General features: G+C 28.5%; 9 protein-coding genes and 3 pseudogenes across 9 annotated transcripts; 7 read left to right on the top strand and 5 right to left on the bottom strand.

Annotated features, from left to right (window-relative positions):
- Window positions 1–7,505: 7,505 nt before the first annotated feature.
- LOC149062762 (E3 SUMO-protein ligase ZBED1-like) lies at window positions 7,506–11,557 on the top strand. Its single transcript, XM_089215405.1, has 6 exons — window positions 7,506–7,755; window positions 8,639–8,726; window positions 9,811–10,124; window positions 10,191–10,531; window positions 11,260–11,358; window positions 11,423–11,557. The coding sequence occupies exons 1-6, from the start codon at window positions 7,506–7,508 to the stop codon at window positions 11,555–11,557; spliced, it is 1,227 nt and encodes a 408-aa protein (XP_089071531.1).
- A 16,770-nt stretch (window positions 11,558–28,327) lies between these two features.
- On the top strand, window positions 28,328–33,422 carry LOC149062761 (zinc finger MYM-type protein 1-like). Its single transcript, XM_089215404.1, has 4 exons — window positions 28,328–28,354; window positions 28,404–28,511; window positions 31,455–32,428; window positions 32,717–33,422. Exons 1-4 carry the CDS (start codon window positions 28,328–28,330, stop codon window positions 33,420–33,422), a joined length of 1,815 nt encoding a protein of 604 aa, XP_089071530.1.
- A 25,619-nt stretch (window positions 33,423–59,041) lies between these two features.
- Window positions 59,042–61,241, top strand: LOC149062760 (E3 SUMO-protein ligase KIAA1586-like). The gene is made up of 3 exons (XM_089215403.1): window positions 59,042–59,111; window positions 59,285–60,647; window positions 60,716–61,241. Exons 1-3 carry the CDS (start codon window positions 59,042–59,044, stop codon window positions 61,239–61,241), a joined length of 1,959 nt encoding a protein of 652 aa, XP_089071529.1.
- A 495-nt stretch (window positions 61,242–61,736) lies between these two features.
- Window positions 61,737–63,511, top strand: LOC149062759 (uncharacterized; annotated as a pseudogene).
- A 2,615-nt stretch (window positions 63,512–66,126) lies between these two features.
- On the top strand, window positions 66,127–66,588 carry LOC149062758 (protein CFDP2-like). Its single transcript, XM_089215402.1, has 2 exons — window positions 66,127–66,385; window positions 66,449–66,588. The coding sequence occupies exons 1-2, from the start codon at window positions 66,127–66,129 to the stop codon at window positions 66,586–66,588; spliced, it is 399 nt and encodes a 132-aa protein (XP_089071528.1).
- Window positions 66,589–74,551: 7,963 nt separating this feature from the next.
- LOC149062757 (zinc finger MYM-type protein 1-like) lies at window positions 74,552–76,960 on the bottom strand. Its single transcript, XM_089216059.1, has 2 exons — window positions 74,975–76,960; window positions 74,552–74,875 (listed from the first exon to the last, which is right to left on the bottom strand). Exons 1-2 carry the CDS (start codon window positions 76,797–76,799, stop codon window positions 74,589–74,591), a joined length of 2,112 nt encoding a protein of 703 aa, XP_089072185.1. The 5' UTR covers window positions 76,800–76,960; the 3' UTR covers window positions 74,552–74,588.
- LOC149062756 (KRAB domain-containing protein 2-like) lies at window positions 76,886–78,013 on the bottom strand. The gene is made up of 4 exons (XM_089215401.1): window positions 77,800–78,013; window positions 77,331–77,699; window positions 77,128–77,141; window positions 76,886–77,083 (listed from the first exon to the last, which is right to left on the bottom strand). Exons 1-4 carry the CDS (start codon window positions 78,011–78,013, stop codon window positions 76,886–76,888), a joined length of 795 nt encoding a protein of 264 aa, XP_089071527.1.
- Window positions 78,014–84,209: 6,196 nt separating this feature from the next.
- LOC149062751 (uncharacterized) lies at window positions 84,210–96,959 on the bottom strand (annotated as a pseudogene).
- Window positions 86,360–89,178, top strand: LOC149062755 (uncharacterized). The gene is made up of 2 exons (XM_089216646.1): window positions 86,360–86,959; window positions 88,006–89,178. Exons 1-2 carry the CDS (start codon window positions 86,606–86,608, stop codon window positions 88,537–88,539), a joined length of 888 nt encoding a protein of 295 aa, XP_089072772.1. The 5' UTR covers window positions 86,360–86,605; the 3' UTR covers window positions 88,540–89,178.
- LOC149062754 (uncharacterized) lies at window positions 89,809–90,282 on the top strand. The gene is made up of 2 exons (XM_089222224.1): window positions 89,809–90,045; window positions 90,145–90,282. Exons 1-2 carry the CDS (start codon window positions 89,809–89,811, stop codon window positions 90,280–90,282), a joined length of 375 nt encoding a protein of 124 aa, XP_089078350.1.
- LOC149062753 (uncharacterized) lies at window positions 90,633–91,546 on the bottom strand (annotated as a pseudogene).
- LOC149062752 (uncharacterized) lies at window positions 93,931–96,256 on the bottom strand. Its single transcript, XM_089217024.1, has 4 exons — window positions 95,594–96,256; window positions 95,333–95,425; window positions 95,102–95,243; window positions 93,931–94,276 (listed from the first exon to the last, which is right to left on the bottom strand). The coding sequence occupies exons 1-4, from the start codon at window positions 95,873–95,875 to the stop codon at window positions 93,978–93,980; spliced, it is 816 nt and encodes a 271-aa protein (XP_089073150.1). The 5' UTR covers window positions 95,876–96,256; the 3' UTR covers window positions 93,931–93,977.
- Window positions 96,960–138,588: the final 41,629 nt, after the last annotated feature.

Here is a 138,588-nt window from a genome sequence, read left to right as displayed (position 1 = left end):
GGTCTTTCATATTCAACATCAGGTTCTTCAGGTTCTTCTTCTAAATCATCCAAATTTGCTTGTTTACACATGTTATGAAGAACACAACATGCGATTGTTATTAATAAGACAAATTGTGGACGATAATGTAACATGCGATGCTTAATTAAACAACGGAAACGTCCCTTCAGCTGCCCATTAACTCTTTCTATAATTACCCTAGTCTTTTTATGGATTCTATTATAATTTTCTTCTTTGGAATATGGTTGAATTTCATTTTCTTGGAAAGGTACCATAAGAAATGGCTCTAATGGATAACCTTTATCTCCCAACAGCCAAGACTTAAAAGTTCCTTCCTCATATTTGTCTTTTAAATAATTCCTTATTTCACTATTTTTCCAAATAAATGAATCATGTGTCGATCCTGGGAATTAAGAATTTACATTTATTATTCGACATGAGGCATCACAAATCAATTGAACATTAATAGAATGTTCATTTTTCCGGTTGACATACATATACTCTCTATGAATAGGATCATCAGGTACTGATGCAATATAAATGTGGGTGCAATCAATGCACCCTACAACACCGTGTATATGATATTTTTCATAAAATTGAGCTCTTATTAAAGGAATTTCATCATCAGATGGAAACTGAATCCATTGGTGTGCCAGATTTGTAACAATTGCTTCAGTAACTATGTGTACACAGTTACTAACACTTTTTTGGCATACTGCTAATGTTAAATCTTGTCCTACTGACATCTGATAGCTACCTTGCGCATAAAATCTCAAAGCTACAAGAACTCTAACTTCAGGACTCAATGCTGACTTTCTATTTTTTATTGGTAAAAAAGGCATTAAATAATTTACTAAATTTCTTACCAATGTTTTATTTAATCTGAATAATATCACAAATTGATTTTCTGGAAGATCAAATGGATCAATCCTTTGTTTTATTGGTTTTTGTATTCTAAAAATGTATACATACCTTAGATTAATTAAAAATTTGTAATACTTTTATTAAACCTATATTATGCTCTATGGGTGAATCTGATATCTACTATATGAAAACACACCAATAATAAATCATTCTTTAAAGTATATAAAATAATTTCTTCAAAAAACTAAGAACGATTAGGTACTGAATTATGTAGATTATGATAACTACCTAATAAAAAGAGCTTAAGACTTCAGTAAAATACATATTTTTCGAGGGCTAAGACCATCAACTCTCTTCCCCCTCCACCAATTGTGCCTATGCTTAGAGCCATAGTTAGTTTGCTATTTATTACTTATTAGATTATCTTATTAATAATATCTAATTTAGATAGGTATCATTGGATAGAACTAATCAATAGAATTGTATACAATGAAAAACAATTCTGACAGGAGATATTCTAGTTTTTTTTAACCAGTTGTACATTAACTATATTAACCAATATACTACCAAATTACATAGTTTAATAGTAATATCAAATATGTAGTATTGTAGTAGGTACTTAGGTAAATAATTAAGTTTATAGATTAATATGATTTATAAACAAATCTGTCTTATAAAGTTGTTGAGTAAATGTATATAAATACTTTTATAGTACTTATTTAGAAAACTTTTTAAATTAAGTATCTATTTGACAGTCTTGTAAAAAATACTTTTTAAATTGTATTTAAATACAGATACAAAGACATCCATTCAGAAAATATTTATGATACATTTATTTAAGAACAAATATAAATACTTGGCATGTATGTAAAGACTTTTTTCATTTACTATTTAAATTAATGCTAAGTAAGTATATTTCTTAAATACCTACGGTTTTTTAATAGATGTAGTTATAGGTATCTGTATTTAAATACCTACAATTTCAAAAGTATTTTTTACAAGACTGAAACAAATATGAAAATATAAGAGATTTTATATTACCTAATTGGAAAAATAATTATGGTTAAGTACCTACTTATTATATATAATATATTTATTATAAATTATTACTATATTCAATTGTAATAGTTAATAAATAATAATTAGGTATCTAAAAAACATAACTATACCTAGGTCTCCGATTTATTTGTTGAATATGGATACCAAGTAGGATTACATCCCTTGTAATAAAATAAAATAATATTAATATAATATATTATGTTAATTTAATTTGTCATGTTATAAATGATAGAACAATGAATGCGACGGATGCGTCTTAAATTAATTATTATTAATCACACTCTCATAAAATCATAACACACTCATAATTATTGATACCACGTAGATTTTATATGTGGTAAAATTATGATTAACATATCACATTCATTTGGTGCTATAATTCAGTAACACGGGTCAGTACTTCAAAATTAACAATATCGTGTTATTTAGCAGTATTACACTGTGATAATAACCCTGTGTTATATTAACACATCTCAATACTAGGCCCCCAGGATGGTTATAATTGTATAAAATATCATGTTTTTCCACCTCTTCAACGATTTGAATGTTCACAAACTGATCACTCATAATGAATGAATTATCACAAATTCACAATATAATATAATATAGGTATTATAATTACCATGCAACCACGCAACTGAAACTGATATTCGACCTGCAAGCAAAGTTGCACGCGACAAGTTGGAAACTGATTACAAACCGATTTGATTTTAGGCCTCGGTCACACGAGCGTTGAGAGTACGGACGTTGCGACGGACGTTAAGTTATAACGGACGTCACTACCCTAGTCACACGAATGTAGAATATAACGTCAGTCGTTGATTTCGCATCTTATAAGATGGACGATTTGGATACTGCAATTTTTGTGTACTCCGCTATACGAGTATTACGAAAAAAAAAACGCGTGAATCGAAAATGGTGGGTTCACCCAATAAATAGTGAACGATTATTAAATGGTGCATTTTACAAACTTTATAACTTGCTGAGAGCTGACAATGCGAAATTTTTTAATTATTTTCGCATGTCACAAAGCACATTTGACGAACTATTCAATAAAATTAAAACGAAAATAATGCGTCAAGATACAGTTATGAGATCTGCGATACCAGCAGAAGAGATGTTGGCAGTTACTTTGAGGTAATAATAAAATATACAAAATAAATAATTATATTATTTTATCATTTATAATTACATTAAATAACTAGTCATAATATTTGCATTTATTAAAATTATATTTAATGAAAAATTAAAAAAAAAACAATAAACCTTTTAGTATGCTATTTGTGCTCCTTAGCATTTGATTAACAAAAAAATTAAAATTAAACATTAGCTTGTGTATTATTTGAAAGTTACATACTATTCGATGACGTATTTGATACTAAGTTTTGTTCGTCTGGAGAAAACTGGCTACAATATCCAGTAACGGAATTGTTTGAAGACAACGGTGAAATTGTTCGAGCTGAACTTGTTTGTGCCAATTCGTCATGGCTGTACACCGGTATTGTAGACGGGTACACGGGCATAGATATCGGTACACCAGAATTGTGGTTGAAAATTGGAACGGGTGGTTGGAAATATGGAGGTGTGTTATTGGTTAGCTTTATACCTTGTAGAAGCTGCATAAGTTGAATTCGGAATTGCATTTTTTGTTCCATGTTCAATGTCTTAACTAATGGCAATGTTGACTTATAGAAGTTTAGGTCCTCATCATCAGTATCTCGGTTTGGTTCATAACTACTTTGTTGTCTCGAGTCCAAAAACAAAGCTAGTTTTTCTTCCAAGTTAATTTTCTTTTTTTTAGTGGGTGTAGGTGTTAAAACAGTTTTTTCTGCAGTATTTGAATGATCATCAGTTAAACTTTCATCTGCTATAGCCATATCATCTGACAATTGTGTTGCATCAGCATCTCCTTCGTTTAAATTTGATTGAATACTACTAGCAGTGGGACGATGTTCTCTATTTTTTTTTAAAAATGAGAGCTGTTCTTCAAAAATGTAACGTTGTATTTTTTTTCGACCACTGCCAGACTTATTGCATTCTTCTTGTTTTTTTAAACTACGGACATAATTATCGCGTACACTTCTCCATTTTGATATAAGATCTTGTACTGTGTAAAACATATAGAAAAAAAGGTGGGTCAGTGGATGTCACTCTGTTGTACCTACAGTAGGTTAAAAGTGGGCCACTGTTTAATAGATGGTATTAAATTTGTATTCAATGATATAATATTATCGTTGTATACGAAAAATGATTCTGAGCTGGGACGGTTTGTTATGTGGATATTTTATATTTAATAACTAAAATCGTTTTTCTTGGTTATTTTATATGTAATTTCGTCCAAATATGAACATAAAAAAACAAAAAAAAAACTGTGTGTTTATATTTTTGAGATTTTTTGGTTACAGAATAACCTACTTACGTGGTACATTATTTGTAATTTTCAATCCTTAACGATGAAAGTTGAAAATTTTATCAATTTTTAACTACAAAATAATGTTTAAATTTTAAATTTGATTAAATTTGTCAAAATTCGAACTTTGAATGCTTATAAAAAAAAATTGTGCCTATGTATTTTTAATATTTTTCAACTACTATTGTAACAATATATAAGAAGCGTCGTTTTAAATTTTCAAGCTTTTCTACCCAACAAATAAAGTTTTATTGACATTCAAATAAAAAAAACCTAAAAAAGTTGGAACTAAGTATATCCGTAAACAGCTCGAACTGTTGAAGAAAATCTAAGCATTTTTACGGTCCTAAAACGTGATGATAGACACAAAAAAAAATTTAAAAAAAAATATAAAAAAAACACACATCATTAATATCAATACATTCATCGCTCAGCTCAGAATGCAGGGTTTAATTTTATGCTGCATAGTATATTGTATATTATACCAGTGGCATTTGTTTATTAAATAAAATTATTTTAATATTAATAAAATACAAACACACATTGAAGTAAAAATTCGAGAAAATGCCATACACCATTAAAATGAATTCTACATGTTACATACTTATACTATATTAATATATATATATTATATATATTAATTAATAAAATTATAAACCTACTTAATAAGTAATATGTTATTTATTTTAAAATTTCTTATTTTTGCCCAATATCATGGTTAGTATCATGGTATCAGTTTGTACATCATAATAAAAAAATATATAATTTGTATAGGTAGGACTGGATATAAAATATTATTTTGATGTATTAATTTTATTACATTTAAATATTTTTGTAGAATATTTTGGGATTAAAAAGTTAACGTTTATGAAATATTTAAATTAGAATAAAGTAAAAATTTTTAATTGTTACATTTTTGGTTAATTTTGTGGTTTTTTTATTTGTATGCATATATTTATTTTTGTTATTTTATATTTTTATCCACATATCCTATTTGCAGATACCTGGGTAGTACAAACAGTCTTCAAGATTTTATGTGGTATTATACGGACAGAGTGTTTGCAAATATGGGAAGTTATGCACGATGAATGTATACCAACACCAAATGAAGAAAAATGGCTGAACATCGCCGAAGGTTATCAACAACGAGCACAATTTCCTCATTGCATAGGTGCTATTGATGGAAAACACATCAGAGTCATCAAACCACGTGGAAGTGCGTCTCAATATTTTAACTACAAACACTTTTTTTCTGTGGTTTTATTAGCGGTGGTTGACTCTAATTATTGTTTCACGTTTATTGATGTCGGTTCGTTTGGAAAGGACTCAGACTCTACAATTTTTAAAAACTCAACTTTACATAAGCATCTACAAAATAATTCTCTAAATGTTCCAAAACCTAATCTAATACATGGTATTCAGATACCTATGCCATATGCATTTGTGGGCGACGAAGCCTTTGGGTTGTCAACAAATATGTTAAGACCATATGCAGGAAAATGCTTACCAGTCAATAAAAGGATTTTTAATTATCGACTTTCACGTGCACGGCGCCATGTAGAGTGTGCGTTTGGAATTTTATCCAATAAATGGAGGATATTTCACCGCCCAATAGATGTTGATGTAGAATTAGCAATTGATATTGTAAAATGTTGTTGCGTTTTGCACAATTTCGTTCGCGCACGTGATGGATATGATTTTGAAGATTCTCTAACAGTGACTGGTATGGAAGACATCGAACTAGATACTAACTTCAACGTAAATAGATCTATTAACAGGTATCGGGATGCACTAGCAAATTATTTCAGTAGTGAATTAGGACAAGTGGCATGGCAGAATGAAAAAATTTAAAATATTATATAAGTACCTACCTATGTTTATTTTTATAGTTAATAGTAATATACTTAATTAATATACTTAATATTAATAATATCATATTAAAATAAATAAATAAGAAATCAGTTGATACTTACTAATTATTTTTTGTTCTGTTTGAGTTTTTTCACTAAAATGTTCAAATATAATAGTTGCAACTTCCATCCATCCATCATTTTTCTTATTCCTATCTTTATACAAGTCGTCACTTACATCCCATAAAACTGGCCGTTTTTCTATTTCTGTTATTAATAATTCTACATCCATTTTTAAACTTTATTTTTTAACTATATAACAGACGAAATTCAGCAATAATTGCAATAATTATTGAACGATTTTCACGATTTCTACGATTAACGCGCGTCAAAACAGCGTTCATGTGACCGAGTCGATAATATCTAATAATAAACTACGACGTCCGATAAGCGCTATTTACGTCCGTTGCAGCATGTATCGGACGTCGATCGGACGGTAAATCCGACGAACGTCAAGTGTGTGACCGTGTTGCTAAGTAATCACATAATTCAACAACGGACGTTATGACGTCCGTCGTAACGTACGTCAGTAAAACGTTCGTGTGACCGAGGCCTTAGTCGACAAGTGTGCGGTTTCCTATTACGTTACATATTATAGAGATGGGCACAACCGATTAACGACTAACGACTTAGTCGGTAGTAAATAATAAGTAAATAAGTCGGTTATTAAAGTAACTAATTATTAAAACCAACTAACGAATAATAAACCAACTAACGAATAATTAAACCAACTAACGAATAATAATCCAACTAACGAATAATTAAACCAACTAACGAATGACGAACAAAATCTAACTAACAAATAATACGCCGATATCGAATGATAATACAAAATACTTATAATAAAATATAAATATGTTCATAGTTTTATAATGTATAGTTGTTATCTATTTATAGTTTATAGTGTTTATCTTTATACCCATTACGGCCATTAGTCATAAACTTATAAATCATTACCTTCCTAGTTCCTGGTACCTTCCAAAATACCAAGCAAAAATATATAATAAATAGAATATTAATAAACCTATAAATTAAGAACGTCATGATCAGACTATTTATAGAACAAATAAAATAAGGTTAATAATAATAATTTATTAATATCCGTTCGTGTTTATTAATTATTTCATTCGGATTTCGGTTTATTACGGCGATTGCTCAGTATATCGTAGCCCGTGATCGGTGACGGTTATATTTAAATAAATTGTGAAAAAAAAATATAACGCTGCGTTCTATTATATATTATATTATATTATATCCTAATCATGTCGAGAAAAAATAAGTCAGACGTCTGGAAATATTTTAAAAAATTACCAAACAAGCCCAATGAAGCGGTTTGTTTAATATGTACAACTCATTACAAACATGGCCATGGGACATCCAATTTACATGAACATTTGCGACGTGTTCATCAAACAAAATTAGATGCAGATATACGCAAAATAGAGTTGGAGAAAGATTTAGATCGAGAAAAAAATAATGACCGACCAAGTAGTTCAACAACTGGAAATTATGGTAAGTTCTAAACTTCTAAGAATGCTTAAAAGTTAAATTATAATTTGCTGCATCCTGCATGTAATCATTTCGGTTTTCAATTGAGGGGGTGGGCAAAAGTTTTGAACAGCCCAAAAACCATATAGGTAGCCTAAAAAACCGTTGAATTCGCTTGCAAACACAAATGTCTACTTACATTTTTATCTTATTACAAATGCCATCTTACATACTTTTTTTATAATTTATATATATTTTTTTTTACTTTAACCTTGAAAAAGAAAGCTTATTTTATTAGTAAAAACAAAATACGTATTTAAAATTTAATTTACATCACACTAAGAATATTATGGATATAATATGTAAATTTACACAACACAGTCAACACAGTACACACACACCTCTGCAACGGCCTAATTTTTGAAGACCAAATCCGTCGAGACTCGAGAATATAATTTTAAAAGTTAGATAAGCTTAGTTCAGTGAAATACACAAAGCTTGATCCGGTCTGCTAAGCAGACTCTGCTTTAGTAATTGAAAGAAATCAAAACTAGAATATAGTTGAAATACCTATATATAAAAATATTAATAAATAAAACATTAATTAAGACAATAATTTCCCAATACTTAATATAATATCTTCTCAAAAAAAAAAAAATAAAAAAAATAGACGTGTTTTTTTCTACAATAATATTTAAACCGCAACTACCAGGTAGGTATCTCCTGTGGGGCTGATTATAAAATCAGAAATGGGAAAATGCCCACATTGTCATCTCAGTACCCTACAAATAACGCCACTGTATAAAATTTAAATTCTAATAAGTACTAAGTACTAAGTAGTATTGTATTAACTAACTACCTAGTAAAATAATTAATAACCTATATATTATTTTAAATATTTTAATAGTCATCTTTGAAACGGATCAAGAACTGGACCAAGAGCAGCCACCTACCAAAACTGCTAAGAAAACCAAACAGTTATTGTTATCAAAACGGTAAGAAATAAATTTTTGGATTTAATGGACTTATTGTTTAATTATATTGGATATTAGACCTGAACAGATGAAATACATTTTTTCAATCTATTCAATATATTTTTTTTTTCATATAATTTATTGATGCTTGCGTTACATACAATATAAAAATTAAATTTTGTAGTTTTTAATACTGAAGTTATTTCATCTGCTGATCTTCTTGTTAGACTCTAGAACTTTATTTATATTAATTTGTAGTCAAGTTTTTATATCATTAGAAGTGGAGTAATTATTGAGTTTTTTTTAAAAATATTTGAGTGCATAAAACAATACATGTTATACCAGGTATATTTACACCAGACTTGGGTAGTATTCAATGCAGTATTTTGAATACTTTTTACAAATATTCTTAATACAGTATTTCCAGTAGTTTCCAATTTGAAACGTTGAATTTGTAATTATTATTATTATTTAAGCCACAGCAACTTGGCTAATATTCCTTTATTAGGTTTTATTAAAAAAGTTACCCACTTTATTACTTAAATGAAGTACATGATTGTGATGTTGATTACAATATAACATAATTAATTAATGTGTAATAAGATGAGATTGGGTAGGATGCATTTTTGACAAAATATATAGTTAGATACTATTAAAAAAAATATATTATAACTGGCATTATAATTTATAACTAAACTATATGTGTGACCCTAGTGTTAATTATAAATGAATGAATAAACTTGTTTTAATTTAATCTTTAAACTTTTAAAATTAAATATTACGTTTGTTAACTATTAACTTATTGCTTATTGCTAAACATTGATTTAACTTGACTAACTAAAGTTAATTCTTTTCATTAACTTAACCCCCCTTAAAAATTATTATGTATAAGTTATAACATTTATAACTATTAAATGAATAAATATTTTTAATTCTTTTACACTATTATAATATACGAGTAGCATAGTTTATTTTTATTATTACAATTTTAGTTATTTGTTCTTGTATTTATTATTTACTTATAATGTTTAAAACATTTTATTGTTAAACAAATGTATTTAATTCTCACTAAAATAATAATTACTATTTGTGTTTAATGTAACAGATTTAACGAACCATCAACTAAACAAAATTTCGAATTTTCTTCTATTCTGATGGAAATGATAGTAGGTGATTTACAACTTATATCTTTTGTTGAAAATGAAGGGTTTAAGAAGATGGTACATTTCTTAGATTCCCGATATTTAGAGCTCATACCTAGTCGTCGTACACTTACAAGAAAAATAATGCCAGAACTTTATACATCAATAAAACATAAAATCCAAATAGTTTTAAATGAAACTGGTTACGTGGCAATAACATCAGATATCTGGACATCTATGAATACCGAATCATTTTTAACTGTTACGGTTCATGTATGTATGAATTATGTTATATTATGATTTTATAAATTGTTATATTATACTGCCCAATATATTTATGAAGTATTATTGAAAGTATTTGAAGAGTGGAAAATTTATAAGAAGATAGTTGCTATTGTAACTGATTCTGGAGCCAACATAAAGGCTGCAATAAAAAATTTCAATGAAATAGCCCATATACCATGTACAGCACAAATGTTAAATTTAGTTGTCACTCAAGCGTTCAAAATTCAGTGCGGTGACATTGATGACATTGAAAATAATGATGGATTACATAACATTAATGTGTTGTTAAAAAAATGTCGTTCAATTGTAACGTTTTTCAAAAGAAGTGAAATTGTCCATCGTCATTTGGAACAAAAATTGAAGCAACTAAATTTACCACAGTTAAAACTCAAGCAAGATGTATCAACGCGCTGGAATAGCGCCTTATTAATGCTTGAAAGGCTATAGCTTATATATTTATATATTAATAGCTATTGCGTTAAAAGAACCTGTAACATATCTGTGGTATGATGGCAGAAGCTGATATGTCGTTTTTTGTTGATTTTTGGATTATCATGTAAATAGTTGATAAATAATGTGTTTCAAATGGTGGCAAAGTATGATATGTCTTTTATGTGTGTAGCGCCATCTATGAGCAAAGACCAAAACTGATAAGTCATTATTTGAAAATATAGATGATGGCAAATCTTGATATGTCAAAAACAAAAACTGATAAGTCATTATTTAAAAATAAACATAATGGCAAACCTTGATATGTCTCATGACATAATAATAGTTTATGTGAGCTACACATCCCTATATCATGATATGTTTTATCTTTATATTCTTTAAGACATTATTCTTATATTTTTAAATTTGTATAGTTTGATGTTTACTACTACTACTAATATAATTATTTGTTAGCTGGTTTTAGCTGTGTTAGTTTATTCTGTGGTGTTACTTTTCTTACAATGTTTAACTCTAGATCATCTTTTTTTAAATCTTTAAAAAGTGTACAAACAAAAAAAACTAATGTAAACCCTGAAGTAAGTACAGCATAAATGAATCTATTTTAGTATTTTATAGTATAAATGAATGTTAACAGTTAACATTATTAATAATGTAATAATATTACAATATTATTGTAGAGATATTCCACTAGAAAAAAAGTAAAGCCAGTATATTATAAAAATGATCATCACAAAGTGCATGAATGGCTCAATTCCACACAAAACGAATTTCATCAGGTAAAATACAATTAATGCTGTTTTTTCATTTATTTGTAATAAGTTGTATTAACATTTTTTTTAGAATAATTCATTACTAATTAATAGTAGTTCTGATGAGGATAATGATGATGATGTTTTGGACAAAACATATAACATCAATACAGAGCTGATTTGCTCAGATTCAGAATCTGAACCTGGTACTGTTTATTTTATATAATAATATAAATAAATATTAATTATGCTGTATAAAATATTTTATTTTACCTCTAATTTTATTTAATTTTAGTATGTCATAATACAAATGAATTTGAAGTACACGATGACACAGTATCTCCTGAAGAAGTAGCCCTTTCTAATTCAGGTAAATATGATAAAATAGTATTAAAATATTTTTTCAAAAGTATATTATACTTTATAAAATATTTTTTCTTTATATTATTATAATTATTTATTTTTTACCATAAGATATTAATAACAGTCCCAAATCTGTAACTTTCAATAAAATTGATGATGACAATATTATTATAATATCTCCTGAAGATATACCAGCAGTTTTTAATTTAGGTAAATACATAATAATAAACTTTTTGAAAATAGATATTATATTAATTGTTTTCTTATGTTTTTAATTTTATTTTTACTAAAAGAGAGCAATAATGGTCCTAACACTGAGAATACCTATGAAATAGATATCCATGATGAAAATATTATAACATTGTATGAAGAGTAAGTGTAAGCACTTCACTGACTAAAAAAACAGTAGATACTGATGGGAATAAAGTAAATTGGTTTCATATAAGGTGGATTCGATATGAAAAAGTTTATGGTGAGTTGCAGTTTAAGTATAGCCTCGATCCAGAAGAACCATTTAGAGTGTTAGATCTTACACAACGTGGTAAAAGAGGAAGGCCAAAAAATATAACATCATTATATTCAATAGCGTTAACCAATTGTTATAAAAGTCCTTTACCTATCAACCCCAAAAAAAAAAAAAGATTTGTTAAGTTTATTGCCGCTGATACATGAAGACTGCCATAGCTTCTACCAAAACTTAAAAACGTCCAAAGAAGCTGCTGAACTGCCTTCAATCAATAGTGATTTTTCATCAGATGAAGGCTAAAATTATAATAATATATTATGTACTAATTAAAACCATAAGTTGTTTTATTTTTTACTTTTATTGTATTTTATTTAAAATTTTTAACTAATTGTTATTTTGTTAAGTTTTATAAAAGGCTAATTTCATTTTTTTTATTTATTGACCAAGAGTTAAAAGATCAATTTTATGTTTTTACATTTATTTAATGAACTTTGTTGTTTTATTCTAAAATTGTTTTGAATGCTATAATGCTGTGTTTTAAAAAAAGTTACTTTTATAATTTTTATTTTGTTGATATGTTGAAAATTTAAAAAAATAAATGTTGGCAAAAAATGATATGTCTTTATTTTCTACTTAAAAACTTTTTGAAAAATAATTTATTTATTATAGTGTAATAATTTAATTCATGAAAGGTTATTGATTACAATGATACATGAATAAAGGCATTTCACATCAAATTGTATTTTTTATTCCATTCTAAACCTTTAAACTCGTTTTTCCGAAAGTTTAAAAAATGTACATATCAGCTTCTGCCGTCATACCACAGATATGTAATGATGTCTTTAAAGAATGGACCAACAATGATACTACCAAATGAATGGGATGTAATCGAAGAAATTATACCACTCTTAGCTCCATTTAATATTATGACAGTTGAACTATCAGGTGAAAAATATCCAACCATTTCAATGATTATTCCTTTAGTGAGAGGTAACATTTTTTTTTATACATTTCAATCTTTGAAAATTAATTATAATGATAATATAATTGTATTTTGATTCTAGGTGTTAATATAACAATAAGATCAAAACAAGTGCACACTGAACTGGGGAAAGCATTTAAAGAAAAATTATTGGGGAACTTAAGTAGTCGATTTGGTATAGTGGAAGATATTGAAAATTCACCTTGTTTTGGGATTGTAACGTTACTTGATCCTAGGTTTAAAAAAGTTGCATTTACAAATATTGAACTTTTCAATAAAGCAACATCTTATGTAGAGGATGAATTAGCTTCGTTAATAATTAAGCGTACTGCTGCAGATGGTAATTAATTAATAATTGTTTAATTAACCATATTCAATTTCAATACAATAAAACTGTTCAACTGAATATTTTTTTAATTATATTACTTTTCAGCAGATCAAAATGAACAACCAACAGATATAACAGAGAAATCCATATTAAATCTTGAATCTCAAGATGTTAACTATCGCAATGATTTGTGGGGATTTTTGACTGAAGAAGTTGAACAAGAAAGAACAAATGTTACATACCTTTCACACCTTTCAAATTTCACGGCACACTAGTGTGCCGTGGCACACCCTTTGGGAAACACTGCATTAGATGTACCTTTTTGGTTAATATTGTAACTAAAAGATATAGTGATATAGGTATTGCACTTTTTAAAGTTTAATTTATACTGTATTCTTTATGCTACATGGCTATTTATTGTAAGTGTATTTGTGACTTGATATTTTATAATGTACTTCTAAAGTAATAAGTTATACCTGCAGATTTTAGAGTGAACAATAATAACTGAGGAAAGTATAGATTAAAGCACTCCTATACATATAATAATACCGAAATCAATTGTTTTATTACCTATATTACTTATAGATATAGATACTTTTTATAAATTTATTACAACTTCCTCGATAAAAGTAATATCAAAACAATTATGTATTTGGACTAGTACCTATTTGCAGAATGACTAATAAAATATAAATACATAAATATTAATAATAATTTATTAAATTAAAAAAAAAAAACACTTTAAAAACAACTGCAGTGATATAGAATAGTGCAATATATTAAAATAATATTTTTTTTTATTCTTTTATTATATATATTTTATTTTTTATATGTTCTAGAGTTCAACATCCATCTTACGCAAAGACTTGCCACTTGCGAAAAAGTATTTTGCCTTATATTTCCAGATTATGTAAGATTGTTATTATTTTTTTATAAAATAAATTAATATGTCAAAACGAAATATAAACTTTAGTAAGAGTACCCGCTACAGGAATAGGAAAAGAGCTTCTATGATGTTATTAGAAGCTCTATCTAGTGAAGATGATTATGAAGGCCAATCTCTTAGTAATTCTAACAGTTCATCAATAAACACAAATACTGTTGAGCATCCTCTTCCTAATTATTCAACTTCTACTGATGTTGATCAAACAAATTTGAATTGTTCTAACGTACACATTTCTCAAGTCAATCAATCATATTATAAATAGGTACCACCTTTCTGGTTTATAGGCTGCATATAACATTTATGATCATTTATTTTTACATATTCATTACAATTTCTACATTCACTATACCCACATTTATGTTGTATAATATTTACTATACGTTTTCTTGTTACTACTATATTGTTTCTTAGTACTATTCTTTTACAATCAGTACATTTAAATATCTTAATACATACCTTAGAATGATTATCTAAGCACTCTTGATTATAACAATACCTGTTACATTTTTCACAATAATAATTTTTTTTGTATCACTTAAATGTTCAGGTTGCATACACAAATTACATACATTTTTATCTTTAACACATTTATGTTTATCTTTATGATAATATGCTGTATCACACTTTTCACAATAATAAGAAGACCCATAAAAGCCTTGCATTGAAGTAATAACATCAAAATGATTACTATTATTATATAAAAAAATTTTGATTTCTTTATCTTCACCTTTATAAATTACAGTATTTCAATTTTCAGCACAAACAATATTTATTTGTATATCTAGTATGCTTTCAACATTTTTAATATCAACCAATGTAAAACCTTCTTTGTTATATTCTGTTAACATTTTATATAATTCTAAAGCTAAATCTTTTTGAATTTTTCTACCCATCTTTAATTGCTTAATTTTATTTTCATATAATTCATGTCCTAAAATATTATTTGTTTGAGTTGATAATGCAACAATAATACGCGTGTGAAGTTGGCCCCCCCACATTGTCCAATTTACTCCAAACCTCCGCCATTATTTTGAAAATAATTTGAAAATATTTGAAAACCATGTTTCAGAATTTGAAAACTATTATTTTCACCGCAAAAAGCTTCTTTGAGTTGGGGGGGGCCAAGTTCACGCAGCCCCCCCCCCCATGTCGTTCGATCGACTCCAAACCTTCACCAATATTTTGAAAATAATTTGAAAACATTTGAAAACTTTGTTTCAGAATTTGAAAACCTTTATTTTATCTATAAACATTTTTTTTACTTGGGGGGGCCAAATTCACGCAGCCCCCCCATGTCGTTCGATCGACTCCAAACCTTCACCAATATTTTGAAAATATTTTGAAAACGAGGTTTCAGAATTTGAAAACCTTTATTTTAGCTATAAACATTTTTTTTACTTGGGGGGGCCAAATTCACGCAGCCCCTCCCCAAAGTTGTCCGATCAACTCTACACCTTTATCAATATTTTAAAAACAATATGAAAACTAGGTTTTAGAATAAGAAAACTTATTTTAACCTATAAACATTGTTTTTAATTTCGGTGGGGGTCAACATCACACAGCACCCCCTAGCGACTATGTAGTTGCTTCCACCCCCAGCCATATGTATAGTCCGTATGGTAGACTTCAAAAAAATATATCGCAAACTTCCTTCACTCCCATGGCATATTTAATTGCTTCTATTAGTTTTTTTTTGTTTTTTTATTATTTTTTTATAACTATAGTGTGTAAGACATTTTTATTATTATTGAAATGAGACATTTATATTAATTGTATTTATTAATTATCTTCATCAATTTATTTAACACGAAGCTTTTTTATATAAAATAAATAGTTTAAAATCTGAAAAAAGATACTGCGGAATGTGAAAATAAAAAATAAAAAAATACTTCATTAAGTAATACTTCTTTATAAAAATTAAAATATTTAAAAAAAAAAAAAATTGAAAAAATACTGGTTAATTAAATTCTAAAACAAAACATATTGACACATTATTATTGTTTTGTGTATAAAACTAAATGAGGTTTGATTTTTGTTGATTCGGGAGCTCTCTTAATTCTTTTCTCCATATCATTATGAACTTCCCATCCATTTAAACGTAGCACATATGTGACGTAATGGTCGTATGCATAGCCTATTGCACCACATAATATGAAACTAAAACAGATAGAAATAACCAAAATTAAATTTTATATTTATTTTTTTTTTATATGAAATTGTTATTAATATAATTCAAACCTTTCATTATTTATATTGATGTGCACTGGAATATCCATCAACTTGTAATCCTTTGTTTCGGTAAATGCATCGGTTTCTATGAATATATGGTCTTTTAAGGTTCTAGATATGTCTAATGTGCCCTTACACTTGGTGTCCATACAACCTGTCGATTTTCCAGTGACATACAACTTTAAACTATCCTCTAAACGTGATAAATCATGTTGTTTCATGTGCAATATTATTGTTGGGCTCGATATATTTTTTGAATTGGTACATTTTTTGTTTGTGCATTGGCGACATTCTTCTGCTGATGGGGATTCTTTCAAAAAACTATTGGCAATAAAATTAACATTGCATCTAGCATCAATCAGTGAAATGTCTGTTATTCCAGTATCTTCTTGGAAAATCTTCCGTAGAAGTGATAAACGGCTTTTATAAGTATTCTTTGAAACAGGTTCCGTCGCAAGTTTTATACAGAACTTTAATAAATCGTTAGTACTGTTATTCAAGTAATTTTGATACTTCTCATTATCATTGTATGCGATCGCGATTAACACAGTTAACGAATCAAATGGGCACGTATTTTGAAGCAGGAATCGTTTTTTGGAAATAATTAGTGGTGTTTGTATGTTGCCATTTTTTAAAAAGTTATTCTTGGAAGAACGTGTTGTACGATTTAACAAAATTCGATTTATTTCAGGAACTGGATCCATGTATTTTGTTAATCTAGGTTTTTTATTTTTTTTTTTATGTGGAATTATCAAATCATCATTTCCTTTACCTTTCCAGTTTTCATAATTATTGAAAGAATTGTCAGTTTCATCATTTTCTTCCGATTCATCGTTGCTTCTTAATAAATCGACAGTATTGGATGAACTGTAATCAGGCTGGTCACTTAATTCAGGGTTATCGACTTCATCGGATTCGTTGACGTTTTGCTGTGAAAATATATTTCTTTGTTGTGCACTATGAAATAGCTTAGCATTACTTTCGATGTTTTTAAGATGACTAATTACAAACTTATCTACTGCCATAGGTTTTATATCGAATCGTAAAATTTGGTTTTTTAATTCATTAAAACTACATTCGACAACTGCTGATGAAGCAATTTTGTGTGGCGATTTGAAAATTGGTTGCATAACACTTGTCCATAACGGAAAATCTTTACATATGCGGAAAACATCATGTACTAGATCTGGTACATAATAAGCTGACTTTCGATTACCTGTAAGAAAATTAATTAAAATATTATAGATAATAATATTATATAAAAGAAATATTTCTTAACAAAAAACTGATGTTTATCAACATTAAAACCTTTTAATAGAAACAATTTAAAACTTATAATGTTTATATTAATATAGGTGTGTCTTACCTATAACAGATGAATTTTGTTGACTTTTTAGTTTAATATTATTTAAAAACGCTTCTATTGGTCCAATACTTGAATTTGATGAGGTATAATCATCACCGTCTTTCGATTCAAACATTTCATCAGCGTTGTCATTTAATGAATTATCAATACACGTCTTCATTGTATCTTCAACAGTAACAACAAAATCTCTTTTTTGAGCCCTCATGAGCTCTAATAACCTATCTTTACTTAATTCTGAAGGGGTCCCCAATGTGTTGTTATTGTCTATCCATCCATCAGTTTCACATATGATAACATTAAACAAATCTTGGAGTATTTCTTCAAATTGAGTCAATGTTTCCGATGTCAACAGAAGACGCATTCCTCGAACATAGAACTCCTTCAGAGTTTTATCTTTTTTTACGAGCAAACATTTAAATCGACAGAAAATTTTGATCATATGTGCCACATCTAATCGGATGTAACATTTTGGAACTTCTCTTGTTTTATCATTTAATAAGATAAAACATTTATCAGTGTATTTTCGAAGACTCCACCCATCACAAAATGCTCTTGTCAATGCTCCAAGTAGTGCCTTTGAATAATCAGAAACTATTTCATTTGGACCATTAACTATACAAATTTTCCATTGGGCAAGCCAATTAAGAATTGTTAAAGTGTCCTGTTTTTCAGATAGCATATTTGCCACTGATATATGCCCAAAGTCGGTAGACACAACAACTTCATATAAAAATATATAAGCTGAAGTTAAATTTAATGATGTACGTTTTATTTTTTTAACGAGACCACCAGTTGCATCGATTGATAATTTGCAGTATTGTTTGCTTACATCTTTATAGATTGTAATTTGATGACCGCTCCAGTAATGAACTACAAATGGATCCATACCTATTGTATGAATTGAGCCTGAATATGAAGAATTATGCTTGAACTCGACTAGTGACTCAATAGCATTTTTTGTTGTAATTCCTAATTCTCGATCACGGTATTCTTGTTTTGTCTTACGAAGCACTTCATTACGATATAAGTTTGGCGGAGAAAGTCGTCCAAATTCTAAATTTTCTACGTGTTTTCGTCTCCAATTGCATGCCAAATCCATCGAAAGCTCCTTACCAATTGCCTTACGCTTTTCTCCTTTTAATGGCCTTTTCCCTAAGTGTTTATTCTCTTGTCCTATTGTATTTTTTGTCAGAATTGATATTTTTAATGATTCGCCCTCATTTGGCTTATCTCTGCACCAACCAGTTAGTAAGGCATTGCAACTATCTTCCTTACATTTCCCTTCGAATCTAATATAATATTCACATTGACTTGGATGAATACAAACTTTCGCACGCTTATATATAAAGTTGCATGGTAGTTTAAATTTTGATATAAATGCATCATTGAAAACATCAGTCCAAGCATTAGGTTTAAGTATATTATACTGCCTTGAACTACATTTTCGTTTATAATCAACAACTGAAGGTAAAATGCTTCTATAAGCGTCATAGGAAAGATCAAATTCAAAAAGTTCTCGCTCAGACTTTTGGAATGAAAATGAAGACGTTGACGATGACGATGAACAATAATTTTCGTTTAGCTTACCATCGTATTCTTCAGGGCACTGTTCAATGACAAATACCAACAAGCTCTTTTAATTTAGTTTGCCAGCTGTACCTATTATTGTATAGCATTAAATATATGCTATTTGGATTTATGTTGTAGTTGAGCTTTTTAGCTAAATCAGACCACAAAGGATTAGATACAGAAACCAATTTTTCATCTTCAAATACATCGTTCTTTCTTTCAACTAATAGTTCAAATAATAATTCTGCATCAATTTTTGGTTTCCTTCCTCTATTATTTACCTAAATATGCAAATTACCAAATAAATTATTTTTCTGCATATGTTATCAAGTACACCCTGATATAAATTAGATTTTACTTAACTTTTTATCAATTTAGCTAATATTTAAGATTCTGGCCAAAGCGAGGAAGTTAGTGGTTTTACAATGATGTTTATTTCTTTTTTTTTTTTATCCTGTAAACAAAATGTCTACCATAAGGTGTGTTTCTTGCAGCATATAATCATAGGTGGAGCTAGGTGAGGCTTGGGAGGGCTAAGCCCCCCCAAGTTTTAGATTAGCCCCCCAAATGTATACCAAAGTTACCTACAGTTTAATAGTTTTATATCACTATTCATAGGTTAATATATATACCTAAAATAATCTGGGGCTTGAGCCCCCCCAACTAAATTTATCAAGCTCCGCCTATATGCATATAATATTTTTTCTTTTAGAAAATTGGCTCTAGATAGTACTTAAGAGAGGTCATTTTTCGGTATTTAACGCTACGTCAAAAACAAAATGTGAAATATAAATGCTAATATAAAAAAAATGTATTCCTATTTATTTTTCAACTGATATAGTAAAAATGTGGCTCTTTTTAAGGCTTTTTACCCAACAAATAAAACTGTATTAATTTTTATAGAAAAAAAACTAAAAAAATGAAAATTTGAAATTGTCCATAAATAGCTCAAAAAAAATAAAAAATTTATGAAGCATAGAAAATGAAAATATAAACATTCAGTCAAATTTTCATGCATCTACAGTTGTTCGTTTTTGATTTACAACAAAATAAGAAAAACGCTACATGAGAAATCGGGTAAATATCCAATGTTGTAAAAATTTGAACTTAACATGCTCATAAAAATTTATTTCGACTTTCCGGTAGAGATTTTTTTTTTGATAAAACTAGGCATACTTATGAAAAATCTTATATTAATTTTTGAAATCTTAGATTTAAAAATAAAAATTTTTATGAATTTCTAACTCAAAATAATATGCTAATTTTCGTGTTTTTTCCGTATTTTGTCAATATTTGAACTTTAAATGCTTATAAAAAAAAACTGTGAATTAAGATTTTTAATATTTTTCAACTACTATTGTAACAATGTAATAGGAGATTTGTATTACATTTTCAATCTTTTTTACCCAACAAATAAAGTTTTATTGACATTCAAAGAAAAGAAACCTAAAAAAGTTGGAAACTAAGTATATCCGTAAACAGCTCAAAACAAGTCAAAATATTTTGAAAATTGTATCGTATATAGAAAATGCTAATATAAACAACCAGTAAAAATTTCATGTATCTACGGACATTATTTTTTGAGTTTCACCAAAAACCAAAATTGATTTTGACGGAAATCGGGTTTGCGTAAAAATTCCCGTTTTTTCCTTAATTTTTCATTTGTTTTTCACGGCGCTTTGAAAACTACTGGGAAATTTTTACTTTTGACCCCCTAAAGTACAATATAGATTCACTTTCCTATCAGAAAAGTTACTGTTGAAGAAAATCTAATTATTTTTACTGTCCTAAAACGTGATGACAGACACAAAAATAAATAAAAAAATAAAAAAACACACATCATTGTAAAATCAATACATTCATCGCTCCGCTCAGAATCTAAAATAATATAAAAAAAAAAAACACAATCATTGTAAAATCAATACGTTCATCGCTCCGCTCAGAATCTAAAAATCTTATTTGAATAGTGTAATATGAATAAAAAATCTTAAATGAATAAAATATCCAATTCGAATTGAAAAGTCTAGCTGAATAAAACATCTGTATTTTATAAAAAAAATTAATTTGATTGAAAAAATATTGTTAGATTTTTCATTCTATTAGGCTTTTTTTTATTAGAATTCAATTTTTTATTCATATATAAGATTTTTGTTGTTTTCAGGTATTCAATTTTAAAACTATATACTTTATTTAAATATTTTATCCAAGTTTAATGATGACATATTTGAAAGAAAGGCAGTATTGAAGTTAGCGACACTTTTTCTAAAATTCGTATAAAATAAATTGAGTTCCAATTCAAATTGGGTAAATCTGGATAGTTTATGATGTGTTTGATTTAGTGTTGGCCGTTGATGTGAACTTAGCTTAGGTTTTGGAAAATTGCTCATAACTTTTTAATGCCAGTTCAATAAATTGTAAAATCTTTTCAAAAATGTCCAACAAACGTTCAAAAATTGTTTGATAGGTTTAATTAAATTAATTTTAATTGCATTCTGTTACACGAGTGCCACTAATTTTACGAAAATGATAATTAATTTAATTTATCTATTATATTTTGGTACTTACGTGTAGAGACACCGAGGTGTCAGAGAGTTAAACCTGGCACGACTACACTTACGTAAATGTGATTCTGACTTATCGTTAGAAGGGAACATGAGTTTTTGGTTTTTAAAAAATATGAACACATAATAAATTCAAGTCTGACGCGTATGCGTCTATGAATATTAAATAATGTATTAAAAACAATAAAACAGTGAATAATTTAATGGTGAACAAAGGCGCTTGGATATCGTTCCCTGTTGGACGAATCGCAAACTCCTAAACGTCGGTATAAAAGATGAGTTGCGTTCGAGCTCGGTGTGAAAAGCAGGGTTTGAAACTGATTGAAAAAAATAGCGTGGCGAGATTACTCGAATATAGGCAATATAGCAAACTAATAAGTAGTGATGAAAGTCGTATTACCACACTATTTCGTCGTCTCAGAATAAAAAGGTTCTAATTTTTTTAAACCATATGCCTTCAATGTCAATTAGCTTAAGTTAATTCTGAAGGTATAATTGTTCTTAATATCTAAATAATAAACACAACCGGCATAGTATGTCTTGGTAACTATAACTATAACTTCTTTACGTTATTCAAAAATCAAATCAACATATTATATAAAATTAGTGTGGGCTACCTTCATGGCTGTATCTTTTAATAAATTAATTTTAATAATAACAGGCACATACTATTTATAATTTAAATTATTTCTTAACTTACCATTATAAAATAATACGATGTATTTCAATACAATAAAAAAACAAAAACACACAAGGTATTATAAAGTAATAAAGGTACAAACAATTAAGTTTGTGGATAAAATTCACGAGCAGGCAACTGGACGTCTGGACTGCAAATGAGAACAGAATGATTTTAATTTTAATTGAATTACAATAACTATTGTTATTATTCGGTTAAATTTAGCACATAATATTGTAAATAGACTATTATTATCTAGAAACTATTATTATAGAAACCGTCAATGGCATAAGAAGACGATGCCACTATATTATACAAAATAAGAAAACCTATATCGAAGAGTCTCGCTAGAGACTCCTTTCTGTGCATTATATATATATATATATATAGTATATATCTAATGCATGCGATTAACGTCAACACCAATCGATAAGAAATAACAATAGGTACAGTTTAACCACTATAATAATTTTGTTTAGGGATCGGGACACACAATGCGTTACTGCCACATGCGGTCACATGAATATATTTTTACAATAATATTGGTAATTGAAACATCATCCTTGCTTGTAAAAGGGCAAGTTTAAAACCTTAAAAAGTTGCTCTGCAGTATAGACGTATAGTAGGTATCGAATGTATCTCGTTATTGAGTATGTCACCTTAATGAATGTGATAAATTCTTAAATTTGATTTCAAAGATATAAAAATATTTTATAGTGTACTTATAAGAAAAACGATTATGAATGAAGATGGTCGAGACTCTATATTACTATAATGCAAGGCTACCCAATTTATTTTGGAAGCGGGCTAAAATTTAAGTTACATTTAGCTGGACGGCCATCTTATTAACATGAATTGCAGCATACACATATTATTATGGTCGCTATTTTAAAAATACTTCGAATAAGAATTTTCTACCAGATCTCGCCGAGCCGATATAAAACGACCGTCAACCATCGACAGACAGTTGACAAACAGTCTTGACAATCAATAATTATAAAAATTAAAAATAATGCCGATAAGCTCGCGACAAATAAACACATACCCAACCGTAGGAAAATTCAAATGCGTTGACGGGTTTTTCAAAAATATTGCATTTATAAATTTTAATGTGTGACCTCTCAAAAGTACCAACTAGATCCAATTTGCTAAAAGAAAGGAGTGCTGCGTGATGTTGACCCCCACCGAAATTAAAAACAATGTTTATAGGTTAAAATAATTTTTCTCCCGAATCAACAAAAATCAAACCTCATTTAGTTTTATACACAAAACAGTAATAATGTGTCAATATGTTTTGTTTTAGAATTTAATTAACCAGTATTTTTTCAGTTTTTTTTTTCACATTCCGCAGTATCTTTTTTCAGATTTTAAACTATTTATTTTATATAAAAAAGCTTCGTGTTAAATAAATTGATGAAGATAATTAATAAATACAATTAATATAAATGTCTCATTTCAATAATAATAAAAATGTCTTACACACTATAGTTATAAAAAAATAATAAAAAAACAAAAAAAAACTAATAGAAGCAATTAAATATGCCATGGGAGTGAAGGAAGTTTGCGATATATTTTTTTGAAGTCTACCATACGGACTATACATATGGCTGGGGGTGGAAGCAACTACATAGTCGCTAGGGGGTGCTGTGTGATGTTGACCCCCACCGAAATTAAAAACAATGTTTATAGGTTAAAATAAGTTTTCTTATTCTAAAACCTAGTTTTCATATTGTTTTTAAAATATTGATAAAGGTGTAGAGTTGATCGGACAACTTTGGGGAGGGGCTGCGTGAATTTGGCCCCCCCAAGTAAAAAAAATGTTTATAGCTAAAATAAAGGTTTTCAAATTCTGAAACCTCGTTTTCAAATGTTTTCAAAATATTTTCAAAATATTGGTGAAGGTTTGGAGTCGATCGAACGACATGGGGGGGCTGCGTGAATTTGGCCCCCCAAGTAAAAAAAATGTTTATAGATAAAATAAAGGTTTTCAAATTCTGAAACAAAGTTTTCAAATGTTTTCAAATTATTTTCAAAATATTGGTGAAGGTTTGGAGTCGATCGAACGACATGGGGGGGCTGCGTGAACTTGGCCCCCCCAACTCAAAGAAGCTTTTTGCGGTGAAAATAATAGTTTTCAAATTCTGAAACATGGTTTTCAAATATTTTCAAATTATTTTCAAAATAATGGCGGAGGTTTGGAGTAAATTGGACAATGTGGGGGGGGGGGCCAACTTCACACGCGTAACAATAATAGCTCTTGGGCAACATAAATTATCATCATTTTTAATCTGAATAACACTTCTTTTAGTATTGGTATCTGTTGATAAGTTTATTATTTTATCTCCTCTTGATCCTCTTGGTATATTTACTACTTCACCTTGAAAATTGGTTTCTGTAATATAAATTTCTTCATTTGATGTTAATAAATCATTAATTATAGTTTGTAAGTTTGTTAAAATATTCTCAGATCTCAATCCAGTATATAGAGGAGTTTTTATCTTTGGATTAAATAACACAATACTTATTTTATCATCTTTTTCATGTGCAGAATTGTTTTTAGCAACCTTTAAAATTTCATTTAAAGCTTTATCTATATAATTAATTTTGTATTTTGTATTACTTTGTTTTAAATTGTTTATTAATGCTTCTTTAAAACTAATTTTATAGTTAGCTTTATACCCAAATCTTGTATTCGATTGTGTATTAGATTGAATTACATCTATCAACTCATAATTTTCTGGTGTTCTTTCTAGTGAACTGTTAAAATAATTTTCTTCAGTAAATAATGATTTATCTAATTTACAGAAGAGATTTTTATCTATATTTTTTAACGAGTTGTTTTCTTGTTTGAATAAACTTTTATCTAACTTACAGAAGGGATTTTTATCTAACATTTTTAATGCAACTTGTTTTTTTATATTTTCTATTAAACAATCTTTTTTCATTTTACAAACATTTTTTATATCGTATCTTTTTGCTAATAACTTAAGCTCAGATACTTTCATTTTTTTAAATATAATATGATTCTGTGACTGCATTTTTTATTTTTATATTATTTAATGAATTTATTTTTTAATAACAAAATTTATTTTTGTGAAATGTTCTCTTTGGATATATTATCTATAATCTCTTTATGTGATATTTGGATAGCAAATGATTGCTATAACATCTTAAATAATTTTTTTTTACACATTCGCATATTTTAAAATCATTATTAACTGTGGTTTTGTTACAAACCTTACACTATCTTTAGTTTTTAGTAAATTCATCAGGCCTCTTAAAATCTTGACATTTTGGACATAAAAATACTTCCCCTGTTTTTAATGATTGCAATAATCCTTATTATTTTTTATCTTTTCACATAGACCAATAATTTTATTGTTCTTGTTTTGATCCATTGTTTATATTTTATATTTATAGAGAAAAATTTTTAATCATAATAATACATCTACTAGTTTTGTATAAATTTAGATTAATTTAAAAATAGTTTATATTTTTTGTAATTTTAACAGATGTCTAGATATTTGTAATTTTTAACATAAAAATATAAGGTCGGTTTTTTTTAATGTTTATGTTTTTTATGGTTTTTTTTTCATGATTTTTAATGTTGATAAAAAAATAAAAGTGTGCTCAACGTGCGCACTTACTACCACGGTTTAAGATATAATATATATATATATCTTAAACCGTGCTTACTTCTATAAATGATAGATAACTCGTAATATGATACTTATGATTATTGTTAGTATAAACAGTATAGGTGTAATATCATATAATATAAATGCTGAATATGCAACATCTTTTTCTTTAAAAAAAAAATATATATATATAAGTAGTATTTTGTGTATTGCTTAATCGCTATGTTAGTGTGTTAGTAAGTTTAATTACATTAATTATAATCACTTGGAGAATATCGCTGAGGTAGTTTTCTTTGATCTAATTGGTCTGGGTGTTTTACAGGCACGTAGCCAGGAATTTTTCTATGAGGGGGCCAATATTTGTTGGCCCCTTTATGTTTTTTTACCCCCTACCACTCCTTTCCTTATCACATAATATCTATAAAAATATATACTACATTTTAACAGTATAATGTCTGTATTGGTTGTTAAAGTTTTATATTATATTTATATTAGGTAGGTACATTTTATTATATACATTTTATTATATACATTTTATTATTTATACTAGAATAAGTCTTCGGTTTTTATGGTTCACAGCAAATCTTCTGGTAAATTCATCTAAATCTAATGATTTAGATAAATGTTTTTCTATAGACAATAGTGCCAAATTATTCAACCTACAACAAAAAATAATAAACAAAACTATTATCTCATAGGTATCTAATTTTAATTAAGTAATTGAGATGCTTATAATTTACAAAAACAAAAAATTTCCAGTTTGATTGTTTTTCAATGGGATATTTTTTGAATTTATGAATGAAATATTTTATTTTTATTTTGTTAGATAATTGTATTATACATAATAGCATTTTTAAAGATATGTAATAATACATATTTTGTAGAAGTGTATAATTGTTTGAGTTTACTAGTCATATTATTTTACATATTTAAATACTGCACTAACCTTTCATTTGTCATAAGAGATCTCATATAGTTTTTGAGCCTTCTTAAACAAGAAAATGTTCTCTCACATGCAGCACTTGAAACTGGAATAGTTATGATAATTTGTACAATTTTATGAGTTTCAATAAAAGCCAACTTGTATTTTTCTAACAGCTCCAATAATTTCATCATAGTTTTAATTTCTGTATTATTTTGTAATGCATATCTTTTTATAGTGTTTGGTAATATCTTTAATTCTGACTTTAGTACATCAGTATTGGCCCCATAATGTTCGGCTAAAGGCTGAATGTGCGAAAAACTTAAAAATTTTTCATTACCAGGATGTAAGTATGAGACAGCACTTAAAATATCTTTATTATTGGAAAATCGATTTTTAATTTCCAACAAAATGTAGTCAATTACTGTATAATAAAGATTGACTTTTAAATCTATTTTGGATGTATACAATTCTACTTCTAATGAGTTTTGTTGTGTAAATATAAATTGTTCAAAGTGTTTTGGTATTTTTTTTATTCTTTTTACATTTGTATCTTGTGAAGGTATGGGTATGTTATTTTTACCACATATAGAAATGGTTTCAGCATATATGTTACTAAAAGTTGTATCTGTATCTTTTAACCGCATATCTTGAAGGGTTGATTCTAAAGATGATATTAAAATCAATGCATTAGCTAGTTCAGCACTTACATTTTGTAAATAATCGCTTATTCCTTTAAACATATGTAGGATATAACAGAACATTACTAAATTTAAAATCAATTTAAAATCAATTTGATAAAATGTACCTGAATTGTGTATAATATTATCGTACATACCTTTCTCAGTTTTTAAGTTTTTTGGATTATTAAAATAACTTATTATACTTCTCTTCATTGTAATACTACTACAACTACTTGTGACTTGGCCTCTGCCTGATTATGAATAATGAATCAATACAAATCGATACACTGTGTATATTATATTGATGAGGTATGTTTATTTGTTATTGACGTTATTGTAGACTGTAGTAAATGGTGATCACTATCACAATGTTACTGGAATAGTGGAATATAAACTATTGTACCTAGTCGTGTTGTCTGTGGTCGACGGTCGTGTTTATCAAATGCACGTTCGAGACCCGTATTTGGAATTTCTAGTTTTCAATCTATTCTTAGACGTGTAATTCACTCTAATCTTATGATTATCACTCTTATCTCAAATTGTCGAGTGACGAATTTTACGGACTAACGCATATACGCCATGTCGCCATATACTAAGAATTAAGATACTTTAGTCCGTGGCGAGTATAATAACGACTAATAAAATAAAATCTTGGAATTTAATTTATGTACCTACCTAATACGATTGTTTGATTCGGCCATTCGGAATAATCAAATGCCATTATATTTGAAAATAAAATTGAGGGGGCCAGTTCGGGGCCACTGACTTTTCTTAGGGGGCCAGGCCCCCTAAGGCCCCCCCCTTGGTGACGTGCCTGGTGTTTTATTTATTATTATAGTATCAGGATTTTGTTTTGCACCTATGGTTTCGATATTTTCAGTATTTTCATTTATTTGTCTAGTGGGTGTAAGTGAAATTGAATTATTCGCTGGTGTCAGCGATTTATCAATGAGTAATTGATCATTGTGTCTCTTCCAAATAGTTCCGTCATCGAGCTCTACATCGTGTGTATTACAACTAATGGATTTGATAATTTTACCCTTTTGCCATTTATTGTCATTATTCCTATAATCTCTAGCTAAAACATTATCACCTGTATTAAATGATACTATTCTATTATCACCATTGTTTATTTGTGATATTTGTAGTTCAATAACCACTTCACTTGTATTCGGCATTAACGCGTCAAATTGTAAACGTGTTGATCGACCTAACATTAGTTTAGCTTCTCGTGTTGTTGAATGAGGTGTATTACGATACATCAAAAGAAATTTATATAATTCAGATTGTGCAGTCGAGCATTTAAAAAAAATTTTTTTATTGTTTTGACTGCTGATTCCGCACAGCCGTTTGATTCTGGGTGAAATGGAGCGCCTGTCATATATACCTAGATTTTTGCAATATGCTTGAAATTCAAAACCAGTGAAACATTTTGCACCATCTGATGTAGGTAATTGTTTTTAGAATTCCAAATCATGCTATCGTTTCTGAAAATTTTTGAATAACAATTTCTGCTGTCATAGAATTTATTTGAAATACTTCTAACCATTTTGTGGTTGCATCAACAATGACAAAAAAATATTTATTTTGAAATGGTCCAAGAAAATCGCAATGCACTCTAGTCCACGGTTTTTCTGGCCATTTCCAAGGTGATGTTACAGATTTTGGCGGATTTTGCCTGACATTAATACAATTGTCGCAACTTTGTGTGATATTTTCGATTTCTTTGTCCATTCCTGGCCACCAAAAGTATGATCTCGCTAAACTTTCCATACTAGAAGAACCCATATGACATGAATGAAGTTCCTTGAGTATATTATTTCGAAATTTAGCTGGTATAATAACACGGTAACCCCATAATAGACATCCCTGTTCCACTGCAATTTGAGTTTTTCGTAAATTATATGAATTAAGTTCTAAATTTTTAGAAAAATCACTATTCCATTCTCCTGTTTTGACTGCGTTTAATACTTTGGCGAGAATTGTGTCTCTATTTGTTTCAATTTTTATTTTAGACCAGTCTAATGTGAAAGGTGATTGTTCGTGAATAAAATTAAGACTAATACTTTTTGGTAATGATATCAGATCTTATAATGAGTTGATATATCAGTTACCACTATTACGCTCACGAGATCTACAGTTAGATGGTTTACAATAATTATGACGCCTTTCACATACACAATATAGGGTTATATAATTTCTCAATAGTATAATTTTGCAATACAATAAATAAAATATAAATAATATGTGGTATAAAAACCAACGGTATGCATATAGATAATATAATAGATTACATGTGGTGTAAAAACCAACAATATACAAACAAGATAATAAATAGTGCGTGGTACAAAGACCACCGATACACGTACAATATATTAATACAAAGACAGGTGGTATAAACCAATAGTATACGAATAGTATAATATAATACTAGGTGGTATAAAACCAATAATACACAAATAATATAATATATTAATATAAGAACTCGTCAGTCCGTTATCTTTTCACCTACACTCCACACAAATTGGTTCTACCCACGCGACCGAGCCGAGACCTGGTAATACAGTAATACAATTAATTCTAATACGTTAACAAAAAAGGAATCGGGTGGCCCGCGCTCGTGCGATTGTGTGAAGTGTAGATGAGGCGCATAATCCACGACGAGGGTATACATTCGACCACAGCATCCACGATGACTAATAATGCACTGTTCGCACGAAACGCGTAATACGTAAAAAGAAAAATGACGATGCGCGGTTCGGCCGTATGTGTCACACACACAGGGGCGTATTTAGACCGGGGCCGCCGGGGCCTAGGCCCCGGGGCCCCCTAGGTGTGCCGAAGTCGGGGGCCACAGGACCTTTATTATTACATAAAAAAAAAATACTGAATATTTTTTTTAAAAATTATATTTACGTAGAAAAAAATTTGATCTAAAATATGTAACGAAAAAATATGTACAGCGCGGCGGTAACGTTCATTATCTTGACATCTTGTATATTATTATCGAAATCCAATAATAAACGTCACTGGTTTTTCAAACGGACGGTTAGTTATATAGATAAGCTATTCTAAGAATATTGTTTCTAAACCAGCCACCATCATGTAGGCTTCGCAGTCCGCAGTTCTATTATCTGTTTGTTTAATCTATTATGATTTGTACGACACGTTCGTTGTCGCCTGTCGGGTTGTCTACTACATACATATTATATTAAGTTATTATTTATATTTGCATTTTATATTTACTTGATACTAATTATTTAAATATATATTTTCAATTATTTTTTTCTATTTCGTTTATTAATAATGTCTAAACGTGTATATTTGAGTGGAAGTTTTAAAAGAACGTTTCATCGTAAATGGATTTGTTACTCAAAATCACTTGATTTAGTTTATTGTCAACCATGTTGGTTATTTTGTACATCGAGTTCATTGGAAACATATTTCGGAGAAAATTAAATTGCACGAAAAGAGTTTATCCCATATAAACGCTTGTCTTACTGTAGACCGATGGGAAAAAAATTATACTTTATCTGAAGAATTAAAATCTCAAATTAGCGTAGAAGTTGGATTTTGGAGGCAAGTCATAAAACGTATTATAAATGTTACTATGACGCTAGGATTTCAAAATCTATCATTTAGAGGCCACAATGAAAAAATTGACTGTGAAAACCGTGGTAACTTCTTAGCAATTATCGATCTTCTTGCGATGTATGACCCTATATTATCGGAACTTTTACAACGAGGACCTAAGAAAATCAATTATTTAAGTGCCACCATACAAAATGAAATCATTGATATGATTGCTAAATGTGTAAAAAAATCTATAATTTCTGATGTACAAAAAGTTCCGTTTTTTTCGTACATAACTGATACCACGCAAGACATTAGAAAACAGGATCAAATGAGTCAAATAATTCGTTATGTCGTCATTGAAAAAAACGAAGATAATAAACCGATCAAACTTAGGATAGAAGAATCATTTCTCGGATTCTGTTTATTAAATGATCATTCAGCATCCGGATTTGCCGATCAGATTGTAGAAAATATAAAAAATGATGGATTAGATATTAGTAAATTACGCGGACAAAGCTATGACGGAGCAGCTGTTATGGCGGGAATTTATAACGGTGTCCAAACAAAAATAAAAGCTCATTGTTCTCTTGCAGAGTATATTCACTGTAACGCCCATAATTTGAACTTGGTTTTAAATGATACTATGACTGCCTCAATTGAAATTCAACATTTTTTTTCTGTTATACAAAAACTATATGTTTATTTTGCGTTAAGTGGAAAACGCTGGAAAATTTTAACTGACATTTTACCAGTTGGTGGAGTAACACTTAAAAAAGTTTGCTCTACCAGGTGGTCATCACGCCATCAAGCTATTTCTCCAATTCGATTTAATTTTTTAAATATTTTAAAAGCTTTAACAAAAATAATATTATTGTCTAAAAATAAAAACGAAATTTCAGAAGCTAAACAAATTGTAAAAAGTCTTGAAAATTTCAGCTTTGTATTAACGTTGGTATTTGTAAGTGCTATACTAAGAAAAGTAGATGGTGTCTCACAATTGTTACAACAGAGAGATATTGATCTTCACAAAGCTACAGGACTACTACAAACATTAACAAATAATTTGAAAATTATAAGAGGAAATTTTTCAGAATTTTTCACAGAAGCTACCAATCTTTCGAAAACATGGGGCATAACACCAACATTTAAAAACCAAAGGTATAGCAAAAAAAAAATTTTTTTTGATGAGCTTTGTGAAGACCAAAGATTAAAATCACCTGGAAAAAAATTTGAAGTTGAAATATTTCATATAACGCTTGATCGTAGTATCAACGAAATGGAACGTAGATTTCAAAGTTTTAATTACGTTTCTCACTTTTTTAAATGCTTGCAACCTATTTCATTATTAGAATTAAACGACGAGGAATTATACAAGGAAGCAGAAATACTACAAAAAAAGTATGACCACGATATTTCTCCAGACTTTGTTCATCAGATTCTATCTTTTCGATCATGTTTTAAGGATATAATATTGAACAAGTCAAAAACAACAAAAGAAATTGCAGAAATGTTATTAATTGAGCATTCTCCTCTTACAACAACATACCCTGATGTATGTACTGCTTTTATTTTGTATTTGACGTTACCCATTACAGTTGCAGCAGCAGAGCGATCGTTCTCAAAACTTAAAATAATAAAAAATTATTTACGGAGTACGATGGCAGAGGAACGACTGAGTGGTTTGGCAAATATTTCCATTGAGAATAGGCGGGCACGACAATTGAATTTAGAAGAAGTAATTGACAAGTTTGCTCAAATGAAGGCTCGAAAAGTTAATTTTTAAGTATAATACTAAAACATATTATACGTTTTTATTAATAAAATATGTAATAAATAATAAAATAAAAATATATTTTATAATTATTATTAGCTCATGAATCATTATTGAATAATTTATACTTGTATTATAGTTAAATTTCTGTGTTAAAGGGGGCCTCTGTCTCTTATGGCCCTAGGGCCACCAAGTTCCTCACTACGCCACTGCACACACAGACACACCGACGCAACTGACTTTATATAATAATTAAGAAATCGTTAATCGTTTGATTGCGATATACGGCGGCGGAGTCGGATTTAAATAACCACCGCAAGGTCGTTAACCGCTGTTATCGGGATACTTTGTCGCGAATCGGCGTAGCTTAATCCAAACAAATACATTCTTCATTATGATTTTCAATTTTTAATTTTGAACCTTTTATTCGTGATAAAAATTCGGCTGTATTATCTTCGGATTTCACATATTTTATGTCGAAATCGAATGATGATAAAACATAGGCCCATCGTTGTAACCTATTAGCCGCGTAAATTGGGATACCTTTCTTATCACCGAAAATATATATTAACGGTTTATGGTCGGTTTCTAATAGAAAATGCCTACCATATAAATAGTCATAAAATTTCGTAACCCCGTAAATAATTGTTAAAGCTTCTTTTTCAATTTGTGGAAATTTACATTCTGACTCAGATAGAACTCTTGATGCATATGCTATAGGTTTTTCAGTACGATCTAGGTACACATGGGAAAGAACTGCGCCTAGTGCATAAGATGAAAGTGCATAGATAAGTCTACAACGAGTTTAATCGGAATATTATGATCATAATGTGCCAATACGGGTTTCGAAATTAAAATTTGTTTGACTTTATTGAATACTTGGTCACATTCTAGTGTCCAATTCCATTCACTGCCGTTACGTAAAAGAGTGTACAATGGTTTTAAAATATTTGCAGCGTTTGAAATAAATTTTATATAATACGTAACTAAACCTAAAAATGATTTTAGCAATGTTTTATTTTCTGGGACAATGGCATCGTTTATAACATCTGTGTGTTTTGTTAGTGTGTGTAAACCATTTTCATCTAACCTGTGACCCAAATATTCAATTGACTTTTGCGTAAATTTGCATTTATTCAACTTTACTCTTAAACCTGCATTTGACAATACATTTAGTAATTTGTCTAAACGAGCATTGTGCTCTGTGATAGTGGAACCTGCAACAATAATTTCGTCTTGGAATATACCTATTCCCTCAAGACCTGCTGTGGAAGTTTCCATAGCTTTTTGAAACTCCCCTGATGACGACTTTATTCCAAAAGGGTTACGTGTATAGCTAAATAAACCTTTATGTGTGTTAATAGTGGTATATTTGCGATCAGATTCTTTAATAACCATTTGTTGGTATGCGTCTTTTAAATCTATTTTCGAAAAATATTTTGAACCACTAATATTTGCATATAAATGTTCTATTTTTGGAAGAGGGTATTCAGTCCCTTCTAATACCGGATTTATTGTTATTTTAAAATCACCGCAAATTCTAACCGTGCCGTCTGGTTTTAATATTGGTACTATTGGAGTTGCCCATTCGCTGTGGTCAACGGAAACTAAAATGTTGCTTTTGATTAAACGCTCAATTTCGGTTTCAACTTTTCCCTTTAATGCTAAAGGAATAGACCTATGTTTGTAAAATTTTGGTACTGCCCCCGCTTTGATATTTAATGAAATTTCGTATTTGTTAAAAGTGCCTATTTCATCTTTAAAAACATTGTTATATTTTTTTATAATACTATCGACACTTACGTCATTTTCAATACTAAACAAGGTAAAACATTTTATGTTTTTTATATCATTTCGACCTATTAATGGAGGACCTCCATTGTCGATAACATAAAGCCACATTGTAAATTTTGGATTCTGAACAAAGTGATTAATGTATTGAATGAATGTAATTTTTTATTTTGGTAAATATTTTTCCTATCGGTTTAATGTCGTTGCCGAATCAGATAGCGAAATGTCATTTTTTAAAAATTTGATATGACTAAACAGTTTGTGAGAATTCGGGCATTTTATCCACGACAAAAGGGGAACACTTCTGTCGTGACCTAGGAGCCGCACCGCGTGATGACCCGAAGGCCAAGTCGGTGGAGCTCATAGGCTTTGATACACGCAACGGCAAATAAATGCCGAGGATTTATATTGGGGGAAAAAAAATGTAAAATAAATAATATTAATAAAAAAATGTGACAAAATATAAGATAATCATATAGTTATATTTTACACGGTTTTAAGAAAAGGGTGTGTTTTAAACAATATGAATAAAATAATATAAAATTAGGTACATGGCAAGTGCAATTCAAAAATATATAATATTTGGCACATGGCAAAGTGCATAAAATACAGGGAAAAAATATATAATATTTGGCACATGGCAAAGTGCATAAAATACAGGGAAAAAATATAATATAATATTTGGCACATGGCAAAGTGCACAAAATACAGGGAAAAAAATATAATATTTGGCACATGGCAAAGTGCACAAAATACAGGGAAAAAATATATAATATTTGGCACATGGCAAAGTGCATAAAATACAGGGAAAAAATATATAATATTTGGCACATGGCAAAGTGCACAAAATACAGGGAAAAAAATATAATATTTGGCACATGGCAAAGTGCACAAAATACAGGGAAAAAATATATAATATTTGGCACATGGCAAAGTGCACAAAATACAGGGAAAAAATATATAATATTTGGCACATGGCAAAGTGCATAAAATACAGGGAAAAAATATATAATATTTGGCACATGGCAAAGTGCACAAAATACAGGGGAAAAAAACATAATATTTGGCACATGGCAAAGTGCACAAAATACAGGGAAAAAATATATAATATTTGGCACATGGCAAAGTGCACAAAATACAGGGAAAAAATATATAAGATAATGCTACGGCTCCGACAAGCGGTTACTGGCACGGAATGTTAATCATACGTCGGTATGACGCATTATACACTTAGATGTATTAAAGGAAACGACCCACGGCTCCACAGGACGGTTACCGGGGCACCTCTGAGGAAAATCTGAGTATATAAAAAAAATTAGGGTGATACATAATCAAAATGAAAAAAGGGGAATGTTGGGGGGAAAATAATACTCGACGACGACTGCTTGTACTGAGTTGATGATGTTTGAGATGGCTTCGCCCGCCTCGGGCCTATGACGTCACTTCAGGCCATCATGGTGGTATTCCACCGATGGTGAAAACAAATAACAAAAATTTTGAGTCCGGGAGACGTGTTGCGAGAGTCAATGGCGTTGAGCAGAAACAAAAATCGAACACCGGAGATCGGTCATCGATGGTGGCGAAAAACAGACAGCTCGGCAGTATACGTCAGTGGCTGGTCGTAAGCCGTTCCGGCGTCTCGATGTTCTTGGGTAGGGGGTTGGTCAGCAGGGTTGCTAGATATACCAATAATAATGTAGCCAAATCATTTTTTTATAGTAGCCAAATATCGCCAACCATAAATTCTAATTATTACCAAAATTGTTATCCCTACTTATGTTATCATTTTTTTTCTTCAAAATCTTCACGCGACATAGGTAACGTCTGACAACCTAATTCATCATTCACAGCTCCATAATCGGCGTCCGGTTCATAAATAATTTTTTTCCGTATTTTAGGACTACAATTTTTTTTAAATACATCATGATTTTACTATATTGTTACCTATACTTTATACTCTATCAACCTATAGGTACTTAATTACTATATTATTAATGTTATTACTTAGTATTAGTGGACGATTTATTGCTAAGTCGACGTCTTTTGTCGAGTCTTTGTTTTATTTCCTTAGAAATATATTGCTTTGTATATTTTCCCGGGCTGAAGTTAGTTACTTTTTTATGAAATTTTCTGAGATGATAAGGGCCATAATTATATGCAGATACTGCGGTATGACAACGGACATTATATGAGCCTACATTTGTAAAATATATAGTAAATAATAATAAAATTATATACAATAGGATATTGAAGCACTACAAAATATATAGAAAAAATTGCTTTGGCTCAAAAAACTCATTCATAAACAGAAAAATTCCAAAAAATTAGTTACCTCTAAGAGAATAGTTGATACGTTTTACGCCTACATACTTAGCAACTATACTATTGTAGCCTTCAACACAATTGTTATTGACATGGCGAATTAAACTATTAGCGTGATAAGCTACCAAGTTTATAGCTGCCATTAAATCATTCCATACACCACATTTTTGTAATTCAGGGACAAAATTATTTTCATTTGCTTTTATATCCACACAGAAATATCTGAACAAAATTACAATTTTAGACTGTTTTATCGGGTACACAAATTAATTCAGTATAATGCTTACCTCATTTTATGTTTTTTTAATTTGGACAATCTAAATCAAATGTAAGGGGGGGGGATAAGAGCCAAAATTTAAAAAAATGCGATGATCGATCACAAATAAACTTCATAACGAGTAAAAATATGTTTTCAGATTTCTTATCGCTAGAGACCGGATTTATATGCACTTAAAACCATAGAAATAAGATGTTTCTATGCTCTATAATTTCATCAAAATATTCTTTAATATGCAAAAATATTCTTTTTCGTAAAAATGTATTGATTACTGATAAAATAAATAACAGTAATAGTTTACAAAATGTATAAGATAGATAAATTAATCCTAATTGTTAAAAAATATTCAAACAGTCATAATTTAACCTATAATATGATGATATACTAGTGTAACTATATGTTTAATTGTATTTTAGATGTGTGAGTTTACAACCAATAATAATTACAAGTTTTAAATAATAAAAACATAAATGTATTGTGTATTGTTGAATAACAGAATAATATTATGTATTAAAACAAATCAAAAAAAAAAAAAAATTCAGGCTTATGAATTCAAAAAATAAAAATTTATTTCATAATATAGTTAAATAACAAAATAATATTATGTATCAAAACAATTTAAAAGGAACTTAAATAATTCAGTCTTTTGAATTAAAAAAAATAAAATAATATTGCATAAAATAGTTCAATAACAGAATAATATTATGTATCAAAACAATTTAAAAGGAACTTAAATAATTCAGTCTTTTGAATTTAAAAAATAAAATAATATTGCATAAAATAGTTTAATAACAGAATAATATTATGTACCTACTAAATCAATTTTAACTTAAATAATTCAGCCTTTTGAACGTACGTGAAGTTGGCCCACCCACTTTGGAGTAGCGACTTAAAATCTTCACCAATATTTTGCGAGTTATTTGCGAGAATTTGCGAGTTCACTTTTAGAATTTGCGAGTTAGCCGTTTATGAGTAGCAAGCAAAATAAAAATGGGTGGGCCAAGTTCACGTAGCCCACCCATGTCGTCCTAAAACTTTGAAATTGGTATCAAATGATAGCCTCTAATTTGCGAGAATTTGCGAGTCCACTTTCAGAATTTGCGAGTCGACCATTTACCCACAAAACCCACTTTTTGACCGTGAACTTGGCCCACCCATGTTGTCCTAAAACTTTGAAATTGATATCAAACGAAAGCCTCTAATTTGCGAGAATTTGCGAGTCCACTTTCAGAATTTGCGAGTAAGCCGTTTGTGAAATATTGATGGGTGGGCCAAGTTCACGTAGCCCACCCATGTTGTCCTAAAACTTTGAAATTGGTATCAAATGATAGCCTCTAATTTGCGAGAATTTGCGAGTCCACTTTCAGAATTTGCGAGTCGACCATTTACCCACAAAACCCACTTTTTGACCGTGAACTTGGCCCACCCATGTTGTCCTAAAACTTTGAAATTAGTATCAAACGAAAGCCTCTAATTTGCGAAAATTTGCGAGTCCACTTTCAGAATTTGCGAGTAAGCCGTTTGTGAAATATTGATGGGTGGGCCAAGTTCACGTAGCCCACCCATGTTGTCCTAAAACTTTGAAATTGGTATCAAATGATAGCCTCTAATTTGCGAGAATTTGCGAGTCCACTTAAATTAAAAAATATTGGTTGATATAAAAAATGTAATTTAATTTAAAAAATATTAGTTGATATGAAAATATAATTTGTTTAAAAAATATTAATTGAATTAAAAAAACTGAGGATAACAAAATATAATCTAACGAAAGAAAATAATAAAGTATAAAAAAAATTCAGTAATATAAAAATATAATGTGGTTTAAAAAATTAGTTGAATAAAAAAAATATCGGTTGATATATAAATACAATTTAATTAAAAATTAATAATGAAATTAAAAAACATTGATTGATACAAAAAATATAATTTAAATAAAAAATAATAATTGAATTAAAAAACCGTGTATAAAAAATATAATCAACTAAAAACATGATGTATTAAATAAATATATCTATCTCAGTTGATAAAAAAATATTAATTGAATAAAAATAATATTGGTTGATATATTAAAGGGAATTTAATTAGGTAATATTAATTGTATTAAAAAATTAAGTTAGTTTATTTGATTAATTTAGTTGTTTTTTATGTTATTTTATATTCAAAATGGCTTTTTTTATTTTGCTTATTTTGCGTAAAGTATTTTTTGACTTCTATGTTTCATCTTTTTTTTTTAGATTCTGAACGAAGTGATGAATGTATTGATTTTACAATTATGTGTTTTTTTTTGTGTCTGTGTACAGCATAACTAGTCGAAATAATGCTTCAATTTCAAACTTTAAGGGGTGGTATCCGATGTAAAAGTGAATATCCTTGGTGCATTATAGAGGTCAAAAGTAAACATTTTTTCAACAGTTTTCAAAAAAATCGAGAAAAACAACAAAAAAAATAACAGGAAAACGGGAATTTTTACGCAAAATCAGTTTTCAACCAAATCGTTTTTTTTATATAGTTGTAATTCAAAAACTAATCACTGTAAATACTTGAAATTTTTACCAAATGTTTATGTTAGTGTTATCTATATACAGTTTAATTTTCAAAAAATTTTGACTTTTTTGAGTTATTTATAGACCACTGAAATTTTCACTTTTTTTGAGAATTTTTTTTTGAAATGTCGGTAAAAAAATGTTGGACGACCAAAAAAACTTGAAAATTTAATACAATGTTCCTAATAAGTTGTTCTTATTGTAGCTAAAAAAATTAAAAATCGTAAGTCACTATTTTTTTAATAAGCGTTTATAGTTCAAAATTTTACGAAATCTGTCGAAAACGCGAAAATTTGCAAGTAATTTTGAAGTTGAAAAATCATAAAATTTTTTGCGTTTATAACTAACGATTAAAAATACAACACTAAGTTCTCCATAAGTTTTCCTTCAAGTAGCTATAGAGAAAACTCGAAGCATCATTATAGGAAAAAATTTAAGTGCGTTTGAATTTTAAATTTTTACGAAATAGCGTAACGATAACGATTTATACTGAAACGATTTTAAATATTTGTTATTATTCATAAAGTATAAGTCCTAGATACTTGAATTTTACCAGTTATTAGGATTGGCCTTTTCTTTACATGATTTAATTTTCAAAATATTTTGACTTTTTTGAGATATTTATAGACGACTGAAATTTTTAATTTGTCTGAAAATTTTTTTTTGAAGTGTCGATAAAAATTTTTGGCCCTATCAAAATACTTGAAAATTTAATACAAAGTTCCTCATAAGTTATTCTTATAGTGATTAAAAAATTATAAGAATACATAGGCACAATTTTTTTTTATTAGGATTTGAAGTTCAAATATTGACTAAATACGTAAAAATTACGGCAATGTTCAAATTATCTTAGATAGAAATTCATAAAAATTTTTCTTTTTAGTTCTAAGATTTGAAAATTTAACACAAGGCTCCTAACATATTTTTACAATAGCAGTTGAAAAATAAAATAAATATATATGAATAATTTTTTTTTTAAAGCATTCAAAGTCTGAATTTTGACAAAATACATAAAAATCACGAAAATTCGCAAATAATTCTAAACTAGAAATTCATAAAAGTTTTTATTTTTAATTCTAAGATTTGAGAATTTAATACAAGGCTCATAATATATTTTTACAATAGCATTTGAAAAATAAAATAAATATATAGGCACAATTTTTTTTTACATGCATTCAAATTTTAATTTTGACAACATACGTAAAAATCACGAAAATTCGTAAATTATTTTATCCTAGAAATTCATAAAAAATATTCCTTTTATATCTAAGATTTGAAAATTTAATACAAGGTTCCTAAAATATTTTTACAATAGCAGTCGAAAAATAAAAGAAATGCATAGTCACATTTTTTTTTTACAAGCATTTAAATTTAAATTTTGACAACATACATAAAAATCACGGTAATTCGCAAATTATTTTAAGCTAGAAATTTATACAAAATTTTCTTTTTAAATCAAAGATTTGAAAATTTTTATTAATCTATAATATATCTTAGACTGACAAATCATCTCCGTTCAGAATCGTTTTTCGTATACAATGATACCTATCATTGCATTCAAATCTAACCTACCCTAGTCAGAGGTCCACCCCACCACCTAATGTACAGCAGAGCGACATCCACTTACCCGCATTTTTTACGTTTAAAATGTTATTTATGTGTTGAGCTAATACCTTAGTATAGATAATTATTTAAATGATTTTTCACGTATCTACTTACAGCTCCACATATTTTTGATTAGCTTAGCACATATTTTTCATTAGTTTTTTCGATTTACAGGGGAATTGTTATTTATAAATGTTGGACTGACCCAACGGACGACCGAAGATTTCTCGATGACCAGGCCTGATAGTTATATTATTGGTTGACTGGCTATAAAAAAATAAACATTTTTTTTCTTTAGATCTTCATAAACAGAAGAAATATTTTCTCAGTTCTCCCTGGTTAGAGATTCAGTTTTTTTTTAACTTAACAAACTTAACCACGTTCTATGTTTATTTCTACCAAAACTTGCGTTTTATTTACATTTTACGTACCAATATTTGTGAGGCTATTTTCAACTTTCCAATATAGCCAATCATGGAGTTATAATTCATTTTTGAAGTGGGACTACCTACCTGTATGAAAACTAACAGATATTTTATTCAAGGATATAAAAATTTCAACCAATAGGTGTTGTATTCTTTTTCAATAAGTTTTTATTCTAAATAATTTTTTGATATACATTGTAGTTAAATATAATTTATTTTTATATACATAAGTAAGTGAGGTTTTAATTCAACATTATTGTTTTTCAAAACTCTTATTTTTTTATCAAGGTCGTTATGAAGCTCCCATGTATGGTTTCTTGTTCTGTTCACATACGTTATATAGTGACCTCCAGATACAAAATCAACAATGCTTGCTAGAAAGAAGCTGAAATTATAAAAACACAATATATAAAAAAATATATTTATTCATAATAGGTAGAATGGTGTATTTTAGTTACTTTTTATTTAATGTTTTTGGAATATGTTGGAATTGTATTGGTGAAATAAAAAAATCTGTCTCGATAAATACATGTTCACCTAATATTCTTGATGAGATTTTATTACCTCCACATTTTAAACATTTAGTATTCCTGTTTTCTGTATATCCATTTAATAAAGTTTGCAGTTGTGAAATATCGCTGTTTAATGGTAAAATTATAGTTGGAGATGGTCTTGTGATATCTCCACATTTGTTACAAGAAACATATTCTATGGCACTGGGTTCATCATTTAAATAGCTTTGAATAATTTTTGTCACATTACATTCTGAATTTATAGTTATAACGTTTGGGTAGATTTCTGATTTATCAAAGTGCATTAGTAACAAGTCTACTCTCCTTCTATAAATAATTTTGTTTGGTCCATGCATTGCCAAGTCTTTAGAAAATTTCAATAATAAGTTTTCACTCTCGTCGATATAATACTTATATGAGTTATTATCGTTATATGCTACTGCTATTGCGACTGCAATGGTGTCAAATGCACATGTATTTGTAACCATATAAATATCTTTTTTAATTTTGCATTGGCTTGAGATGTTTCCATTGAGCAACAATGTTTTTTTATGGGACCTCATTCTTGAACTATTCAAAATTCGGTCGATATCTTGGCATGGTTTAATATACTTAGTTGGTCTCATAACTTTTTTTTTTTTTGGTGAAAATGGTCCGTTTGGTTTGTTTTTTAAACCCATCCAGCTTTCTTGTTCTTTTAATGTGTCAACACTTTCAAAGGAACATGTCGATGATCTACTGTTGTGGCTCATTGTATCACATACTAAATTCAGATCTTGAGTATTGTCATCGGATTTATATTGTTCTGACGTTACGATTTGATCATCACAAAAATCCATCCAACTATCAGGTTGTATTGTGTTATTAGTGCTGCCTGATGAACAAGACGAAGATCTACTTCTTTGACTGATTTTTATACCTTTTGAGTACTCACAGTTATCTTCGAGTTCTTTTTCTGAGGTTTTAGAAAATAATTGTTCACTTCTTGCTATTGTCATTGAACTTTTTAAGCTATTTAAATGTGTAATTACAAAACGATCCACTGTCATTGGTTTAAAATCATGCCTTAGAATTTTGTTTTTAAGTTCAGAAAAATCACCTTCCACCGATGTGGAAGTTGCTGTAGAGTAAGGAGTATTAAAATATTCTGACATCACATTTGACCATAAAGGAAACTGTTTTGAAATACGTAATACATTTCTACAAAATTCAGGATTATAATATGCATTTAAATCATCACTTCGTACTGATGATCTCTCGGAGCTTTTCAAAGCAATATCTGTTAATAAATCATTTATATACGAACTTGAATCCTGGTCAATATCTTCTTCTTGGTCAATAAAATCTCCAGTTTCAGAAATATCTTGATCTGAAGTATTCAATCTTGGAATTTCAAAAACCCCTGATTAAAATGAATAAATAAACACGGGTTAGGTCAGGTTAGGTAAAACTATAACTTTAATTAATATTCAATTTCATAAAAGTTTAAATTTCAAATGTCAATGAAATAGTTATACTTAGGTATATATTATAATATAAAAGTTAGATTGTGGGTCTTAGTAATAATTACTCATGTAGAAAATGTATTCATATTTTAATTGTATACATTTTATACTATAAAATACATTGAACAAATGTCTATATCTTTAATGAATTTTGTAAAAATTTGAACTTCCGACTATATCTAATTTAATACAAGAGAAGCTTCGAAGTCTTCTTACTATAAAACGTATAGAGGTATATAAACAAAAATCTTAAAAAAAACATACATCGTAAAACCCATACGTCTATTACTGTGTTCAGAATCTAAAATACACATTTCACACATCATAGTAAAATACGATACATTAATATTCTAAGTTTAAAATTTATAATTAGGAATAAAGAATATTTTATAGTTTCAAAAACATTATACCTTTTATTTTACTTAGTAATTCCTTTTTTGCAATTTCCGATGGACAATCAGTTTCAATTGATTCTATTAGTTTTCCACAATATCGACGCATAGCCAATGTTAAAGTATCCATTAAAATTGTTTTAAAACTATCTAAAGTTTTAGTATTTACCAATAAAATTATACACCTGTAATTATTAATGATTAAAAACGATGTTGACAAAATACTATTTAACATTCAGTTACCTGACATAAAATTCCTTTAAATGAGTACTTCCAATTCCCTTCCAACATTTCCATCTAGTTACTAATTTTACAAGATGAGCAATATCGATTCGAATGTAGCATAATGTGAGCTTGGTCTGAATTTTTCCCTCCAATATTTGTAAACATAAATCGATATATTGACGTAACGTAAGGCCACCACAAAAAGCTCTTGATATGGCACCCAACAATGCCATAGAATAATCGGTTACTGTCTCTTGTGGTGCGGTAACTCCATCATTTAGCCACATCATTAACCAAGAATAAATGGTAAATGTGTCTTGTCTTTCACTTATCATTTGAGTTAATGATACTTGATAATCTCCATTAGATATTACTGCTTCGTATAAAAAAATATGGCTCGATAATATTCCTTCTTTTGTCCGTTTTAGTTTTTTAACAATACTGCCTGTGGCGTCAATTGCTAACCTAATATATGATTTTTTCAACTGTTTATATACGACTAGTTGACAGGGAGTCCAATAATGAATGATCAAAGGATCGGCACAAATATTGTGAATTGAACCTGCATAGCTAGTATATTTGAACTCTATAAGTGACATTATAGGACATTTAAGGACAACACCAATTTTTTTATCTTTTGCTTGTTGTTTGCATTTGCGTAACACATTTTTTTTATAAATGTTAGCAGGAATTTTTTCTCCAAACTTTAGGTGAGCAACTTCGTCTCTAACCCAATTACTGGCACAGTCGTGTAATAACTTCTGGCCTACTTCGGTTCTTTTTTGTGCATTTAATGGTCGTTTTGACACATGGTTACATTTCAGATCAACTCCTGTCAAACAAATATTTGTAACCAATGGCATGGCTTCATCTGGTTTTTTATCAACCCATCCTGTAGCAATCGCACCACAATCTTTGCATTTTCCAGAAAATGTAATATAATTTTTAGACCTCGAAGTATCATTTGCTATTCGGCAACGCTTATATATAATATTACAAGGAGCTTTACAACATTTTATAAACCAATCGTTGATAACATTAGTCCATACACCTTGTTTTAAGGTAAAGTACGATTTTTGATTTTTCTTTCTTCCGTATTTTACTTGTATCGGGCTCATTTTGATATAATCTCTGTATGGTATATCGAATTTGTAAACATGAGTACCCTCTGATGCATCAGTATCATCATCTGAAATACTGCTTGAGTTTTGATCGATTTCCGATTCTACTGGAGTACAATTGTCAATAGAAGGCTTAGATATAAGTAATCTTAAATTGTTTTTCCAGGAATAACGGTTTTGAGATACATTGTTATATAAAGTATGAGGAGAAACTTTCCTATCAAGACTTTCACTCAATTGAACCCACAATTTATTAGAATAAGGAATTAAATTTCCAACCGAATCAAACAAGTGCTCTGCTACAGATTTTAATTCATTATATACTTTATCCTGGGGAACGGTTGGTTTTCTCCCACGTGTTACCTTAAAAACATCGGAAAACAAATTATTTTTTTATTTGTTGCAACCAACACTACTACGTAAAATAAGTCCATATAAAATGATTTTTTTTTTAATAAATAAAAATAAGTATAGTAAGTGGATTCTCACTTAAATATTATATATTTGTGAATTAAAAAATAAATTTGAAACTATATTAGTGGTAAGTGGCCACATCTAGTACACATTACATAAAAAGTTCATACAAATAATTAAACACAAAAAAAATCAAAAAGCACTACTTTATCATAATTTAACACAAAATATCAGTAAATTGTTTTTAACATAATAAGATCACAAAATGACTCAAATTCATAGACTTGAGTTGCTACAATAATGTAACGAGACAAAAAAGGTGCTCAGAAATGAATATTAAAAATTTAATTTAATATTTCAAAAAATTATTTTAAAATGTATAATAACGATGAATTTTAAATCAAATAAAAACCTAATTAAAAAATTAACTGAAAGGTTATAAAAATAATACTAGCGATTAGCGTAACGATTCAACTTGCTAAGTATAATAAAATACATAAAATAGTAAATATTTTTTATTTAGATCAACAACAAATATATAGATTAATTGAAAAACACTAAAGAAAAAAATTCTGGATTTAAGTTAAAAATTCGAAATTATCAGCTTAAAAAGCGGGTAAGTAAGTGGATGTCTCTCTGACCTAACCTGACCTGTAGTAGGTTAGGTACAACAAGTAGGTTACTGTAATGAATGGTATTAAATTTGAATTCAATGATATCATATCATTGTATACAAAAAAAGATTTTGAGTGGAGACTTTGCTATTTTATATTTTAACAATATGTTAAGAGCCTTGTATTAAATTTTCAAGCTTTTCTGCCTAACAAATAAATTTTTATCGATATTAATTTAAAAAAAACTAATAATGATTGAAAATTTCAAATGCCTATGAATAAATCAACTTAAGTCGAAAATTTTTGAAAATTGCACGGTGGATAGAATATATTTATATAAACATTCGGTGAAAATTTCATGTATATATGGTCATTTGTTTTAAAGTTACATAAAAAACCAAAATCGATTTTGTCGAAAAATGAGCGTGCATAAAATTTCCCGTTTTTCCCTTGATTTTTAGTTTGTTTTTCTCGAATATTTAGAAAAGTATAAAGAATTTTTCACTTTTGACCACCCTAAAGTAACAACTACATTCACTTTCTGATCGAACGAGGTACTGAAGTCAAAAATCGAACCACTTTTACTGCCCCAAAACGTGATGATAGACACAAAAAAATAAAATAAAATAAAAACACTCATCATGGTAAAATCAATACATTCATCGCTCCGCTCAGAATCTAAAACATGTAGATATAAAATAAATTCCAAATTAATCAAATTAGATTCATTATGTACCCGACTCACTAAGTCATTCATAGTAGGTACATACAATTTTAATTACCCACGAATAATATTTTTAAATTAAAATAATATAGCTAAAATTGTTATTTTTGGTTTTTTAATTGGTAATTTCATCAAATTTAAACTGAAAAAAAACTATTAAAAAAAAATGTGTTTGAATAGCTTATATTTTTATTTTTTTCTGCAGCAGAATTCACTAATTACGTGGAACCTTGTTTTAAATTTTCAATCCTTAGTTATAACATTTAAATGTTTTATACATTTCAGCAACTCAATAATTTGTAAATTTTCAATAATTTTAATTTTGTCAAAATTTGAGATTAAAATGCTTATAAAAAAAACGTGCCAATGTATTTTTTTACAGCCAGAATATTTTCTAACTGTTATAATATAAACTTATGGGAAACCTTATATTACATTTTCAAGTTTTTTGTCTCAACGGATACAATTTTATTGACATTAATTTTATAGAATAAAAAACGAAAAAAAAACTTTTTAAATGTCTATAAATAACTTAAAAATTGTTGAAATATTTTTAAAATGTTATCAATTATAGGAATTAATTAATTAAATATATGGTGTAAATTTCAGGTTTCTACCGTTTAATGTTTTTGAAAAACATTAAAATAAAAATATTAGTATACGAGGAATTGAGTGAATATCCAAGGTTGTATTTCAAATGCTCATAAAAAATTAATTTGACATTCCGGTAACAATTTTTTATTTGATAAAAGTAGAAAAACTCACGAAGAATCTTGTATGGAATTATCAAATCTTAGATTTAAAAAGATAAATTTTTATGAATTTATAGGTAACTCAAAATAAATTGAAAATTTTCGTTATTTTCACGTATTTTGTCAAAATTCGAACTTTAAATGTTTATTTAAACAAAATTTTGATTATGTATTTTTAATATTTTTAACTGTCTTTTTATCTATATATTAGGAGCCTTGTATTAAATTTCGAATCTTTTTTACTAAACAAAAAAAAATGTTACTGTCATTTATGAAAAAAAATCTAAAAAGATTGAAAATTTCAAACGTCTGTTAATAACTTAAAAAGATTTGAAACATTTTTGAAAATTTTATCAAATATAGAAAACGCCAGTGTTAACATTCAGTGAAAATTTCAAGCGTTTACGGTAATTTGTTTTAAAGTTACACCAATATCTAAAATCGATTTCCTCAAAAATTGATTTTGCGTAAAAATTCCCGTTTTTCCTTAATTTTTTTTTGGTTTTTTGGTGCTTTTGAAAACTATTGGGAATGCTTACTACTATTAAATCCAATTTCATTTTAATTTTAATTTAAAATCCAAAAATAAATTTAATTTAACCCATTATTAAATTATTTATAAACCACATCTTGATTTAACGTAAATTATAATAATAAAAAAATAATAAATAATTTTTTTAATATATTCATGACAGCGATATATGAATTAATTAAAACAAGTAAAATTAATCTTGGATTATCAGTTAAAAAATAGGGTCCTCTAATAAGACTAAAATATCGCCAAATTTTTTAAATTTAAAGAACATAACTATAATATTTTTAGTAAATTAATTTAAATTTTTATAATAGGGTATCTAATCATAGTTTTAAATAAAATTTAATAGAATAAAATAATTTTGATTGTAAATCTTAATTAATTTTACTTTATAAAAAAAATTATATTATAAATTATATTTAAATACTAATAAATAGTTTGGTAATATTTTATTTGTATATTATGTTTAACCGCAACTGCTGGCACATATTTAGTTTATACTATAATAAATAATTAAATCTAAATTCCTTTAATATTTAATATGTAATACTAAGAATTATTAAAATTCTTTGATAATTTATTAACAATCAAAAAATTTCATGAAATATTTTTATTTATTTCATTTTTTTTGAAATTCTGTACATAATTATTTAGCCCCATCAATTGAATTAGGATTGAACTGACCTCCAAAAAATATTAATTTTTTTAATCCTTCATTAATTCCATTATTAAACACAATTAGTTTATTAACATCAAGTCTTAAAATTACATGACCACGCTTATATTTATTAAATATTTTTTTTTTTTTTTAAAACAATAATTTGTATAAACTTTACAATTATTTTAATTATTTATTTTTTAATACTTCAAATATTAGAATATAATCAAGCACCATTAACATTTTCAGTTTCAATTTTTGGATCAAAATTCTATAATATAGCAACATTTTTTCATAGTTTACATGTTGTTATTGGAACAATCTTCTTAATTATCAATGTATTACGAATAATAAAATTTAACTGTATAGATAACACTAATATTCCGTTTTCCGTCACTTTTTTTCTTTTTCTCGATTTTTTTGAAAACTGTTGGAAATTAACTTTTGACCTCTATAATGCACCAAGGATATTCAATTTTCCATCGGAAACTACCCCTAAAGTTTGAAATTTAAGTACCTATTGTTTCTAAAAGTTATGCTGTACATAGACACGAAAAAAACACATCATTGTAAAGTCAATACATTCATCACTTCGTTCAGAATCTAAAGTATAATTAGTAATAATTTAGGGCTCGGAAGTTGATTCATTTTGCATTTTTTTTTGGAACTTTTTAGACGATGCTCTACTGGCTACAAATCTGTTTCATAAGCATGTGAATCTGAATAACTAATTTTTATTTTGCATTTTTTGGTGTTTATTACTTTTTAAGTCATTTTTTGACAGTTTTAAGTCATTTTCCTAAATTTTTAGTCATTTTTACTGATTTCACTCTAGTTCATTTCTTATCATTTCTTGTCGACCATTATGCCGATATCTTAAAACTTGGAAATTACCACAGGCTAAGATTAGTACCTATTCAATTTCATCATGACGATTACATTTGTCGTTGTCAACAATTTCAAAAATTTGAAATGGTGAAGAAGCTTCAAGTGAGTGTTTTCCGGATGATTTCAGTGCTGATGATTTGGTACATTTCAGTTTGACCCCAATCACTTAAGTGGACGTAGAGAGAAGTTTTTTTTCAATCATAAATATTTATTAACAGATAATCGTCGTTCATTTACTTTCGATAACATAAAATACGCTCTAATTGTACAATGCAATGATTTTAATTTTTAAATAATTTGTAAGCATTGTTAAATTTATAAAACAAATATTTTTATTTTTTTATCTTCCTATTTTAAGGAAATTTTCGTAATTTTTATGTCATATTTTGAATTTTATAGTAAAATAGAGTAAAATATTTAAAAAAAATGTATTTTTATTAATTATAAAACTAATATTTGTAATTTTTTAGGACATTTTTTATTGTTTTTAAGGTCATCACAACTTCCGAGCCCTAGGCCATTAATTACCAATAAATAAATAAAACAATCTATATTTAATCAAGAAACATATGTTACATTTTCTGTTTATAAATATTGTATAAAAATTCTAATCTTATTTAATAAAATCTAAATAACATTCCAATTCATAGACATATTTTCAGTATTGATAATGGAAATAATTTTTTTAACTGCCCCTAACAGCTAGAAATTTGGAAAATTTCTAATCATATTATTTTTACAACGGATAATTATTATTATTATTTTCTAGACGATAATTTTGTGGTTGAAGATTTAGGAAATTTTAAAATGCATAGACTTACTAAGGATGCTTAAATTTTAATTATTTGTTATTATTCAAAAAGTATAGATACTGTAGATACTTGAAAATTTCATCAGTTATTTAGATTGGCATTTTCTTTACATAATTACATATTCAAAATATTTCGCTTAATTTAATGTCATTTTAAATATTCGTTTTTGTTTATTATTTTTATAAATATCGATAAAATGTTTTTAACAGAGTAAAAATACTTCAAAATTTAATACAAAGTTCCTCATAAGTTTATCTTATAGTGATTCAAAAATTATAAACAGTGGGAAAGTGAATATCGCTCTGCTGTACAGACGTACAGTAGGTAACAAGTGGGTTACTTTTATACGTAATCCATTACGGATGGAATTAAATTTGAATCCATTGCTATTATATCATTTTATACGAAAAACGATTCTGAGCGGAGTTGGTTTATCTGTCTATGATATATATATATATTTTTTTTTTTTTTTGATCTATTTGTTACAACCCGGCACCTATGATATATTATAGATTACTATAACTTATTAAAATATTTGACTTTCCGGTGGAAATTTTTTTTTTGATAAGGTATACAAACTTATAAGGAACTCCAAGTTAAATTTTCAAATCTTAGATTTAAAAATAAACATTTTTATGAATTTCTAGCTTAAAATAATTTGCGAATTTTCGTGATTTTTACGTATTTTGTCAAAATTCAAACTTTGATTCCTTATAAAAAAAAATTGTGACTATGAATTTATTTTATTTTTCAACTGCTATAGTAACAATATGTTAGGAGCCTTGTATTACATTTTCAAGATTTTCTACCCAAAAAAAGTTTGTTATCGATATTAATTTAATAAAAAACTAATAATAGTCGAAAATTGCATATGCCTATAAATAGTTCAGCTTAAGTGGACATTTTTTGAAAATTGTATGGTGTATATAAAATACTTATATAAATATTCGATGAAAATTGCATGTATCTACTCGTATGGTCATTTTTGTTTAAGTTACATCAAAAATCAAAATCGATTTTGTTGAAGTGCCTGTGCGTAAAAATTCCCGTTTTTCCTTAATTTTTAATTTGTTTAACCCGATTATTATTCTCAATATTTTTTTTTTACCCCCTCCCCCTCCCCCCACACAAAGTGCCAACTTGATTCACTTTCTGAAACCCTTTATGGTATAGCATAGAATGACCTCCAGCCATAAGACATATACGTAGGTTAGGTTAGGTTAGGTTAAAACACGCATCATTGTAAAATCAATACATTCATTGCTCCGCTCAGAACCTAAAATACATAGGTAGGTAGACACAAATTTTCTCATTTCACAATAGTTTTTCGTACCTATACAATTATATCTATCATTGGATTCAAATTTAACACTCCATAGTCAATACTATATGATAGTGATCCACACCATTTCGTGATTTTATTATATTTAAAACAATTTACTAATATTTTGTCATTTTGTGTTAAATTATGAAATGGTAGTGTTTTTTTATCTTTTTTTTTTTATATACTTTTACATAATGCATACCATATTAGGTGCCTACTAACTACCTTATATTTCATCCCTATTTATTAATATATTATATTTAGGCAAAAATTAAAAACATAAATATTTATATAACTTGACTTTTTTATAACAAAAATCAGTGGCAGTTATGACTATTCAATTTATAGATTAAATTGTTAGTTTATTGGTGCACTATTTAAAAAAAAAATATCTGTAAGTTCATTCCAATATTACTATGTTATTTAAAATAATTAATAATCAATTTACCTTGTCCATTTTTGATCATCAACGTTCAGATAGCAGTATAAAACTTAAATAAAAGTAGACACTTTTATGCACAAAACGTAAAAAAAGCAAAACTAATTTAAAAAAAACATATTAATTAACAAAAATTGTATGATATAAGAACAATCAAATAATTTTTGTCGAGATGGTGCTGTCTGTCACACTGACCATAGACAAATAAACCAGTATTATTCAATACAATTAAAAATAAACTTCATATGTATCGCAAAAATATTAAATACAAAAATATCGCATATCTATTATTAGAATAAAATCCAATAGTGTTTAGTTTAAATAAATACCATTATTTTATTAATAGATGTTTACTGAAACAGTCAATATGTACAAAAATGTAAATCGTATCAAATTAGCAAGATTATACGGCATTCAATAAATACGATATAAAATATAGTAATAAATATTTTATTTACAAGTTATTTTTCTGTGTTCAACTGCAAAGACAAAATAATATGGTAAATATTAGTAGGATGTAAGTGAATAGAATTACATTTATTATTGAGAATATTTTGTACAACTACAATTCCATAGTTTACTTACTTTTTCACAATGGTTAAATAATTTCAAACTTTAATGTAATGAAGTATGAAATTTAGTTTGAAAAATCACATACACTAAGTAAATATTTCCCAAATATATTACTCGAAAATTCTGAAAGTGGACTCGCAAATTCTCGCAAATTATAGGCTATCATTTGATACCAATTTCAAAGTTTTAGGACAACATGGGTGGGCTACGTGAACTTGGCCCACCCATCAATATTTCACAAACGGCTTACTCGCAAATTCTGAAAGTGGACTCGCAAATTTTCGCAAATTAGAGGCTTTCGTTTGATACTAATTTCAAAGTTTTAGGACAACATGGGTGGGCCAAGTTCACGGTCAAAAAGTGGGTTTTGTGGGTAAATGGTCGACTCGCAAATTCTGAAAGTGGACTCGCAAATTCTCGCAAATTAGAGGCTATCATTTGATACCAATTTCAAAGTTTTAGGACAACATGGGTGGGCTACGTGAACTTGGCCCACCCATCAATATTTCACAAACGGCTTACTCGCAAATTCTGAAAGTGGACTCGCAAATTCTCGCAAATTAGAGGCTTTCGTTTGATACCAATTTCAAAGTTTTAGGACAACATGGGTGGGCCAAGTTCACGGTCAAAAAGTGGGTTTTGTGGGTAAATGGTCGACTCGCAAATTCTGAAAGTGGACTCGCAAATTCTCGCAAATTAGAGGCTATCATTTGATACCAATTTCAAAGTTTTAGGACGACATGGGTGGGCTACGTGAACTTGGCTCACCCATTTTTATTTTGCTTGCTACTCATAAACGGCTAACTCGCAAATTCTAAAAGTGAACTCGCAAATTCTCGCAAATAACTCGCAAAATATTGGTGAAGATTTTAAGTCGCTACTCCAAAGTGGGTGGGCCAACTTCACGTACGTGCCTTTTGAACTCAAAAAATAATAATTACAAGTTTTAAATAATGTATTCTACGCACATGCGCAGAAGTATAGGACAATGAAGTGTGCGGAACACGATCAGTGCTACCCACGTAGAACGCGGGAACTACTACCATAGAATACTATTCTATTGTACTATATTATTCTATGCAACTACCATGGTCCATCTATAAAAAGAAGATAAGAGAATATAGTATAGGAAATAATAATTATTATTATAATTGATTTTCTTATCAATTTTATGTTCTTTTCAATATTCCTTTCGTCAAGATAAATAATATGATACTACAATAAAAATTGTTTTGGATTTTTTTTTATAAACTATTAGATTTTTAATAAAATATTCAAATTAAACCCCAATATACCAATATATTCTTAAAACATGTTTTTTGCACAAAATATTCTCTAACCTTGAAATATTCTTTTTTATGCTCTAAAAACTTTTTTATATCAGATCATAGGTAAATGAATCGTCCAGAAAGCTTATCCAATCGGAGCTGCATACTCTCAGTAAAAAGATGTAAAAACATAAAAATCTGGTCTCTACTTATAGCAAAAGTTGGCATGTTTTCGTCAAAAAAACGATCGGTTTTGAATCCCTTTAAAATGACGATACCGGATACACAAAAGATCGTCGTCAATCTTTATAACGCACTATCTGACTATCTAATATCTATAAACTATCTGACTATAGTATGCAGTTCAAAGTTCAAACAATAACATCCATCACCAACGGGAAATAATTTTCAGAACTATATTTAGTTTATGGCCAGTCTCGGCAGTTTCGCACTCTCGCCTGTAGTGTTGTAATAACAGTCAACACTCACTGTTGTTTCAAGGCCGCTGATAACGTAGTTTTACAAAATTATTATTTATAAATCATGTTGTATACTCGGGCGTCGGGCCGGCGTAGTCGGCGTACATGTATTTTAATAACAATTCTGCTATAGAATTATAAAATATAAACTATTATACCTACATAATATTACCTTATACTTATACCGGTAAACATGGGTGCCCATTGAGGGGGGAAGACAGGGCACTTGCCCCCCTGGGAAAAAATATGAGCTTGTAGCTCAGTAAATATTATCATAATATTACCTTATTACCGAGGCAAATTATTTGTAGAAATTAATTTTTTTCGTGAAAGTGTATTTCGTCGAAAATTGGTTACAAATATACCATCACTTGTGTGATACTCGTTGGTCTGCGAAATATAAATCTATTCGCATTTTTAGACATTTTAAGTTATAATTTAAAGTCAAAATATCGAATATTTTAAATTATTTTGTAGTTAAAAATTTATAAAATATTCTAGACTGACCAACCGTCTCCACTCAGAATCATTTTTCGTTTACAATGATATATCATTGAATTCAAATTTAACACCATCCACAACTACAACCTACTGCATGTACAGCAGAGCGATATCCACTTACCCGCTTTTTTTATATGCTTATTAAAATTATTATTTATTTATTTATTTATTCGTATGGCAATTATTATTGATACACTTGATAATATATATATATATATATATATATATACAAAAATAAAATGATAACATGCCATGTATACATTTATATGTGAAAAATAACATAATATCTTTATTATCTTAACATTCGAAAAATTTTTATTTTTACCCCCCTAAAATGTTACCTATGGGCGCCCATGCCTGTATATAAACTAAACATAAACAAACATTTAATTCTGATTGAGTATGATGAGTAAAATATAATTTTTATGTTAATAAATAAATATCAAATTTATTAAGATAGGTTTGAACACAAAATGTTTTACAAAAATTATATGATTTTACCTATTACCAAATAACAACTTATAATAATATTATATTTATGGAGTTACTATAATGTATAATAGGTAAAATATTATGTTGCATATTCAGCATATTTTATATTATATGATATTACACCTATACTGTTTATACTAACAATAATCATAAGTATCATATTACGATCGGTGGGGACTGTCCATCGGTTATTAGCGAGTAGAAATATATTGTACGCCATTACGATTTATACTGTTAACAATAAATGTCTATATTTATAATACATAACAAATTGGTGACGAAGAAAATAATAATTTAATCGTAATCACTAGTGCATTAGAAGTTTCAAGTATTGTATTCATACTAATACAAAATGGCAACTCCTAAGACAGAATCCATAACGAACTTCAATCAAGTTATTGGGTCACCCGGAAACTTTGAAACAGGTATGGATATCACAATTTTTGAGTCAAAATTGACAAATTTTTTTTGGGAAATGCCATCGAAAATAATATTCAAAAAAGAGCCATTCCATTATCATCAGTCAGTGAGGAAATTCACAAAGTACTTTTTAGTTTATGTGTTCCTAGCACGCCAAACGATGTTGAGTATGAAACTCTAATGAACAGTTTGAACAAATATTTCAAACCAATAAAATCGTACTTCACGGCTAGTTATACATTTTATCAAGCTAAACAAAGACAAGATAAATCGGTGTGCCAATGGGGTGCACGTGCCAAAAATCTTGCTTCAAAATGTGGGTTTTCGTCGGAACTAACAACAGTCATTAGAGACATATTTGTTGTCGGAATGGGTTCAGGGCCAATCCAAGATCGTTGGTTAGAAGAGGATGCCTCAAAAATTGGAGTTACATATTCAAATCTAATAGAAATCGTGACAGCCAAAGAAGCTGCAATAAATGACAAGAGTGGCTGGAAAAAAGAAGAATACGCAGACTTGAAGTACCAACAAAAAAATAATGGACATACTGCCAAGCGGGGGTTCAACACATACAAGGAATCAAAAATCAAATGCGGGATTTGTGGCCGTTCCAATCACTTTCAAAAAGACTGCAGATACAAGGACTTCGAGTGCAACAATTGTGGTGAAAAAGGTCATTTGTCCACCGTATGTAAAAAGGGTAAGAAAGAAAAGAAAAATATCAAAACACAAAATAAATTTTTGTATGATAATAATGATGATGACGAAACAGTTAATTATGATCTTTCGAATACTTTTTTTCCATAATTGATCAAAATTCTCAAAATAAAGCGGTGAAACCGTTTATAGTAAATTTAATTGTAGAAAACAATAATGTAAGCTTCGAAATTGATACCGGTTCACAACATAGCGTAATTTCAAAAAGATTATATCATCAACTTGTAACGTCACAGAATTTTGACGCTTTTTATTAGAATATTACATAATATCATTATTATAATCTTATAATATGTCCACGTCCTTTTATTATATAACTCATAGTATTTCCATAATCTCTATTATTATGCATGAGCTCATTAAATATTATAATGCCAAAAACACTGTTATGTAATACTAGTCCCCTGACCTCCCCCACATGCAGTGTCCATCGCATCGATGTCGCAGAGGGCGCTCCGCCGTTGCTGTCGGGCGTCGCGGTCGTAGCCGCTGGCGTATACGGACAGGACAACCTGTTTCCCCACTAATGAATATTATACGAAAGTTCCCGACGCGACGCACTGACCAACAGGGTTGCCAGATGTGGCGATAATTCGCCAAAGTGGCTACATTTATTATGACTTTGGCTAATGAATATACGATTTGGCGACTGGCGATGACAATGGCTAAAATTTTTTAAAAATGGCTATAAATTGGCTACATTTTGATATCAAATTTCTCATACAAAAAAACAAGAAAACATTTTTTTTTTACAATTTAAAGTCAATAGATTTGTATAATTATTATTTATTCATAAGGTGGTAAGCGGTACTATAGAATTACGATGTTCTATGATATTACTGTGTGATTTCATGATTTAAACTATGGTGATTAGTGAGTTATCAATGATATGTTATCAACAAAAAACGCTGTTTTGGCGCCTTACTGAACATTATCACCGCTTTGGAGCTCAACATCGAAAATTGATAGTGTGTACTGGATCATCTAGCAATTAATCCACTTTGCATTTTATTATTTACTATCATAGAAAATTATTTAGACTTTCTATGTTCTATGAATTATGATTTTATCGTACTTTGTGGTTCGGTGTTATACTGTTATCTGATTCGACCAATAATAATAAGTATTTTAAAATTGCAGACTACAATAAACAGTTTACACCATTAACACAGTTACATTTCAACATTTGATCACTGATTATAATATGAAAATCATGTAGTATTTAATATTATTATTATCCGTGAACTGCTGACAAGTGACAATTAATATTGGTGTAATTGAGTAGGTAATTAAAACGTATACAATGGGTAAGGCAAAAAATGCAAAGTTGCGAAATTATCGGAAAGAATGGGAAAAGTGTTCATGGGCTCAAGGTAAATAATATATTAAAATAGGTTCATTATTTTAAAAGGCTGCATAGCCGCATAGGTACCTACTTGTAGGTATTTGTCATAAATACATTTTTTATTTTTAAATAATATTAACTATACCATTATGTCTTAGACCAACGTTATATATATATGATTTTTGGATAATATTGGTTTAGGTTGGTTGTGTGAAGCAGACAAAGATGCAGATAATGTCAATGAAGCATTTTGTAAAGTTTGTAAATCATTTCTGAGAGCCCATCAAACTGATCTAAAAAAACATGGTAATGGCAAATCACATATGGCAAAAATGAAAATGATAGTTCCAGAATCTAGCCAAAGTAAAATGAGTAACATTATTATAACAAATGAACAAAAAGAAATTGACCTAAAGTTGGCACTTTATGTAGCGACCCATTCTTCTATAAGGAATATGGACCATTTGGCAGACATTTTAAAATCAATAGGAAAAGGTTCTCCTCTGACAAATTTGAAAATGCATCGCACAAAATGTTCTAGTATAATAAAAAATGTTATTGGCCCTTCTTTACTAGAGAATGTTGTAAATGATTGTAATGGAAATCCGTTTTCGTTAATTGTGGATGAGTCTACCGATGTGTCTGTAATCAAATATTTATGTTTATGCATTAAATATTTTAGTGTTCAGGATCAAAAAATTAAAATTCAATTTTTAGGCTTAATTGAAGTTGAAAAATGTACAGCCGATTTATTGTATGAACATATCTGTAAATACATTGATCGTATAGGCTTAAATTTAAAACAGTTGGTTGAGATTGGAACTGATGGCGCAAGTAACTTATGTGGTAGAAACCATTCTCTTTTTACTCTACTTAGACAACAAATTCCTAATTTACAAATAGTTCGATGCATTTGTCATTCTCTGAATAATGCCATTTCCAAAGCTGCTGATGCATTTCCAAGCCACATAGATTTCATCTGTAGAGAAGTATTTAATTGGTTTCATATTAGTCCATTAAGAAGAGCAGAATATAAAAACACATTTGACCTATTAAATACAAATTCTAACGGTAAAAATAAAAAGTTCCATCAATGTCATCAACTGTCCGGTACCAGATGGTTAGCTCGTTCCTATGTCGTTAATATAATTTTAGAGCATTGGTTGGAATTAAAAACACATTTTGCATATGTTGTTCAAAAAGAAAAATGTTATATTGCTCGAGTTTTGAATGAAATGTTTCATGATGACATTAATTATTTATATTTTATAATAATAAAGCCAATATTAGAAGAGTTTAATAGGTTGAATTTAACATTTCAAAAAAACTTTGTTGACATTGGAAAATCGTATGATGATATATGTGGACTATTTATGTTTTTAGCAAAAAAAATAATGAAAATATCTTCCATTTCCTCGGATTTTAACAGTATTAGACAAAACATATCTAATGAAACTGCTTATCTTCCAGCAGATAAATGTATGTTTGGTATACAGTACTATCAAGTAATAAATACACTTAAAATTGTATCGGATACTAAATATGTTGTTGATGTTAAAGCACTGTCATTTATAAAAACTTTATTATTTGAATTAGACAAAAGACTTCCAGATAATTTAAAATTATTTCAAGAACTTTACCATTTATTCATCAATTTCTTGAACCATCTATGTTTTCATCTTTAGAAGTACAATGGGAAAATATCATAAATATAAATTGGTCTCTTCATTTATCTGAAGAAGAGTTAGATGATAGTTATGCGTTCTGGGCTAAGCTATATTTTTTTAAAGATGCTGGTGGATCATTCATTTTTAGAGATCTATCTGAGTTTGTACTGAAAGTATTATGTCTACCTCCAAGCAATGCAGTTGTTGAAAGGGTATTTTCAATAATGAATGCTATTAAAACCCGATCTAGAAATAGAATGAACTTTCCTATGTTGGATAGCTTATTGAGAATTAGAACTACTTTTACATCAAAGACTAAATTTTGTATTGAATTTTCACCCACAAAGTCTATGTACGAGAAATTTAATTCCAATATTATGTATTCAAAACATGAAAATGAATCTGTTCCAAGTTTTGAAGATCATTGTACCGATGAAGATAATACTATAGATGTGTTTCATGAAATTACATTATCTGATAACCAATATTAACAAGAAACTTGATACCTACATGTATTATAATATATTACTTATTTTTATTTTTTAAAAAGAATATAATGTTATTTTTTATTAATATTGTACAAAGTAGTACAAAATATTTTAAAAAGGTATTGTTTATTTTACTTAAGTAAATTGTTTAAATTATGAAACTATTTAATTATTAACTATTTACAGCTCCTTATTATCGTACTAGTTATTACTCATTACCAACACATGGGTGAATAATGATTACAATGAAATTGACACCGAATAACGAATGTGTCAATACTTTTATTTTAAATTACGAGTCCAACTGTCCAGTTTTAAAAAGGAGGGGTAAAATGGTGATGATAACAGATGTAACTACTTTTGCGATAAGAAATCTGAAAACATATTTTTATTCGTTATGAAGTTTATTTGTGATCGATCATCGCATTTTTTTAAATTTTGGCTCTTATCCCCCCCCCTTACATTTGATTTAGATTGTCCAAATTAAAAAAACATAAAATGAGGTAAGCATTATACTGAATTAATTTGTGTACCCGATAAAACAGTCTAAAATTGTAATTTTGTTCAGATATTTCTGTGTGGATATAAAAGCAAATGAAAATAATTTTGTCCCTGAATTACAAAAATGTGGTGTATGGAATGATTTAATGGCAGCTATAAACTTGGTAGCTTATCACGCTAATAGTTTAATTCGCCATGTCAATAACAATTGTGTTGAAGGCTACAATAGTATAGTTGCTAAGTATGTAGGCGTAAAACGTATCAACTATTCTCTTAGAGGTAACTAATTTTTTGGAATTTTTCTGTTTATGAATGAGTTTTTTGAGCCAAAGCAATTTTTTCTATATATTTTGTAGTGCTTCAATATCCTATTGTATATAATTTTATTATTATTTACTATATATTTTACAAATGTAGGCTCATATAATGTCCGTTGTCATACCGCAGTATCTGCATATAATTATGGCCCTTATCATCTCAGAAAATTTCATAAAAAAGTAACTAACTTCAGCCCGGGAAAATATACAAAGCAATATATTTCTAAGGAAATAAAACAAAGACTCGACAAAAGACGTCGACTTAGCAATAAATCGTCCACTAATACTAAGTAATAACATTAATAATATAGTAATTAAGTACCTATAGGTTGATAGAGTATAAAGTATAGGTAACAATATAGTAAAATCATGATGTATTTAAAAAAAATTGTAGTCCTAAAATACGGAAAAAAATTATTTATGAACCGGACGCCGATTATGGAGCTGTGAATGATGAATTAGGTTGTCAGACGTTACCTATGTCGCGTGAAGATTTTGAAGAAAAAAATTTACAGTTGTTGACAAATTTGAAATTAAATATGGTTGAAATTGACGAATTACAGCGTCGAACAGTTGAACAGGTGAATTGTGTGGAATGGAAAAAAGAGAGGTCCAAAAGGTTAACTGCATCCAATTTTGGGAAAATTTGTAAATTACGAAAAACCACTTCCAGGAAAAATAGTGTAATCTCAGTTTTATACCAATCAGAGTATTTTCATGGTACTGCTGCTACAAGGCAATTTTTAATGGTAAATAATTAGTAAAACTAATATTATTTTATTTCCTTATTTTGTTGTCAATAATACAATTTTTACGGTAGGGACTGTAAATTTCAACGAAAACCAAAGTTCACAATTTTGAATTTACCACGCAAAATAACTTAAATTAATAATTTAACATTTTTGTTTAAATTAGATATGGGATTCAATTTGAATCTATTGCAAAGGACGAATTTGAGAAGCTATTCTGATACAAAGTAGCCCCAGCTGGATTGTTTGTTGACCCTCATCTGCCATTTTTGGCAGCAACACCAGATGGGCTTATTGAGGATGATTCAATAATAGAGATAAAATGTCCATTTTCTATAAAAAATTTTACTCCCCAAGATGAACACAAAGAAAAAAAGTTAAAGTTTATGGATATGCAATCGGGTAAACTATTTAAAAAAAAAAAACCATTCTTACTACTTCCAAGTACAAGGGCAGTTGCATATAACAAACAGAAAATATTGCTACTTTGTTGTATGGACACCAAAAGGTAAACATTTTACTGTAGGTACTAATAATTATTATTTCATTATTGTAAGATTTTGTAATTGTTGTTATAGGGATTTGTGTACATAAAATTGAACGTGATGATGATATCTGGAATAATAAGATGGAGATGACGTTGTCAGAATTCTACCTGGACCATATGTTGCCAGAAATATGTAATCCACAATATTTAAAAACATAACAAACTTACGACGTTCCTACTCATTTTTTAATCTTTTATATTTTTAATTTTATTACACTTATTTGTTTATTTCAAATGTATTTATAATTTTTTTTAAGTTAATGTTTCATAAAACAATGAATTATATTATTATCATTTCCTTGTAGTATTTAGTATTATTAATATTTATTGGTTATTAATTATTATAATAGTCGGCTAGTCTATTTTTAATTTATAACAACAGCCACTTTTGTAAAAATGCGCGACCGCAGCAATGACACGTATAATAGGTATAAATATATTACGTATTATGTACCTACAACGAAATATAATAGTTCAATGCGATAGCAGATACACATTATTATTATAAAATGGAAATAAAACTATAAATTATCATTGTGATAATGATGTGACTACCTATGACAAAGAGGAAGGTGGCGGTACAGGTTATGAACCGCACTCACACTAATAATCATTTACGACTAACACAAATACATCGGGCGGTGACGACGTGATTACAAATTGCCTAAATTTTACACCTTATTAAATAAGCACTTCCAACCCCCTTAACGCGAGCCGCTGTAACCTGTAACTGGCGTAACTCCGTGTACTGAATTCTGCAGTATTGCCGTGTACCTACTACCTACCGACCACGTTTTTTTTTTTAATGCGTTACGCGATCGCCGACGAGTATTCTCGTCGTCCGACGCCCACCGCCGTTCACTGATGAGCATTTTTTGAATCTGCGAGTGTCGAGTTTCCAGCTAACGTGCCGTTATTACCTTCCGCCGTCTTAAAAGTATTAAGTAAGTAATAACTTTATTAAATTATTTAAATGTCGGTTACCTACCTATATATTTATGCATTGTTCAACTAGGTTAAATTGAAGTAGAGGACTTTAGTTAACTTTTAAAAAAGAGTGTCCCCATCGCTTGTTAAACTTTATTGAGCCACAGAGGCTAACTTAACTTAAACTTCCCCTTTAAAATAATGTAGCAACAAAATTATTATTCTTTGGTAGAAATATTCAGTAGTTGAGAATTCACCTACCTACTGACAATATTATGTTTATAAACTACATAACTATAAACATTTAAATAATGTATCAAGTATTAGGTTAGGCTTCGCTTAGTATGCAGTCAGGGCCGGAGCGAGGGGGGGGGGGTTAAGGGGTCGTCACAACCCTTCACTCATTTAACCTAATATTGCAGTCGGCACATTAACACATTGTCAAATACAACAAAAATATGTATAAAATATAAAAATACAAAAAAAAAAAAAATATGAAAATAAACCAAGGTGGAAAAATGTTCTATTTCAAACTTAGTGGGCCAATGTGATGATTTTTTTCCGTGTCTCCGCAGCTAAAATTAATATCGATATTTTACATTAATTATTGTATTAAATACGTAATGTATACGGACTAAATAAACGCATTTCCTGGAACCCGGATAGCAAACGGTCGCCGTTTGGCAGTTGGCAGTATTTACCACTCACCGTTATCGCAATACTGACGATAAAAATAGACATAGTAATATTTTTGATGAACAGCTTGCTGAACATATTGTAATAATAATTATTATTATCATGAAACAATTTATAATCATAGACCATAGTTGTTTAATATCTTCCATTCTTACGTACAGTGCCTACTTCATACGTCGTCTCATTAGAAAGTGTTCTTGTCTTAATCATTTATACGTTTACATTTTAAAATATTAGTACAATAGTACTACGTTTTTAAATGGGTCTAGGACATTTCGCCGCAACCGTTTCGCCGCAGACCATTTCGCCGCTGTACCATTTCGCCGCAGACCGTTTCGCCACCGCACCGTTTCGCCGCTGGCTTTTTCGCCGCGACCGTTTCGCCGCGAAGGGTTAACCTCCCCACGAAATATCAATAATACCAATGATGTACCTACCTATCATATAGCCATATAGGTATAACAAATAACAATACGTATTAGGTACAAAGATTATACAATTTTTTCAAACCGCATCACCCGAATATTTCATGCGTTTATCCCCGATTATCACATTTTTGATTTTGAAACATACATTTTGATATGTTTCTGAATTCAAATCAGATACATTTTATCACTCCTCCTACTGGAATTCGCAGCTTTAATTTCCGTTTGTGCATAAATGCGCAGCTCATAGGCATGCTCACGGGGTGGAGCCATTCGCTTTATTGTCCTTAAAGGTAATGACCCCTGTTGGTCGGGGTTAGAATAGACCACCGGTTGTTCCTGCCTGTCGTAAAGGCGACTAAAAGGGACTTGTAGTAAGACAGCAGCTACTACAATACTGGGTGTAGGCTCATCAGCTACACACCAGTCAGCAGCCAACAGTTACGGGAAACCGTATAACTGGTGGTTGTACTGCGATACGGAAGGCAACGGGAAACCACCGTATTAATATCCCAAGTAACAGTAATCAACATTTCTTCTTCTCAAGTAAAAAATTCCGGAGGTAAAATAGTCCCCCGTTCGGATCTCCGGGTGGGAACTACAAGAGAGGTAAGAAATGTTAAGGGTGTTAGGGATGCGAAGGAATATAAACGAATAGCAACTTGGAATGTAAGGACTTTATTACAATGTGGGAAACTGGAGAATCTGAAAATAGAAATGGACAAAATGAAAGTAGATATTCTGGGAATATCAGAAATGAGATGGCCAAAGTCAGGAGACTTTTGGAGCGGAGACCATAGAATAATATATACAGGTGCGTCAGAAAAGAAACCTGTCACAGGAGGAGTAGGGATTGTAATGAATAAAACTTTAGGAAAAAAAGTTAAAGGCTATATACAATGTGACGATAGAATCATTCTAGTCAAGTTCCAGACGAAACCAAAAGACACAATAGTAGTTCAAGTATATATGCCGACATCAAATAGTAACGATGAAGAGGTGGAAGAAGTATAAGAGAATATAGATAAAATAATCGAAAATGTTAAAGGGGAAGAGAATCTGGTAGTAATGGGTGATTGGAATGCCGTTGTAGGGGAAGAAAAAGTTAATAACGTAACAGGCGCCTATGGGTTGGGAAAGCGAAATAAAAGAGGAGAACGATTATTAGAATTTTTATGCAAAACATAACTTAATAATCACAAACACATGCTTCGATCACCATCCAAGAAGAAGATACACGTGGAAAATGCCTGGAGACATAAATAGATATCAAATAGATTACATCATGGTGAAGAACAGATTTAAAAATCAAGTAAAGGAAAGTAGAAGTTACCCAGGAGTGGATATAAATAGCGACCACAATCTAGTAATGATGAAATGTGAACTTAAATTTAAAAGAATAACGGGTAAAAAGAAGGAAGTAGCGCAATGGAAAATTAAAAATCTGAGAGATGGAAAAATAAACAAAAAATATAATGAAGATACTAATGGTGTAATTATTGAAGAATCCCAAAATATTAAAGGAAGATGGCAGAACTTGAAAGACACAATTACATTGGCTGCAACGAAAACTTTAGGAAATAGCAACAATACAGCGAGAAAGGAATGGATTACAATGGAAATAGTCAACATGATAGAGGAAAGAAGGAAATACAAGAGTTCGAGCAGTATAGATGGGCAGGAAAAATACAGAGTACTGAGGAATTTTAAATTATTTTACAACTTTTTTATAACTTTAAACTTAAATACAAATATATAAAAATATGGTATTTTGAAATTAAAAACATATAGGTACTTACAGTGAATTCGACACACTATCGCAATCATTGGCCGTAAACTTGATTAATAACGTAGAGTCAAAGTTAAGATAACTATAAGTAATAAAGATAAGTTAATTATATACTACGGGTTTCATATTTTCTCATTTTCGTTAAATGTGAAACCGACTGTGCCTACCTATGGGTTTTTATTGAAGTTATTTTTTGGCGAAATATGCATTTATTTATTATTTTTTGGCTAAATATGCAATTATTCATAAAAATCCCTAAATATGCAAAATAAAATTGAATGCATCTGATTCTATGTCGCACAAAACGAATTTATAACTTGGTCTGCAATGTGCACGACTAAAAGAAAAAATATGCAAAAGTCATAAATATCCTAACCCTAGTAATTACCCTGTGACCTACTCGAGGTGGTGTTGCATAGCAAGTCGAGGGATATTTTCGATTTGCGGAGCGGAGCAACGGCGCCGAGCAGCGTAGCGACGAGTGCCGCAAAACGTGTGATCACTGTTCATACTACGACATAACTTTGATTAGTTATAACTAGGTAAATCGACGTTTTAAAAATGATGGTGCCAAAAATATATATAAATATATTTGTGTAACAGATATTCCCAGTTACGGGATAACTAGGCGGATAACTTATTATTAAAACAACATCAAAAGATATTAAGATAAAAATTGTAGGTCATAAACTCTTACCTGTCTAATGTTTCGGTCGGGCTTGAAATCATCGTAATTGGCACTCGGCAGTATGCGGTATGCATTATTTGTGAAACATGTGTCTTAATCTTTTAAATATTGTTGAATTTTTCTCGTGCAAAACAAACGGGCCCGTTAGTATCGAAGTACTAGAAAAACTTCAAGAGTGGAATCTAATAAGTAAAAATAATACATTAAAGTGTAACGAAGGGCATATTCTTCATTTATGTCCCTTGAATAGTGCTATCGATGGATTTGTATGGCGATGTCGAGAAAAAAAATAAAAGGTCTTCGAGATGCGAATTTTTTCAATCGATTCGCAAACATACTTTTTTTTAATCTCATCTGTCCCTTTTTCAAATAGTGGCATTTTCTTATTTGTGGCTTAAACATGTTTCACTATCTTTTATAATGGAGCAAAATCGTTATCGGTCGTGTTATTATCTACACTCGCTCCTGAATTCAACGGTGTTTTCAGAATTGTGATATCACTAGTATTCAAGGAGATATTAAATGTTATTTATTTCGAACCTCTTAGTGGTTCTCAAACATGGAACTATAATATCATATATTATTGAATTCCTCATATATTTTTGTGTTTACGTGATATTTATAGCATTTTACTTTCATTGTGATATTACTGTTGTTTTAATTACTTGTTGTTACGACTGTTACGTACATATTGTCAACATTTGGTTTAAAATCATATATTTTATTATTTATTTAATTTTTAATCTGCTAAAATGTCCAAAAAATCTCTAACTGAAGATGAAATTGTAAATGAGCTAAATGAATTTTACGCCAATTCAGAATCTGAAGACGAGTTCGACATAGGAGAAACAGACGAAGCTCTCGAAGATTTTGAAATTGAACCTCAAGTACAAGGTGAGATTGGAAATTTATTCAAAATATTTACTGTAATATTTTAACAAATGTAACTTATAAAACAGTTTGTGTTCTAAAGTGTTTTTATTGTATTATAGTATTTCAAAATATTGATATTGATGAAGCTCTCAATAATTTTGAATTTGATAACTTTGAAGACTTATGTAACTATAATAAATTATGTCAATTATAATATATTTTTACTATTTCATAAGAATTTTTATGTGATGCTGTATGGTATGTATTGCTTACAGTTAATACTTCTCCTTTAAACTCTTCACCATTACAACCTGGTGAACATTTTCAAGATGATTCAGAAGAAAATGGTAAGTAATAAGTCTTTATAATTTGTATTATTCTTATAAAGCTAATAATTTAGCTATAATTTGTATAGTCTTCTATAAATATTATAATAGTCTTACTGTTCAATTTTGTCTAGTATTGTAGGTATATAAATTATATTATATTTTTCAATTATATCTCAACCTATTTTAGATTTGCCTGTTAGTCAATCATCACCAGAAATATGCACTAGAAATGTACCTAGAAAAAAGGTGCCTTCATCTGATATTCCAAAACCATTTGGTCCACTGAAATGGAAAAAGAGAGCTATTAATTTTAAACCAAAAATCCATCCATTTACTCAAAATAAGGTAATTTAATTTTTTTTCGATATAGGTACCAGTTATTTTATTCCATTAAATCTAATATCTTAGGCTGGAATACAGAAAAAAGAATTTGGTTTAAATGAAAGTTCTCCAATGTTGGACTTTTTTGAAGCATTCATAACACCAAATCTCATGGGAAAGATTGTATTTGAAACCAATCGATATGCACAACAACAAACTTTTTCAGAACACTTTAAGTTTAACTAAATGGAAGGATACATCAATTGGTGAAATGTATGTGTTTTTAGAAATTAATATGTTGATGGCTAGGAATAAAAAATTAACAATTCAAGATTATTGGTCTACTAATGAACTTTTGCATCAAAATATATTTGGGAAATTAATGAGTAGAGATAGATATTTGTTACTCCTACGATTAATTCATTTTTGTGATAATAACCAACAAATCCATGGTGAACGGCTTTATAAAATACAAATGGTGATATCTGAAGTTCAAAAAAATTTTAAAGATGCTCTTATTCCTTTTTCTAACTTAGCTATTGATGAAAGCTTACTTTTATGGAAGGGACGTTTGTCTTTTAAGCAATATATAAAATCAAAAAGACATAGATTTGGAATAAAATTATACATTTTATGTGATTGTGAAACTGATTTTATTTTAAATTTCTCCATATACACAGGTGCTAGTAATTATAAAGACCCTTTAGAAGACCAATTAGGGAAATCTGGAGTTATAGTAAAGAAACTTATAAAACCATATTTTTACCACGGTTATTCATTATATACTGATAACTTTTCCACTTCACCATCCTTAGCAATGTATTTACATTAAAAAATAAAATAAACTCTTGTGGAACAGTTAGGAAAAATAGAAAATTAATGCCAGATATACATTCAAAATTAAAACTATGAGAAAGGGAATCAATGTGCACTAATAAACTATTAGCTGTACACTGGAAAGATCGCAGAGATGTGTACATGTTGACAACTATGCATAAATATACAATGGTAACCACAAAAAAAATTGATAGAGCTACTGGAGATAAATATCTAAAACCAGAGTGTGTGATAAGCTACAATGCTAATATGGGTGCTATTGATAAATCAGTCATGCTTTTAAGTTCAATCGAATGTGTACGCCGTACCATGAAGTGGTACAAAAAATTGTTTTTTCATATAGTTGATATATCTCTACTGAATGCATATTCAGCTTATAAAACGGTGACAAGAAAACATATTTCATTAGCTGACTTTCAATTGCAATTAATTAATGAACTGATATTAAAATATCAATGTGAAGCTAGCATGACAACTAATAGGAGAAAAAACCAATGGACACTACACAAAAGCGCTTACAACAAGGCGCTAGTCACTTTCCAGAGTTGGTGCCACTTACACCATCAAAAAAACAAGGAAGACGATATTGTTTTGTTTGCAGTCACAAGAAGGAAAACAAAAAAAGAAAAGATTCCATTTACTGCTGTATTGAATGTGATGTTGGTTTATGTGTTACCCCCTGTTTTAAAGTTTACCACACACAAAAAGAATTTAAAAAAAAAATATTACTTATAATATTTTAAAAGTACTATTATTGTTTCCTTTGTATTATTTTATTTATGTATTGTTTTTATTGTAATTTTACAAGGTTATACAGTCAAGTTCAATGATTTTATTTTGTTATTATTATCTTATTTTAAATACTTATGTTTATGTATTTTATTCTGTTTTATTTTATTTATGAAATTGGTTATTTTGTATTTTTATTTAATTAATAATTTGATTACTACAAGTTAAATATTTGTGTATATTATCATCAATTTAATTTATCATTAGCTCAAATTAAATGAAGTAAAAAAATCAATGTTGAAAAGTTTATCCATACCATACACTGTATTATAATGTTATGTTGTGACGTTAAAGTTAGCGTATTGCACAAGTTTGGAAACCCATGACTGCCAAATTTACATTTAGCTGTAACTCTGTAAGTTTTTGTTCAACATTTTTTTTTTAAATTTTCTCATTTTCAAAATGTCCAAATCTTACAGTATAAAGTGATAACATTTTTTTATTTTTTTTTCAAAAATCTTCAGTACAGGACACGTACTTATGATTTTAGTACATAGCAGTGAAAGGGTTAATTATATGCATTTTAAAAGTTTCATTATTTCAAAACTAATTATAATAAACATAAGTCCCCCTTTTTTAAAAAACAAATTAAGTTCAAAAAATTCAAAATTTAGGAATTTTCGAATTTCAAATCGTTATAACTCAAAAACTAAGTGTTAGCGCAATTTTTTTTGGCACCATCATTTTTAGAACGTCGATTTACCTAGGTTTCGAAAAAAAAATTGAAAAAATCACATGGTAGCTAAACTGCAATTGTTCCAAACTTTTTGTAAGTCGAAAAAAACACTGGTTCCTGTTATATTATAATAGTTCGATACTTTGATGCGGTTATTTTATTATTAGCCACTAACTTTTACAGTTTTTTACGTTTTGAGTTGTTTTCCATTGTTGAGACAGGTAAAAATCATTACAGAGTGATATATTATGAACATTGTATAATGTATATTAGATATTTGATACAATGGTCAATGGTGAATGGGTCACCAAATAAATCATAGATACACTTGTCACTTACCTATGTTATATGTTGCAGGTATTATAGGTACACCGTTTATACGCGAGGAGTATTACGTAAATATTAATCAATTAAATTAATAATTAATTATGTAACAATCAATGATTTAACAATGTTATTTTAAGAATTCCAGAGTATACCTACCAATCCTGACCTAATTTGTTCTAATATGTTAATAGTTAATACGGCTGAATCCTCTAATTTGACTTAGTAGCATATAATTTTATTAAGTGCATGGGTTTGCTCAATTCACGATAAAATAATTTTCTAATAATTGTATAATTTTTATTTTGAAACAAACATTTTTTTTTTAGTCTTAGTTATTTAAATAGTTAATAGTGCCTTTTCTTACATGGTATGCATTACGTAACATATATGAATAAAGTTCAATTTTGGATTTGAACGTGGCCCGTGAGAAATACACAGGAGGTTATTAAATATCTGTAGTGCCAAACAAAGCAATATAGGCTAAATGTTACGAACTAATAATTACATTAAACGGTCAGGATATTGTATTAATTGTAGGTACATTTGTCATTTGCATGTTTATTAAAAATCATATACCTAGATAATAATTGCATAGTTATTGTCACGTGCCATTAAGCCGTGAACGTATACCTACAAAATATGTTATTATTTTTTCTTTCTAAAAAGTATTGTTTTGTGGGACTTTGTTATATTATTATTTATTATGGATTCTAAAATAAAAGCGTTTGCCCCCGGCCAACAGAGTGCAAGCACTGAAAGCGAATGGCTCCATGACACGGCATCGGCGGTGACGAAGATGGTGAAGGTCCGCAGAAAGCAGGTCGCTGATTTTAATGTGGTGGTGTAAAATAAAACAAACTGTCGAATAGTTGATTCACTGCGTTTCGCGTATATTTAATGGTCAAAACAACAACTAACATACGAGTAACGCGTATGTTAAAATAAGTGTAACGACCAGGTGATCGGCAAAGTCGTGGTTTTCCGTTGTACGGGTCGGCGTGTGCCGCACGGAGGTCGTTGATCGAGAGAGAAGGCCGGCGGCGGACGGCGGTCGGTACGCGTCCGGCGCGACTTTGCTTCCCGTCCCGCCTTGTGCCGTTGAGGCGTGGCGGGAGAGTCGACTGTCGCGCGGTCGTATCCCGTGGTGGCGGTTGACAAGAGCGTAGACAGGTCGCTGCGGCACCTGTACTTACTACTTTGTACCGGTTGCCGTTGCGGACCGTGTCATCCACCCTGTGAGCATGCCTATGAGCTGCGCATTTATGCACAAACGGAAATTAAAGCTGCGAATTCCAGTTGGAGGAGTGATAAAATGTAACTGATTTGAATTGAGAAACATATCAACATATTGAAACATATGTTTCAAAATCAAAAATGTGATAATCGGGGATAAATGCATGAAATATTCGGGTGATGCGGTTTGAAAAAATTGTATAATCTTTGTACCTAATACCTATTGTTATTTGTTATACCTATATGGCTATATGATAGGTAGGTACATCATTGGTATTGTTGATATTTCGTGGGGAGGTTAACCCTTCGCGGCGAAACGGTCGCGGCGAAATGGTACAGCGGCGAAACGGTCGCGGCGAAATGTCCTGGCTCGTTTTTAAATATGTGTGACAATAATAAAACAAAACGCAAACGCACTAAGGTCGAATGTTTGTCATGTGGAAGAAAATTTGAAATCTTGTCTGGTTTGTATTCAGCCACTTTTTAAAGTATTATTGGTGCCTATAAGTTCAAATATAACTATAAAAGATGTAGAAAAAGCATTTTTCTTGTTTCCAAAAAACTGTGACATGTCAAATGCAACAGATTTCAATAGCGCATTATGTGAGATAAATATATTAAGGCTACAAACTGAAAATGCTAAATCATTGGCTAACGTCATGGATGTAGCCAACAAATTAAAGACCATAATTCCTATGGCTAATGAACTTTGTCGTTTAGCATTAACATCACCAGTTACCATAGCTTCAAATGAACGATGTTTCAGCAAGCTAAAATTAATCAAAAACCATTTAAGAACTACTATGACCAGTTCCCGATTAAATGATTTGATTATACTTGATTCTGAGAAAGACATTTTAGATAACATTGAAATGACAAATATGATACAAATATGGGCATTATTAAAAGAAAGAAGAATTTCGGTGTAATATATGTATATATATGTCACAGTTAAAATCCGAAATCCGTCGAAACTAGTTTTAACTAGTCAAAACTAGTTCCCACAAATCCCTTTAGTCACTTCCAGTAGCGAGGCTTGAGGTTTTTGGTCGGGGAGACACTGAAAAAAAATGGCACTAATATGCCTAGACTCCCCCCCTTTTTTTTCGTGCTTGAGCCCGGCAATTATGGACATTATCTATAACTTATAAGGTAAAAAATAAATGTTCAAAAACTAAAAACAAAATTAAATTATATTTAAAAACTTAAAATATATACTAAAGATAATATTAATTAATATTTAATATAACATAATATATTGTACATAAACATAATATATGCAACTCGCATTAAGTCATTGATATGAATACCTAGTTAAAAACAAATTTACGTTAATTTATATATTAAATCTATTTTTCTATTTTTTGTCTTAGAAAATAAGTCAATGACATTGTCAATAAATGTTGGGTCAGTGGCTAATTCGCTCAACATTTTCTTCTCGATAGCCATAGTACACAAATTTGAGAATCTATCGTGGGTCATTGTATTTCTTAGAAACGTCTTGATTCTTTTTAGAGTACTCATACTTCTTTCACTAGAAGCCGTTGTTACAGGAATACACAAAATTAATTGTAACAATTTTGTAAGCTCTACGTACACTTCTTGTAACTCAGCTAAAACAAATATGATTAAGTATATTATAATTTAATACCTACAGTGTTTTTTAAAAATAAAAATGATCAACTTAATTTAATATATTATTATGTACCAACCATTAATAATATAATTCAGCAATTCTTTAGGTGGGAGATGTTTGTTATCATCATTGTAAATAATTGTCAATTCATTTTGTAATCTCTCTTGTTCGAATACTCCAGGGAAAACTTTTAGTAGTTGATTTAGTTTCTCAATTGGAAAATGTTTTTTGTAATTTTTAAACTCATTATTGTTTGCAAGCTCAATAAATTTTAAAACGTGAAAATCTTGAAATCGAACTTCAGTTTGGATAATTATTGAGTCCAATATTTCATACGTAAGATTTTTCAGGCTATTTACATCTTTGTCTGTATATTGAAGTTCGTTATTCAATTCTATTGCAGATTGGCAACACTCGGTTATAGTATTTTGGTCATTTCTCATAGCTGATAATTGCGTAGATAAATTTTTTATTTCATTTATGCAAGTTTGTACATCCGCAGTGGATTTTTTTTGAAGTATTAAAAATACATGATCCGAGTATATAAATATTCGATGAAACAGACATAATAAATAGACAAATTTTGGATTTGATAATTTATGCAATAACCCATAAGCTGTACTTATAGAAATCGGATCCCAGTCTTCCCCCTCAGTTACATACGATATCGCTTTTTGTAGTTCTTTAAAATGTGCACTTATAGTAGCTGCTGCTCTTGAATGGTAATTCCACCTTGTTTCGCAACTTTTTGGCAACTTAAAACCTTTGTCCCGAAGCAGTTCAGTTCGTTTTGGTGATTTACTGAAAAATGTGTGAAACATTGTAAGGTCACTTATAAAAATACGAACGGACTTAATATTTTTTGACCCATGTAAAAAAATTAGGTTCAGTTGATGGGCATAGCAGTGAATAAATAGGGCTTTTGGATAGGTTTTTTTAATAATGGCTTGGACTCCATTTTGTTTTCCAGCCATGACGGCTGCACCATCATAAGTCTGACAGATAATCTTATCGTTTATATTCCATTTGGTTATTTCTGCCAATAAAATATTTGAGAGCCCAACAGCACTTTTATCTTTTGATACGTCAAAAAAACCAATAAATCTCTCTTCAACGTTGTTGTCAACAACGTATCTAAAAATAATACTCATTTGTGATTTGCATGACACATCAGTGGTTTCATCGGCTTGTATAGACACAAACTTTGCATTTTTCAAATCGTTCATTATTTTAGTATTTACAACATCTGTAATACAAGCAATTAAATCATTTTGCACATCACTAGACGTTCCTTTAAATAAAGAGTTGGACAAAAAATGTTCTTTGAGTATTTGTTCTTCTTGCGATAAGAGTTCTAATAGCTCTAAATAATTACCCTTACTTAATGAGCTTTTTTGTTCATCGTGTCCCCGGAAAGCTAACTCTTGTTTCCCCAAATAACACACAACATGGATTAATCGAGCTAATATGCGACGGTTAATGCCAACTTGTTCATTATATTTTATGGCTTGCAAGCGTCGCCCTTCTGATAGCGCATGATCAATTATATTTTTACCAAGTAACTTAAATTGTTCCTGACAAACGAGATGCCTTTCAGAAATAGCATGTTTGTTTGCTTTTCGTTCGAAATTTTTCATATTTGACATACCTTCGTTGCTCCAGGTTTTCTCTCCTCTTAATAATAAGCAATAAAAACAATATAGTTTATTTCTTACCTGACTACCAGTAAGCCATTTATATTTTGAATACCACACGAATTGAAATTTTCTAGTTGTTTTTCCGTCAGCTGTCATTAAATTCAATAAGGGACACGGTTTTTTATTTTTTAGTTCAAATTTTTTTTCGTACGAATAGTTGTTAACTCCATCGTTCAAAATTTCATTAATTAAATCGTCAGCCATTATGACAATAAAATAAAACACTACAAGTTTACGATGGCGCGGCGTGAGTGTGACAATCGCAACGGCAACGTATTAAATAATAAATATTAAGGATTGAGGTAATTACGAACGGCGAGACATGTCTCATAGCGTACATAGTAAACCCCACTCTGATTGACAATCCCCTGTACTCGCGTGCCCATATTTGTGAGACGTTGCGTCGCAACGTCTCTTAGATATAATACCATATTTGGAATGACCCGTATCGCCAGCTCGTACGCACGGCCGTATCGCGCGCTTCTAATCTATTTTAAGAAATCCATAACTGTACAACACTACAACGAAAAACCGATTTTAACAATACTGAAACATATACATAATATATTTTATAATATAAAATAAAATTCACATTTTCTAATATTAAATAAAACAAAATAATTATTTGTTTGTCCCGTGTTCTAATTTCTAAGTGGGGAGACGTTGTCTCTTTGTCTCCTATGACGCTTCGCCACTGGTCACTTCTGATTTTAACTAGTTAAAACTAGAATTTACGTCCATTGTCCGAATGCAGAAGAACCGGAGCACCAAAAGTTAAAAAAATATCTAATAAATGGCTTGCAACTTCTTCTGCACGCTTGGTTTGCAAAGGGCGGAGCAGAACGAATTTTGTCAGATGATCCTGATAATTAAGTATAAACTTAAACTGTGCATCGGGCTGCGACTGCATGCCTATTAAATCTATTTTACATCTACTATTAAATTCAGTGTGCAAAATTGGTTTTGAAACGAGTCCTTTCTTTCCTATTTTTTTCTTTTTTTGGCACGTTTCACAGAGGGACAAAAAAATATTTATCATATCAGTGGTGATGTTGGCGTACTTTCTTGAAGTTTCAACCTTCAGACGATCTCTTCCTCCATGCCCTACAGCGATGTGTGACAAATCAATGACAAAGTCAATAAATGTCTTCCGTTGGCAAATAATATTTAACCAGATCTCCGCGGGTCACCAGCTTTTTTGTACCGCCAACTTCTAAAACATTAAACCGCTTCATCTTTATATACTGAGTCGATGTTTTTTTAGTTGCTGCTATCGCATCCTCGACCTCTTTTAGAAGTAAATCATAAGCATCTCTTGTAATTATATTATAATGATTGTCTTTTTTTTCTTTCGCCGATTCCGTAAGTTTCTTAAAAAAACGTTCTTGAGTATTCATTTCTGTCTCAGTTTCCGACATGATACGAAAATATACGAAAAAATATAATAATATGCGAAAAAAGAACTTAGAATAAAAATCGGGCAATTCGCGACAAAAACCACGTAGATACAAGCACAATGACTACAACGAACAAACACAATCGCACTGGCGAAACACGGCATCTTCGACGATATACGCTGACATCTATATCAATAACGTATTATTATTAATATTATTGTAGGTAAAATTTGTCGAAATTACAGTATCTGAGTGATGGACGACTAGTTTAAGTTATCTTAATTGAATTGATGATCGGCCGGTCGAATTATCGAGCAATATTTGTCGCGGTCGTTATCGCAACTGCTTATATTTTTGTCCGCGATAACGCGACCGGACAACGGTCGCACGGCGGTCCAGCCGTCGCGTGGCGGCCGTTGACGGCTTTCTAGCCTAAACACGGTCGCGTGGCGGCCGTTGACGGCTTTCTAGCCTAAACACGGTCGCCGGACGTATACTGTTATATTATTATTATTATTGCATTTATTGTAATAAAGTGCCGTCCGTTCTTATACTATGCGACGCTATTACTTATAAAATTAACAAATATGTTTTTTGTTTTAATATTTATAATAATACAACTTTTATGTCATAATGAGTACTTTGTATAACTAAACTATAAAGAATTTGTTTTCCATCAACATTAATTACTCCAAATGTTTGGTTGTAATTGAATTGCTCAAACTGTTTTTAAATATTTTTAAGTAGAAATGATCTTTTATAGGCCACTTGGGTACCGGGCTACCGGCATAGTAAATAATAAACACTGATATAAGCAATGGATAATGTAGGATAAACATTAGAGAAAATTACACTTAATTAATGCATTGTAATATGTAACTATAAAATTCTATAGTTTTTACATGTTACACATGGTTTTGATATGTCTTTTTCCTCATCTTCATTTTCTGTGTACCTACTTATTATGTATTTATGTACCTATAGTTCTTCAGCACATTCATCATCTACAGATGTCTTTAAATGTTTCCAAGATTTTTAAAAACTTAACATTTTGTCAGATAGGTAGTTTATTTTTATTGTTTTTTTATTTTATTATCATTATCATCATCAAATTAAGGTTTTAATTTTACATGTAACTTAAAGAAAGCATTTTTAGGTAGTCCATTCACAAATGAATCAAAATTAATAGGTAGAAATAATTTTAAATCAATAAGTATAATTTCTTTATTATTTGTAAATTGTTTTTCTGAATAAATCAAATATTAAATTTATACTATAACACTAGACTTAAACTTCACTTTAAGATTATAACAAAATGTATTTATAATAAGGGTCATGAAATATTATTTACAATTTTATACAACTGAGCACTGATTATACTATTTGTTACTTATGTTTAAACCATTTTTTTTAAACGTAGGGCCGGCCCATATAGTATCCGTCAGTATCGGCCCATCTGGAAAATTCCAGATTTCCAGATAGTCCACTCCGCCCCTGGCACCAAGAAAACAATAATTATAGGGTAAGGCCCTTTTGACACGACAATATAATATATAAAAAAAAACAATAATGGCAAACAACCTTTGAATAAAAACTTCATAAAATAATATTATTAAGTGTCGCGATGATATGGTGTCGGAACAACGTACGGTGCGAGACAAAAAAGTCACGGCGGCCGTGCTAATAATATTTGCGAAGCCGATCCGGCGGCGTGCGATAGCGGCGATTATCTATATATTTAATCTATAGGTACTAGTGTTACACTTTTACCTACTCTAATTACTATACCTACTTAAGCTAGTAAGTTAAGATTGGTTCTAATAAAAACAAATTTGTTGAGCTTACTTTAATATGTGTTCTTAGATTGGAATTTGAAGATTTTGACGTTGATATTTTTTTTATTTTTGGCGTACACAACAAACATTTAAATAATAAATTATTTTGACAGTCACACTCAAGCTGTTCAAAGTATTTATTGATGCTGGGCCATTTCATCAAAATATTCTCATTCATGATGTCAAACCTGAAAAAAGAAATCAATTATTCTAATTAAATATAATATTAAACATATTTTAGTAATTTAGAAATGTAACCACTTACTTGATCAACAAAATTCGAGTGTAGGAAAGAAAATATTCGAGTGTTGACAGAAAATGACAAAATATATAAACATCACTAGACTGATTGAAGTCGTAATCGAAAATGGACTAGTTAGTCGAAGTCAAGTGCAACTTAGAAAATTTACTATTCGTAGCTCGTAGGTAAACTGTAGACGGAAAATGTGGACAGATACTATATTGTAGAAACTACATTTAACCACGTTTTAACATTTTACTATTATAATCGAAATCGAAGTAGGCGAGTACTGATTCTACTGAATATTAGTATAGCGTATTTATTTTTATACTTGTAGTTTGTACAGTGATTACTGATTACTGAATAATTATTACTGAATTACTGATAGGCGATAGTTATAGCGGTAGGCCTGTATGCTGTATGCGTATTGCGTTGTTAGATTATCATTAAGACTGACCACAGACCAATAACACGAACCGGGATTAAACTATTTTTAATTTTTTCATCGTAACACAGACAAAGATAATATATAATAAACTCTGGATATGCCAGTTGTAACAGATAAGTAATAATATGTATCGTTAGAAACATTGTAGGTATTACCACCACTAGTGAGAGTGACTGCGCTTCCGCGACAGAATTCCTAATATCGCGGTCGGCAAAAACGCTGAAAACATCGAATTAATAATAAATTATACAAAAATAAACTAGGTATTACCAAGAACAGTCTAGTCCGCTAAGCGTTATCTATTATACAGATATTAATTCTTAATAAGTATTATATAATAATAATGTATAAATACTAAATAGGAATATCCAGCGCGACGGTAGTGGCGCGAAGCTAAGTAAAAAAAAAGCGAAGCGGTCACTACCGTAGTATATTACACGAGCCAGAGTTTGCCCATTGAATGTGTGTAAATTTGCCCGTTTCTTTAGCCAGGGCTACAGACCTAATGAATGAACGGATTGGTCTGTTTGTGGTATCAATAGATCGGGCATGATTTGTAGATTATACCTTTGTCATTTTCGAAAAAATTGGTTGAATAATAACGAATATATTAGCAAAAAAATCAAGTATTTTTGAAGCAAAAAGATATTGTGCTTGACCGTTTTTAGTTATTACGTTTCACGCAGCAGCGCACGAGATCGTATTACCCCCTCTATTCCGTATACATATTCGTCGCGGTCGTACACTGGGCAGCGGTTGCGACTTGCGGACTTGCGGTTCCCGCCGTTGCCCGCGTCTTTGCTTATCGTATTCGTAATTTCTGTTATCGACATTCATCATGAAAAAATAAAAAAATTTTAATTAAAATTATTTTGTCATGACATTCATATTTTTGGCGACGTTCGATGTAGATGCGTATAGCCGCCGCCGCGCCGGTAGAAAAACTACGTTTTATTTGTCATCTCATTTTATTTGTTGTAATTGTAGTAGGCCATACTAACAGCTATTATACTACTATATTATTTATTTATATTATAATTTGTGATTCTTTATTTCTAAAATGGTTTCTAAAACATATAAACAGAAGTTACGAAAAAGGAGAAATTATTGAGAAAAAAAAAAACGACAAATACAATGTGTATGGATGAATGTTTAATAAAGATAATTAGAGATCGGATTTTTATGATTTTACATATTTGTTTCTAGTTTATGCAGTTAAGTGGGAGTGAGAAATCTTTACGATTCATGAAACACAGAATTCATAGGAAAAAATTTATTCTGCATAAAATAGCATATTTTATGGGTTAGAAAATATTAAACACGTTAGAGAATATTTGAGAAATTTTTGTAATGTCGGCATATAATGAATATATTTTACGTATATCAGCACTTTGATAGGTAAATGTTCACTAAATAATTCTGTTTATAAATAATTAATTTCTGGATTTTAATAAAAATTAATCTCCAGGTATTTCTTATCGATAGCACGTAAATTATTTCGTTAGCTAAAATAAATTTAAAATAAATTTAAACGGAATTTTTTTTAATATTAAAAGAATATTTTGCATATTAAAGGACATAAAACATCATATATCTGGTATTTTAAAAGAATATTAAGAGAATATATTGCCTAATTTATGCGACATAAAAACATCATATTTTAAGGATTTTAAGAGAATATAAATCCGACCTCTAAAAATAATAGATAAATGGCTACGATGTAATTACACTGCAATACATTTTGAACGATGGCCTCGAGGGGGTAAAAATGTACATATTATAATAATGGAAAAAAAATTGAATATGATTTAAAAAAAAAAATTAGAGTATATTAAATAAACAAACATAATAATAAAATAAATTAATAAAAACATAAAAAATTACATATTACATGCCAGTACATAAAAATTGTTATAAAAAAACTACTGATATCCCAACAAAAACACTTCGTCGACTCCGTGTAAAAAATTGCTAAGTAAAAAAACACTAGTCATCTATAAAGGTACGGTTTCCTAGACGCGACCGGTCGCCGCGATTGGTCGCTACGACCTGTCGTTGGTGCGTGCTGGTTTCCCAGGCGCGACTGGTCGCCGAGACCAGTCTCCGGTGACGTAAAAAAAAACTATCAAATTATGTATCTGTATCATTATTAATCAGTATCATTGTGGTTTTCGTGCAGTGAGTGCTAGTGTTTTCAAGTTAAAATTTATATTTATTATGAGTATGAATACAATTATTAACAATAATAAAATTATGTTACTTCTTCTCGAGGAAGAGGAAGAGGACGATGATTTATTAATATCAACACAATCAGAACAGAGAGAAAAAGTTGATGCACTTTTTCTTAATAGGAAAACTGAAGGATACTTTGAAATTTTAATAAAAAGACATTTATTACGAAATGAAACAAAATTTCGCGAGTTTTTCCGTGTTAATAAAAACCAATTTGAGTTCCTGTTGTCACTTGTCGAGGTACAATTAACAAAATTGCCTAGCAACCGAGTGAAGAAACCTATAACAGCCGAAGAAAAATTGGCATTGACATTAAAATATTTTTATAGTATTTAGATATTTATATTATTTTTATTCACACTTATCACATTTATTTTAACTACACTAAAAACTGGATGTATCACCATATTTTTATTTTTTATTTTTTAGGTACATGGCAACTGGGGAATCGCTTCGATCACTGGCCTTTGGTTTTCGAGTATGTCATAGCTACATCAGTATAATAATAAAGCAGACCTTGTCAATTTTAAAAGAAAAGTTAGTTCCAGTTTTCTTACCGGATTCATCTCAAATTGATTTAAAAAAAAAGGCTGATGAATTTTCCTATAAGTGGAACTTTCCTAATTGCATACTTGCCATTGATGGTAAACACGTACGTATTCGAAGTCCACACAATTCGGGGTCTCTATACTTTAATTATAAAGATTTTTTTTCAATCGTTCTCTTGGCAATGGTCGATGCAAATTATAAATTCGTCATTGTTGATATTGGCTCTTATGGGAAAGAAGGCGATAGTAGCATTTTTCTTAAATCTCTTATTGGTCAACAAATTTTAAATGGGTCATTTAGATTCCCAGAAGAAAGTTCACTTCTAGGTTCTAACATTGTTGTGCCTCACGTTATTATTGGAGATGAAGCATTTCGCTTGCACCCAATTATAATGAAGCCATATTCTAGAAAATCTAGTATGGGAGATGCCTCTAAAAAAATATTTAATTATAGATTAAGTAGAGCAAGGCGTGTCACTGAAAACGCATTTGGTTTATTGAGCCAAGTATTCCGTGTTTTTTACCAACCAATTAATATTGAAAGTACAACATGTGACAACTTAATATGGGTAGCTTGTTGTTTACACAACATGTTAAGGGATGGATATTTAGAAGGCAACAGACAGCCGCATTACGAATATGACTGTGAACAAACTTCGCCAACGAATAACATGCTGGAATTAAATCGAGTAGGAGGATTTTTTAATATGCATGGATTTGAAGTGAGGGATCGATTTAAACATTTTTTTAACCATGAAGGAGCATTAAATTGGCAGAACAACACAATATTTTTAATTTATTATTATTTATTATTACTAATACTATTATTATATTTGATTATGATTTCAATGAACTTGTATATTATTTTATTAACAATTTATTAATTTTACAAAGATGTGTTAAAAGATTTTAATTATTTGTTAATTATTTTATTATCATTTTTTTGTACGTCATTTTGTATTCCTAAGTCACTTGACATGAAAAAATAAGTGGAAGCTGTTGCTTGTGGTTGAAATAAATCTGGTGAGGTCAAACTTTGATTATCTGGCATACTGTATGGAATTGATGATGGTGAACTAGTACTAGAATATTCATAGTTATTGTAAGTTTGAATAGGCAAAAAAGTACTTGAAGTTGTTGCTGAAAATGCACTATATTTGTCCTCAAGTTCGTTAACCATAATTAATGCCTTTAGTTTGGCTTCTTTTATGGCTGCCTGTGGCAGTTTTTTAACACTTAATGCCAAACTTTTAAAAAATAAATCGATATCATCATCTTTGTGTTTTCTGCATTTAAAATTAGCTGATTTTGTTCTTCAATTCGTTTAAATGTCCTGTTTCTTTCTTCTGCCCTTTTTGTGACTAACGCTGACAGCTTGTCTACTTTAAACCGTGCACGCTTATCTACTAGGGAACATCCAGGGGAATAATCTTTATCCTGGAGTGGTAAAACGCCCAAATCTCCATCAACGACCACATCTTCTTCGACATTGTCTTCCTCGCTCTGTGGTATGATGTTGCAAGTAGAACTAATGAAAATATTTATTATTATTATTAATATTAATATTATTAGGTATATGCTTTTGATAAATTGTATTTAAAAAAAAATTTATAGGTACCTCCGTTCGTTTTGAACCGTATTTAGAAAATATGCACGATCTGCTGAAGGTAAACATTTTTTTGATGAAGTTGCAGACCCGGTGCCGAGTTTTCTTTTGCAGCGATTGTGTGAATCGCGTATATACTTCCATTTTTTTTTGCAGTCGTCAACTAAAATAATATAAAATACTACATAATAATTATAATAATAATAAGTTAGTTGGATACTATGTTATTGATTTGTGTGATCCTCAGAGCCCAATTTAGGAATTTTGGGGCCCGGGTCAAATTTTTTAATGGGGCCCCAAAATTAATTATTATCTAAATTTTAAATAATCAACTTAAATTATAAATGTAGTCTTTATGCTATATAGATTGGTTATATTCAATTTATTTAAGATTATAAATCAATTATACCATAATAATAATATATTCCTAATTTTAAAACTGAAGATCGACATATATTTATTTATTTGCATTTTTTTATACTAGAACATAAAGTTTATACAATATAATGTATCGTGTATACTACATTTTTATTGCGATCGACCTACAGTCCTATAAAGATCGACTGATTGGTGACGCTTCTTAATTCCTGATTTTGATTTGTAAAAGTTTTTTAACAATTTAGAAAAAAAGTTGACAATAAATTTGGTTTTGGTTATTTTCGATTGAATATTTGTAAAAAATTTGGAACGGTCGCGACGTTTAGACGCTGTTTGTAAAACCATTTTGACGCAGCGTTTGAATGCCGCGTCTAGTGTCGACTAACCGCAAGGTCCGAACGCCACGTCCGGACGCTGTAAGGAAAACGTACCTTAATTATTTAATAAATATTAATAAAAATGAAACGATGAAATTAAAATTATGAATATAAATAAAGAAATGTCAGTACATAAATTGTAATCATAACGATATAAAGTGCTTTTGACCAACTTTATCTTAAAACTTATTAGCTTATGTTATCGACTAGAAAATAATTTATCATAAATTCCATTACGATACCTACTAAACCTACGTGACTAACGAAACTACGTAACCAATAATATCATACAATTATTTCAAAATGCCACTTTAATAATTAAATATCAACAGAGGTTCGGGGCCCCAAATAATATCGGGGCCCGGGGCTGCAGCCCCCCTAGCCCCCCCCCCCCTAAGTTGGGCTCTGGTGATCCTACACCTACAGTATTACTCTAGACGTAGTGCCCATCACTAAATTATTAATGAGTGTTCTACACAATTATAATAAATTATAATAAATAATTATAATATATTATATATAATAATATTATTCTATAAAATTGTATGGTTCCTACCACAGGCAGTTATGGTATTAATATTAACTCCATATCTGTGATAATAACAGACTTAAAGGCGGTTACACACCTAGCGTTTTCGACGCAGCGTTTCAGACGCGCAGCTTCGACGCAGCGTTTAAAACGCTTAATTCATATCTTAAGCGTCGATTACATTGAGCGAGTTTACAAGCTGATAGTTGGCTATTTAAGAAGCGGACTAGTCGGCTAGTGCGATTGTAATGATTACACGCAAAACGTGTACTACTCGCTCAGTAGCCAACTAGCTAGCGAGTAAAAACCACGTGTACTACCCCGAGGCGGTTTGCCGTTGTGAATATTAGGTACCTACGTTTTAATTAAACTAATATTACGATTTTTAATCGACATTTCTGCTTGTAACTACTGTTAAAATGAAGTGGAACACAAGTAATATTATACAATTTCTTAATGTGTACCAACAGTACCATTTGTTATGGAATATAAAAGATAAAGACTATTGCAACACAAAATTAAAAAATGAAATTTTCCAACGTTTTTATAATGAACTTAATGAAAATCAGTTAATTGGAGAAATGGATGTAAAGCAATTGAAGGCTAGAATCAAATCCATTAAAGATGTGTACAGACAAGAACTACACAAAATTGAAAAAAGCAAGAAAAGTGGAAGTGGTACCGAAGAAGTTTATTCACCAAAGCTTGCTTGGTTTAACGAAGCAAATTATTTGTCAGAGGTTTTGAGTACAAGAAATAGCAAATCAAATTTGGTGAGTAAAAATTTTTATTTTTAATGAATATTTAGGTATTTATAAATTAATAATAATTAACAGATCATTTTATATTTATTATTTAAATTGTTATTCCAACTTTCTCCCACTGCCACGGCAGAGGATTTTCTTCTATGAAGTGGGTAGCATATGCTCGTCTGACATCCTCAGCAGCACGTTTGTAATTATTGCTGCCTAAATTATTAATAGGTTGCAAAATGTTTGCATTTTCCCTCCATAGTCCAGGTGTTATATTTCCAGTATTTAAATCCTCTCTATCTACTGCTTGTGAAGGTAAGTAATTTCCTGGAGCAGTCTTTCGTAACCAATTATGAAGACTGCAAGCTGCCCAAATTACTTTATCAGTAGTTTCGGGTTTTAAATCTATTGGTCTTGAAAATATTCTGAATCTCCATGCAAGTATGCCAAAAGCATTCTCAACAACTCTTCTGGCACGTGAAAGACGATAATTAAATACCTTTTCCATATCACTTAGCCCAGTTTTACTATAAGGTTTCAAAAGATTTGTTCTTAAAGGGAATGCATCATCTCCAATAATAACAGCATGGTCAGGTATTCCAAGAGTATTACTTTCCATTGCAATATTTAAAGTACTATCTCTAAATATTGCGCTGTCACTTGCGCGTCCATTGCCACCTACGTCAATATAAGTAAAGCAATAATCGGCATCAACCATGGCAAATAATATGATGCTATAGGTTTTTTTGTAATTAAAGTAGGTTGAACCGGAACAAGGAGGTCTTTTGATAATTACGTGTTTCCCATCAATGGCCCCGACACATCTAGGGAAATTCCAACGTTGGGAAAATTTATTTTCGATTTCTTTCCATTCATCAACTACTTTAGGTACCTGCAAATAATAAGATTAATAAATTAAATCAGTTAACATATTATTAATAAATAATAAATATTATAAAAATAAATATATATGTGTAATATATTATGTTATTTATTAACTCATCGTTGCGAAATTTATTTAATAAATCTACTTTATTTGTGCATTATCATTTTTGTACTATTTCTAGGAGCTATCGCAAAACAGTGAAGAAATAGAGCCAGATGAGGACGGTCAAAACTGCTCGGAATATGATGTGTCTAACAACGAAAGCAGCTGCCCAAAAGAACTCCACAAAGAGAAGCAATCAACAGAAATGAGACCACCAGCAGCATCAGTGAAAAGGGTCAAAAAACGAGTAGTATCCGACGAAAACTCAAATTCTGAAATATCAGTCGCGATTCAGCAATTGGACAAAATTGCACAGTCTGCAGCAGAGGAGAAGCCATATGACCAGTTCGGAAAGTTTGTGGCGGCCGAGCTTCGTCAGTTGCCGCAGCGACAAGCAATTTTACTACAACAGGAAATTCAGAATTCTATCATTCGTTCTAAGCTAACATCTTTGGAGCCTACAGTTAATTTAAATTCCCGAGAAGCAAGTCATGTTCCATTTTCACCAGTCCCATTTTCACCATCTTCTGACTATTCATTGTCTACCTCCTCAAATGACGATGATGTTTTAAAACAGGTTATGTTTCAAACATTTGGACCAAGTTCGCTGTAATACTAAATATTTACATATAAATATTGTAACTATATTTTTATTAAATACATTTCTTTAAAAAAACGTACTGTTTTAGTTCGCAAATTAATTGAAAATCATGTTTTATATATTATTTTCAATGGTAAAGGGGGGCTTAACCTATTTATAGTGGTTTATGTATTTTTTTTAGAATGTAATTTAATATATTTTGCATACCTATACCTGTAACTACCTACAACTGTTTAAAAAAATTCTTAAAAAAAATATTTGAGTAGTATTTAAAATCAATTTGAAAAAGTATATAGAATACTACTAAAAAAAATTTGTGGTATTCGAATATTACTTAAATACTTGTAATATAATATTTGAGACAAATTTTAAATACTAATGTATTAGTTATACAAATATTATTTTTTTTATTTCAGTCTTGTGTCAATTTATCTTACATTACAAGAAATATAGAAATTATTTTAAAATGGCATTTTTAAATTAATTTTTACATACCTCAATGAATGGTCGAAGGACGAAAGAAATCGCCGATAGCACTTCAGGCAAAAATATCGATATAGTCGATTCGGGAACTCGAAAAAGGTATTGCAGAGACTTAAAAGAATCGCCAGTTGCTAGATAACGTAGTGTTACTTCAAGTTTTGTGATTACTGGGATTGCCATTCTCATAACTGTATCTTCTTTTTTGAGCATTCCATCTACCATCTTCAGTAAATCTTCAAAATGGGTACAGTCTAATCTCAAAATATTGCGATAAGCTGAAGCGTCTTCGTCCTTCAACTCTTTCAGTAAACTGCTCGATGCACCATACATCTCGCGTCTGCCTATCCATTGTTTCACCCATATATTTCTTTGCCTTTTCCGCTTTTCTTTTTTTTTTAACTCCTTTTTGATAGCATTAGCTAAAATAATGACACCCGCACGTACAATTTCCGTCGACATTTTGTCGACACTGAAACCATAAACGCCAGCGAGTAGCGAATAAAGTAGACCAGCTTTCAACTTTACTCGCGGATAGTTAACAATCTGCTAGTTGGCTAGTGAACATGATTACACTAGGCGAGTTTACTAGCAGATAGTGAATTTGCCAACTATCAGCTTGTAAACTCGCTCAATGTAATCGACGCTTTACACACCGTAGCGTACATTAGCGGTTTTCAAACTAGCGGGAAAAATATTTTTCACCACGCATGCCTTGCAACTTGCATTCATTCAGTACTCGGGTTTCGTTCAATACCATCACACGACCACGGAATATTATTTTTTGATTTTTATTAAAAAATGGACGCTTTAAACAATTTAGATGATGTAGAAGCTGTCTGTCTAGTGTATTCGATGTATAAAATGAATAAAAAACAAAAAAAAGATAAAAAAAATAAACGTCGTCGGTGGGTACATCCACTTAACTTAAAAAGGCCGCGTGAAGGACAATTTCAAGTAACCTTTATGACATTGAGGCAATATCCGGAAGAGTTTTTTAAATATTTCCGTATGTCAATTAAAACATTTGATGAGCTGGTAAGTATTGTACAAGTGTAAAGAACTTGCATTAAATTATTATTTTATATTTTAAAACGTGGTTCTGGTTATATATTTAAATTGTAATTGATTATTCAGTTAAATATGATTGGAAGCCAGTTGCAAAAGCAAGATACTGTGTTACGTATATCTATTCCACCTGAAGAAAGGTTGACTGTTACATTAAGGTACTTAAATAAGTATGCAATTAACTATCAAAGTATAAGCTTAGTGTAAAAAATATATGTATTAAATACTTGTACTTAAAAGTTGTAGTTCAATACCTACAAACAACGCGTATAATTAAAACAACAAAATGTTAAATGATATTAAATTAATATTGTATTTTACAATATTAATATAAAAAAAATGATCCTTCAAATTTAATATTGTACCTTATGTACATATTATTATAACAATATACCTAATATAAAATATTTAAAAAAAAATTATAAAATTATTTTTTATAAATTATATTGTGTTTTACAATATTACAAATTTTACAATTAATATATAAAAAAAAAAATGAAACTTCAAACATAATATTATTGCATTTCAACAATATATAAAATAAATTTTGTATTTTGATTAAGAATGTTCGTGATAGCTAGAAAGACTGTTGTGGTGTGTTTGAGTGTGTGGCTGATTTTGGGGCAGATTTACAGGAGAAGGGGTAGCCTGAGAAAATTGTATATTTTGCTTATTCTGCATATAATGCTGAGGTACAGGAGCAAACATGGGAGACTGATAAGGAGAATTAATATTGTGGTGTGAAATAGGAGATGAGTCAGTGAGTACATTTAATGGTGTCTGAGAGGGACTTGAGGAATAACCTTGAGAATATGAAGAATGAAAATCTGTTTGTGGATTATTAGAAATTTGACTTATTTGTTGAATACCATTTAAAAAATAAATATATAATTGAGTTTTTTTGTCCTGTGAAAGTTGTTTAATTTGTGGCAACAATGATAACAGAAATAGCTTGTCAGGGTCAGTTTCTTCTCTTGGTCTGTTACGTAAATAGTCAATCAATTTGTTTTCAAATGCGGTTTCATTTTTGGTACTTTTAGTTTTTGATTTTTTACTGATGGTAGGTGAGTATGGACGTTTGTTACTTTCAGTTTCACGGGACACTGTGACATTGGTGTATGTTAAATTATTGTTTTCGCTTGATTCAAAGGAGTTTTCTATTTTTTTACTTTTTTTTTAACATACATATTGCTGGTTGAAGGAGATTGAACAGCTACTTCACTCTCATTCAAGCCAGCCATCAATATTTCATCTTCTCTTTCACTATCTTGGTCACTAAATTCTTCGTTACTCGATTCACTAGAAATATTGCTTTCAGTCCTACCAAAAAAAAAAAAAAAACAAAAAAAATGTTAATAATATCTAAATACTATTATTTTGACCTAATTAAATACTTTCTGTTTTCCATTGTTGGACGCAAAAATTCCCATACTTTGGCATAAGTATAACATTTGTTACTTTTAGCAGCCATACCAGACTTAAGCCCTTTTCACACGATGATAGTTATGGTACTCTATCTAGCATACTAACTTGTATAGTATATTGCGTGTAACCTAGTATAATAATTCCTGTACTAAATTCTATTCACACCATAATGGCATAATGTGCTATGCACTGTAAATTGTACTATGTGATAATAATAAATATATGATAACGAAATATACGAAAATATCTATTATCTATATTTCTGTAATTATATTCTACTCTTTACATTTTATTTTTATAGACTTGGTTTTGGTTTATGTTTATATTTATCGGTAAAAAACAAATAGGTAGGTAGTTATATACATACATACATATATATATATATATATATATTAATATACATGAATATACCTTGATTAGTTTATTTGTTTTTAGTATGGATTCTCGAGAAAAAATGTTAGCTATTGCTGCTAGTGTTATTGGGCATAACATAATATTAATACAAAAGTTATTAAAAGCACCAAAAAAAAGAAATGTGTGGGTGAAAGAATGGATTTCTCGTCGAGAAAAAGGTCTAGGTTCTTTTAGTATGCTACAAAATGAATTATTGTAAGTTTATAAATCCATATTTTAATAGATAAAATGTAGGTACTTCCCTATATTGTTTAAATATAATATATAAATTAAAAAACATATTTTGTACTTTGAAGAATAGAAGATGAAAAATCGTACATGAACTATTTGAGAATGGATCCGGATATGTTTAACGAAATTTTAGGCAAAATAACTCCAGCTATTGCCCGAATAGATACTGTAATGAGACAATGTATAAAGCCAACAGAAAGGTTACAACTTATACCTAAGTTATAGTCGTTATACTATTATATTTTATTTTACTATTATTATTTACTTTAACTTATATTTATATCTGTATTATAGATAAAATTAAAAATAAATAGATATTATCATATTATATGACTAATATCCTAGGCATAACTAGGGAATATTTCCCTAGGGGGATATATGCTGGAATTGAATTAACAGCACAGACCATGATAATTTATAAATTAATATTACAGATTAGCGGCGACATTAAGGTTTATAGCTACTGGTGAAAGCTATACAAATCTTCATTACTCTACTCGTATTGCAACCAATACATTGAGCATTCTTATACCAGACACTTTAAATGCAATTTATGAAGCTTTTAAAGATGAAATTAAGGTGATAAAAAAATTCAATCAGCACCAATCATTAATATGAATTAAATTAATTAATTAAGTTATATGGGTTAATGTTTAGCTTCCATCAACAACAGAAGAGTGGGATGTTATTGCAGATCAATTTGTTTCCTTTTGGAATTTCCCTCATTGCATAGGTGCTCTCGATGGGAAGCATATTAATTTCATACCTCCTCGTTCAAGTGGTTCATACTATAGAAACTATAAAGGGACAGATAGCATTATTCTGCTTGCTTTAGTTGATGCCAATTACAAATTTATTTGGATAAATGTAGGTGCTAATGGAAGAAATCACGATGCTGCTGTGTATAGAGAAAGTAACTTAAAAAAAGCTTTAGAATCCCATAGCCTTAACCTTCCTTCTCCAAGACCACTACCAGGAAGTCAAATAGATACTCCCTATGTGATTATTGCAGACGACGCATTTCCTTTGGGACCGCATTTGATGAAGCCATATTCTTCACGAGGCTTAACAAATGAACAGAGAATTGCAAACTATAGGCTTAGCCGAGCTAGGAGAGTCGTGGAAAATGGTTTTGGGTTATTGTCCAATAAATTTAGAATTTTGTTGACAAAAATACATTTATCTCCCCCTAAAGTTGAATTAATAACAAGGACTTGCTGTGTATTACACAATTTCATTAGAAATAGATCTCCTGTACTTGAAGTAATGAATAATGAAGAAACACAAAACATATGTCAAATGAAATCCATTAACTTCAATCAAGGTGGCAATAGATCCACCAATACAGCTTATAACATACGTGATGAATTTTTAAAATATTTCAATGGTCCAGGAGAAGTACAATGGCAGCAAATTGCTGTGGAAAAAGGAAATTTTTAAACATATTATAACAACATACTATACAAATGAACAGTTATTTTCTTTTTTATTATTAAATAAAATACAATTTTTAACATTAAACAATTTTATTTAAAAATAAAACATAAATTTTTACCTTATTCAGTCTTCCTTGACTAGAAATGCATGTAGTTGATGATTAATAAAAATTTCACAATACCAAAACATTCAAATTTTAAAATATTATTTAACAATTACATATCAAAATAATAAGGTTATATAATATGATTTAAAAACTAGGTAAATATTAAACAAACATTTAACAATTTTATAAAAAAAAAAAACAAACTTTTCACTTGTTATTATACATATTCAGTCTTCCTTGACTAGAAATGTAGGAATATTGATAATACTTATTTGTCTTAAAACGTAATTTAACAAATATCTTTAAGTTGAGCATCCATTAAAATATTTAAAATTGTTTTAGTCGTTTCAATTTTAAGGGAAGGATTTTTGATAGATTGCAGCGAAGAACTTATAAATTGAGATAAACTATGCGAAGCATTATCTAATGGTGTCACTGATGGTACTGCTAAAGCTTTTGCTATGTTACTCAATGCTTCTTCAGACTTTTTCAGTGTATTGTCAATGGTAACCTTTTTTTTTTTTGTGGCTGGTACATCATCACTTAACCATAATGGTGCTGATGAGGTTCTCCTAGGTGTCATATTTTCTGTAATATCAATATAAACATACATAAATAAGTAACTTTTAAATCATATTTATGTATACAATTATTCAAAGATGGACATTAACAAGTATCAGGAATGCTTCAATTTTCAACTTCGGCATGTTTTTTTTAGGGGGGAAAGGGAATGTAGTTGGTGCATTCCAGGTGTCATTTTATAATAAAAAAGGTTTATAATTTTTCCAAAATATGAAAATTGAAGATTTTTGGTTTTTGAAAATGGTTAAATAAAACTATATACTATAATATAAAGAATTAAAAATATTTGATCTTACTTTCCTCGCTTATTATTTGTTAATTGTTTGTACACTAATTTTTAAGCATAAGAATACTATACATCATAAACTCATAGTCATGATACAAGATTAAACAAAAATTCAATATATTAGGATAATTACCACTATTATTATCGTTAAAAGTTAAATTGTAGCATAGGTATATACTATATATATATATAAATAGGTAGGTATACAATACTAGTTTAATTTATAATAGTTGTTATGAACCGTTATTACTTTAAATGCAACTTACATTTTTCAAGCATATATTTATTAGAAATTGTATAAGTTATTAGAACTCTCATCTACACACAGCCATTGTAGGTGACCAACTTCTTTCTTTAGTTTTAATGAGAATTTTGTTTATATGTGATATTTTAGTAATTGGAATTCACTCAATAAATAAATTAACTTAAGTACCTAACAAACTAACTCCTAATTACTTTAGTAATTTGACTATTCAAGTTTATGTTTTTTATACACTTTCCGACCTCAACATTCATTATTATTAATGTGATATTTAATATTTTACCTTCATCAATATTATGCTTAGCAAAACTGTCTTCTGAGCAACCCATAAGCTCTTCTACTTCAACTGTCACTGTATCTTGTTCCTCCACCAGATTATCTATTTCAAATAAACTGTATTGAACTTCTTTAGGGAAGTCATCCATCTAAAAAAATATACTTAATTCTAGCTTATGTATAATATTATAAAATAAGCAACATGTATTAATTATTAATATTTATAAATGCTATTGACCTGTGAAACTGGAGTTTCAATACTTTTTCTGGGTGTTATATGTTTCTGTAGAAATAACATGCTATTGTAATACCACAGTGATGGGACATAAATCTAAAAATATAAAAATGCATAAAATATTATTAATAGGTATTATAATACAATATTAATATGTACATACAAAATATTATACATTTATAGATAATATAATAAAGCCAGAAGATATGTTTGAGAAGCCGCCTACATAAAAATATATGATTATAAAATACACATTGTACTTACATCATCAGTACCAGTACCGCTCTTTGATGAGGTCTTTACTTTATTGTGTTCTACTCCAAATTGAGTTCTTAACGCTGCAATTTTTACCTTCACTTCTTGCCATGTTGTGTTAGGCCTGTATGGTTCTAGAGTTAACGCAATATCCATCAAGGCCTTTTGCCGAATATGCTTATTGTGGTATACTGGAAGTTTTGTATCATATAAACAATTATTTTGGCTATACGCTTCAATAAGTATAGATATTGATTCGGTGGTCCAAGGCGATGCTATTTTAGGTGGCATATTTTATTTTACTAAAAAGACAAAAAGTGGTAGGTGGTACAATTACAGCCGATAGTACTATGTAATAATCGTGAACCAAAAATAACTAGTTTACATTTTAAAACTTATGCCATCAATCATCATTCATCATGGTGTTAAATGATAATTTATAATTTGTATATTGTATTGATCTCGATAATGATTTTGATTGATAAGATGTCTGTATTCTGATTGGCCGAAAATATTTCTATGCTGGTAAATAGTGTGGAAAATAGGACATGTTCTATTACCAAAAATTGTATAGTAGCTAGTATGATTCCTTTAGCAAGTATACTATATTATAATTCACACGGACCTAAAAACTAGTATACAAGCTATCATACTACTGATAGCACAACAACTAGTATCGTGTGAAACGGGCTTTAGAAACACATTTTCTTCGAAAATTGTCTTTCAAATTTTTCCATTTTTTTTTGCAGTTCTAGAACTATAAAAACAGTAATTTATTTCAGTAATATTTTAGTATCTTTTTCTTTGGTGTAACAATGATGTGTTTTTTTGTGTCGTAAAATGTACGTTTTTAAAAATGGTATTTGACTTATTTCGAGCGGTTTACGGACATTTTCAGTTTCCATTTTTTTTTAGTTTTTTTTTCTATAAATATCAATAAAATTTTATTTATTGGGTAAAAATTCTTAAAAATTTAATAGAAGGCCCCTAATATATTGTTTTAAAGGTAGATGAAAAATATTAAAAATCCGTAGTCGCAATTTTTTTTTTAAGCATTTAAGTTGAAATTTTGACAAAATACGTAAAAATGACAAAAGTTTGTTTTTTAATTTTTATGGAATTATTATAAGTAAGGTACATATTATTATGATTAGTAATATAGTATTTACTTAATTAATCTTATTACTAGATTATATATTATGTTATAGATAAATATTACATACCAGATTTCCCTACGGTGTTAGCAATAACCAACCAAATATTATCTTTATGTTCTGCATCTTTATATTTGTTGTGGGACAAACAACTCAACATTTTTTCGAACCATTTCTATCAGTAGTTCTTCTTCTTCTCCCGAAAAATGCAATTTAGCCATATTCATGCACGTGATTATCAAAATTCACTACCCAAAAGTTGGTTTGTGAAATAAATCGAAATAAATAAATAATATTAGTATTATAATAATAATTAGTACTATAATAATCTGAAATAAATCGACGGTCGCGCGCATCAGTCGCAATACACTGCTCTCGGACCGGTGGTGTCGCCGGTCGCCACAATATAGTTCAGTCGCGCGACAACAGTCGCGCGTTGGAAACCAGATAATAGGAATTACATATTAACAGTCAGACGGCGACTGTCGCGGCGACCTGTCTCGGCGATCGGTCGCGTCTAGGAAACCGTACCTTAAGACTTCAGACTTCAGCATTATAAATATGTGATATCATAAATAAATGCTAAGTTAACTTAAATTTGAAAAAAACTAGTAATTTATAATACTTAAACATTATAAAGCTGTGATATCAAGAATAAATGCTAAGTAAATTAAATTTTAAATTAATTGATTCTATCTCAATCATTTATTTACTTGGCTAGAATTTATATATTTCGACGAATAAACATGTCTATTCATAACTGGACTATCTAAAAAATTTCCATGACAAATGATACTAAATTTGTTTTAAAAAAAAGTCTTAGTTATTAATTTATAAAGAAAATAAATTCTAGCCAAGTAAATAAATGATTGAGATAGAATCAATTAATTTAAAATTTAATTCACTTAGCATTTATTCTTGATATCACAGCTTTATAATGTTTAAGTATTATAAATTACTAGTTTTTTTCAAATTTAAGTTAACTTAGCATTTATTTATGATATCACATATTTATAATGCTGAAGTCTTATAGATGACTAGTGTTTTTTTACTTAGAAATTTTTTACACGGAGTCGACGAAGTGTTTTTGTTGGGATAGGAATATATAGTATAAACTATAAAGGATATTTGTTAATATACCCGCCAACTGGCGACGATGGCGAAAAATAACGGGCATTGATAATATTTGTAATTTTATCATATAAGTATTTATATTTTTACGAATTTGAAAACATATTACATAATAATAAAAATTAACTTAACTTGTTTAAACGTAAAATTAACTCAAGTTAATTCAAAGTTAATTCAAAAGCTCATAAAGTTAATAATTAAGTTAATAATCATAAAAAAAATTAACTTATTAAGTTAAAAAGTTAAATTAACTTAACTTAAACTTATTAACGCGTTAATGCCCAGCCTTGCTTAATATCAGTGTGCTATGAATACAATACTATTAGTAATACGAACTTTTATTTTTATTCCTGACTAAACAATTTCCACCAACAAATTAATCTATAATTTATTCATATCTGTGGTAATAGCTTAATATTGCATGCTAATATTATTTTACCCGGAAAAATAATTAAAACAACCTGGTGCTGATAACAATCTAACCTAAGTGCACACTGTCACCTTTGCGGAACTATCAAATGGTTTTAAATAGTTAAAACACTGATTTGATCATTATTTTTTTTATTTTTTATTTTTTTTTTTGAAAAAAACTTTATATTTATTATTTAATAAAAATAATAGTAATTAGAACAGGTACTCTCTTTCACAAAAACATTTAAAAATTTATTTTTCCATAGTAAGATTAAAATATTATGTGCACCATAAATTAAACGTACAACAGTATGTCACGGTCGTCGTTAAATAGTATTACACTCACAATTATACATTAATATAGGTTTTATTTAACTGTTAGGAAACCAATATTAAAACCTGACATGCATTTTGAATTACCTATCCATTTTTTAATTGTTGATACTCCTGGTAGAATTATATTTTGTTTGTTTTTCAGGTATTTATAAGTTACTGGAGACTTTAAAAAATTCCGATTGAAAAGTTTTTTTCTGCCAGAGTCCAACATTTTAGTTGTCCATGGTAAAGTTGCATTTGTGTTAAAACTTTTGAACCTTTGCTACAGTATTTAATCTTATTCGATAAATGTTTATGGGCATTAAGTTCTTGACGGTATAATTTTAAATTACTACGAAGCTTGCATATTTTGGATCTTTTGTTTTTAATAATTTTTCTTTGATTTTGAATTGTAAACTTTAACTTTTTTTTTTGGACTATTTATTATTTCATTTTTGACTTCTTCAGATTGCTTTTGTTTAGTTGGTGTGGGAAATAAAATTACTTTGTTTATAAATTGTTGGTTTCAGACGATGGTGATGATATTCTAAATACTTGGTTAGGTTTAGAAGGAGTATGAAAATTTGAAATACTCTTTGATGTAGAAGATTTAGGAGATAATAATTTTGTAACTGTTTGGTCTGGTTTGTAATGTGAATAAGTATGTATAGGTGGTATAACATGTAGGTCATCTTCCTCTTCTCCATCATATGGCTGGGGTATAGCAAACTGCAAACTGCATTAAACGATGTCGTGCATTACTCACAAAGTCACTTGCTAAAAAATGGTCTCCGTAAACATGTCGTCTACATAAAGTGTCTTCATCAAAATTCAAAAGGTCTAGGTTACCTACAGTATAAATTGAAATTGTGCATACAATTTAATGGACAAGTAAATTTTCAAATATATATTTTTTTTTAGATTCTGAGCGAAACAATGAATGTATTGATTTTACAATGAAGTTTCCAACATCTACTTGCCCATTTTTTTAACTTTATTTATATAAAAAAAATTTATGCATTCATCTTTTCATTGATATTAGATCAAAATCTAAAATAATAGCTGATTAATATATGTATATATCACGCATTTTCTGAGGCATAAGATCAGAGCCCTAATTATAATTAATTATAATCCATGTTTTGATGACTAATACCCATAGAACTATTAACTAGTTTACAGGCCCTAAAATTTTCAATTTGTTGTACCACATACTATATGTTGATTAAATATTTATAGCTACTGATGTAGGTACACAGATAATGAAAACCCTTTTGAAAATTAATTTTCTTCATCAAGCAAAATATATAAACCAATACCTACCACAATATTTGTTTATCTAAAAGATTGTTTTTGTGATTCCAATTCATAATGCAATTTAAACACATATTTTTTCACGTAGCCACCTAAGACATTTATTTGTTTTAAATTAAAAACTTTATAATGAACATTAACTACGTTAAGATATGATCAACGACAACTATCATGACGGATTGCAGTGGAAGAATGATTTTCAGAATCATAAAAAAACCAATATTATTTGCTAGTTTTCTACACACTTTCAAATATAGTAGACAGTAGTACACACTTCACATTTAGTACCACACAAATTTTGTCATAAACACACATAGGCCATAGACCCATAGTGCACACAATTTTAGGGCCTGCAAGTGTATAGGTTTATGCTAATACCTGATTTACAGATCCATTGTCTTGATCTATTGACATTTTTAGGAAAACGGTATAGTTTAAAATTGGGATGATTTCGAGGACTCTTTACATAGTTAAAAAAGCAACATTTATTGCCGCGTGCAACAGACATTATCGAATAGGTAGGTATTATGAGAATTATAAAAAGCTACGTAAAAAGTAGGTACAAATTGTACCGTACAATGCATACAAAACTAATAAAATCAAAAGTGATAACAATGACACGCTTACATGCAACAGCAGTACAGCAGAACCTAAAGCTAATGTATTACTTTATTAGTAGCTTGCTAGTTATAAATATTATTGCTGTACACAAATGTAGAATTTTTTTTACATTGACACCGCTGGCGCTATCTATTGGCGCCATACTTTACTAATTGACGTGTTTCCTGTGGCGCCAAACCCTATGTTAATGTAGGACAACTGTCCTACATATGAAATTGGTGGTGACGGAGACTCGGAAATTATTTAAAATGTTTTGTATAGCTAACTTGGGAAGTGTATTTCCAATCTTATATTGTGTTTTGAAACTTTCTGTAACTCTGCCAGTATCTACTACTATGTACTACTATACTATATACTATGTAGTTGTAGTGTTGAACGGTGTTTTACCAAATTTAACTGATCAAGACCAGGTTAAGGACCACTATGCTTCAAAATATACTAGAAGACTTAAGAAGAATAAGTTGTGAAAACGATATTGAACCAGATTTTGAGAATATCATTAAAATATTTGCTGCTAAAAGTATACTTTTATACAGATTTGACTAAAAGTTTAATTTATTAGATTTAAGTTGAATATAAATAATATAATCTTATATAATGTATACAATTTTTTTCTTATGTGTATTATATTGTAGATTCTATATTATGGTCAATAATCCAATAATCCACTTGAAAGTTATAAATAAGAAAAGGTTTTTAGTTTATTCTTTTCAATCAAAAGTTAGTCAGTTATAACTATAATAATTAATTACAAAATAAGTGAATCTATTTATTTTGGTAGCATTAACCAACAAATGAATGGGTGGTGCGTGGGTAGGTGAAACGCAGGATAAAAATGTGGGGATGTGAGTGAAAAAAATGTTGATAAAAATATCATACTATTCATATTGTATTTATGTAGGTCAAGTAAATTATTTTTTGTGCCTGATATAGGGAGGGGGGAGGTAAACATTAAATGTTTATCCTACATATTTTATTTTACTTCGGCGCCACTGCGTGTTTCCATATTCTGTATGGCAGTGAGCTATCTAGTATACTATGATTCAAGTAAGTGCCCATTATGTTTTTATATAACCTACAATAACCTTTTGCGTTACAAATAATGGACTATATAGGTTGCTGGTTAAATAATTTTGGGTCACAATAAATTAAAAAAATATATAAATAAAATAATTTCATTAACTTTTTATTGTAGTTAATATTCATTTGAATTTTTATGTTTATTCATATGTTTTGTGAAGTGTTTTGATTTGCTTAATATTGTGCGGCTGTATTAATGTGAATCCAAGTGAATAGTGTTATAAGAATCCGCCAAAAAAGGTGAGGGATCCGCTAAATATGGTCAAAAGTCATTTCTACTAAACAAATCATACTTTTTATATTTTTAACGTTAAGTTCACATTTTTTTACACCTAAAACACGTCTTTACAATACATTTGGGTGAATATAAAAGGTCGCAAAAAAATTTTGGAAAAAAAGTTGATGAATCTGCTAAATATCGTCTGAAGTAATTTCTATTAAACTAATCATACTTTTTATATTTTTAAGGTTATGTTCACATTTTTTGACATCTTAAACATGTCTGTACAATACATTTGTATGAATTCAAAAAATAAAAAAAAAATTTGGGAAAAAATTTGGTAAAAAATGGTGATAATTCCGCTAAATATCGTCTAAAGTCATTTATATTAAACTAATCATACTTTTTAGATTTTTAACGTTAAGTTCACATTATTTTACATCTAAAACACGTCTTAACAATACATTTGGGTGAATATAAATGTCGTAAAAAAATTTTGAAAAACAGTTGATGAATCCGCTAAATATCGTCTTAAGTCATTTCCATTAAACTAATCATACTTTTTATATTTTTAACGTTAAGTTCACATTCTGTGACATCTAAAACACGTCTGTACAATAAATTTGTGTGAATACAAAAAATAGAAAAAAAATTGTGATACTTCCACTAAATATTGTCTAAAGTCATTTGTATTGAACTAATCATACATTTTATTTTTTTATCGTTAAGTTCACATAATTTTACATCTAAAACACGTCTTTACAATAAATTTAGGTGAATATAAAATATCGTAAAAAAATTTTGAAAAACAGGTGATGAATCCGCTAAATATCGTCGTAAAACATTTCTATTGAACTAATCATAATTTTTATATTTTTAACGTTAAGTTCACATTTTTTTACATCTAAATAACGTCATTACAATACATTTAGGTGAATATAAAAGGTCGTAAAAAAATTTGGAAAAAAGGGTGATGAATCCGCTAAATATGGACTAAAGTCAATTGCATTGAACTAATCATACTTTTTAAATTATTAACGTTAAGTTCACATTTTTTTACATCTAAAACACGTCTTTACAATACATTTGGGTGAATATAAAAGGTCGCAAAAAAATTTTGGAAAAAAAGTTGATGAATCTGCTAAATATCGTCTGAAGTAATTTCTATTAAACTAATCATACTTTTTAGATTTTTAACGTTAAGTTCACATTATTTTACATCTAAAACACGTCTTAACAATACATTTGGGTGAATATAAACGGTCGTAAAAAAATTTTGAAAAAAAGGCGATGAATCCGCTAAATATGGTCTAAAGTCATTTCTATTTAACTAATCATACATTTTATATTTTAATCGTTAAGTTCACAATATTTTACATATAAAAAATGTCTTTACAATACATTTAGATGCATATAAAAGGTCGTAAAAAATGTTGGAAAAAAAGATGATGAATCCGCTAAATATCGTCTTAAGTCATTTCTATTAAATTAATCATACTTTTTATATTTTTAACGTTAAGTTCACATTCTGTGACATCTAAAACACGTCTGAACAATAAATTTGTGTGAATACAAAAAATAGAAAAAAAATTGTGATACTGCCACTAAATATTGTCTAAAGTCATTTGTATTGAACTAATCATAATTTTTATTTTTTTATCGTTAAGTTCACATAATTTTACATCTAAAACACCTCTTTACAATACATTTGGGTGAATATAAAATATCGTAAAAAAATTTTGAAAAACAGGTGATGAATCCGCTAAATATCGTCGTAAAACATTTCTATAAAACTAATCATACTTATTATATTTTTAACGTTAAGTTCACATAATTTTACATCTAAAGCACGTCTTTACAATACATTTGGGTTAATATAAAAGGTCGTAAAAAAATTTGGAAAAAAAGGTGATGAATCCGCTAAATATGGACTAAAGTCAATTGCATTGAACTAATCATACTTTTTAAATTATTAACGTTAAGTTCACATTTTTTTACACCTAAAACACGTCTTTACAATACATTTGGGTGAATATAAAAGGTCGCAAAAAAATTTTGGAAAAAAAGTTGATGAATCTGCTAAATATCGTCTGAAGTAATTTCTATTAAACTAATCATACTTTTTATATTTTTAAGGTTATGTTCACATTTTTTGACATCTTAAACATGTCTGTACAATACATTTGTATGAATTCAAAAAATAAAAAAAAAATTTGGGAAAAAATTTGGTAAAAAATGGTGATAATTCCGCTAAATATCGTCTAAAGTCATTTATATTAAACTAATCATACTTTTTAGATTTTTAACGTTAAGTTCACATTATTTTACATCTAAAACACGTCTTAACAATACATTTGGGTGAATATAAATGTCGTAAAAAAATTTTGAAAAACAGTTGATGAATCCGCTAAATATCGTCTTAAGTCATTTCCATTAAACTAATCATACTTTTTATATTTTTAACGTTAAGTTCACATTCTGTGACATCTAAAACACGTCTGTACAATAAATTTGTGTGAATACAAAAAATAGAAAAAAAATTGTGATACTTCCACTAAATATTGTCTAAAGTCATTTGTATTGAACTAATCATACATTTTATTTTTTTATCGTTAAGTTCACATAATTTTACATCTAAAACACGTCTTTACAATAAATTTAGGTGAATATAAAATATCGTAAAAAAATTTTGAAAAACAGGTGATGAATCCGCTAAATATCGTCGTAAAACATTTCTATTGAACTAATCATAATTTTTATATTTTTAACGTTAAGTTCACATTTTTTTACATCTAAATAACGTCATTACAATACATTTAGGTGAATATAAAAGGTCGTAAAAAAATTTGGAAAAAAGGGTGATGAATCCGCTAAATATGGACTAAAGTCAATTGCATTGAACTAATCATACTTTTTAAATTATTAACGTTAAGTTCACATTTTTTTACATCTAAAACACGTCTTTACAATACATTTGGGTGAATATAAAAGGTCGCAAAAAAATTTTGGAAAAAAAGTTGATGAATCTGCTAAATATCGTCTGAAGTAATTTCTATTAAACTAATCATACTTTTTAGATTTTTAACGTTAAGTTCACATTATTTTACATCTAAAACACGTCTTAACAATACATTTGGGTGAATATAAACGGTCGTAAAAAAATTTTGAAAAAAAGGCGATGAATCCGCTAAATATGGTCTAAAGTCATTTCTATTTAACTAATCATACATTTTATATTTTAATCGTTAAGTTCACAATATTTTACATATAAAAAATGTCTTTACAATACATTTAGATGCATATAAAAGGTCGTAAAAAATGTTGGAAAAAAAGATGATGAATCCGCTAAATATCGTCTTAAGTCATTTCTATTAAATTAATCATACTTTTTATATTTTTAACGTTAAGTTCACATTCTGTGACATCTAAAACACGTCTGAACAATAAATTTGTGTGAATACAAAAAATAGAAAAAAAATTGTGATACTGCCACTAAATATTGTCTAAAGTCATTTGTATTGAACTAATCATAATTTTTATTTTTTTATCGTTAAGTTCACATAATTTTACATCTAAAACACCTCTTTACAATACATTTGGGTGAATATAAAATATCGTAAAAAAATTTTGAAAAACAGGTGATGAATCCGCTAAATATCGTCGTAAAACATTTCTATAAAACTAATCATACTTATTATATTTTTAACGTTAAGTTCACATAATTTTACATCTAAAGCACGTCTTTACAATACATTTGGGTTAATATAAAAGGTCGTAAAAAAATTTGGAAAAAAAGGTGATGAATCCGCTAAATATGGACTAAAGTCAATTGCATTGAACTAATCATACTTTTTAAATTATTAACGTTAAGTTCACATTTTTTTACACCTAAAACACGTCTTTACAATACATTTGGGTGAATATAAAAGGTCGCAAAAAAATTTTGGAAAAAAAGTTGATGAATCTGCTAAATATCGTCTGAAGTAATTTCTATTAAACTAATCATACTTTTTATATTTTTAAGGTTATGTTCACATTTTTTGACATCTTAAACATGTCTGTACAATACATTAGTATGAATTCAAAAAATAAAAAAAAATTTGGGAAAAAATTTGGTAAAAAATGGTGATAATTCCGCTAAATATCGTCTAAAGTCATTTCTATTTAGCTTATCATACATTTTATATTTTAATCGTTAAGTTCACAATATTTTACATATAAAAAATGTCTTTACAATACATTTAGATGCATATAAAAGGTCGTAAAAAATGTTGGAAAAAATTACTAACTAAATTAAGTTCGCGGTATTTTGTTCACAGTTATGTGTTAAGTGATATCTGTTTAGGGTATAGAACAGCTCGCAGGAATGTGATAGCGTACCTATAATTAAATATTCTTCACTTAAATGGCTAAAATAATATGCACATAATTGGTCTGGTGGACCAGTGGTATTATAGCAGTCGTCTGTGAGGCAAGAGATTCGAGGTCGAGTCCTGGACAATCGAAATAAATTTTTGCATTATTTCCACTGATAATAATAATATTATACGTCACAACGGCGGCGGCGGCGGCGTCGAGTAGTTGGATGTTGTGGTGGGGCGGAGAGTGGTGTACCGGTGGTTGCGGCACCTATGACCGGGCGGGTGGTGGTGGTGGGACGGCGGCACCTACGGCCGGGCGGTGAGTAGGAGAGGTGGTGGTGCTTGTGTATGAGGAGGATGAGGAGCGGTGTACCGGTTGCGGCACCTATGGCCGGGCGGGTGGTGGTGGTGGGACGGCGGCAACTATGGCCGGGCGGTGAGTAGGAGAGGTGGTGGTGGTGGTGATGGTGGGGATATGGTGTTGATATGGTGGCGGTGGTGTTGGCGTATGATGAGGAGGAGGATGAGGAAGAGGAGGAGAATGAGGATCTTGTGATTGAATTCTCTATTTTATACTACTGACTAAAGTCAATTGCATTGAACTAATCATACTTTTTATATTATTAACGTTAAGTTCACATTTTTTTACATCTAAAACACGTCTTAACAATACATTTGGGTGAATATAAAAGGTCGTAAAAAAATTTTGAAAAACAGGTGATGAATCCGCTAAATATCGTCTTAAGTCATTTCTATTGAACTAAACATACATTTTATACTTTTAACGTTAAGTTCACATTTTTTTACATCTAAAACACGTCTTTACAATACATTTAGGTGAATATAAACGGTCGTACAAAAATTTTGAAAAAAAGGCGATGAGTTTCCTAAATATGGCCTAAAGTCATTTCTATTTCACTAATCATACTTTTTATATTTTAATCGTTAAGTTCACAATATTTTACATATAAAAAATGTCTTTACAATACATTTAGATGCATATAAAAGGTCGTAAAAAATGTTGGAAAAAAGGTGATGAATCCACTAAATATTGTCTTAAGTCATTTGTATTGAACTAATTATACTTTTTATTTTGTTATCGCTAAGTTCACATAATTTTACATCTAAAGCACGTCTTTACAATACATTTGGGTTAATATAAAAGGTCGTAAAAAAATTTTGAAAAACAGGTGATGAATCCGCTAAATATCGTCTTAAGTCATTTCTATTAAACTAATCATACTTTTTATATTTTTAACGTTAAGTTCACATTCTGTGACATCTAAAATACGTCTGTACAATAAATTTGTGTGAATACAAAAAATAGAAAAAAAATTGTGATACTTCCACTAAATATTGTCTAAAGTCATTTGAATTGAACTAATCATAATTTTTATTTTTTTATCGTTAAGTTCACATAATTTTACATCTAAAACACGTCTTTACAATACATTTGGGTGAATATAAAATATCGTAAAAAAATTTTGAAAAACAGGTGATGAATCCGCTAAATATCGTCGTAAAACATTTCTATTAAACTAATCATACTTTTTATATTTTTAACGTTAAGTTCACATTTTTTTACATCTAAAACATGTCTTTACAATACATTTGTTTGAATACAAAAAAAATTTGGGAAAAAATGGTGATAATTCCGCTAAATATCGTCTTAAGTAATGTCTATTAAACTAATCATACTTTTGATATTTTTAACATTAAGTTCACATTTTTTAACATCTAAATCATTTATATTTTTATATTTATAATATATAAACGCCAAACGGCAATTTTTAATTAACAGATTAAGTTTAAATTAATAGATATAACAAAAATATAATAATACAAATACACACAAAATTAGAACATATGGAAAAAAAAAACACAACATAATATAAACTAAATGGTAATACCTTAATTTAGTAATATAAAACTATAATACAACATATTTATAACAATTATATTATTTAATTACTTATTAAAATCAAAATTAAGATTGTTCAGAGTACGAAGCATTCTGTGCAAGGGGTGATTATGTCCATATAATGTATTGTGAGTTGGAATTTGGAAGAGTGCGTGATTTCTGGAGAAGAAGGAAGGGATACGAAGACATATTTTAGAGAGGAGATCGGGTGCATGTAAGGTGCCACCTAGGAGCGAGGTTATAAAGTGCTCATCAGCATCTTGTCGACGAGTTGACAGCATTGGTATTCCCAATGAACTACGAATCAAGGAATAGTCATGCGTAGGGTGAGGTATCTTCATTATGTAGGCAATGTAGGAAAGAAATCTATTTTGTACACGCTCGAGTCTTAGCTCGTCTTTAGCTAGGTAGGGATGCCACACCACCACACCGTATTCTAATATAGAACGTACTAATGAGAAGTACAATGTGCAAAGACAACGAGCCGAAGAAAACTGATTAGTATTGCGTTTAATAAAACCCAGTACTTTTAAAGCTTTACCTACAGTTACATTTATATGGTGCTCAAAATTTAATGCTGGTGAGTAATGAATACCAAGATCTTTATAGAGGAAGACACGGTTAAGAGAAGTGCCATTTAGAGAATAGTTGTGGTGGATAGGAGATCGCTGCCTAGAAAACGACATAACATGACATTTGCTTATATTAAGGCTGAGACCTATGGAGTACGCCCAACTTGCAAAAATATCTAGTTCTGACTGTAGGATATGACATTGATTAAGATTGTCTATTTTAAGGAATATTTTTATGTCATCAGCAAAAAGAAGGAGTTTAGCCTTAGTGATCCATTTGGTTATCGAGTTTACAAACAGATTAAATAAAAGAGGACTAAGGTGGCCTCCTTGAGGGACTCCAGATGGTATCACAGCTAACTCCGAAACAGCATTTTTGATTTTTATGAATTGTTTTCTATCTGTGATGTAAGAGTGCAACCAAGATAGAAGGGGATTCCCAATGCCTAAAGACTTAAGCACCATTATTAGGTAATCGTGGTCCACTGTGTTTTATTAAAGTCTGTAAAGATTACATCTACCTGACCTCTGTGTTCGATAACTTCTGATAAATAGGAAGAGAAGGCAACACCACTTGTTACGGTTGATTTATGTGATCTAAAACCATGCTGCTCACTTATAATAAGATGATTGAGACTACGCTTTATTCTGGAGTATACAATTGATTCAAATAATTTACCAATATGTGGTATAATAGAAATTGGTCTGTAGTTTTGGATATCAGAAGCGTCACCAGATTTCAGAACAGGTGCTATAGAAGATATTTTCCAAACCTTAGGAAAAATACCTAAATCTAATGAACGCCTGAATAGTAAATAAATTGGATAAGCAATAGAAAAACGACAATTGTACAAGCATTGAGCGGATATGTCATCTGGACCATTAGAGTAAGTATTTTTTAACGATTTAAGAGCGGAAAAAACATCGTCGACAGTAAACGTTATATCGGAAGGAAGTTCATAGGATAAGTATTCAGATGAGCCAGTAAATGGTGGAAGTTGGAAAGCCGAGGAGTTGAACGTCGAGGAGAAATGAGTTGAAAACAGATTAGCTGATTCAGTTGGAGTATTTGAGGCAATATTACCGAGATGGAGTGATGACGGAATTGGAGGTTTCTGTTTTAGATTATTTACAAATTTCCAGAATTTGGAGGGGGAAGATGAAAGGGCCTCCTCGGTATGCCTAATATGAGCAGAGTAATCAACTTTTGATTGGCGTTTACATTTTGCTCTATATTCAGAGAAAACAAGATAATCAGATATCGACTTGGTTCGCTTATAAACTGCATGGGCTTTCTTCTTGGTTATTATAAGATTTTTGAGAATTGTGGATGTCCATTGAGGAAATTTAGAAGGTGAAAAAACTTTGATGGGAACAAACTTATTAATAGAGCTTAGAAGTGCATCGTTAAAGACAACAGCAGAATCATCGACCGAATAAAGCGAAAAAGTATTTTCCCAATCAAACGATCCTAGATAACGGAGCATGGATTTATAATCAGCCGATTTATAATCACGGTATTTATGTGTGTCTTGAGCAGTTATCGGAGTTGGAAATGGAAAAGATACAAACAAAGGTGGGTGGTAAGAATCCGGAGAAACGATTGGAGTGTTGGCAAGTTGGACAGTAGGTGTGTCAAAACTAGAAAATACAAGGTCAAGAAGGCATCCACGGGCATTAGGCACTTGATTGAGCTGGTAAAAATTATAGTACGAGAAAGAATCGACAAGATGAGTAGAAGTGTTAGACATGGTACCAGATGCGAAAAGACCTTGGTTGCTTTTAGACCATTTAATAAGAGGTAGATTATAGTCACCACAGAGAAGAATAGATGTAGGGTTGGTAGATGATATTAAGTGTTCGATAGAGCTGGTATGGGCCTCAAAATCTGGGAGCGCGGACATAGGTGGTAAGTAAACTGCACCTATAAGAATTTTAAATGAATTAATGGACAGAAGGGTATATACTTGCTCGAGCGTGTTAAGGTTTGTACAGATAAGAGATGTTTTAATATAAGACTTGATTGCAATGAGAACACCACCTCCTCGTGAGTAGTTACTGTTAAGATAATTTCTGTCGACCCTGAAGATTTGATAGCCAATGAGCCCAAGTTCAGGGTCATGGACGTCAGAAGAGAGCCATGTTTCTGTGAGGATAATAACATCATAACAAATAAAAAGGGGAATAGAACTTCTAAAATTACTTAATTTAGTTTTTAACCCACGGACATTTTGGTAGAAAATGTTTAAACTATTTAGATTACAATTCAAATGATTATTATTTTTAAAGCGGTATACAAAATCAAAAAATTCAGTAGATGTATTAACAGATAATTTACAAAGATAACATGAAGCCAGGGGTACCAAATGAAAACATTGAGGATCGATGAGATATGATGAAGATTGACTGACGTCACCACAGGTCCCTGGGTGGTTCAAGCTGGTTAGTTTTTTGCAAGGGTGACATGACGATGAGCAGTATGGTTTAATTGAAAATCCTTATTTGCCTGGACAATGGAAGGAACGCCGTTGAAATGTCTGACCATTATATTATTTTCTCCGTTCTTCCTACGCTGTTCCAAATCGGCATAAACCTGACGTACTTGTTGACGTTCCATTAATGTACGATCACGAACAACAGACACCAACAATGGTGGGTCGGTAGCAGCACGAGAGCGCATACCGGTTAAAAAGTCCTTAATGAATTGTTGGGAAGTGTTCTTTGATGAAAATATGACTTTTAATGGGCGAGGGTTCTTACCAATAGTGCGACCCAACCTGATCATCTTCACATCTGCAGGCAGAGACATAGCAAGTGGTAGAATGGACTCAGACAGATGCTGTAGGTCATCAGATAAACGTACAGTTGGTGTAGTGGCAGAAGATTCAATAAGTCCGTGGACGATGGCATTAAAAGAACATTTTTCTCTTTCTGATAGTTCTTGAAGAAGCTGAGGAATATTGTCCCCAGATGAGGAGGGCAATTTACCCACGTCAGATTCAATAACACCGATCCTATTGTTGAGAGAAGAAAGTTCGTTACGAAGAGAGGTATTGTCTGCTCTTACATCAACAATTTGTGAAGCTAGTGAGTCAACACTAGCTTGAAGTTCACAAAACTTTTTATTGAATGAAAGGGATAGAGCCTTACATTGAGCAAGAGTAGCATCCTGAGTTTTACGCATGACCGAAATTACTCGATTAAATTCTTCAGACGATAGTGGGGTGGGTGAAGGCGGAACTGAAGGCGGAACTGAAGACTTGGCAGATCTGAGCAACATTTGCTGGTCAGAGACTACAGGTGAATTAAGATTATCCGTAGACATAGTAGAATTTGTGGCAGATAAAACTCCTTAAATGAGAAGAGATGCAAGACAAATAGCAGTAGTAATTAAACGCCTTGAATAATCAGTTAAAGCAAAATAGTCTAATTCCAATATAAACGATAACGTAATTATGATGACCTTGTCATGTGCCGCGGACGAAATGAAGATAACGAGAGTAATAATACAATCGTGTATACGCGTGCACTGTGCTGTAATGAGCAGCAAACGTCGATAAGATGTATTAAATATAAAATTACCTTCAATTCTTGAACAAAAGGAAAACGGCCCTTAATGGAAATATATTAAACAGACTGACTCAACACCGACACCAGTCTGTACGCGAACTTTTTATAATTTTTTGGACTTAAGAATGAAAAAAAACTGACTATTATGACCGGTAAAAACAAAAAGTAAGCACGGAGCTAATTAATGTGTGTGTACGCGTGATCGACTTTTTTTGGTCAATGTCAATCATGTCTTTACAATACATTTGTATGAATAGAAAAAAAAATTTGGGAAAAAAGTTGGTAAAAAATGGTGATAATTCCGCTAAATATCGTCTTAAGTCATTTGTATTGAACTTATCACACTTTTTACATATTTATCGTTAAGTTCACATAATTTTACATCTAAAGCACGTCTTTACAATACATTTGGGTTAATATAAAAGAACGTAAAAAAATTTTGAAAAACAGGTGATGAATCCGCTAAATATCGTCTTAAGTCATTTCTATTGAACTAATCATAATTTTTATATTTTTAACGTTAAGTTCACATTTTTTTACATCTAAATAACGTATTTACAATACATTTAGATGAATATAAACGGTCGTAAAAAAATTTTGAAAAAAAGGCGATGAATCCGCTAAATATGGTCTAAAGTCATTTCTATTTACTAATCATAGGTTCTATGATTATAGATTATAATTATCTATTAGTTTAATAGAAATGACTTAAGACGATATTTAGCGGATTCATCACCTGTTTTTCAAAATTTTTTTACGACCTTTTATATTCACCCAAATGTATTGTAAATACGTGTTTTAAATGTAAAATAATGTGAACTTAACGTTAAAAATATAAAAAGTATGATTAGTTTAATAGAAATGACTTAAGACGATATTTAGCGGATTCATCACCAGTTTTTCAAAATTTTTTTACGACCTTTTATATTCACCCAAATGTATTGTAAAGACGTGTTTTAGATGTAAAATTATGTGAACTTAACGATAAAAATATAAAAAGTATGATTAGTTCAATACAAATGACTTTAAACGATATTTAGCGGAATTATCACCATTTTTTACCAAATTTTATCCCAAATTTTTTTTCTATTTTTTATATTCACCCAAATGTATTGTAAATACGTGTTTTAGATGTAAATTAACGTGAACTTAACGTTAAAAATATAAAAAGTATGATTAGTTTAATAGAAATGAATTAAGACGATATTTAGCGGATTCATCACCTGTTTTTCAAAATTTTTTTACGACCTTTTATATTCACCCAAATGTATTGTAAAGACGTGTTTTAGATGTAAAATTATGTGAACTTAACGTTAAAAATATAAAAAGTATGATTAGTTTAATAGAAATGACTTAAGACGATATTTAGCGGATTCATCACCTGTTTTTCTAAATTTTTTTACGACCTTTTATATTCACCCAAATGTATTTACAATACGTGTTTTAGATGTAAAATAATGTGAACTTAACGGTAAAAATATAAAAAGTATGATTAGTTTAATAGAAATGACTTAAGACGATATTTAGCGGAATAAACACCATTTTTTACCAAATTTTTTCCCAAATTTTTTTTCTATTTTTTGTATTCACCCAAATGTATTGTAAATACGTGTTTTAGATGTAAATTAACGTGAACTTAACGTTAAAAATATAAAAAGTATGATTAGTTTAATAGAAATGAATTAAGACGATATTTAGCGGATTCATCACCTGTTTTTCAAAATTTTTTTACGACCTTTTATATTCACCCAAATGTATTGTAAAGACGTGTTTTAGATGTAAAATTATGTGAACTTAACGATAAAAATATAAAAAGTATGATTAGTTCAATACAAATGACTTTAAACGATATTTAGCGGAATTATCACCATTTTTTACCAAATTTTATCCCAAATTTTTTTTCTATTTTTTATATTCACCCAAATGTATTGTAAATACGTGTTTTAGATGTAAATTAACGTGAACTTAACGTTAAAAATATAAAAAGTATGATTAGTTTAATAGAAATGAATTAAGACGATATTTAGCGGATTCATCACCTGTTTTTCAAAATTTTTTTACGACCTTTTATATTCACCCAAATGTATTGTAAAGACGTGTTTTAGATGTAAAATTATGTGAACTTAACGTTAAAAATATAAAAAGTATGATTAGTTTAATAGAAATGACTTAAGACGATATTTAGCGGATTCATCACCTGTTTTTCTAAATTTTTTTACGAACTTTTATATTCACCCAAATGTATTGTAAATACGTGTTTTAGATGTAAAATAATGTGAACTTAACGGTAAAAATATAAAAAGTATAATTAGATTAATAGAAATGACTTAAGACGATATTTAGCTGATTCATCACCTGTTTTTCAAAATTTTTTTACGACCTTTTATATTCACCCAAATGTATTGTAAAGACGTGTTTTAGATGTAAAATTATGTGAACTTAACGTTAAAAATATAAAAAGTATGATTAGTTTAATAGAAATGACTTAAGACGATATTTAGCGGATTCATCACCTGTTTTTCTAAATTTTTTTACGACCTTTTATATTCACCCAAATGTATTGTAAATACGTGTTTTAGATGTAAAATAATGTGAACTTAACGGTAAAAATATAAAAAGTATGATTAGTTTAATAGAAATGACTTAAGACGATATTTAGCGGAATAAACACCATTTTTTACCAAATTTTTTCCCAAATTTTTTTTCTATTTTTTGTATTCACCCAAATGTATTGTAAATACGTGTTTTAGATGTAAATTAACGTGAACTTAACGTTAAAAATATAAAAAGTATGATTAGTTTAATAGAAATGAATTAAGACGATATTTAGCAGATTCATCACCTGTTTTTCAAAATTTTTTTACGACCTTTTATATTCACCCAAATGTATTGTAAAGACGTGTTTTAGATGTAAAATTATGTGAACTTAACGATAAAAATATAAAAAGTATGATTAGTTCAATACAAATGACTTTAAACGATATTTAGCGGAATTATCACCATTTTTTACCAAATTTTATCCCAAATTTTTTTTCTATTTTTTATATTCACCCAAATGTATTGTAAATACGTGTTTTAGATGTAAATTAACGTGAACTTAACGTTAAAAATATAAAAAGTATGATTAGTTTAATAGAAATGAATTAAGACGATATTTAGCGGATTCATCACCTGTTTTTCAAAATTTTTTTACGACCTTTTATATTCACCCAAATGTATTGTAAAGACGTGTTTTAGATGTAAAATTATGTGAACTTAACGTTAAAAATATAAAAAGTATGATTAGTTTAATAGAAATGACTTAAGACGATATTTAGCGGATTCATCACCTGTTTTTCTAAATTTTTTTACGACCTTTTATATTCACCCAAATGTATTGTAAATACGTGTTTTAGATGTAAAATAATGTGAACTTAACGGTAAAAATATAAAAAGTATAATTAGTTTAATAGAAATGACTTAAGACGATATTTAGCTGATTCATCACCTGTTTTTCAAAATTTTTTTACGACCTTTTATATTCACCCAAATGTATTGTAAATACGTGTTTTAGATGTAAATTAACGTGAACTTAACGTTAAAAATATAAAAAGTATGATTAGTTTAATAGAAATGAATTAAGACGATATTTAGCGGATTCATCACCTGTTTTTCAAAATTTTTTTACGACCTTTTATATTCACCCAAATGTATTGTAAAGACGTGTTTTAGATGTAAAATAATGTGAACTTAACGGTAAAAATATAAAAAGTATGATTAGTTTAATAGAAATGACTTAAGACGATATTTAGCGGAATAAACACCATTTTTTACCAAATTTTTTCCCAAATTTTTTTTCTATTTTTTGTATTCACCCAAATGTATTGTAAATACGTGTTTTAGATGTAAATTAACGTGAACTTAACGTTAAAAATATAAAAAGTATGATTAGTTTAATAGAAATGAATTAAGACGATATTTAGCGGATTCATCACCTGTTTTTCAAAATTTTTTTACGACCTTTTATATTCACCCAAATGTATTGTAAAGACGTGTTTTAGATGTAAAATTATGTGAACTTAACGATAAAAATATAAAAAGTATGATTAGTTCAATACAAATGACTTTAAACGATATTTAGCGGAATTATCACCATTTTTTACCAAATTTTATCCCAAATTTTTTTTCTATTTTTTATATTCACCCAAATGTATTGTAAATACGTGTTTTAGATGTAAATTAACGTGAACTTAACGTTAAAAATATAAAAAGTATGATTAGTTTAATAGAAATGAATTAAGACGATATTTAGCGGATTCATCACCTGTTTTTCAAAATTTTTTTACGACCTTTTATATTCACCCAAATGTATTGTAAAGACGTGTTTTAGATGTAAAATTAACGTGAACTTAACGTTAAAAATATAAAAAGTATGATTAGTTTAATAGAAATGACTTAAGACGATATTTAGCGGATTCATCACCTGTTTTTCTAAATTTTTTTACGAACTTTTATATTCACCCAAATGTATTGTAAATACGTGTTTTAGATGTAAAATAATGTGAACTTAACGGTAAAAATATAAAAAGTATAATTAGATTAATAGAAATGACTTAAGACGATATTTAGCTGATTCATCACCTGTTTTTCAAAATTTTTTTACGACCTTTTATATTCACCCAAATGTATTGTAAAGACGTGTTTTAGATGTAAAATTATGTGAACTTAACGTTAAAAATATAAAAAGTATGATTAGTTTAATAGAAATGACTTAAGACGATATTTAGCGGATTCATCACCTGTTTTTCTAAATTTTTTTACGACCTTTTATATTCACCCAAATGTATTGTAAATACGTGTTTTAGATGTAAAATAATGTGAACTTAACGGTAAAAATATAAAAAGTATGATTAGTTTAATAGAAATGACTTAAGACGATATTTAGCGGAATAAACACCATTTTTTACCAAATTTTTTCCCAAATTTTTTTTCTATTTTTTGTATTCACCCAAATGTATTGTAAATACGTGTTTTAGATGTAAATTAACGTGAACTTAACGTTAAAAATATAAAAAGTATGATTAGTTTAATAGAAATGAATTAAGACGATATTTAGCAGATTCATCACCTGTTTTTCAAAATTTTTTTACGACCTTTTATATTCACCCAAATGTATTGTAAAGACGTGTTTTAGATGTAAAATTATGTGAACTTAACGATAAAAATATAAAAAGTATGATTAGTTCAATACAAATGACTTTAAACGATATTTAGCGGAATTATCACCATTTTTTACCAAATTTTATCCCAAATTTTTTTTCTATTTTTTATATTCACCCAAATGTATTGTAAATACGTGTTTTAGATGTAAATTAACGTGAACTTAACGTTAAAAATATAAAAAGTATGATTAGTTTAATAGAAATGAATTAAGACGATATTTAGCGGATTCATCACCTGTTTTTCAAAATTTTTTTACGACCTTTTATATTCACCCAAATGTATTGTAAAGACGTGTTTTAGATGTAAAATTATGTGAACTTAACGTTAAAAATATAAAAAGTATGATTAGTTTAATAGAAATGACTTAAGACGATATTTAGCGGATTCATCACCTGTTTTTCTAAATTTTTTTACGACCTTTTATATTCACCCAAATGTATTGTAAATACGTGTTTTAGATGTAAAATAATGTGAACTTAACGGTAAAAATATAAAAAGTATAATTAGTTTAATAGAAATGACTTAAGACGATATTTAGCTGATTCATCACCTGTTTTTCAAAATTTTTTTACGACCTTTTATATTCACCCAAATGTATTGTAAAGACGTGTTTTAGATGTAAAATTATGTGAACTTAACGTTAAAAATATAAAAAGTATGATTAGTTTAATAGAAATGACTTAAGACGATATTTAGCGGATTCATCACCTGTTTTTCTAAATTTTTTTACGACCTTTTATATTCACCCAAATGTATTGTAAATACGTGTTTTAGATGTAAAATAATGTGAACTTAACGGTAAAAATATAAAAAGTATAATTAGTTTAATAGAAAAGACTTAAGACGATATTTAGCTGATTCATCACCTGTTTTTCAAAATTTTTTTACGACCTTTTATATTCACCCAAATGTATTGTAAAGACGTGTTTTAGATGTAAAATTATGTGAACTTAACGATAAAAATATAAAAAGTATGATTAGTTCAATACAAATGACTTTAATCGATATTTAGCGGAATTAACACCATTTTTTACCAAATTTTTTCCCAAATTTTTTTTCTATTTTTTGTATTCACCCAAATGTATTGTATATACGTGTTTTAGATGTAAAATAATGTGAACTTAACGTTAAAAATATAAAAAGTATGATTAGTTTAATAGAAATGACTTAAGACGATATTTAGCGGATTCATCACCTGTTTTTCAAAATTTTTTTACGACCTTTTATATTCACCCAAATGTATTGTAAATACGTGTTTTAGATGTAAAATAATGTGAACTTAACGTTAAAAATATAAAAAGTATGATTAGTTTAATAGAAATGACTTAAGACGATATTTAGCGGATTCATCACCTGTTTTTCAAAATTTTTTTACGACCTTTTATATTCACCCAAATGTATTGTAAAGACGTGTTTTAGATGTAAAATAATGTGAACTTAACGATAAAAAGTATGATTAGTTCAATACAAATGACTTTAGACGATATTCAGTAAAATTATCACCATTTTTTACCAAATTTTATCCCTAATTTTTTTTCTATTTTTTATATTCACCCAAATGTACTGTAAAGACGTGTTTTAGATGTAAAATTATGTGAACTTAACGTTAAAAATATAAAAAGTATGATTAGTTTAATAGAAATGACTTAAGACGATATTTAGCGGATTCATCACCTGTTTTTCAAAATTTTTTTACGACCTTTTATATTCACCCAAATGTATTGTAAAGACGTGTTTTAGATGAAAATTATGTGAACTTAACGATAAAAATATAAAAAGTATGATTAGTTCAATACAAATGACTTTAAACGATATTTAGCGGAATTATCACCATTTTTTACCAAATTTTATCCCAAATTTTTTTTCTATTTTTTATATTCACCCAAATGTATTGTAAATACGTGTTTTAGATGTAAATTAACGTGAACTTAACGTTAAAAATATAAAAAGTATGATTAGTTTAATAGAAATGAATTAAGACGATATTTAGCGGATTCATCACCTGTTTTTCAAAATTTTTTTACGACCTTTTATATTCACCCAAATGTATTGTAAAGACGTGTTTTAGATGTAAAATTATGTGAACTTAACGTTAAAAATATAAAAAGTATGATTAGTTTAATAGAAATGAATTCAGACGATATTTAGCGGATTCATCACCTGTTTTTCAAAATTTTTTTACGACCTTTTATATTCACCTAAATGTATTGTAGAGACGTGTTTTAGATGTAAAATTATGTGAACTTAACGTTAAAAATATAAAAAGTATGATTAGTTTAATAGAAATGAATTAAGACGATATTTAGCGGCTTCATCACCTGTTTTTCAAAATTTTTTTACGACCTTTTATATTCACCCAAATGTATTGTAAAGACGTGTTTTAGATGAAAATTATGTGAACTTAACGATAAAAATATAAAAAGTATGATTAGTTCAATACAAATGACTTTAAACGATATTTAGCGGAATAAACACCATTTTTTACCAAATTTTTTCCCAAATTTTTTTTCTATATTTTGTATTCACCCAAATGTATTGTAAATACGTGTTTTAGATGTAAATTAACGTGAACTTAACGTTAAAAATATAAAAAGTATGATTAGTTTAATAGAAATGAATTAAGACGATATTTAGCGGATTCATCACCTGTTTTTCAAAATTTTTTTACGACCTTTTATATTCACCCAAATGTATTGTAAAGACGTGTTTTAGATGTAAAATTATGTGAACTTAACGATAAAAATATAAAAAGTATGATTAGTTCAATACAAATGACTTTAAACGATATTTAGCGGAATTATCACCATTTTTTACCAAATTTTATCCCAAATTTTTTTTCTATTTTTTATATTCACCCAAATGTATTGTAAATACGTGTTTTAGATGTAAATTAACGTGAACTTAACGTTAAAAATATAAAAAGTATGATTAGTTTAATAGAAATGAATTAAGACGATATTTAGTGGATTCATCACCTGTTTTTCAAAATTTTTTTACGACCTTTTATATTCACCCAAATGTATTGTAAAGACGTGTTTTAGATGTAAAATTATGTGAACTTAACGTTAAAAATATAAAAAGTATGATTAGTTTAATAGAAATGACTTAAGACGATATTTAGCGGATTCATCACCTGTTTTTCTAAATTTTTTTACGACCTTTTATATTCACCCAAATGTATTGTAAATACGTGTTTTAGATGTAAAATAATGTGAACTTAACGGTAAAAATATAAAAAGTATAATTAGTTTAATAGAAATGACTTAAGACGATATTTAGCTGATTCATCACCTGTTTTTCAAAATTTTTTTACGACCTTTTATATTCACCCAAATGTATTGTAAAGACGTGTTTTAGATGAAAATTATGTGAACTTAACGATAAAAATATAAAAAGTATGATTAGTTCAATACAAATGACTTTAAACGATATTTAGCGGAATTATCACCATTTTTTACCAAATTTTATCCCAAATTTTTTTTCTATTTTTTATATTTGTTACCGGCAATATGGATAATCCGGTGTTTTGAAAAATACCTAGGCATTATATAAAATGCCGAAAATCACTCGGAAATAAACACAATACGAGCTTTGCCTAGGTATTATGTATAATGCCAGAAATTAAATAGGAAATATGATCAAAATAAACAAAATGTGTTGGTAAGACCAAGTGTCAAAATAAAAAGTGCATTTGCCTTAAAAATAATGTTTTGTGCACTTCAAAATGTCATTTTTTTATAACATGTTGTAATAAGTAGCTATTAGTTTAAGTAAAATTTATAAATAATATTACTATTATATATGTATAAAAATATAAATTAAAATTAAAAAATATTTATAATAAATAATATATAGTTAATAATAAATATAATTAAATAGATAAAAAGTAATATAATGTTTTAACAGATTATGAGAAATTGTTTGTTACTCTGCCTAAAAAGAAATTGGCATTTTACATAATGGCTAGGCATTTTATAAAATACCTAGGTTATATGTAAAATAATATTAAAAATTATATGTTTTATTTATATTGCCTAAAATGGGTCGGCAACATACATAATGCCTAGGCAGTTTGCAAAATACCGGAATTGTCTATATTGCCGGTGACATATTCACCCAAATGTATTGTAAATACGTGTTTTAGATGTAAATTAACGTGAACTTAACGTTAAAAATATAAAAAGTATGATTAGTTTAATAGAAATGAATTAAGACGATATTTAGTGGATTCATCACCTGTTTTTCAAAATTTTTTTACGACCTTTTATATTCACCCAAATGTATTGTAAAGACGTGTTTTAGATGTAAAATTATGTGAACTTAACGTTAAAAATATAAAAAGTATGATTAGTTTAATAGAAATGACTTAAGACGATATTTAGCGGATTCATCACCTGTTTTTCTAAATTTTTTTACGACCTTTTATATTCACCCAAATGTATTGTAAATACGTGTTTTAGATGTAAAATAATGTGAACTTAACGGTAAAAATATAAAAAGTATGATTAGTTTAATAGAAATGACTTAAGACGATATTTAGCGGAATAAACACCATTTTTTACCAAATTTTTTCCCAAATTTTTTTTCTATTTTTTATATTCACCCAAATGTATTGTAAATACGTGTTTTAGATGTAAATTAACGTGAACTTAACGATAAAAATATAAAAAGTATGATTAGTTCAATACAAATGACTTTAAACGATATTTAGCGGAATTATCACCATTTTTTACCAAATTTTATCCCAAATTTTTTTTCTATTTTTTATATTCACCCAAATGTATTGTAAATACGTGTTTTAGATGTAAATTAACGTGAACTTAACGTTAAAAATATAAAAAGTATGATTAGTTTAATAGAAATGAATTAAGACGATATTTAGCGGATTCATCACCTGTTTTTCAAAATTTTTTTACGACCTTTTATATTCACCCAAATGTATTGTAAAGACGTGTTTTAGATGTAAAATTATGTGAACTTAACGTTAAAAATATAAAAAGTATGATTAGTTTAATAGAAATGACTTAAGACGATATTTAGCGGATTCATCACCTGTTTTTCTAAATTTTTTTACGACCTTTTATATTCACCCAAATGTATTGTAAATACGTGTTTTAGATGTAAAATAATGTGAACTTAACGGTAAAAATATAAAAAGTATAATTAGTTTAATAGAAATGACTTAAGATGATATTTAGCTGATTCATCACCTGTTTTTCAAAATTTTTTTACGACCTTTTATATTCACCCAAATGTATTGTAAAGACGTGTTTTAGATGTAAAATTATGTGAACTTAACGTTAAAAATATAAAAAGTATGATTAGTTTAATAGAAATGACTTAAGACGATATTTAGCGGATTCATCACCTGTTTTTCTAAATTTTTTTACGACCTTTTATATTCACCCAAATGTATTGTAAATACGTGTTTTAGATGTAAAATAATGTGAACTTAACGATAAAAATATAAAAAGTATAATTAGTTTAATAGAAATGACTTAAGACGATATTTAGCTGATTCATCACCTGTTTTTCAAAATTTTTTTACGACCTTTTATATTCACCCAAATGTATTGTAAAGACGTGTTTTAGATGTAAAATTATGTGAACTTAACGATAAAAATATAAAAAGTATGATTAGTTCAATACAAATGACTTTAATCGATATTTAGCGGAATAAACACCATTTTTTACCAAATTTTTTCCCAAATTTTTTTTCTATTTTTTGTATTCACCCAAATGTATTGTATATACGTGTTTTAGATGTAAAATAATGTGAACTTAACGTTAAAAATATAAAAAGTATGATTAGTTTAATAGAAATGACTTAAGACGATATTTAGCGGATTCATCACCTGTTTTTCAAAATTTTTTTACGACCTTTTATATTCACCCAAATGTATTGTAAATACGTGTTTTAGATGTAAAATAATGTGAACTTAACGTTAAAAATATAAAAAGTATGATTAGTTTAATAGAAATGACTTAAGACGATATTTAGCGGATTCATCACCTGTTTTTCTAAATTTTTTTACGACCTTTTATATTCACCCAAATGTATTGTAAAGACGTGTTTTAGATGTAAAATAATGTGAACTTAACGATAAAAAGTATGATTAGTTCAATACAAATGACTTTAGACGATATTCAGTAAAATTATCACCATTTTTTACCAAATTTTATCCCTAATTTTTTTTCTATTTTTTATATTCACCCAAATGTACTGTAAAGACGTGTTTTAGATGTAAAATTATGTGAACTTAACGTTAAAAATATAAAAAGTATGATTAGTTTAATAGAAATGACTTAAGACGATATTTAGCGGATTCATCACCTGTTTTTCAAAATTTTTTTACGACCTTTTATATTCACCCAAATGTATTGTAAAGACGTGTTTTAGATGAAAATTATGTGAACTTAACGATAAAAATATAAAAAGTATGATTAGTTCAATACAAATGACTTTAAACGATATTTAGCGGAATTATCACCATTTTTTACCAAATTTTATCCCAAATTTTTTTTCTATTTTTTATATTTGTTACCGGCAATATGGATAATCCGGTGTTTTGAAAAATACCTAGGCATTATATAAAATGCCGAAAATCACTCGGAAATAAACACAATACGAGCTTTGCCTAGGTATTATGTATAATGCCAGAAATTAAATAGGAAATATGATCAAAATAAACAAAATGTGTTGGTAAGACCAAGTGTCAAAATAAAAAGTGCATTTGCCTTAAAAATAATGTTTTGTGCACTTCAAAATGTCATTTTTTTATAACATGTTGTAATAAGTAGCTATTAGTTTAAGTAAAATTTATAAATAATATTACTATTATATATGTATAAAAATATAAATTAAAATTAAAAAATATTTATAATAAATAATATATAGTTAATAATAAATATAATTAAATAGATAAAAAGTAATATAATGTTTTAACAGATTATGAGAAATTGTTTGTTACTCTGCCTAAAAAGAAATTGGCATTTTACATAATGGCTAGGTATTTTATAAAATACCTAGGTTATATGTAAAATAATATTAAAAATTATATGTTTTATTTATATTGCCTAAAATGGGTCGGCAACATACATAATGCCTAGGCAGTTTGCAAAATACCGGAATTGTCTATATTGCCGGTGACATATTCACCCAAATGTATTGTAAATACGTGTTTTAGATGTAAATTAACGTGAACTTAACGTTAAAAATATAAAAAGTATGATTAGTTTAATAGAAATGAATTAAGACGATATTTAGTGGATTCATCACCTGTTTTTCAAAATTTTTTTACGACCTTTTATATTCACCCAAATGTATTGTAAAGACGTGTTTTAGATGTAAAATTATGTGAACTTAACGTTAAAAATATAAAAAGTATGATTAGTTTAATAGAAATGACTTAAGACGATATTTAGCGGATTCATCACCTGTTTTTCTAAATTTTTTTACGACCTTTTATATTCACCCAAATGTATTGTAAATACGTGTTTTAGATGTAAAATAATGTGAACTTAACGGTAAAAATATAAAAAGTATGATTAGTTTAATAGAAATGACTTAAGACGATATTTAGCGGAATAAACACCATTTTTTACCAAATTTTTTCCCAAATTTTTTTTCTATTTTTTATATTCACCCAAATGTATTGTAAATACGTGTTTTAGATGTAAATTAACGTGAACTTAACGATAAAAATATAAAAAGTATGATTAGTTCAATACAAATGACTTTAAACGATATTTAGCGGAATTATCACCATTTTTTACCAAATTTTATCCCAAATTTTTTTTCTATTTTTTATATTCACCCAAATGTATTGTAAATACGTGTTTTAGATGTAAATTAACGTGAACTTAACGTTAAAAATATAAAAAGTATGATTAGTTTAATAGAAATGAATTAAGACGATATTTAGCGGATTCATCACCTGTTTTTCAAAATTTTTTTACGACCTTTTATATTCACCCAAATGTATTGTAAAGACGTGTTTTAGATGTAAAATTATGTGAACTTAACGTTAAAAATATAAAAAGTATGATTAGTTTAATAGAAATGACTTAAGACGATATTTAGCGGATTCATCACCTGTTTTTCAAAATTTTTTTACGACCTTTTATATTCACCCAAATGTATTGTAAAGACGTGTTTTAGATGAAAATTATGTGAACTTAACGATAAAAATATAAAAAGTATGATTAGTTCAATACAAATGACTTTAAACGATATTTAGCGGAATAAACACCATTTTTTACCAAATTTTTTCCCAAATTTTTTTTCTATTTTTTGTATTCACCCAAATGTATTGTAAATACGTGTTTTAGATGTAAAATTATGTGAACTTAACGTTAAAAATATAAAAAGTATGATTAGTTTAATAGAAATGACTTAAGACGATATTTAGCGGATTCATCACCTGTTTTTCAAAATTTTTTTACGACCTTTTATATTAACCCAAATGTATTGTAAAGACGTGTTTTAGATGTAAAATAATGTGAACTTAACGATAAAAAGTATGATTAGTTCAATACAAATGACTTTAGACGATATTCAGTAAAATTATCACCATTTTTTACCAAATTTTATCCCTAATTTTTTTTCTATTTTTTATATTCACCCAAATGTACTGTAAATACGTGTTTTAGATGTAAATTAACGTGAACATAACGTTAAAAATATAAAAAGTATGATTAGTTTAATAGAAATGAATTAAGACGATATTTAGCGGATTCATCACCTGTTTTTCAAAATTTTTTTACGACCTTTTATATTCACCTAAATGTATTGTAAAGACGTGTTTTAGATGTAAAATTATGTGAACTTAACGTTAAAAATATAAAAAGTATGATTAGTTTAATAGAAATGACTTAAGACGATATTTAGCGGATTCATTACCTGTTTTTCAAAGTTTTTTTACGACCTTTTATATTCACCCAAATGTATTGTAAAGACGTGTTTTAGATGTAAAATAATGTGAACTTAACGATAAAAAGTATGATTAGTTTAATAGAAATGAATTAAGACGATATTTAGCGGATTCATCACCTGTTTTTCAAAATTTTTTTACGACCTTTTATATTCACCCAAATGTAATGTAAAGACGTGTTTTAGATGTAAAATTATGTGAACTTAACGATAAAAATATAAAAAGTATGATTAGTTTAATAGAAATGACTTAAGACGATATTTAGCGGAATAAACACCATTTTTTACCAAATTTTTTCCCAAATTTTTTTTCTATTTTTTGTATTCACCCAAATGTATTGTAAATACGTGTTTTAGATGTAAATTAACGTGAACTTAACGTTAAAAATATAAAAAGTATGATTAGTTTAATAGAAATGAATTAAGACGATATTTAGCGGATTCATCACCTGTTTTTCAAAATTTTTTTACGACCTTTTATATTCACCCAAATGTATTGTAAAGACGTGTTTTAGATGTAAAATTATGTGAACTTAACGATAAAAATATAAAAAGTATGATTAGTTCAATACAAATGACTTTAAACGATATTTAGCGGAATTATCACCATTTTTTACCAAATTTTATCCCAAATTTTTTTTCTATTTTTTATATTCACCCAAATGTTTTGTAAATACGTGTTTTAGATGTAAATTAACGTGAACTTAACGTTAAAAATATAAAAAGTATGATTAGTTTAATAGAAATGAATTAAGACGATATTTAGCGGATTCATCACCTGTTTTTCAAAATTTTTTTACGACCTTTTATATTCACCCAAATGTAATGTAAAGACGTGTTTTAGATGTAAAATTATGTGAACTTAACGATAAAAATATAAAAAGTATGATTAGTTTAATAGAAATGACTTAAGACGATATTTAGCGGATTCATCACCTGTTTTTCAAAATTTTTTTACGACCTTTTATATTCACCCAAATGTATTGTAAAGACGTGTTTTAGATGTAAAATAATGTGAACTTAACGATAAAAAGTATGATTAGTTCAATACAAATGACTTTAGACGATATTCAGTAAAATTATCACCATTTTTTACCAAATTTTATCCCTAATTTATTTTCTATTTTTTATATTCACCCAAATGTATTGTAAATACGTGTTTTAGATGTAAATTAACGTGAACTTAACGTTAAAAATATAAAAAGTATGATTAGTTTAATAGAAATGAATTAAGACGATATTTAGCGGATTCATCACCTGTTTTTCAAAATTTTTTTACGACCTTTTATATTCACCTAAATGTATTGTAAAGACGTGTTTTAGATGTAAAATTATGTGAACTTAACGTTAAAAATATAAAAAGTATGATTAGTTTAATAGAAATGACTTAAGACGATATTTAGCGGATTCATTACCTGTTTTTCAAAGTTTTTTTACGACCTTTTATATTCACCCAAATGTATTGTAAAGACGTGTTTTAGATGTAAAATAATGTGAACTTAACGATAAAAAGTATGATTAGTTCAATACAAATGACTTTAGACGATATTCAGTAAAATTATCACCATTTTTTACCAAATTTTATCCCTAATTTTTTTTCTATTTTTTATATTCACCCAAATGTATTGTAAAGACGTGTTTTAGATGTAAAATTATGTGAACTTAACGTTAAAAATATAAAAAGTATGATTAGTTTAATAGAAATGACTTAAGACGATATTTAGCGGATTCATCACCAGTTTTTCAAAATTTTTTTACGACCTTTTATATTCACCCAAATGTATTGTAAAGACGTGTTTTAGATGTAAAATTATGTGAACTTAACGATAAAAATATAAAAAGTATGATTAGTTCAATACAAATGACTTTAAACGATATTTAGCGGAATTATCACCATTTTTTACCAAATTTTATCCCAAATTTTTTTTCTATTTTTTATATTCACCCAAATGTATTGTAAATACGTGTTTTAGATGTAAATCAACGTGAACTTAACGTTAAAAATATAAAAAGTATGATTAGTTTAATAGAAATGAATTAAGACGATATTTAGCGGATTCATCACCTGTTTTTCTAAATTTTTTTACGACCTTTTATATTCACCCAAATGTATTGTAAATACGTGTTTTAGATGTAAAATAATGTGAACTTAACGTTAAAAATATAAAAAGTATGATTAGTTTAATAGAAATGACTTAAGACGATATTTAGCGGATTCATCACCTGTTTTTCAAAATTTTTTTACGACCTTTTATATTCACCCAAATGTATTGTAAAGACGTGTTTTAGATGTAAAATAATGTGAACTTAACGATAAAAAGTATGATTAGTTCAATACAAATGACTTTAGACGATATTCAGTAAAATTATCACCATTTTTTACCAAATTTTATCCCAAATTTTTTTTCTATTTTTTATATTCACCCAAATGTATTGTAAATACGTGTTTTAGATGTAAATTAACGTGAACTTAACGTTAAAAATATAAAAAGTATGATTAGTTTAATAGAAATGAATTAAGACGATATTTAGCGGATTCATCACCTGTTTTTCAAAATTTTTTTACGACCTTTTATATTCACCCAAATGTATTGTAAAGACGTGTTTTAGATGTAAAATTATGTGAACTTAACGTTAAAAATATAAAAAGTATGATTAGTTTAATAGAAATGACTTAAGACGATATTTAGCGGATTCATCACCTGTTTTTCTAAATTTTTTTACGACCTTTTATATTCACCCAAATGTATTGTAAATACGTGTTTTAGATGTAAAATAATGTGAACTTAACGGTAAAAATATGAAAAGTATAATTAGATTAATAGAAATGACTTAAGACGATATTTAGCTGATTCATCACCTGTTTTTCAAAATTTTTTTACGACCTTTTATATTCACCCAAATGTATTGTAAAGACGTGTTTTAGATGTAAATCTATGTGAACTTAACGTTAAAAATATAAAAAGTATGATTAGTTTAATAGAAATGACTTAAGACGATATTTAGCGGAATTATCACCATTTTTTACCAAATTTTATCCCAAATTTTTTTTCTATTTTTTATATTCACCCAAATGTATTGTAAATACGTGTTTTAGATGTAAATTAACGTGAACTTAACGTTAAAAATATAAAAAGTATGATTAGTTTAATAGAAATGAATTAAGACGATATTTAGCGGATTCATCACCTGTTTTTCTAAATTTTTTTACGACCTTTTATATTCACCCAAATGTATTGTAAATACGTGTTTTAGATGTAAAATAATGTGAACTTAACGTTAAAAATATAAAAAGTATGATTAGTTTAATAGAAATGACTTAAGACGATATTTAGCGGATTCATCACCTGTTTTTCAAAATTTTTTTACGACCTTTTATATTCACCCAAATGTATTGTAAAGACGTGTTTTAGATGTAAAATAATGTGAACTTAACGATAAAAAGTATGATTAGTTCAATACAAATGACTTTAGACGATATTCAGTAAAATTATCACCATTTTTTACCAAATTTTATCCCAAATTTTTTTTCTATTTTTTATATTCACCCAAATGTATTGTAAATACGTGTTTTAGATGTAAATTAACGTGAACTTAACGTTAAAAATATAAAAAGTATGATTAGTTTAATAGAAATGAATTAAGACGATATTTAGCGGATTCATCACCTGTTTTTCAAAATTTTTTTACGACCTTTTATATTCGCCCAAATGTATTGTAAAGACGTGTTTTAGATGTAAAATTATGTGAACTTAACGTTAAAAATATAAAAAGTATGATTAGTTTAATAGAAATGACTTAAGACGATATTTAGCGGATTCATCACCTGTTTTTCTAAATTTTTTTACGACCTTTTATATTCACCCAAATGTATTGTAAATACGTGTTTTAGATGTAAAATAATGTGAACTTAACGGTAAAAATATAAAAAGTATAATTAGATTAATAGAAATGACTTAAGACGATATTTAGCTGATTCATCACCTGTTTTTCAAAATTTTTTTACGACCTTTTATATTCACCCAAATGTATTGTAAAGACGTGTTTTAGATGTAAATCTATGTGAACTTAACGTTAAAAATATAAAAAGTATGATTAGTTTAATAGAAATGACTTAAGACGATATTTAGCGGATTCATCACCTGTTTTTCAAAATTTTTTTACGACCTTTTATATTCACCCAAATGTATTGTAAAGACGTGTTTTAGATGTAAAATAATGTGAACTTAACGATAAAAAGTATGATTAGTTCAATACAAATGACTTTAGACGATATTCAGTAAAATTATCACCATTTTTTACCAAATTTTATCCCAAATTTTTTTTCTATTTTTTATATTCACCCAAATGTATTGTAAATACGTGTTTTAGATGTAAATTAACGTGAACTTAACGTTAAAAATATAAAAAGTATGATTAGTTTAATAGAAATGAATTAAGACGATATTTAGCGGATTCATCACCTGTTTTTCAAAATTTTTTTACGACCTTTTATATTCACCCAAATGTATTGTAAAGACGTGTTTTAGATGTAAAATTATGTGAACTTAACGTTAAAAATATAAAAAGTATGATTAGTTTAATAGAAATGACTTAAGACGATATTTAGCGGATTCATCACCTGTTTTTCTAAATTTTTTTACGACCTTTTATATTCACCCAAATGTATTGTAAATACGTGTTTTAGATGTAAAATAATGTGAACTTAACGGTAAAAATATGAAAAGTATAATTAGATTAATAGAAATGACTTAAGACGATATTTAGCTGATTCATCACCTGTTTTTCAAAATTTTTTTACGACCTTTTATATTCACCCAAATGTATTGTAAAGACGTGTTTTAGATGTAAATCTATGTGAACTTAACGTTAAAAATATAAAAAGTATGATTAGTTTAATAGAAATGACTTAAGACGATATTTAGCGGAATTATCACCATTTTTTACCAAATTTTATCCCAAATTTTTTTTCTATTTTTTATATTCACCCAAATGTATTGTAAATACGTGTTTTAGATGTAAATTAACGTGAACTTAACGTTAAAAATATAAAAAGTATGATTAGTTTAATAGAAATGACTTAAGACGATATTTAGCTGATTCATCACCTGTTTTTCAAAATTTTTTTACGACCTTTTATATTCACCCAAATGTATTGTAAAGACGTGTTTTAGATGTAAAATAATGTGAACTTAACGTTAAAAATATAAAAAGTATGATTAGTTTAATAGAAATGACTTAAGACGATATTTAGCGGATTCATCACCTGTTTTTCAAAATTTTTTTACGACCTTTTATATTCACCCAAATGTATTGTAAAGACGTGTTTTAGATGTAAAATAATGTGAACTTAACGATAAAAAGTATGATTAGTTCAATACAAATGACTTTAGACGATATTCAGTAAAATTATCACCATTTTTTACCAAATTTTATCCCAAATTTTTTTTCTATTTTTTATATTCACCCAAATGTATTGTAAATACGTGTTTTAGATGTAAATTAACGTGAACTTAACGTTAAAAATATAAAAAGTATGATTAGTTTAATAGAAATGAATTAAGACGATATTTAGCGGATTCATCACCTGTTTTTCAAAATTTTTTTACGACCTTTTATATTCACCCAAATGTATTGTAAAGACGTGTTTTAGATGTAAAATTATGTGAACTTAACGTTAAAAATATAAAAAGTATGATTAGTTTAATAGAAATGACTTAAGACGATATTTAGCGGATTCATCACCTGTTTTTCTAAATTTTTTTACGACCTTTTATATTCACCCAAATGTATTGTAAATACGTGTTTTAGATGTAAAATAATGTGAACTTAACGGTAAAAATATAAAAAGTATAATTAGATTAATAGAAATGACTTAAGACGATATTTAGCTGATTCATCACCTGTTTTTCAAAATTTTTTTACGACCTTTTATATTCACCCAAATGTATTGTAAAGACGTGTTTTAGATGTAAATCTATGTGAACTTAACGTTAAAAATATAAAAAGTATGATTAGTTTAATAGAAATGACTTAAGACGATATTTAGCGGATTCATCACCTGTTTTTCAAAATTTTTTTACGACCTTTTATATTCACCCAAATGTATTGTAAAGACGTGTTTTAGATGAAAATTATGTGAACTTAACGATAAAAATATAAAAAGTATGATTAGTTCAATACAAATGACTTTAAACGATATTTAGCGGAATAAACACCATTTTTTACCAAATTTTTTCCCAAATTTTTTTTCTATTTTTTGTATTCACCCAAATGTATTGTAAATACGTTTTTTAGATGTAAATTAACGTGAACTTAACGTTAAAAATATAAAAAGTATGAGTAGTTTAATAGAAATGAATTAAGACGATATTTAGCGGATTCATCACCTGTTTTTCAAAATTTTTTTACGACCTTTTATATTCACCCAAATGTATTGTAAAGACGTGTTTTAGATGTAAAATTATGTGAACTTAACGTTAAAAATATAAAAAGTATGATTAGTTTAATAGAAATGACTTAAGACGATATTTAGCGGATTCATCACCTGTCTTTCTAAATTTTTTTACGACCTTTTATATTCACCCAAATGTATTGTAAATACGTGTTTTAGATGTAAAATAATGTGAACTTAACGGTAAAAATATAAAAAGTATAATTAGTTTAATAGAAATGACTTAAGACGATATTTAGCTGATTCATCACCTGTTTTTCAAAATTTTTTTACGACCTTTTATATTCACCCAAATGTATTGTAAAGACGTGTTTTAGATGTAAAATTATGTGCACTTAACGTTAAAAATATAAAAAGTATGATTAGTTTAATAGAAATGACTTAAGACGATATTTAGCGGATTCATCACCTGTTTTCCTAAATTTTTTTACGACCTTTTATATTCACCCAAATGTATTGTAAATACGTGTTTTAGATGTAAAATAATGTGAACTTAACGGTAAAAATATAAAAAGTATAATTAGTTTAATAGAAATGACTTAAGACGATATTTAGCTGATTCATCACCTGTTTTTCAAAATTTTTTTACGACCTTTTATATTCACCCAAATGTATTGTAAAGACGTGTTTTAGATGAAAATTATGTGAACTTAACGATAAAAATATAAAAAGTATGATTAGTTCAATACAAATGACTTTAAACGATATTTAGCGGAATTATCACCATTTTTTACCAAATTTTATCCCAAATTTTTTTTCTATTTTTTATATTTGTTACCGGCAATATGGATAATCCGGTGTTTTGAAAAATACCTAGGCATTATATAAAATGCCGAAAATCACTCGGAAATAAACACAATACGAGCTTTGCCTAGGTATTATGTATAATGCCAGAAATTAAATAGGAAATATGATCAAAATAAACAAAATGTGTTGGTAAGACCAAGTGTCAAAATAAAAAGTGCATTTGCCTTAAAAATAATGTTTTGTGCACTTCAAAATGTCATTTTTTTATAACATGTTGTAATAAGTAGCTATTAGTTTAAGTAAAATTTATAAATAATATTACTATTATATATGTATAAAAATATAAATTAAAATTAAAAAATATTTATAATAAATAATATATAGTTAATAATAAATATAATTAAATAGATAAAAAGTAATATAATGTTTTAACAGATTATGAGAAATTGTTTGTTACTCTGCCTAAAAAGAAATTGGCATTTTACATAATGGCTAGGTATTTTATAAAATACCTAGGTTATATGTAAAATAATATTAAAAATTATATGTTTTATTTATATTGCCTAAAATGGGTCGGCAACATACATAATGCCTAGGCAGTTTGCAAAATACCGGAATTGTCTATATTGCCGGTGACATATTCACCCAAATGTATTGTAAATACGTGTTTTAGATGTAAATTAACGTGAACTTAACGTTAAAAATATAAAAAGTATGATTAGTTTAATTGAAATGAATTAAGACGATATTTAGCGGATTCATCACCTGTTTTTCAAAATTTTTTTACGACCTTTTATATTCACCCAAATGTATTGTAAATACGTGTTTTAGATGTAAAATAATGTGAACTTAACGGTAAAAATATAAAAAGTATGATTAGTTTAATAGAAATGACTTAAGACGATATTTAGCGGAATAAACACCATTTTTTACCAAATTTTTTCCCAAATTTTTTTTCTATTTTTTGTATTCACCCAAATGTATTGTAAATACGTGTTTTAGATGTAAATTAACGTGAACTTAACGTTAAAAATATAAAAAGTATGATTAGTTTAATAGAAATGAATTAAGACGATATTTAGCGGATTCATCACCTGTTTTTCAAAATTTTTTTACGACCTTTTATATTCACCCAAATGTATTGTAAAGACGTGTTTTAGATGTAAAATTATGTGAACTTAACGATAAAAATATAAAAAGTATGATTAGTTCAATACAAATGACTTTAAACGATATTTAGCGGAATTATCACCATTTTTTACCAAATTTTAACCCAAATTTTTTTTCTATTTTTTATATTCACCCAAATGTATTGTAAATACGTGTTTTAGATGTAAATTAACGTGAACTTAACGTTAAAAATATAAAAAGTATGATTAGTTTAATAGAAATGAATTAAGACGATATTTAGCGGATTCATCACCTGTTTTTCAAAATTTTTTTACGACCTTTTATATTCACCCAAATGTATTGTAAAGACGTGTTTTAGATGTAAAATTATGTGAACTTAACGTTAAAAATATAAAAAGTATGAGACTTAAGACGATATTTAGCGGATTCATCACCTGTTTTTCTAAATTTTTTTACGACCTTTTATATTCACCCAAATGTATTGTAAATACGTGTTTTAGATGTAAAATAATGTGAACTTAACGGTAAAAATATAAAAAGTATAATTAGATTAATAGAAATGACTTAAGACGATATTTAGCGGAATAAACACCATTTTTTACCAAATTTTTTCCCAAATTTTTTTTCTATTTTTTGTATTCACCCAAATGTATTGTAAAAACGTGTTTTAGATGTAAATTAACGTGAACTTAACGTTAAAAATATAAAAAGTATGATTAGTTTAATAGAAATGAATTAAGACGATATTTAGCGGATTCATCACCTGTTTTTCAAAATTTTTTTACGACCTTTTATATTCACCCAAATGTATTGTAAAGACGTGTTTTAGATGTAAAATTATGTGAACTTAACGATAAAAATATAAAAAGTATGATTAGTTCAATACAAATGACTTTAAACGATATTTGGCGGAATTATCACCATTTTTTACCAAATTTTATCCCAAATTTTTTTTCTATTTTTTATATTCACCCAAATGTATTGTAAATACGTGTTTTAGATGTAAATTAACGTGAACTTAACGTTAAAAATATAAAAAGTATGATTAGTTTAATAGAAATGAATTAAGACGATATTTAGCGGATTCATCACCTGTTTTTCAAAATTTTTTTACGACCTTTTATATTCACCCAAATGTATTGTAAAGACGTGTTTTAGATGTAAAATTATGTGAACTTAACGTTAAAAATATAAAAAGTATGATTAGTTTAATAGAAATGACTTAAGACGATATTTAGCGGATTCATCACCTGTTTTTCTAAATTTTTTTACGACCTTTTATATTCACCCAAATGTATTGTAAATACGTGTTTTAGATGTAAAATAATGTGAACTTAACGGTAAAAATATAAAAAGTATAATTAGTTTAATAGAAATGACTTAAGACGATATTTAGCTGATTCATCACCTGTTTTTCAAAATTTTTTTACGACCTTTTATATTCACCCAAATGTATTGTAAAGACGTGTTTTAGATGTAAAATTATGTGAACTTAACGTTAAAAATATAAAAAGTATGATTAGTTTAATAGAAATGACTTAAGACGATATTTAGCGGATTCATCACCTGTCTTTCTAAATTTTTTTACGACCTTTTATATTCACCCAAATGTATTGTAAATACGTGTTTTAGATGTAAAATAATGTGAACTTAACGGTAAAAATATAAAAAGTATAATTAGTTTAATAGAAATGACTTAAGACGATATTTAGCTGATTCATCACCTGTTTTTCAAAATTTTTTTACGACCTTTTATATTCACCCAAATGTATTGTAAAGACGTGTTTTAGATGTAAAATTATGTGAACTTAACGATAAAAATATAAAAAGTATGATTAGTTCAATACAAATGACCTTAATCGATATTTAGCGGAATTAACACCATTTTTTACCAAATTTTTTCCCAAATTTTTTTTCTATTTTTTGTATTCACCCAAATGTATTGTATATACGTGTTTTAGATGTAAAATAATGTGAACTTAACGTTAAAAATATAAAAAGTATGATTAGTTTAATAGAAATGACTTAAGACGATATTTAGCGGATTCATCACCTGTTTTTCAAAATTTTTTTACGACCTTTTATATTCACCCAAATGTATTGTAAATACGTGTTTTAGATGTAAAATAATGTGAACTTAACGTTAAAAATATAAAAAGTATGATTAGTTTAATAGAAATGACTTAAGACGATATTTAGCGGATTCATCACCTGTTTTTCAAAATTTTTTTACGACCTTTTATATTCACCCAAATGTATTGTAAAGACGTGTTTTAGATGTAAAATAATGTGAACTTAACGATAAAAAGTATGATTAGTTCAATACAAATGACTTTAGACGATATTCAGTAAAATTATCACCATTTTTTACCAAATTTTATCCCTAATTTTTTTTCTATTTTTTATATTCACCCAAATGTACTGTAAAGACGTGTTTTAGATGTAAAATTATGTGAACTTAACGTTAAAAATATAAAAAGTATGATTAGTTTAATAGAAATGACTTAAGACGATATTTAGCGGATTCATCACCTGTTTTTCAAAATTTTTTTACGACCTTTTATATTCACCCAAATGTATTGTAAAGACGTGTTTTAGATGAAAATTATGTGAACTTAACGATAAAAATATAAAAAGTATGATTAGTTCAATACAAATGACTTTAAACGATATTTAGCGGAATAAACACCATTTTTTACCAAATTTTTTCCCAAATTTTTTTTCTATTTTTTGTATTCACCCAAATGTATTGTAAATACGTGTTTTAGATGTAAAATTATGTGAACTTAACGATGAAAATATAAAAAGTATGATTAGTTCAATACAAATGACTTTAAACGATATTTAGCGGAATTATCACCATTTTTTACCAAATTTTATCCCAAATTTTTTTTCTATTTTTTATATTCACCCAAATGTATTGTAAATACGTGTTTTAGATGTAAATTAACGTGAACTTAACGTTAAAAATATAAAAAGTATGATTAGTTTAATTGAAATGAATTAAGACGATATTTAGCGGATTCATCACCTGTTTTTCAAAATTTTTTTACGACCTTTTATATTCACCCAAATGTATTGTAAATACGTGTTTTAGATGTAAAATAATGTGAACTTAACGGTAAAAATATAAAAAGTATGATTAGTTTAATAGAAATGACTTAAGACGATATTTAGCGGAATAAACACCATTTTTTACCAAATTTTTTCCCAAATTTTTTTTCTATTTTTTGTATTCACCCAAATGTATTGTAAATACGTGTTTTAGATGTAAATTAACGTGAACTTAACGTTAAAAATATAAAAAGTATGATTAGTTTAATAGAAATGAATTAAGACGATATTTAGCGGATTCATCACCTGTTTTTCAAAATTTTTTTACGACCTTTTATATTCACCCAAATGTATTGTAAAGACGTGTTTTAGATGTAAAATTATGTGAACTTAACGATAAAAATATAAAAAGTATGATTAGTTCAATACAAATGACTTTAAACGATATTTAGCGGAATTATCACCATTTTTTACCAAATTTTATCCCAAATTTTTTTTCTATTTTTTATATTCACCCAAATGTTTTGTAAATACGTGTTTTAGATGTAAATTAACGTGAACTTAACGTTAAAAATATAAAAAGTATGATTAGTTTAATAGAAATGAATTAAGACGATATTTAGCGGATTCATCACCTGTTTTTCAAAATTTTTTTACGACCTTTTATATTCACCCAAATGTAATGTAAAGACGTGTTTTAGATGTAAAATTATGTGAACTTAACGATAAAAATATAAAAAGTATGATTAGTTTAATAGAAATGACTTAAGACGATATTTAGCGGATTCATCACCTGTTTTTCAAAATTTTTTTA

This window comes from Diuraphis noxia, unplaced genomic scaffold, assembly GCF_037042655.1.
Source record: "Diuraphis noxia isolate RWA-SAM2 unplaced genomic scaffold, SU_Dnox_SAM2 contig0001, whole genome shotgun sequence".
Lineage (NCBI taxonomy): Eukaryota > Metazoa > Arthropoda > Insecta > Hemiptera > Aphididae > Diuraphis > Diuraphis noxia.
The sequence above is the reverse complement of the archived record's forward strand: the minus strand, read 5'-3'. Positions and strand labels throughout refer to the sequence as shown.

What these genes read in the sequence shown, in the direction of transcription:
- LOC149062752 (XM_089217024.1), bottom strand. Translation starts at nt 95,875, where the DNA reads ATGCCACCTAAAATAGCATCGCCTTGGACCACCGAATCAATATCTATA. An exon ending in GCGGTACTGGTACTGATGAT is followed by an intron (nt 95,426 to 95,593) that starts GTAAGTACAATG and finishes TTATATTTTTAG; the next exon opens with ATTTATGTCCCATCACTGTG. An exon ending in TAAGCATAATATTGATGAAG is followed by an intron (nt 94,277 to 95,101) that starts GTAAAATATTAA and finishes TTGATATTACAG; the next exon opens with AAAATATGACACCTAGGAGA.
- LOC149062757 (XM_089216059.1), bottom strand. Translation starts at nt 76,799, where the DNA reads ATGGCTGACGATTTAATTAATGAAATTTTGAACGATGGAGTTAACAAC. An exon ending in GCTGAATTATATTATTAATG is followed by an intron (nt 74,876 to 74,974) that starts GTTGGTACATAA and finishes TATTTGTTTTAG; the next exon opens with CTGAGTTACAAGAAGTGTAC.
- LOC149062758 (XM_089215402.1), top strand. Translation starts at nt 66,127, where the DNA reads ATGAAAGTAGATATTCTGGGAATATCAGAAATGAGATGGCCAAAGTCA. An exon ending in ATATATGCCGACATCAAATA is followed by an intron (nt 66,386 to 66,448) that starts GTAACGATGAAG and finishes AAAATGTTAAAG; the next exon opens with GGGAAGAGAATCTGGTAGTA.
- LOC149062755 (XM_089216646.1), top strand. Translation starts at nt 86,606, where the DNA reads ATGAAGTGGAACACAAGTAATATTATACAATTTCTTAATGTGTACCAA. An exon ending in GAAATAGCAAATCAAATTTG is followed by an intron (nt 86,960 to 88,005) that starts GTGAGTAAAAAT and finishes TACTATTTCTAG; the next exon opens with GAGCTATCGCAAAACAGTGA.
- LOC149062762 (XM_089215405.1), top strand. Translation starts at nt 7,506, where the DNA reads ATGTCGAGAAAAAATAAGTCAGACGTCTGGAAATATTTTAAAAAATTA. An exon ending in CAGTTATTGTTATCAAAACG is followed by an intron (nt 8,727 to 9,810) that starts GTAAGAAATAAA and finishes TTAATGTAACAG; the next exon opens with ATTTAACGAACCATCAACTA. An exon ending in AGTTAAAACTCAAGCAAGAT is followed by an intron (nt 10,532 to 11,259) that starts GTATCAACGCGC and finishes ATATTATTGTAG; the next exon opens with AGATATTCCACTAGAAAAAA.
- LOC149062761 (XM_089215404.1), top strand. Translation starts at nt 28,328, where the DNA reads ATGAATCAATACAAATCGATACACTGT. An exon ending in AATACAAATCGATACACTGT is followed by an intron (nt 28,355 to 28,403) that starts GTATATTATATT and finishes ACGTTATTGTAG; the next exon opens with ACTGTAGTAAATGGTGATCA. An exon ending in GTCGTGTTTATCAAATGCAC is followed by an intron (nt 28,512 to 31,454) that starts GTTCGAGACCCG and finishes CACTTGATTTAG; the next exon opens with TTTATTGTCAACCATGTTGG.
- LOC149062754 (XM_089222224.1), top strand. Translation starts at nt 89,809, where the DNA reads ATGGACGCTTTAAACAATTTAGATGATGTAGAAGCTGTCTGTCTAGTG. An exon ending in TTAAAACATTTGATGAGCTG is followed by an intron (nt 90,046 to 90,144) that starts GTAAGTATTGTA and finishes TTGATTATTCAG; the next exon opens with TTAAATATGATTGGAAGCCA.
- LOC149062760 (XM_089215403.1), top strand. Translation starts at nt 59,042, where the DNA reads ATGGGTAAGGCAAAAAATGCAAAGTTGCGAAATTATCGGAAAGAATGG. An exon ending in AAAGTGTTCATGGGCTCAAG is followed by an intron (nt 59,112 to 59,284) that starts GTAAATAATATA and finishes ATATTGGTTTAG; the next exon opens with GTTGGTTGTGTGAAGCAGAC. An exon ending in GTTGTTGATGTTAAAGCACT is followed by an intron (nt 60,648 to 60,715) that starts GTCATTTATAAA and finishes AATTATTTCAAG; the next exon opens with AACTTTACCATTTATTCATC.
- LOC149062756 (XM_089215401.1), bottom strand. Translation starts at nt 78,013, where the DNA reads ATGTCGGAAACTGAGACAGAAATGAATACTCAAGAACGTTTTTTTAAG. An exon ending in TAATGTTTTAGAAGTTGGCG is followed by an intron (nt 77,700 to 77,799) that starts GTACAAAAAAGC and finishes ACATCGCTGTAG; the next exon opens with GGCATGGAGGAAGAGATCGT.